The sequence below is a fragment of the Nuphar pumila genome, chromosome 16 (genome assembly GCF_984573655.1).
Source record: "Nuphar pumila chromosome 16, dmNupPumi1.hap1.1, whole genome shotgun sequence".
Lineage (NCBI taxonomy): Eukaryota > Viridiplantae > Streptophyta > Magnoliopsida > Nymphaeales > Nymphaeaceae > Nuphar > Nuphar pumila.
This window is the reverse complement of record NC_143264.1, coordinates 84,339,772-84,458,924: the sequence shown is the minus strand read 5'-3', so window position 1 is coordinate 84,458,924 and position 119,153 is coordinate 84,339,772. Positions and strand designations below refer to the sequence as shown.

The 119,153-nt window shown below is 38.2% G+C and overlaps 2 protein-coding genes across 2 annotated transcripts; one reads left to right on the top strand and one right to left on the bottom strand.

The window, feature by feature from the left end:
- Window positions 1-1,661: 1,661 nt before the first annotated feature.
- Window positions 1,662-66,663, bottom strand: LOC149813926 (protein VASCULAR ASSOCIATED DEATH 1, chloroplastic-like). Its single transcript, XM_089990778.1, has 18 exons — window positions 66,397-66,663; window positions 34,921-34,980; window positions 28,350-28,400; window positions 27,376-27,441; window positions 22,742-22,837; window positions 22,445-22,546; window positions 22,242-22,345; window positions 21,943-22,148; window positions 20,598-20,638; window positions 20,399-20,486; window positions 20,139-20,225; window positions 19,928-19,982; window positions 18,354-18,420; window positions 12,415-12,511; window positions 4,259-4,320; window positions 4,111-4,153; window positions 2,470-2,726; window positions 1,662-1,996 (listed from the first exon to the last, which is right to left on the bottom strand). Exons 1-18 carry the CDS (start codon window positions 66,625-66,627, stop codon window positions 1,754-1,756), a joined length of 1,956 nt encoding a protein of 651 aa, XP_089846904.1. The 5' UTR covers window positions 66,628-66,663; the 3' UTR covers window positions 1,662-1,753.
- A 29,217-nt stretch (window positions 66,664-95,880) lies between these two features.
- LOC149813925 (receptor protein kinase-like protein ZAR1) lies at window positions 95,881-98,155 on the top strand. The gene is made up of 2 exons (XM_089991458.1): window positions 95,881-97,232; window positions 97,358-98,155. The coding sequence occupies exons 1-2, from the start codon at window positions 95,963-95,965 to the stop codon at window positions 97,954-97,956; spliced, it is 1,869 nt and encodes a 622-aa protein (XP_089847584.1). The 5' UTR covers window positions 95,881-95,962; the 3' UTR covers window positions 97,957-98,155.
- The last annotated feature ends 20,998 nt before the right edge of the window (window positions 98,156-119,153 follow it).

Here is a 119,153-nt window from a genome sequence, read left to right as displayed (position 1 = left end):
AGGTCTCCTTTCCATTTCTCTTCTTGGTAAACTTGGACAAGAGAACCTGAAAACTCACATGTCGGTACACTGATGATATCAAGATTTTGGCCGCAGGCGTTCAAGCCTATGTAAATGTGCTTTTAGCAGGTCTCCTTTCCACTTGTATTTTTTTTTTTTTGGAAGAGTCAAGATTTTATTCAATATAAACCCGTGTACCCAACTTTAGCAGAGTTAAGACATCTACAGACAATTGGATTCACAAATACATACCTTGCAGAAAGGGAGAAGAAACACATTCTCCTTTCCATTTCTCTTCTTGGTAAACTTGGACAAGAGAACTTGAAAACTCACGTGTGTATACTGATGATATCAAGATTTTTGCTGCAGGCGTTCAAGCCTATGTAAATGAGATTTTAGTAGGGATGAAAGTGGACCCAGGGGTGGTAAATGGAGATCCCTCCAAACCCACCCCATTTAGGGCAGAAATGGAGTACATGAAACAGATATGAGGTGAAAATCAAACCGGTGCGGGGATGGAGGTGGGGGTGAAATTATTTCTCCCGACTCGCCTCACCCCTGATCCCCGTAATTAAAATTACTAATACATCCTTAATATTTTATAAATAATATTTAAATTCCTTATATATTTGTTTCTTAACCCTAAATTCTAGGGCCTCTTTCTCTCCTTCCTCTAACAAGTCTAACCCAATGCCATAGGCATGGCAATGGACTGAAAAAAAATGAGGATCCATCCGAACCCGCCCTATTTAGAGCAGAGATTAAAGACATGAAACAGAGAATGAACTGAGGATGGAGGTGAAAATTAAAACCCATGTGGAGATAGTGGCAGGGATGGACTTACTCTTTCCCCTGCCCCTCCCCCGTTCCTGTTATTAAAATTACTAATACACCATTAATATTTTATAAAATAACATCTAAATCTCTTATATATATATATATATATATATATAACCCTAAGTTCCACGACCCTTTTCTATCCTTCCTGAGTCTAACTCAGTGACACAGGGATGACTGGGAACCGAGAGGACACGGGAATCCGTTTGAACTCGCCCAATTTGAGACGGAGATGGAAGACATAAAACGAAGAATGGACCGGAGATAAAAGTGAAAATCAAAACAAGTGTGGTGATAGAAGCAGGGATGGAAGGCAAAATATTGAGACCCCCCCCCCCCCCCCCCCCCCCCCCCCCACACACACACACACACACACACACACACACGTCCACTGCCATCCCTAGCCTTTTAGTGAAGAGTACTTGTGGAGCGTATTCTACAGACCTGCTTCGACCATTAGCATTTCTTAATGAGATAGTTGACAACCACCTCTCCAACCAAGATAGAGAATATCCTCAGGATTGGTCCCTGAGGCACCAAATCAACTCTGCCAACATGGGTCAAGTGATATGCTCAAATTCTTGTGACATTTGACATATGATAGTAGTGCCACGTTAAGACATTCCAATCCTCATAAGGAGCTATCCATCACTGGCTACTCGTCAATAATGTCAACGGCTACATTGAGATCTGAGACAGATCCAACATGATAAAAATGGGGCCTAGTAAGCCTTGTATGCTTGCTGCAGCCTGCCAAAGGGGAAACCCAAAAAAAGGGTGGCCCAGACAAGTCCATAGGATCAGATCAGGCATCCAAGCCAAAATTCCAAATAAAATGGCTTTTTTTTTTTTAGATTAGAAGACGAGAGAACCTGAGAATTTACACTCAGGGGTGCGAATAAAAAGTTCATACAGATCAAGATTTTGGCCGAAGGCGTTCAAGCCTTTGTAGATGCGCCTTTAGTGAAGAGTACTCATGGTGCATGTTCTCCAGACGGGATTCGACCATTAGCATTTCTTCTTTGAGATAGTGCAGCCGCCTCTCCAACCCAGATATTGCCTCCGCCCTGCTGTTGCTTCCAAGATTACTTGAATAAAAGCTCTCCTGAGGTACCAAATCAACTTGGGGCGATCTCATCAGAAGAAAGATGATGCCCAGCTGCAAGTAAAGATGTTTCCAAGTTATAAACAAAAAAGAAAATCACAAAAATCATGTTTCGAAGCTTTCCAAAAGAGGAAAAAAAAGCAGCATAAAACTTGCTTCATCGATTGCCATGAGAAGCAATTAAAAAAACTCAACCTCGTACATGGAATTACATAACTAGCAACAAATCCTTCCAGCAGCTTTAAATAACAAGCGACTTACTAGCAAACATAGCACAACAATTCTGCAGCTCAATCTAATGTGCTATGCTTAATTGAAAACCTGGTGCTAAAGACCGCAGGTTGGCTAGTTAATAGAGTCGCTGAACCAATCCAACAGTAGCAATAAAAACAAAAATGCCAACATCAAGAAACACGGTTGGACGGCCTTTTGCGTAAATGTGGTTCATAGGATGCATCAAATACAAGTGACTTCATCGAGTTTCTCGCAAATCCAATAACCAAAGACAATGGGACATGTAAACTCACTTGTATAATAAGGAGAATGGAAACGAGGACTACAACCGAATTCCAAGTGAAGTTGCTTTGACTTTTTAAATAAGCGTAGGAAGAGTTGCACAATTCTCTGAGCACGGATATCAAAGATGTGGCATCAGTTTCATCTCGACATCTTTTGGGTCGGGGAGCAACATCCTCAGTCAAAGCATCTGACAGCTCATGTAGCAATCTTCTTTTAGCACGCACTGTCTCATGTTGTATACATTCATTGCCTATGATTGGTGCACCTGTAATGTGCCACACAAACAAGAGGGGAATAAATACAAGATCTTTGGATTTAACCAATATTGTATCATACCGTATCATAAGATACATATCATTACTATTTACTCTATCGATACAACACTCGTATTGTGGTACGAGTGTGTATCGTATCTATATCAAGTGTACTCTACAATACATCTCTATATCGTATTGTATCGTACAATACACTTCAAGTGCACTTTAAAAGGGCCAAAACTTTCTTTGGCTTTCGGTTTTAAATACCTTCCTAGGACGAATTTCTCCATGTGTGTAGAGGTCATTAGAAGAAAACCCACGCACCTATAGGAGACTTGAGAGCATTTTTGGGTCCGATTTTTGCGCAAGAAAGATGCTTTTGTGGTTTTCTCGCGTAAGATTGCATTTTCAACCAATTTTCACTCAAGGAAGTGAGATAATGTAAAAAATCCTCATTTTTTATTTCATTTGCATATCATTGAAGTTGAAGGAGGATATGCGCCTTTTCTTTTTTATGTTTTTAGAATATATTATTTTACTTTTAGTTTTTTATCCTTAATCTCATTGTATTGCCCTTATAACTCAAAATTTGTCTAAGTGTGTTATTAAGCATTGTTTTACATCTTTGTAGTAATTAGATTTATTAATTGATGCTCTAAGAGGTCGATGGAAAATGGAGGTCTTTGATGAAGTCTCTCAAAGGATCCTGCATTGAATTATTGTACAACAATTGACTTAGAGATGCATTTGAAAGGAATAATGAAGTGTAACTTTTGTGGTTTTGTAATGCATAGAGAATTGTATAGATTTAAATCTCATGTTGTGGGGCATATCAACTCCACTGTAAAATTATGTACACATCGCATTCCCTTTTATATTCATGTTGAGCTTCTTACTAGTTTTATAGAAGATAAAATAAAGACATGGGTACATGCAATATTTGTGGGAAAGAAATTGTCAAAAGCAGTCCCTGATTCAGTATACGAAGATGACCCATCATCATCTCAAGACATTAAACGATGCAATAAAAAGTAAAACACTGAGCTGAAGTTTGATATTGAAGATGACTTTTATATATAGACATGTTTCTAAACTCTATGTTTAGATAAATATATTGTGTTGTTAAATGTATTATGCAATGTGTGTTGTTAAATGTTTAATAACATATCTATATTTGGTTAATCTTATTACATAAATATATTGTGTTTTGTATTCTATGATTTTTTTATAATTTTTTTAGATTTTTAAAGAATTTTTTAGTGAAATTTACGATTTTTTTACGGTACGTATCTTACTTTGAGCCCGACCGATACGGGTTATGATTCGCTACTTACAACCTTGGATTTAACCAAGAAAAAAACCTCATCGAATTTTATGATACAAGAATCAAACCTTTTAGTACTCTAATATTTTCATCCTTCAACAATTCATGCGCCTGAAACAAGTAACTCCAAATAAGCTCACAAGAAATGAAACATGAACAAAAGCAAAACGAAACCCTAATCTCCATGATAAAAAAATGCAATGTTTTGAGAATTACACAGTTGATCCAAATTGCATAGGCTTCACGGGACTCTTCTGCAGTCGCTTGCTCTATTTTCCCTGAAATAATGCCGATGCCCTCAGCAGATCATAAACTAAACCATGTAATGTCTACTAAAACATGCAACAACAAAAAAAGTACTAAAGAAAATATTAAGGCACTTGCCAAGATTAATATACTGCCATACAGAAGGCAGTCATCTACCATCATTTATTTGAAATTGATTTTGGTGGAAACTCAGACATTTAGGTGGATTCAGTGCTTTCCAAAAGATTTCTAACAGTAAGCAGGAACTTTTTCCTTTAATTTTTAATGGAGTGAAAAACCCAATTCAAATGGTGAGGCCTAGGAGAGACTGATGGCCTGATGTATGGTCCATCCCCAAGAAGTTAAAACCCCTTTGCCCATCAGGAAGCCTGTCACTTCAGCCTTAAGGCAAGGGACCTGCACCTAGGTATCAAACTCTTGACGTCCTTCAACTTGAACACCTTAAGCCAACCCACCTAGCCAAGTGCCAGAAATCCCTTTTGGGCTTTAGAATTCTTATCGCCAAGCTACAGCCACAATTTGTGTCACTAAGCACCAACATAAATCTATGGTTTTGTTTACTTACTATTGTATAAATGAAAGGACAAATAGCCAATGCAAATGGGATGAGTCAAACTTTAATGGTTCTCAAGTAAGTTCCTCCTAAGTCTTATAAGGAAAAAGATAAAATAAATTAAGAAAAAAAAAAGAGTTCGAGATCTATTTTAATGTTGAACAGTTGAAGATGGATTTGTAAGGAAACGAGAGCCTCCAACAAAGTTCACCAAATCACCAAGGTAGGCACACAAAAGAGCCACAACAAGATCCATCAAATCACCAAAGTGAACACACAAAGAACCACAAAATGGATCAATTACAAAACCCACAAAGGGACAAACAGAAGAGAAGAGGCTCTCAGTCTAAAAAATAATATTTTATTGATAACAAACTCATGCAAGAAGCATTACAAATGAGAGGGGTTTCACCCCTATATATACACAAAAAGGGAGCTTCATAGAGACGTTGGAGCAAGTCCAACGGCTCTATTTAGAGACGTTGGAGCAGCCCCAACGACTCTTTTTGACTAGTCAACCTTGTGTTGACTAATCCAAAAGAAACTAAAAAAGAAAAGAAAAAAAACTAAAAAGCTAACCAGCCTAACCTATATATATATATATATATATATATATATATATATATATATATATTAACACTCTCGCTCAAACTTACGATTGGACAACCTAAAGTTGGCCTAAGAGAAAGTGAAATCTAAGAGCAGTGAGAGGTTTGGAGAAGAAATTCGCCAACTAGTATTCTGAGTAACATAAGAAAGATAGATAGTGCCATGTAGATACTCCTCTCGTACATGGTGACAATCCATCTCAATATATTGGGTACGTTCGTGAAAGGTCCGATTTTTGGCAACGTAGACGAAACTTTTTTTGTTATAACACATTCATGATGCTCTTATAATTTGAACTCTCGTATCAGCCAACAATCTTTTTAGCCAAACCACCTCCATAGTAGTTGTAGTCATGGCTGGATATTCCGCTTCAGTCGAAAAAAGGAAGACCTATTGCTTCTTACGATTCTCCTAAGAAAACACAAATAGTTGAGTGTCGGTTATTGGGATCACCTCCCCAGTCAGCATCAGTATAAACAGTTAAATCTAAAGATAAAAAAATAGATAAGAAAATACCTTAATAAATGAAAATCTTAATATATCTAATAATACGCAAAATTGCACCTATATGAACAGAAGTGGGAGCATGCTAAAACAAGCTTGTTGTGTGAACTGCATGCGCTATATCAGGTCTTATAATCAAAAGATAAAAAAGTGTCCTGATAAGTTGTCTATATGATTTCGGATTTTCAAGTGGTTCACCATCATCAATTCGCATCTTAGAATTGACAACTTCGAGAGTGTCAGCCTTCTTGTCACCTGAGATTCTATACCTGACAACAATATTTAGAGCAAATTTAGATTGACTCAATCTATAGCCTCTAGAATAATAAGCAACTTCAATGCCAAGAAAATATTTTAAAAAACCTAAGTCAATCATTTCAAAATGTGTCTTGAAAAGTCTCTTTTAATATACTCAACTCCCTATTTGTCCCCTCTGGTGATAATCATGTCATCTACATAGAGGACAAGAATGTGGTGTGATTATCAGAAATCTTAACAAACAAAGTTGTGACAGTCAGACAAGATTAAAATCCAATAACAAACATAACTTGACTAAACCTGTCATATCACGCCTTCAGTGCTTATTTAAGACCACAAAGGGCTTTATTCAAACGAATAGCTTTTCTTTTAAGAATAGTTATACCAGGTGGTGCTTTCATATAAACTTCTTCAGCCAAATTTCTATTAAGAAATACATTCTTAACATCCATTTGATATATAGGTCATCTTCTCACAAAGGCTAGGGCTGCCAAAGTTCTAACTATGGTCATCCTAACAACTGGGGCAAAATTTTATTCATGATCTAGGTCACGCTCTTGGGCATATCCCTTGGCAACTAATCTAGCTTTATATCTTTCAAGAGTTTCATTACTTTTGCTTTTTATCTTATACACCCATCTACAATCTATAGGTTTCTTTTATGGGAGAATGTCTTGAATAGTCCAAGTATTTGCTATTTCTAAGGCTTTCAGTTCTATCCTATAGCTTCTACCCATTCAGAGTATTATTTTGATGGAGCATAGGTCAAGGGTTCTATATATGAATGTACTAATGCAATGTAGGCTTGGTACTTAGGTAAAAAAGAGTCATAAGACACAAACTTTCTAGGGGGTTTTGATAATCTAGATGACCTTCTAGTTTGTATTTTTATTTGGTTTTCATTATCAGAATATCTTTCAAGTGCACGGACAGTTGGAATCACTACGCCTAGAATATTGTATACAATAGGATTACTCTTCTCCAGAGTTACCGGAAGCTTCTTAGATAGGTGGGAAGCTCGCTTCCCGGAAACTCGCTTCGGAAGCACGATACTCCACGCTTCCGAAACTTGATGAGAACCTCGATTCCCCCACGCTTCTCCTATGTTTTTCACATGCTTCATCTATTCTTCTTATATGTTCTCCTACTCAATTTTTCATATTTTTTTATGTGTTTTCTCTCTCTTCCCACTCACTTTCATGTGTTTTCTCTGAATTGGTAGTCATCATTTTTAGATTTTCTTAAAATTTTAATTCTTACACTAAAAAAATCATGAAATTTAATATTAGTCACTTTATTTTAGTTTTTATTTGTGTTTCATTTTGATTCTCATTCAATTCTTATATTTCTTTTTTAATATTCCTCGCTTCCGCTTCCTATACATTTTAAAATACATCGCTTCTCGCTTCCGCTTCCCGTATCGTTTCCCGCTTTCGCTTCCTAGTCTGGCAACCTTGCTCTTCTCTAATCTCACTATCATGAGATTGTTCTTCACCCACTATATCATTTCTATGCTCATGATCTTCATCAAGATCAGCAACACAATCATCATATTTTGGAATTAAATCCAACAAAAAAGAATAATCAGTTATTTTCTTAGATTTTTTTATTTCAAAAAATCTTTCCTTTTCTAAGAAAGACATTTTTTATACATATAGCTTTTTATTTTTAAAATCAAAGCATCTACCGCCTTTTTGGTTATTGGCATATCCCAAAAAGACACAAGAAATAGTCCAGAAAGAAAGTTTATTATTCGCGTTAGTAAACACAAAACATTTACACCCAAAGACTCTTAATCTAAAATAATCAGAAATTATTTGAAAAGTTTTTCAATTGATGACACATTTTTCAAAGAAGAGGATGGCATTCAGTTGATGAGATAAACTACACTCAATGTGGCTTCAGCCCAAAAATCTTTTGGTACTTGGTTTGTGATAAGCAAGGTTCTTGTTGTTTCTATAATATGTCAATGTTTTCTTTTAAACAAACAATTTTGTTGTGGAGTGTAAGGGCAAGATTTTTTATGTGTAATACTATTTAAATTTAGGTAATCCTTAAAATTTTTTTTATAAAATTTTTTCCCCTGAATCAGTGCGAAAGATAGAAATATTATTTTTGAATTTAGTTTTGACTAAATTGTAAAATATTTAAAAGTACAAGAAAACTTCATATTTATGTTTAAGAAAATAGATCGAAGTATGTTTAGTAAAATCGCCAACAAAAATTACATAGTCGGCAAATTCACTCTTAGATATAAGAGGAGTTGGGCCCTAAACATCCGAATGTATTAACTCAAGTGGCCGAAAAGAAACAAAAGTTCTTTCTTGAAATTGTAATCTCTTCAGTTTACCAAAAATACAATCTACACATGTAAAATTTTCAAAATTACAAAATTTTTCCATCTTTGAAAAATACTGAATTCTGGATACATTAGGATGACCAAGCCTTTCATGTCATAAATTCAAATCTAATTTTTGAACATTACAACAAAAAGTATTCTTTGGTATTTCCAAAAAAGCTTCCTTCTCTACAGCTTTCCCCAATCAGCTTTCTTGACTGACGATCCTGCAACCGACAACCATTAGAAGAGAATGAAACATTACATCTATGGTCATATAATTGAAAAACAAACAAAAGACTTAGATTTAATTTATAAATATATCTAATTTTTGGAATAATTTTTTTTTAATTTTGAAAAATATTTTTGAAATTTCTTCTTTCTTTTATCTCAAAAGATGTCTCATTAGCAGTAAACACATTTGACCCGCTTGAGTTACGACATTCGAATAAAATATCACCATTTGTGTCGTGAAATGAGGCACCTGAGTCAAGAAGCCAAAAAGATTTACAAAGAAAGAAACCGCAGCTCTAGTTGATGAGGATGATCCTTTGATTAGAGGTTGAAAAGCCTTCACTAGTTGTGTCAAGGACATGTTCCCAATAGATGAGTTTCGAACAGTTTTGACATCAGTTGACTCTTATAAAGGACCAACCGAGGCAACATTCTTGTCGTAAGGCCTTTTCAACTTAGGACAATAGGTTTTGATGTGTCCCGATTCATGAAAATAATAGCAAATATTTTTTTTCTTTTCATACTCATTGTCTTGTTTTCTATAATGCTCATTGTTTGGCCTTCCATAGTGTGGTGGTTTGCAGATATGAACATAGTTTATCGGTCTAGATACAACCACATTGGTAAGGATTAGCTTGAGTTATAGATCAGTCACATCCACTAGTCTCCACAACCCTTTTCCCCATATGAGGTGTTTCACAATTGAAGCCCATGTTAAATAATTGAAATCATTGAGTTTTATGGGCTTTATAGTGATATTTTTATTGTCATCCATTTTTACCAGGGCTAAAGGAGATAGAACGAGAAGAAAAGAATAAAAAAAAGAAGAGGAAGTAAGAAGGTGAAGAACATGAGCACTCCACCACCAAGTAAGCACCATTGATCTATCCCTTCAAACCTATGTCACATGGGTGCGGGTGCGACACTTTCAAAAACCTTGGGTGCGGGGGTGCGGCAGGGCAAAAATGTAAATATATATATATATATATATATATATATATATATATATATATATATATATATATATATATATATATATAAGTTTTTGCCCTTACTTGGGGGGGGTGTTCAGGGGGTCGTAGGGGGCAACACCCCCAAAAAGAATTTTTTTCTTGGGAGGGGCTCAGCCCCTCCCCTGAAATCAGAGGGAGCAGGGTGGGGGGCTTGGTCCCTCCCCTACCGAAAGCAGGGTGGGGGGCTTGGCCCCTCCCCTGCCGAAAGGGGGGAGGGGCTTGGCCCCTCCCCTGCCGAAACCAGGGAGGGGCTCGGCCCCTCCACTGAAATCAGAGGGAGCAGGGAGGGGGGCTCGGCCCCTCCCCTGAAATCAGAGGAAACAGGGTGGGGGGCTCTGCCCCTCCCCTGCCGAAAACAGGGAGGGGCTCGGCCCCTCCCCTGCCGACCCAACAAGAGAGCGAGAGGGAGCAGGGGGGGCTCGGCCCCTCCCATGCTGACCCAACAAGAGAGCGAGAGGGAGCAGGGGGGGCTCGGCCCCTCCCATGCCGACCCAACAAGAGAGCGAGAGGGAGCAGGGAGGAAGGCTCGACCCCTCCCCTACCGACCCAACAAGAAAGCGAGAGGGAGCAGGGGGGGCTCGGCCCCTATCCTGCCGACCCAACAAGAGACCGAGATGGGGCAGGGGGGGGCTCGGCCCCTCCCCTGCCGACCCAACAAGAGAGCGAGAGAGTACCTGCGATGAGGGAGAGGAGGAGGTGGCATCGGGCTCCCCTGCGAGACGTCGAGAGGAGAGGAGAGGAGCGAGAGAGCGGAGCTATGCGGGAGAGGAGAGGATTAGGGCCAAAAAAATTGCCCTAATCCTCTTTCACAGCCCCTTTTGATCGGGCATCAAAAAAAAAATTTTACGTTAAAAAATTGGATGAAAACGACCCTGGGTGCGTTGACGACACCCGGGGTCGTGTTGACCTCACCGGGTGCGGCACCTGCTTTGTTGAGTCCCTGTGACTTAGCTTCAAACACAAGCACTTGAATAGGAGTTACAAATCAACTTTAATACCTTCAAACTTTAAGTGGCATGCTTCCCGATGCACCGAGAAAAAATTCAGCTTGATCACCAAGCTCTGATACCATGTAAGAAAATGACAACTTCTAACAAAGTTCACCAAATCACCAAGGTAGGCACACAAAAGAGCCACAACAAGATCTACCAAATCACCAAAGTGAACACACAAAGAACCACAAAATGGGTTCAATTATAAAACCCGCAAAGGGGCAAACAAAAAAGGCTCTCAATAAAAATAATAATATCTTATTGATTACAAACTCATGCAAGAAGCATTACAAATGAGAGGGGTTTCACCCCTATATACACACAAAGAGGGAGCTACCAGCCCCAACAACTATTTTTTACTAGTCAACCTTGCATTGACTAGTCCAAAAGGAACTAAAAAGTAAAAAACAAAGAAACTAAAAAGCTAACCTAGTTACATATATATATAGGGTAAATATTGGCAATCAATGAAGGTATGAAACTAATGAGTTAGAAATCACTTTTTTCTACAACATTTCTGATCTTTTGCAAATCAAATGTTATGGATGTGATCTACATGGTTTTTTTAGTAGGAAACTTGTTTTGAATCATGTGATTATGACAAGTAATTAGGTTTTTAAAGGGATCTAAAATTAATGGCCCCCAATGTGTCAAAATTTCATAACTCAAAAAGATCACATTTTTACATCATAAAAGCACAATCCAAGGCTTGATCCTTAGCAAACAAACCATGTTGAATACATCTGTGTGTTTAGAATGAGTCGATATACAACTTGCACCTATGATTTCTAGCTCATAAGTTTGGTACCTTCATTAGTAGACAATATTTACCCATGTTATCTCTCTCTCTCTCTCTCTCTCTCTCTCTCTCTATATATATATATATATATATATATATATATATATATATATATATATATATATATATATATACACACACATTTTAGCAGGATTCATGTGCATGACCCCTTAGGGACATCAACCGTCCCTTTGCCAACTGCCCCTCGTAGGTGCAAAAACTCCAGGTACCCCCCCCCCCCCCCCCCGCTCTACCCACTGGGAGCATCTCCCCCTGTTTCAGCCTTGACGCAAAAGATGCTGACCCAGGTCCTGAACTGGCAACATCCTGCAACCTGGTAAGCCTTAAGCAGACCCACACACCTAGCCATTTGTGCAGATCCCTCGTGGGCGAGTGCAAGAAAATTGAATAAAACTATTAAAATCACCCAAACATGCAACAAACACGGATTTCTATTTGATTTTTTCAACATCTACTGGAACCTAGGAAAATTGCTTCATACGCTTGGGCAACAATATTATTTTTGCATTCATGTTTTCTACAAGCAACCATGAATCAAAGACATTAATTATCGTCCGATAACAAAATACATCAGTACCAAACAACAATCTTGCTAATCGTAGAAACAAATATTATGTCTAGAAAGAACACAGACATGAGAATTTCATGAAATTTACCAAATGAAATGAATTAATTGATATGTTGCTTCATAGGATTTCCTGTGACAATCCTCCAAAACAGATGAAAGCCATTTCCAATTCTTTTTCGCTTTCCTTATTTTACTTTAGTGTTGCTTGTCACATACCTTTAAACAAAGTTTTCTTTGAAAAAGCAAGGTTGATATAAACTCGGAGGTTGCAACTATTTCCTTCATTTTCATCACATTCTACATCCCAAATCCCCTGTAGCACAAAAAGCCAAACAATTAAAATCATGATGAACTATAGAAGCTTTGGAGGTAGAGGGAATTTTGGGACAAATAAAAATCAAGCACCACAACATGATCTTTTACTGAACTGCTAAACTGGATTGGAAGAAAACCGCCAAACGAGAAGTCACAGGAAAATTTGGTTCGCTATCAACCACCAACTATTAATCAGAAAAGCATACATGGTAGCTTCCACATCTAGGGCTAAAGAAAACCCACTGTCATTTGCCTAGTGATAAACTCAGTGGCTGGATGGCATAAAATTGCCCAAACATAGACAATGTACCACCAGGAAAGTGTTAAAATATGTAATCTTATATGTAATTATCTCATATGTAATCTTTTTTTTCTTTCCTTTAGTCTAGTTATGTATTTTAGTTAGGATAGAATTAATCTAATTAGGATTAGGACTTTTTTAGACTTTTTTAGCCACTTTGCTTTTTGACCAAAAGTCAAAAAGCAACTTTATGATTAGGACTTTTTTAGACTTTTAGCCACTTTGCTTTTTGACCAAAAGTCAAAAAGCAACTTTATGAGAGAGTCGTTGGAAGCCCAACGACTCCCTCAATGGCCTTTCTTTATCATCTATAAATATGGGGGCTTTCCCCCTTGTAATATCATCTTTGGAGTTGGGATTTCTCCCACTTAATGAAATACATTTTTTCTCCTCTTCATTGTGCATACCCTTTTTGGGGTATTTTGTATGAACCCTAGTGGTTCTTGTGATTGAGCACTATTTGTGAACATTTATGGTTCTTGTGAGAGACATTTTTGTGAGTATTTTGAGAGTTTTTGCGTGTGGACTTCATCTTCTTACATGGTATCAGAGCCATTGGTGGAAGTGATCAAGCCAAGTTCTTTTGGTGCATTGGGAAGTGTGCAGTTGTGATCGTGTGAAGGCTTGAAAGCTTGGAAGGATAGTTGTATTCACCGTTTGTGGTAGAGTATCTTCTTCTTTATCCTTTTTTTATTTTCTCCATTCTTCTTCTTATTTCGTTTCTCCCAAAATTGTAAAATGGATGACAATGATAATGCCCATCAAACTCAATGATTCTAATTACGTCGCATGGGCTTCAATCATGAAGCATTTTATATGGGGAAAGAGATTATGGGGATTAGTTGATGGAACCGATATGGAACCTATACTAATCTTCACCAAGGATGAAAGAGAGAAAGAAATACCTCTCACGGAGGTAGAAAGGGTCAAAGTCATCTCCACTTACGAAAAAAAGTGGAAAGAATGGAGAATGGGACATGCCAAGATCATGTCTTGGCTCATAACAAGTGTTGACATAAAGAAATGTTCAAGCCTTGCAAAGTTTGTACATGCTAATGATGTTTGGGATTACCTTAAGAGAATGTACTCTCTTAAGGATATTGCACACATATGCAATCTTCAAGAGAAAGTTCGTAATATGGTGCAAGGAGACAAGAGTATTAGAGAATATTACAATAGCTTGTCCAAGTTATGGGAAGAATTGACCCTCCTTGAACCAAAGTGGCATTGTCCACAAGACATAGAGCTCCGTCAAAATCAAGTAAATGCGGAGCACTTCTTTCAATTCATTAATGGATTGAGATCAAAGTTTGAATCAACCAAATTCGTTCTTCTTTATCGAGGAAAAGTTCCTTCCATAGAAGATACAATAGAAGAGTTAAGTATGGAAGAAAATAGGCTCAAGAAAAGAATTTTCAAAAGTGATGATGATTCGGTTCTAGCGGTATCTAGACCGGAAAATCATGTTCGTTCATACAAACCTTCACACTTTAAGAGGAAAAATGATGAAAAACAAGAAAATGATTTTGAAAGAAGAAACGTCATTTGCTACTATTGTCGTGAACCGGGACATGTCAAGACTTACTGTCCAAAATTAAAGAGGCCTTATGAAAAGAAGGTCGCTACAGTTGAAGAGCATGTCTCTAACACAATTGGTGGAGGCACTTCAACCACTTCTCAAAGGAGTTTCTTCATCTACCGGGGCCGTTGTCTCTTCCGTCGGCATCTCCGATCCCGGTAAATCTCTTTGACTTCTTGACTCGGGTGCTTCTTTTCATATGACACCCAACATAAAAATGCTATCCCAATGTCTTAACTCAAGTGGATCAAGTATTTTTACTGCAGATGGAACATCTCTTGAGATTAAAGGAATAGCAAGTTTTGAAAATATTTCTCAAAACTCAAAAGGTTTTTTTATTCCAAAAATTAGATACATTCCCAAACTTAATCTAAACCTTTTATCCGTTTCTCAAATAACTGACCATGGGTGTAATGTTTCATTCTCCTCTCGTGATTGTCGAGTGCAGGATCACCAGTCAGGAAAGCTGATTGGGGAAGGCCATAGAAAATGCGGCTTATACTACATGGATTTTTTGGAAATACCCAAAAATACACTATGTTGTAATGTTCAAAAATTAGACTTGGATCTATGGCACAAAAGATTTGGCCATCTTTGTATATCCAAGATTCAGTTTTTTCCAAACATGAAAAAAATTTATAATTTTGAAACCTTTACATGTGAAAAATTTATTCTTAGAAAAATGAGAAGACTACCTTTTCAAGAAAGAACCTCTGTTTCTTCACGATCACTCGAGCTAATACATTCAGATGTTTGGGGACCCGCACATGTTACATCAAAAGGTGGTTTTATGTATTATGTAATTTTTGTAGATGATTTTACACGTCATACTTGGATTTATTCTTAAATATAAATCCGAAGTTTTCTCATATTTTCAAATATTTCACAATCTTGTCAAAAATCAATTTAAAGATGATATCTCAATATTTCGCATTGATTCAGGGGGGGAGTTTTTATCAAAAGAATTCAAAGATTATTTAAACTTATATAGAATTTCACATCAAAAATCATGTCGTTATACCCCTCAACAAAATAGTCTAGCTGAAAGAAAACATAGGCACATTATAGAAACAACAAGAACGTTATTCATTACACATCAGATTCCAAAGATTTTTTGAGCCGAAGCAACATTAACTGTTTATCTTATTAACAGGATGCCTTATTCCTCAATCAACAATATTTCTCCCACTGAAAAACTTTACAAGCAAAGTCCAGATTATTCTAGGTTGAGGGTCTTTGGGTGCAAATGTTTTGTGTTTACAGATAAAATGATAAACTCTCCCCACGAGCTATTCCCTGTGTCTTTCTAGGATATGCAAGTCATCAAAAAGGTTACAGGTGTTTTGATCCTAAAAATAACAAATTATATGTCTCAAGAAATGTATCGTTCATAGAAAACGAAAGTTTTTTTGAAAATAAAAATCCTACAGAAATAGATGAGTATTTTTTTTTATTGGATTTGGTTCCAAGGATTAATGAAAGCGATATTGATGAAAATCAAGATGATCAAAATGATATGACAAGTGCAGAACCAGTTAATAACAATCAAGATTGTATTCAATATTCTAGAGAAGAAAATTTAGAAAAACTACATGCTTTTGAAAAATATACTAAGGAACAAGACCAAATATTAACTAGAAAGTCGTCCAGAGTCTCTAAAGTTCTTGAAAAATTTGTATCTTATGAATCATTTTCACCAAAATATCAAGCCTACATTGCCTTGGTACACTCTTATGAAGAACCTTCTAGTTATGTTACAGCCAAAGAACAACCTGAATTAGTTAAAGCTATGACAATAGAATTAGAAGCCTTAGAAAAGGCAAATACCTAGATCATTGAAGACATTTCACCTAATAAAAAACCTATTGGTTGTCGATGGGTGTACAAAGTTAAAACCAAGAGTGATGGCACTCTTGAGAGATTTAAAGCTTGGTTAGTTGTCAAAAGCTATTCTCAAGAATATGGAATAGACTATAAAGAAACCTTTGCCCCAGTAACTAGAATGACCACAGTTAGGATCTTAATAGCTCTTGCTTCTATAAAGAAATAGCATATTTTTCAAATGGATGTTAAAAATACATTTCTCAATGAAAGTCTAGCTGAAGAAGTATACATGAACCCACCACCTGGTATCAATATTCCTAAAAAGAAAACTTTTCGCTTAAATAAGGCTTTGTACGGACTTAAACAAGCCTCAAAAACTTGGTATGATAAGTTTAGTCAGGTTATGCTTGCTTTTGGTTTTCAATCTTGTCTCACTAACACAGTTTTGTTTGTTAAGAACTCTGATGCAGGTATTATTATCCTCCTCTATGTTGACGACATGATCATCACTGGAAGTGATAAACAGGGAGCTTACAATATTAAAAAATTTCTCAAAACGCACTTTGAAATGAGTGATTTAGGTTTTTTAAAATTCTTTCTTGGCATAGAAGTTGCATATTCCTCTAGAGGATATTTACTGACTCAATCTAAATTTGCTTTAGATATTGTTGTCAGGTCAGGTATCTCAGATGAAAGACGCGTTGACACTTACAAAGTTGTAAATGTCAAAATGAAGATTGATGATGGAGAACCGCTTGAAAATCCAACACCTTATAGACAATTTGTTGAGGCGCTATCATATCTTTCTATTACAAGACCTGACATTGCACATGTCGTTCACACAGCAAGTCAATTTCAGCATGCTCCAACTTTTGTCCATATGGGAATTGTTTTATGCATTATTAGATATATTAAAAATTCTATTTTTCGATGATTGTTTTTGTATGCTTCTTCCACCTTAGAACTAACTGCTTATATTGATGCAGATTGAGGAGGGGATCCCAATGATCGTCACTCAACTACTGGTTTTTATGCATTTTTAGGTAAATCATTAATTTCATGGAGATGCAAGAAGCAACAAAAAGTCTCTCTCTCGTCAACAGAAGCCGAATACAGGACAATGGCTACAACCACTATGGAAATAGTCTGACTACGACGCTTGCTTTCTGATATGGGTGTTGAAAGTATAGGAGCATCAAATCTATGCTGCGACAACAAAAGCTCTATCTATATTGTCAGCAATCGGGCATTTCACGAACGAACCAAGCATATTGAGATGGATTGTCACTACGTACGAGAGGAATTTCTATATTGCACCATTAATCTTCCCTATGTCTCCTTAGAATATCAATTGACAGATTTCTTCACCAAACCTCTCGCTGCTCCTCGATTTCACTTTCTCTTAAACAAACTTTCGGTTCTCCAACCGTAAGTTTGAGGGAGAGTGTTAAAATATGTAATTATCTCATATGTAATCTTTTTTTTCTTTCCTTTAGTCTAGTTATGTATTTTAGTTAGGATAGAATTAATCTAATTAGGATTAAGACTTTTTTAGACTTTTTTAGCCACTTTGCTTTTTGACCAAAAGTCAAAAAGCAACTTTATGAGAGAGTCGTTGGACTCCCAACAGCTCTAAATAGAGCCGTTGGAAGCCCAACAACTCCCTCAATGGCTTTTCTTTATCATGTATAAATATGGGGGCTTTCCCCCTTGTAATATCATCTTTGGAGTTAGGATTTCTCCCACTTAATGAAATACAGTTTTTCTCCTCTTCATTGTGCATACCCTTTTTGGGGTATTTTGTATGATGAACCCTAGTGGTTCTTGTGATTGAGCACTATTCGTGAACATTTATGGTTCGTGTGAGAGACATTTTTGTGAGTATTTTGAGAGTTTTTGCTTGTGGACTTCATCTTCTTACAGAAACTGCTTGCAATTTCGACAAAGTTGTGCCATCCAAAAAATTACTGCAATAACAGATGCTACTTTCATGAACTCCATAACCAGAAGCACCAACTTGAGACTGACTTGTTCATGAAGTACATGACAATGACCTTTTAAGTCATCCAACGATAACAAAATTTTCAAAACCAGAATATCCATATATTTGATCTAAATGTAAAACATAGGAAGTACCTCAACACGAAAATAATCCGAGTATGGTGCGTCACTCATCTGATGCAAGGTCTCAATAACTAAATGGCTGGTGCAAAACAATATTCATGAGCAAGTGCATATCATTCAAGAATAAAACTGAATACATCAGTAATGCCTATGAACACGACTCCACGACCAAAAACAAGAAATTATGATGATAAGGCATCCTTATAATGCTGGAAGCAGAGAAACCACAAGCATCAGAATTTATACACATGATCAAGAAATTAAAATTTATTAGCAATCACACATTTCATCCAACAGTCATTCAGTACTGAAAGTAGGATTGGTAAATGAGCTGCACGAGTGGAGCTTGAAGTGTTCAAGCTTGGCTCATTCTTGTGACGAGCCAAGCCGAGTTCGAGCTGGCTTGTTTATAGAAAAAATACATTGTTTTAGAGCTGGAAGAAATAGGTTTACACAAAAATACATATAAAATATATCTAAAATATTATTTTAGTACCTAATGAGCTTGTACGAGTCAAGCTGAGCCGACTACCTATTATTCATATTCAACTTGCCAAGCCTATTTTACAAGTTTGAATAAGCTTTTCGCGAGCCAAAAATGAGCTGAGCCACGAGCATCTCAACTTGTTTCCCAGCCCTAACTGCAAGGACTTTAAAACAGCAGCTGCCAACAACTAAGGGTTTGCCTAAGGATTCAAAATTTATTTCACAGCGCTTGCCTGAGCAAAAAATGCTGCTGATAAATGCAACAGTCATGGCTTCAAGACAAACTCATTTAACAAAAGTATGCATCACGTAAGTACTCTGGTCACTATTGCAGATAAAATGAAAACCAGCTGCGTCCTGCAGAATCATCAACCCATGCAATGACCATTATTATATGGTGGACCATGCAGCACACAACATACCGGATTTTCTTGGGTCACAAATCTACTTGAATGGCTTATCCAAGGAACAATAGTGGTTTATGGCATTTGTAGCAGTTTAAAAAAAAATCAGAATGCTTAATTGACCATTCTCATAGCCATCACATTAATTCACAACGAGGCATAGTAGGGCTTCCTCGAACATAGGAAGGATGATCTGCATAAATCCAGGTGGCCAAGAGAGGGCCTCCAAGAGAGTGACCACCAATGTCTATACAATGTCAAAAACTTATTAGCCTTTTCCTTTACCCCACAACCTGAATTACACCTTAAATGAAGTATATCAGAAATTTTTAAATATGCAGAAGTTTGTGAGCCTGTGACTGGTAATGTCAGCAAATTACATGCACCTAAATAAAAACCATCCAAGTACAGAAACTTTGGGATTTTATCAGAATATTTTGTGCATCATATGAAACAAAGTACAAGCTTTCTCCACAAACATCATGCACCTCCAAAATGATATAAATAAAAACTAACCAAGTACAGAAACTTTGGGTTTTATAAGAACATTTTGTACATCATGTGGAACAAAGTACAAGCTTTCTCAACAAACATCACCTGCATTGTGTGGAATTTTTAAAATTTTCATCCAACATACTATAACAGATTATTATTGTGGTAAAAAGATAAAATAAAACTTAAAAAAAAATAAGAAACCTGTTTTTATAGACTTGGAGCTTCTGGACTTCTCGACATTGTGCAAACCTTGCCCCTTGAATCAAACAGAGATGATCAAAATAGTTGGTTTCATGCCAATGTTCCTTGAGGTAAAATCAATAACATTTAAATATTACACAGAAATAAGTCTACACAAACAGAATTTGTTTTGAGCATTTCTCACATTGCACTATAATGGCACATGTCTTACCTAAGTATAATTTGATTGGGTGTTCGAAATAGACATCACGTGCATTTTGAAATTCCTCATGCTTACACCAAGGCTTGCATTGAAAATCTGTAAATCAGACTATCAGAACTTCAGTTAAACAAGAGCCAAACCATAAGGATTAAACAATAGATAATATTGGTTTCTCATACACATAACAGTAGCAGAAAAGTCAAAATGCAAATGAAATAAATTAACCTGAAAAGAAATGAGTAGTTATAAAAATACGCCCATTTACTTACTTTTGTCCCCACATCTCTTATGAAATGTTTCACAAAAACCAATGGAGCTGTCTGAGAAGAAAAGCTTGAAGAATACCTCCGCATGAATCTATGAGCAATAACAATCAGAACAAAAGATTACCACAAGAAAAATTTAAAAGTGAATCTTGAATTGACAAGAAATAAATAAAATTCAATCAGAATTCAGATATAACATTACTGGGAACTTTGATTCAGCTACCATCTTATAGTGTTCAGGTACTGCACAGCATGACAGGAAAAGAAATTATAAGCAACAGGATGCACTACAATAAGCAGCATGGACACAGTTTCGGGCAAAATTGAACAGAAATTACTTTACATTCTATTAGAAAATGGAAACAAGCTACCTATATGACATTGCTAATTCAAAATGCCCAACATATCCATGCAGAAGCGGGTACTTATTGGTGCATGTGTAAGATGGCACACAAGTACACAGGTTTTTGTCTGTATGTGCATCATTTTCAAGATTTTCTCAGGTAATGCTTGGTGAACTAAAAAAGAAAAATTAAATTTATCAAACATAGAAATATAGATATAAATAGAAAAAATTGATAAAGTTGTGGGAAATCACAAAAAATCCAAAAAACTACTCTCTCTAATATATAAATATAAAACATGCTGAATGGGGTTTTCAGGTCTTCCGATGCTTTTTTAGCAATACTGACCCACTACAGGTGTTCGGCATGGTTCGATTTACTAGGAAAGGACACCAGATCATGCTTTTTTGATGAAAAAAATGTCATCTGGAGCCTCAAAATTTTATGAAGAATTTGGGCTGTTAACCTACACATGTTGGAATCAAATGCTCCAAGAGCTGCTACCTATAAAATCAAGCATGTAGACAAAATTCGTGTGGTCGAAGTTACGAAATTTGTGTGGTCGAAGTTTAAAAATAAAACAAAAAATTCCCAAAAAATCCATTTTTAGAGAGAGAGAAAGGAATATCTTCGAACAGGTTAAAGGGTGAATGCCAATGGACGCACCATCATGTGCCACGTTTGGGCAAAGATGGCCTTCAGCAGCGGTCAAAGGTTATTTTTTGCAGAAAATTTTTTCTGCCACTGATCGCTCGCACGACCAGTAGCAGAAAAATGTCAGCCCGTTGTGTTTGATATAAGGTGTTTGAAGATACACCTTTCTATACACACACACACACACACACACACATGCATGTAACTATGTATGCATATCTATATGTTTATATATTTGTATATTTGTGGTTCACATGGTTTAGTGTTCCTATATACCCAATATTAAATAGATTAGGTCTTTCATTTTGGAGGGAAAGCAAAAGTAACAAGGATATTTTAGTCATTTTAATTTGAAGAGTAAATGTGACTTTGTTGGCCCTTCATTTAAAAAAAATCACCCTTTTAAGGGGTGTTATCCTGTAGCCTTTTTTTCAAACAGGCATACCAACAAAATCATGTCTTACTGAAGCTAGTAACCAATTCATGTGGCACGCCATGCAATAAGAGACTTGTTTTCCAAGAATAAAAAACAAGACAAAGTAAACTTACTCTTTGGAGCATTAATATCCGCTGGATTCCAAATCAATGACCCTGAGGGTAACACCTCAGCTTGGGCAGGGCGTTCTTTCATGCCTCCTTCATTTTCCTGAAGCGCCTGAAACCTTTCATTGGTTTTGGTTTGTTCATTTGGTTCATTAGTGGATTCTCCACCATTTAAAACATGTTGAGGCTCTTCCGGTGGTGCTTCCTTATTCCTGTCTTACAAATAGAAATGGTCTTCTGAATTTATTTAACACAAAGAGAAAGATAAACTAGAAAAGTATTGCTAATGGACACCCTGCAGCTACCTGTCCACAAAATTATTATTAAAACAGCCTGGTCGCGTCAAGCTTTTGACCCTTTCAAACAAATCTCGCTTATTGTCTGGACTGCCAACTTCAGACTTTGATTCCTGCAGGATCAACAGCCTATTTTGAATACTGTATCTGACACCATTCAAAGTAAAGGTAACTTTTCAAGGATAATCACTAGAGCTAACAGAAACTCATACCTGGCAATCGACAAGGCATTTTGCATTATTACTACAATGTGTCCATCCATCAACTATAAGTCGATATGCTTCATCACGTGACAAGAAAGATGCAAAGAAGTACTGCACAATGAACATGTGAATGACTTCACAGCTCAAGCAATTAAACAAATATTCAGCCGAACAAAACCACATTTAGGGCAAGAAGTTGATGCATTTCCCAATTGCAAGGTAAATGTAAATTTTGGGCCAGAATTTGGTCGAACCAAGCAATAAAGTTAGCATGGGAAACAAAAAATAATACAAATGGTAACTAACCTTTTTCTCGTTGGCCACAATTTCTATAGCATTGGGGAAGAGTCCAGCAGTCTTTGCCTTTTGAACAGAAGAAACTTCATTGAAAGGTATAATTTTCTGCATCATGAATCCATTCACTGAACTGCATTCTATACAACTAAGATGTACATTGCTAAAAAGCCAATCGGCAGACAAGCAGTGGACTACTTTCTATTAATGAAAGGGAATAAATAGAAGTACAGTGAATGAGAAATAAATATTTCAGGATATGGTGGTTTTTCTGGATAAGTGATTGTTTCCAACCATAAACCACAGATTCCAAGAATACACATATGGACGAACAAAAGACAGGAAGTCTATTCTATTGCAAGTGTTTTCTTTTAGTCTTCATTGAAATAGACTTCACACACACACACACACACACACACACACACACAAAAGAACATCGATAACACTTATACAGCAAGAACGAGGAAGAAATAGATGTTCATAGTCTGAAAACCTAAGACTCCACATTGTGATGTGTGAACAGTTCAGAAGAAGAAAAAATATAAAAGAATAATAGAAGATGAAGGAGATGAAGATGGAGAAGAAAAGGACAAAGAAGGAAGAATGAAAGAAGGAAGGAAGGTGTTCTATTTTTCTGTTTTTCCTCTTTTTCAATTTTTTAGTTTTAGTTTTTAAATTCCAAGATTTTTTCGAGATCTATTGAAAAAACTATAACCCAAGATTTTGTCTTGCCAAGATATAGTCAAGACTGACATTTGTGACTATATATATATATATATATATATATATATATATATATGGTTATGGTGGTTTTGTACCATGATACCATACGGTGGTACACACTCTTGTTTGCATAGATCTAACCACCAAATGGTAAATCTAACCATACATATGTGTTTAGCATAATTTATTTACTATATTAGAAGGCTTTAACAAGTTTAATGCATCATAAGATTTTATTTTTGAGATGGCGAAAATCAATGGCTCACAATTCATGAAAATAGGGGTAGTTTGAAAATAGTATAAAACATCATATTTGAGTCAACTTTAGCACATGAAAGTAATAAATAGAACATGTTAAATCTGATCCAAGGGTTAGATTTTGCTCTTAGAACTTAAATCTATGTAAATCAAGTGTGTACCACATCATAGAAGCACCATATATATAGTGCAAGTTTAGTACAGAAGCTAGTGATAGAAATATCATTCGAATACAAAAGATGCCTATTCAACAATGCAATAAGTTTTGTTATTAGGGTCTATATTACAACAAAATGAGGGATTTGAAGAATATATCACTAATAGGATCAATGCCAGTTGGGTTAAGTGGAGACAGGCTAGTGGTATGTACCTCTACGACTGAAAGGACGTTTCTACAAGACTGCTATAAGACCAGCATTATTACATGGAGTTGAATGTTGAATGACTAAAAAACGACAAGACAGAGTGCATGTTGCAGAGATCCGTATGTTAAGATGAATGTTTGAGGTTACAAGAAAGAATAATATTAGAAATGAATCTAGTAGAATGTGCTTAGGAGTCAGACCAATAAAGGATAAAATAAGTAAATGTCATTTAAGATGGCTTGAATGTTGCACGAAAACCTCTCACAATGCCTGTGAGAAAAATTGACATGGTACAAGTAGAAGTTAGGAAAAGAGGAAGACCAATGAAGACTTGGAAGTAGGCAGTTAGAAGTGACACAAAAGACTGTAGAGTGACCAAAGTTTAGCACTAGATAGACATAAATGGAAAAATCGGACTCGTAAAGCCATCCCAATGTAGTTGGGATAATGCTTGATGTATATATATATATATATATATATATATATTTGCTACAGTCGATTGTAAATACAATAGACTTAGCAAAACACCGCTGGTTTTTTTTGTCACATCTAACACCATAGATGTGATCTACATGTTTTATTTAGTGGGAACCGGCTTTTGGATCACCAGGATCTGACCTGTATACAGGTTTTTCTAACGATTCAAAAATCAACGGCTATGAACGTATTGATTTTTCCTGACTCATAAAAACATGTCCAAGAGTCGATTCCTACTAAATCGAGCATGCTGAACACATCTCTATGGGGTTAGATTGAGTAAAAACAACTCGCATAATGAGATTCCAACTTGATTGTAAGTACAAAATATTTATATACTTTATATTTATTTTGTTGTGTTACCGTGAATTAGTACATTTTCTACATCTAATTGATGAAGGATCCACACCTTAAAAGCTACCAAATTGATGACAACTCTTATGGATGTGAGCTCTGTCATATGAGCAAAGGTCTCATGGTAATCAATGCTATAAGACCGACTATAGCTCTTAGCCACCAATCTTGCTTTACATCTATCAATAGATCTATTAGTCTTGAATTTTAGGGAACAGACAAATTTAAATCCTACAAGTTTTCTTTTGACTGGTAAAGTAGTTACCTCTCAAGTTTGGTTCCTTTTTAAAGTCTTTGTCTTAGTTAACGTAGCCACCCTCTACTTAGTATGTCCCCATTGTCTTCTCCACATTCTTAGAAATATCATTTGGCTAGGAGCTAATCCCAAATGCTCTAAAAAGCTTCGGTAGTAAAGGTATAGGTCATGGAATGAAAGACGATAAAATGTACATGATCTCTTACCTTTTTCCTAGAGTAGTTGGCGTGGCAATATCTCTAAAAGTACTAGGGATGTTGTGTATAATCGTTTCCATTACATGATGTAGCCACCAAGAATCATCCAGTACTTTCTTAGAGAGTTGATTCAATAGAGGGAAACCCACAATGACAATCTTGTCAAATTGGGTATGTTGGTGTTCTCTTTGTTTCCTACATCCTCTTGGTAGGCCCCTAGAATATCATGAATTCACAATCAACTTGAAAGTCAATAAAAGATGACCCGACAGATCTGAGAAGAGTCAACGCTAGTGTAATTTGATAATAACTGCAAAGAAAGTACACTCTGCTTGGCTCGCAATCTTCCTTAGAGGGAAGAAACCAGTTGGTGCTTGATTTTGGACGAAACCCAGCAACAATGCAATAATGCAAGGATGAAGATGTTCTAATTCTGATTCTTGATTTTTATGCCACCTGGTTTAGGTTGATCCAATAAAAGAAGAAGAAATGTGCTCTAGTGGGAGCATCCTTACTTCTCTAAAGCGGAAGAAGACCAACCATGCTGCACGGAAGGAAGCTAATAGAATCAATGGCTCCAAGAGTTTGTCTAGTCTAGATTTTTTATGGAGCAGACACTCACATCAGAAGCAACTACCAACTTGTACCAAAAAGAAGGCAAAAGCATTTCAATATAACCTTGAGAGAAGTAACAAGAGCCATAACATTGTGCATGAATTCTCAAGATCCTCGTTGTGGTTTAGTACCAAGTTATGTAAAAAAGTGTACTAAGAATAACTTTGAAGTCTCACTACTTGAACTGAAGTATAGGATATATTACACACAAATACATAATGAAGAATAACATGACAGATACACCCCAGAACTGTAACAAACAATAAAGTACAGCAACTAGAACAGCTTGAAATTTGAAACACATGCATACTATAACTAAGCAACATCATTTTCCATAAATCAATTGACATGCATATCTCATATTAAATGCAACAAACAATTAGACAATATATGAAATCCAAATGCACAGAATCTGAGACACAAAATACATATAACAAAGTTACAAACTCATCAAATTTAGATGAAATCTAAATGCATTATTACAATGCATTTGGCTAAATACAACAAAACATACATAACTAAGAAGAACAAGAAATAAAAAATAAACATTTTGTTAATAAGAAATATTCTCGAAATATGCAAAGCTGCCTCACTACAACATTCATGCACACACTCACTATTTACATCCATCCTCTCCCACCAAACACTTAAACCCACCTTTATATAAGAAAGAGAGAGAGAATAGAGGAGGGAAGAAGACTAGCATAACTGCTAGTTGAAGGATGGTCCAACAGCTAGTTAGACCTCCTCCAACTAGCCATTAGGCCTAGTCCCAACGGCTAGTTTGGTCAACCTATTTTGACCAAAAACAAAATATAAATACAAAATTTAGTCATCTAAATAATAACTAAAAAATAAAATACTCTTTCTACCCCTAAGAGTATACATTAAGTATACTTAGTCTACCTAAACTAAAGATTAAATATCCAATAGGTATACACAAAAATATACCTTAAATATGAAAAAGGAATGCAAAAGAAATAAAAGAAAAAGGATAAGTACAAAAGATATACCAAGTACACCTAAGTATACTTCGATATACATACCAACAATACATATGTCTTAACAGTTAGCAATAAGAATGACAAATTATAGCAACAGGTTGGCGAGCACAGAAATCAGAATCTTTAACCATGAAACAGATCAATTAACAACTCATAGGAGTTGCAAAATGCCTCTTCACCATTTGGGCGTATTTGAGGAAGACATTTACAAAGCGTTTAAGTTGTTAAATATTTAAAATAGATAAAGTTACAAATTCAGTCACTTCAGCATAATATAGCAGATATATCCCCTGAATCAGAAAGAGAAAACAAAAAACGAATGCCATCAACTAATATCAGGATTCATGAAGTTACAATATCAATCAGCCAAACATCTGGGATGAGTGCTGAAAAGTACCTTTGTCTCAAAGCCAAATATATTTGAGTAGAAGCAAATATAATGTACAAATAAATACATATGCCCCTGCATCCATTAGTAGGCTGAATTAAGACAAAAGCAATGCCAATTTACAATTTCCATTGTTTAACAGGACAAAACTGTAAGATACATTTCAGGATAATTAAAAAGAAAATCACACCTACCACTGGTTTGAAATGAAATCATCTAATAAAAAAAGAAACTTTGTTAACTATGCGCAAATAAAAAAGTGCAACATGTGATGCATAAAGAGGTGTTGCTTCCGGTATTTTACCATTCATTAGAAAAGAAGAAATTTTTCCATGTGGATAGATGAATTAGCATATAGCAATTAAATGTTATTGTCATACTCCTGTACAAGGTTAAATAATGTGAATGGTGTGATAAGACTTAAGATCACTCAACTAAGTTATCACCTCACAAAAAGGACATGCAGTGACTGCCAAAGCTATTGTTTTAGGTATACATACAAGCAGAATGTTCCCATTGGTTCACAAGAAAAAAGAGAAAACCATTAGACACAACCTGGGATAATGGCTAATGACGAACTACGATAGTTATCACTCAAAAGGATGGATACAAAGGCTGGTCCTTACTGCCTAATAAGCTTCATTAGCTCTTTTCCATGGGACATCATCCATTTTTCAATGCATATTTCAAATTTAAAGTGGTCATGAAGGTTCAACAGTAAGTGAAATCCTTTTATCATCATAAGGAGTTGCTCTTAGGAATACTTATTCTCAAACCTTACATATTTTAGATCACACAGTATGCAACTTTACAATCTGCTAAATGATAGCTGTTGTTATATGTTGCCAAATGAAACAGTGAGCATGCAGATCCTACGATTTTCCAACATGAAGGATGCATATGAGACCGACAGCACAACATTCTGCTTCTTCCATGAGTATGATCCACTACCAAGTAAAGGAAACAAATGGAATAGTATTCACCTGAAAAGGAATATTTTCTTGAAAGGCGCAATTAAAGTCCTGAACAAGAACCTGCACACAGAATAGAACCAAAAAACAGTTCCTAGTGAGAAACAAAGTCTAACTACATGCAAATGAACATCTAAAAACTTTTTATATCTTGTCACACACACACACAAATCTGGACCAACTAAAGGACTGTATGATGCCTTCCGTGCACAATTAAGTACGAAGAAGACAGGACAATAGATACAGCAACAAACTATTGCCAGCCTCAGAAGTATATACATTCTTTTCATTAAAAAAAATCACAAGTATGATAGTATAATAGTAAACCAAGAGTAGTAACACGTGATTCAATGATGCTTCTTTTGCATTTATCTCTTACAAATACTTTCCTTGTGACAAATCTCGGTAACACTTAAAAAACTTCTACCTACAAACTTTTTTCTCTTTATATTCTTCCTACTAAACGTTCTTTTGTGGCACCTATGAAAACGAATACATAATCAACTAAGAACAGGGACAAAAACAGATACAATAGACTTAGGAGAGAGTAATGAAATTCTGCAGCCTTACAACATTATCACAATGCGAAATCAAAGTTAAGCATCTTCAGTGCCTTGCACATATCACAATGTCATCATTAGATTTTTCACATAAACGGAATAAAGGGATAATGACATGACATTTTAAAAACATCAGCATGTTTTAATGTATCATTATACTATTTTGCAAATATCATATCTTCAAATGTTCAAAAAATTTGCACTCAAATAGAACTATTTTCTCAAAAATATATTTATAAAACCTTTTTAAGCTATTTAATCTGTCAAATTACTTTCAATAACATTAACATTAATAATAATAATAGCAATATATCAAACAAATTTCTTGTCTTCATTTCTTATTTTTTGTAGCCAAGAATTTTCCAATATAGTAATAATCTTAAAATAGAGGTATCTGCAATAATTTTACTTCACTAAGTTTTGAACATCCTCCAATATTCAACATAAGAAAAAAAAATGAGTATGATGTATAATATGGATCGGAAGTTTTGTTTCTAAAGAAGATTTTTAAGGGAAGGATGATCCGATGTTGCAATTATTTGCTAGTTGTAATCTTCATAGACACATTTGGATAACAAAAATCTTGAGAAAAGAGTGAAGGTTCATAAAATCTATAGTTATTTCAAATAGGAGTAAGACTCATGCACATAGGTGAGGGAGGGTGTGTGTATATATATTAACAGTTAACAGCAGTAACACTAATTTTTAACAGTTAACAGCATTAACACTAATTTTTAACAGTATTTTTTTTAAGTCCATATTTGGACATTTATGAGGCTTGACCGCACCGGGTGCCACACCCGCACCCGAGTCGCACCGCGTCGACGCGGGTGCGGCACCCTGCTGGCCGAATCCCTGTGACATAGGACTCATGTATAGGTGAAGGCCTCTCCCAGATAATAGCCCTTTTTAAACCTTTCAGCAAAATGCCCCAGCACTCCTAGCAACATAACCGCTTGCCTCAAGTGTTGAGCCTTTCAAGTGTATTATGAACAAAGTCCGTGCATGGTCCCTTTGGCACTGATGTCACTGCTCCTTTCTTTAGTTCTAAACTCCTAATAGTGCCTCAGATCTTCATTTTGCTTCTGTTTATGCTCCATCTTCTTCTAAAGATGACCCTTATCAGGTCACAAATATCTGCCATTTTTTAAAATCTCGCAATTTCATAGCAAGATTTTCAAAACCTGAGATAATCCCCAAAAAATGTGATATTTTCAAAATATTGACTATTTTGAAAATGTCATGTTTTTATCATGATATTGTCACTTTATTGATGATATATTTTTATATAGTTTTATATTTTTATATTTTCTTATAAAATTTTAAATTTTAAATATACTAATATTTTTCCAAGATTATCTTGAAAAAAGAAAACTATTTAGTTTATCCTGAGATTTTACTTTGCCTAGAAAATCCCAATGATGAGATTTGTGACTATGCCACTATTACCAGGTTTTGATCATGCTCAAATCAACATCAATGATGCACTTGGTGTAGAATCCTAAGAGAGAGCTTCTTTAATAGGGAAAATATTTGTGAATTCACTGTTTCCTGCTTCTCAACTATTTTAGATGTTGAAAAGAGTCAGGGAAACAAATGGCCGCTGTTAGAATGCCATCAGTTTGGAGATCCCATTTCAAGATACAGTTTTCCCTCTTCAATTTGCTTCTTAAGGTTTAGAATAAACTTCCTCACTGTCTGAAAGCTATACACTTAATCAATGTGAGACCAGCATAACATGTTATCCTCACTGGGATGAGGATTTTAGCCAAATTATACTGTGTTCTCTCACTCATACTAATATGATAATGAACAGCTTAGGAGCATTCATCATTGCTATGACATTTTAGCCCAATTCAGACTGATATCACATCATTCAAGTTGCTATGCCTGCCTTAACAGAGGAAAACTGGCCAAGCTTAAAAATAAAAATTTCCCCGTCTTTTATATTGGAAACTGTTAAGGTGAATCAATATCTGAATAGTGATGATCGTGAGCCATATCCAAAATCCATTCCAAGGAAAGAAGTTGGTGCCATTTGGATAGAATCCAAGGAAATCAAGAAAGATATTCAGTATGATAAGATTACCAAAAATAAGAATAGTGTATCGTCATCTCTCCTTGATTGAAGGAGTTTGTTTTGGCATCCTTGCTGGATTCGTAACTATCTTATTTTAATTATTGATCATGCATATATTTTACATCTTATTCATCTTATTTTATGCATGATCCATAGAAAAATCGCATTAAAACCCCATTTTTATCGTTAGTTTCAAAAAACCGCATTGAAATAAAAATTATCAGAAATCGTCAATTTCAAAGCTTGCCCTGCATTTTTTAGTGTTTTATTTAATTTAGGAGTTTTTAATTCGTAGTTTAATTAGATTAGGAGAGTAGTTACTAATTTTAATTAGTTTAAGAAAAAACTCTTTTGAAAAACACGTTTTTGAGAAAGACATGTTTTGGAATTTCTGAAAATTTTTCGGACTTCCATAGAAATCGTGTAAACCTAATATTTGTATTATAAATAGTCTTTTTCCAACATGAACCCACGTTTTTTCCTTCTGAGAAAATGCAGACATTTTCTCCCTCTTCTCTTCTCTTCTCTTCTCTTCTCCTCTTCTCTTCTCTTTGTTCCCAACCGGTTCTTCCCCGTTCTCTTCTTTTCTCTCTTTTGATTTGTCTTGCATCTGATCTTGTTCTATCACCGGTTATTCTTGCCTTGGTCGACGGAGGTACGTACAGCTCGGAGAGAAAAACCAATTCTTCTTCTCAACCCCTCCATCGGAGGCGAATCCTACGGTTCGCTTCTTCTTCCCCGTTTCACCGTAGTTTAGTTTTGCATATCATAAATCATCTCATTGCATATTCATTTGATTTAATCTAGTTTAGTTTTCTTGCATCTGAAAACTTAAAAAGAAAAAAAAATAGAAAATCATAAAATAATCATTTTTCTCGATTTGTGTGCCAATAGATAATCATTTTTTTAGTTTTTAATATTGTTTCATGATAGTTGTTGCTATTTTCTTAGATTTAGTTAGTTTAGTTTCAGAAATTAGTTTACTTAAATTTAAATTAGATTTAATAATATTAGCCGATTAGGGTTTTATTTTTGTTAATTTATGAATTGCAATAAGTAGATTTAATCGTTTCTTGTGTGTTTTCTTTCATAAACTCGTTTATTTATGTCTTTAATTATATCTTTCATTATTTTCAGTATGTTAGATTAGTTAGCTTAGCCTTAATTAATTTTTAATTCGTTATTCCATTATATTAGAAATCGATAGATAGAGTAGATAGTTTATTTATTTATTTTTATTTCAGCAAATTAGAGTAGAATTAATCATTGTTATCAGCAATTAGTTGAGTTTATTCACAATTTGAGAATTTATATTTTCCGTATTTAGATCATAATTTAGTTGTTAATTAATTATCATTTTTTAGGTAGAAATCCTCTTAGCCGATTTAGGTAGTTTTAATTTTTTGTTTATTAGTTGATTTTTAATTCAATATTAAATTTGTTTTTCTCAGCAATTAAATTCATTTAGGTTTAGTTTTATGTCATTAGAATTATTAGATTTCAATTATTTGATTTAATTACATTAGCCGATTTTATTTTCTTGCAATTAAATTATCGATTTTTGTTACATAGATCAATTTGTTATTTGCTTGATTAAGTAGTTAATTAAATTTTTTTTTAAATTCGGTTAGTATATAGCTTTCACGTTGGATTAGTTATTTTATGCTAAATATTGTTCGCGTTTTATTGTTAGTTTAGTTTAGTTTATTTCTTGTTATTTGTTCTTAGTTTATTCAATAACTTGTTTCTTATTAGCTAGTTAATTGGTTATGCTAATTTGTCTTTTAGTTAGTTGATTAATGTTAGTTATAGAATTAGTTATACTATTTTGTCTTTTAATGTAATGTTTTTTCACAGTTTGTTTAGTGTTTTTGTGATTTTTCTCAAAACTAGCCTGTGATTTTCTCGTAGTTTTCTTTCTCTGTTTTGTGTTTTGTCTGTTTATTCTTGCAGGGAAGTGTTTCGACGTGCGGTGAGCCATCAAAAGTACCCCCAAGAGCCCTCTGAGGTCCCTAAAAGGTCCCCTCAAAAAGCCTTTGAGGCCTTTAGAGAGCCCTCGGAAGAAAGGAAACCAGCTAAAGTATAGAAGAAGAAAGGAAGGACTAGAAGCTCAAGCACTGAAGACTTTTTCTCTTATTTTTATATTAGGGTTTATTTTATTTTATTTTATTTTTAATTAATTTGGGTTTGTAATAAGGCAACTTATTCATTTGTTTAAAGACCTCCGCAGAGGGTTGCACCCTCTCTCTTATTTACTCAACTAATTGATTTTTATTTTTGGCAATAAAGAGTAGTTAATTGTGTACTTGAATACAAAGTTTTTCTTGTTCCCTGAGTTCGACCCGGACTTCACCACTAGTGAGGACCGGTTTTTATTATTTGATGCACGGTTTACACAAACGTTTTTATTGAAAATATCTTTTTAAAATACTCTATTGAAAAAGTTGCATAGATTATATATATGGCTCGTTTCATAGTTGGCAAACTTGATGAGCCAACTCGTGACTTGCCCGAGTTGACTCGGATCTGGCCTTAAACCAAGTTAAAAATACAAATAACTCGGTTAGTACCAAACTCGTCCAAGTCAATGTTTTGACTCAATCGAGTTTATCATTGATTCGACCGAGTCTTATCTACTTAAGATCATTCAAGGTTTTGTTTAAAAATTTTAATCACTAATTAAAAGCATTTAAAACTTTCAATTTTTAAAACCGGTTTTGAAAAGCTTTTACTCGTTAACACTTTCAAACGTTGTAATTTTTTAAATTGTATTCTATTCTTGGTTTGGTATTGGGAAGATGCAAGGAAGTTTATTAGCTACTCTAAAAAAGCAAGAGGAACTTTATTAGCATTTTAAAGAGAGAGAGAGAGAGAGAGACACGTACTGATTAAATGATATTTTAATATTAAAACAATGATAAAATGATATTTAAAAAAAATGACACTATTTTAATGCATCTTAAATAACTCTCATGCAGTTATTGTGATTACAACCTGATATTTATATTTTATCAAATATACAATATTTTACAAATAACACTATTTTCCAATTTAAAATAGTGAAATAACAAGCATGTTTTTTTTACAATAATATTTGTCACTATGTACATATTTATATAATTTTTTAAGTTATATGCATTATCATATATGATAAATCACACTTATATGTTGATTTTAAAAAAAAAAATTATAAATTATATATTTGTTATTCATTTTTAATAAATTAAATAGAAAACCTTGACTTGCCTGACCCGAAGCCGAGTCCCAAGAATGCCAACCATGGCTCTTCTCCCTGTTGAAAGATGAAGAGAAGAAGAGCACCTTACCTTGTATGGATGTTGGTTCCTATAGGAACCGAACCACGTTAAACCTGTCCCTTTTGTGATTGCCTTTGTCTTTGCTTGCTTTATCTTCCTCGTAATACCATTTTAGAAACATAGAAAGGATCTGCTAGACAACTTAATTATGAATTTTCAACCAGCAGTAAACAGGTCAACTGACATGCAAATGTTCAATGGTAGAATAAAGGTGTGAGTGTCAGACCACAGAAGTTACTATGAAGAAACTAATTAACAATTAAGGGACAACAGTAAATAGAGTTAGAATGACACTCGGACATTGCAATTACAGGTAGCTAATATGAAGATTAACTCACCAGCATTGTCTTCCATAACAAAGAGAGAACCACAAGTACAGTTTTATAATAATACAACACCTCACAAACTACAGTTAATAACCAAACTCCTTGGAAGATGATCCTTTTACAGAGGTAAGAAGTCAAAAATTTGCTGCAAACTAAAGTGTGCTCCAACATAATCATTTATCAAAACACATACTGATATGAGAAGCATAAAAGTCTTTTAAGGTAATTTAGACTCCAAAAGCTAAGGGAAATTGAAAGCCGTCAAATGTAACCGCTGAAATAGCACAGCAAGAAACTAACCTCTTCGGGTGGAAGTCGGAATAATTGTCGATACTCTTCACTTCTTGATGATAAAAAATACTATAACAAAACATGAGTGGTGACACAAGAATTAACATTCATACAATAATAGTAAATTTATTACAAAAGAAAATGAGAAAAAATAGCAAGTCAGACAAACAAGACTTGTAAGAAAAGAGATTATGTGAATCAAGGGCTGGCACAGCCAAACTAGCATTGTCGACCATGCACCAGAATGAATCTGATTCGCATCATACTATACCACATCAAATCACCCCACAATTAATGCCCATCATAACAGCCTCTAACCAGCCCTCCTAACTCATAATGACCCAAAGCACGTCACAGGATCCTAATATAAATCATGTTATACCAGCCAACTTATTGTAAATATCATGAACTCCATCAGCATGGCCAGCCCACAGAAGACAACTCAAGAGCTGCCACAGTGATTGACTGAAAATATTCAATTAAAGGAACAGCAAATGGAACAGTTGTGATCACTTCCTATAAGTAAGAATATCCCAAAAGGGTTCCCTTTACCAAACTTCTTGAACACTAATTCCCTCAATGACTTTCCTTCAAAAGAGCCTTTGTTTGGTCGAAGGATTAACACAGCCTCAGGCCAGTATTTACATGTTTCTCATGAGTGATAGTGACTACATGAAAGTCTAGGTTGGAGAGAGAGAGAGAGAGAGGTGCAATGCAAACTCTACAACCTAGAAGATCACCTTAACTACAACAAGCCATTTTGAAATGGTAGCATCCATGTCCTTAGCTATTTCATTCATTCTTATGGCCGAAATACCTCATAAAGAAAGATAATTAGGACAAACTCAAGGGAAAAAAACAGGAATCCACTGTCAGAACATTTTTGCCAACCAAGTAGGATAACTGTCTTCAATTCTTCATAAGACACACATACAAGTGAAACTAAACAGAATTGTCAATGGATCACTAACAGCCTTTGTTGAATAAGGCTAACGATGGTTTGAAACATGATTCACATGCTTCATTCCTCAGAATTGCTTCAAGCATCCCATGAATTTAGCAGTAAAGAATACCAGTTTTTTTCAACACATTGATTGCTTGCAGTGTCCTACATTTGGTACCATTCGTATCTACATCTTATCCTGGCCACATGACCATTGCAGAAATTTCTCAAGAGGACATTAATGCCATCAAGTACCAACCTGGTAGAAGCTTCCACGTGAAAGATTGTGCCTCATTAAATTATAGTAGCAGGATTTGCTTACCTGTAAATCATTGTACTGGTCTCTCTGCAAAATTGACTACCCAGATGCAAACTGCTCTGTTTGAATTTGTAGTGGAAATGTGGAATTAGAACTTAATTTGTACGAAATAACAAAAAACCTATGTCACATAGGTGCGGGTGTGGATGCGGATGCGGCGATGCAACACTTTAAAAATACTTGGGTATATATATATATATATATATATATATATATATATATATATATATATATATATATAATTTTTAACAGTTTTAAGTTAACACTATGTTTATGTGTGCGTATTTATTTATTTACATATATAATATAGATAAAAATGGACTTGATTAGGGTTAACTGAATCTACTTTTGGATAGAAATGGACCTCAGTATGGTTGACTTCACCGAACACAAAGGAAGTTGTGTCCAAGTGTCGCACCCGCCTGGGTGTAGGTGCGACGCGGGTCCGGTGCCCTATTAGAAGAGTCCGTGTGACATAGCAAAAAACAAATAAGTTGTAAATCGACCTAAAATGGCAACCAAGTTTCGACCAAAGCCTCTTCATAATGTTCATTTCAATAATGATAATTCTAGTACATATCACAACCGCAGCATCGTTCAAGCCAGGGGCAGAGCCATGTCAGGGTCACGGTGGGCACGTGCCCACCCTGATCCAAAAATTTTCCCAATGGTTCTGACAAGACTATACCAAGTTGTATCCAGATCCATATCCAAAATCGATTCTATCACGTATGTGTTAAAATATCTGTTTTCTGTTTTATGTAAACTGAAATACCCATCAAGGGTATTTCAGTCATTTCGCCAATGTATAGGTGTCAGCCTATTTGAGGCTTGTGTATCTTTTTCTATTTTTTATTTTCTTTTCTTTTTTATTATTGTTGTGTACTTTATGGCTGTTGGGCTGCTCCCAACGGTCATAAATATGACCATTGGGGGCTAGCCCAATGCCTAGTTGGGCTGCCCCCTTTACTCTCTCTTGTATTATAAATAAGGGTTGAAACCCCTTGTAAATGCTATGCTTTTCTAAGCATTTCTTAAGTGAATCCTATATTTTTACATTGTGTTGTGTGTGCCTTTAGTGGCTAGTTGTGTTTGTGTGTTATGTTCTTGAGATTGTTCTCACTTTGTGTCATCTTTAGATGAATTAGTGCTTGTGCACTTCATTTTTATTTGTGTTGGTCCTTATTAGGATCCCTTTGATATTTCCATTTGTTTCATTACATGGTATCAAAGCTTAAGGCTCTTAGATTTGTGTAACTCTTCTTCTCCACAAGTTTGTGATTGCAAAGTAAGATCCATCCACAAGCAAAGTCTCACTCAATCCAAATGGGCGAAAAAGAATCCATAACGGTGATTGTCTTCAAGCTAAATGACTTCAACTATTTGATGTGGGTCACCGCTATGGAGCACCACATTAAGGGAAAGAAATTATGAGGGTATGTGAGTGGTACCACATGTGAACCACAACTCATACTCACTAAAAAGGACGGTGACCAAGTGAAGATTCTCAATGATGAAGAAAGAGAGGTTTCACTCTAAGAACACTACATCAAAATGGAAGATTGAGAAGCCAAAAATGCCCAAATTCTTTGTTGGTTTATTAATAGGATGGACCTCAAGATTGTGGCAAGCATATTCAAATTTAAAAAGACAAGTGAGGCATCGCTTTTTCTTAGACGTATGTTCATGCAAAAGGACTTGGCACAAAAATACTTTTTACAAGAAAAGATTTGAGATGTTAAATAAGGAGATAAGAGTGTGAGAGACTACTATGGTATTCTCTCACCTTTTTGGGATGAATTAGTCTTACTTGAACTCATATGGGAAGGTTTCGTCCTTAAAAAGAGGCAAAAGCAACTTGCGGAGGAACATTTGTTTTCCTTTCTATTCGGGTTAAGACACGAATTTGAGCAAGTTAGGTTTAATATTTTGCATAGGACCGAAACTACCTCAATTGATGATGCGCTTGAAGAAATATACCAAGCTGAGACCCGACTTGGCATGACAAAAGAAAGTGAAGAGGTTTTTGCCATGTCAAGACCCGCTAATAATGTTAAAGCATATAACCTCCTTAATTTTAGAAAAACAATAGAGAAGGAACATATAACAATGGAGGAAGAAGATGAGTGATTTGTCACTTTTGTCAAGAGGTGGGACACATTAGACCGGATTGTCATAAGATAAAAAGAAATGTAGCAACCGTTGAATAAACGCTACCTAAAAAAGGTGGTGAAGGTACCATGAGAGAAGAACTTAAGGATTCTATTAAACATCTAACAAAAGTATTTCAATAATTCCTTAAGACATCTTTCATATCCACTTACAGTGTCACTGTATCTACTTCCTCTTCTCTAGGTATGCTTTCTTGGATTCGTGACTTTGGTAACTCTTTTCACATGACCCCTTTAGAATCTTTCTTATCCAAATGCACAAAATCTTTTTATAACTCTTGTGTTTCTACGGCCGATGAAACTAATCCTAAAATCAAAAGTATTGAAATATTGTTAAACATTTCAAAAAAAAATCAAGCACCTAAAGTTAGAGTTGTTCCAAAACTTCATTTAAATATTTTATCCCTCTCTCAAATCTCAGATTATGGGTATGAGGTCTCCTTCTCATCAAGAAAATGTTGGGTATAGGATCGCCGGTCAGGAAAGTTGATTGGGGAATGCTATAGGAAGGGAAACTTCTATTACATAGATTTTTTTCATCTCCTCAAAAAAATCATTTTGTAATTTTGTCAAGAAAAAACATATTTATGTATGGCATCAAATATTAGATCATCTTAATGTATCTAAGTTATCTCTTTTTTTGTTTTAAAAAAAAAATCTTATAATAAAGAGTTTATATGTAACAAATGTATTCTTGAAAAAATGAAGAAGATCCCTTTTGGTCCTAGAACTTTTATTTCATCAAAACCTTTTGAACTTGTGCATTCTGATGTATGGAAACCTGCACTAGTCATATCAAAAGGACTCTCCTACTAGGTATACTTAGATCAATTTCCTTAGACCAAAATCTGATGTATTCTCATGTTTCAAAGAATTTCATAAAATTATACAAAACCAATTTCAAACCAATATTATCATTTTTCGATCAGATTCAGGAGGAGAATATTTGTTTAATGACTTCAAAAATTATTTCAAAGAAAATGAGATTTCACACTAAAGATCTTGTCCAAATACTCCTCAACAAAATGGTTTAGCTGAGAGAAAGCATCGACATATAATTGAAACTACAAGAACTTGGCTTATCTCAAAAAAATGTTTCAAAAAATTTTTGGGCTAAAAGTGCCTTGACCGTAGTTTATCTTATCAACCTTTCATCCACTTTGCAAAACATATCTCCAATTGAAAAACTATATCAAATCATTCCTGATCTAAGAATCTTTGGATGCAAATGTTTTGTACTTATTGACCAAAAAGACATTATCTCACAAAGCTATTGAATGTGTATTTCTTGGTTATGCTAATAACCAAAAAGGGTATAGACGCTATGATAAGAAAAATGACAAATTCTATGTCTCAAGAAATGTTAACTTTCTCGAAAATGAAAATGGCTTTGATAAGCCTAAGGATAGTTTCGAATATTCCTTTTTGTTTGATTTATTGCCAAATAAGACCCCTGATAATGGTATGCATGATAATGATATGCATATTGATGACTCTGGTATTCCCATAGAGGATACTCAGACTCATGATATTCAAACTTATTACAGAAGAACTCTTGATCATCCTCCATGTGCACTCGATAGATACTTACAAAATCAAAATCTAAGAGAATCTAGTATTAGGAAATCTAGTAGACCCTCGAAACATCCTGAAAGATGTGTCTTATGAGACTTTTTCTCCTAGATATAAAGCTTGTCTTTTGTCTATTTACTTTTTTTTATGAATCCGCAAGCTCCAAAGAGGCTAAAAAATTCTTGAATGGATTGATGCCATAAATTTAGAAATAGGTGCCCTAAATTCAACAATTACCTATAGAAAAAAAGACTATATGATGTAGGTGGGTCTATAAGGTCAAAATAAAAAGAGATAGATCCTTAGAAAGATATAAGGCTAGGTTAGTAGCCAAAGGTTATCCCTAATAGTATGGAATAGGCTATGAAGAGATATTTGCTCCCGTAGCCCGTATGATTAGTGTTAGGACACTCATTGCCTTAGCATCTATTAGAAAGTAGCCCATTTACCAACTTGATGTTAAGAACATACTTTAATGGTGACTTAAGTGAGATAGTGTACATGGATTCTCCTCCCGGTCTTGAGATCGAGAGAAAAAGTTCAGGCAAGCTTTGTATAGGCTTAAGCAATCTCCTAAAGCTTGGTAATGATAGGTTTAGCAATGTTATGCTAAACTTGAGTTATAAATCTTGTTAGACTGACATTGCTCATTTTGTCAAAGATACAGGTACTAATATTGTCATACTCTTATTATATGTGGATGATATACTCTTATTATATGTGGATGATATGATCATCACAGGAAGTGACAAAAAGAGAACTGATGAAATTAAAAATATTCTTAAGAAATATTTTGATACTTCTAACCTTGGTTTTATAAAGTATTTTTTAGGTATTTAACTGGCTTATTTTCCTCTAGGATATATATTGTCTCAAATGAAACTAGCTGCAAATATTATTACCTAATCTGAAATCTCTGATAATAAAAGAATTGATATGCCAAAAGTTGTAAATGCAAAATTAAGATTGGAAAATGGAACTCTAATTGACGATCCAACTCCATGCAGGAAATTGGTTGGATCCTTAACTTATCCATCACCAGACTAGACATCTCTCATGTGGTTCACTCAGCCAGTCAGTTTCAGCATGCACCAACTATGGTCAGAATTGTCAGATATATCAGGGACACTATCAACAAAGGGCTATTTTTATCATCTTTATCTTCTTTAGAGTTAATTGCTTATACTGATATTGATTGGGGAGATAATCCCAATGATAGAGTCTCAACTACGGATCTTTGTGTTTTTTGTGTGAATCTCTTATATCTTGGAGGTGCGAAAAGCAGCATAAGGTATGTCTTCCACCGAAGCCGAATATAAAGTCATAGCAACCACAATGATGAAAATCATTTGGTTGAGGGGTCTTCTCAAAGATATGAGCTTAATCATCTCTAATCCTTTGAATATGTGTTGCAACAATAAGAGTGTTATCTATATTGCAAGCAACCATACATTCCATGAATGCACCAAGCATACAGAGATTGATTGCCACTATGTACGAGAAGAATTTTTTAGAGGAACTATTGAATAACCTTATATAACTTCGGAATGCCAGCTTAATGACTTCTTCACTAAGGCATTGCTTTCATCTCATTTTTTGTACCTTCTTAGCAAACTTTCAGTAATCACACCGTAAGTTTGAGGGAAAGTGTTAAAATATCCGTGTGTGTGTGTGTATATATATATATATATTATTGTTTTCTGTTTTATGTAAACTGAAATACTCATCAAGGGTATTTCAATCATTTCACCAATGTATAGGTGTCAGCCTATTAGTGGCTTGTGTATCTTTTTCTATTTTTTATTTTCTTTTCTTTTTATTATGGTTGTGTACTTTTTATGGTTGTTGGGCCAGACTAACTAGACGTTGGGCTGCTCCCAAGGGCTAGCCCAATGACTAGTTGGGCTGCCCCCCTTTACTCTCTCTTGTATTATAAATATGGGTTGAAACCCCTTGTAAATGCTATGCTTTTCTAAGCATTTCTTAAGTGAATCCTATATTTTTACACTATGTTGTGTGTGCCTTTAGTGGCTATTGTGTATGCCCTTTGTGTGTTATGTTCTTGAGATTGTTCTCACTTTGTTAATCCTCATTAGGATCTCTTTGGTATTTTCGCTTGTTTCATTACAGTATGTAAATTGTATTTATTTTTGTACTAAAGGGCAATATTGTAATCAGTCATGACCCCATCAGTATAAAAGAAAAGATGTCACCCTACATTGGGTTTGAGATGCCTATTCAGTTTTCAAGGTTGCTTCTCTTCTCCTCTTTCTCTCCTATCTGTTTATTGTGCAGGGTGCAACTTCCAAGGGTATGCTTCACATGGTATCAGAGCCCAAAAGAAGTAACTCTCATTGGTCTTTGGCTGCAAACTCCCTCTCCGCAAAAAAAAAATCTTGTCTTGATCCTCTTCTCTAGCATCTCCCTTCTTTTCTTATTCTCCAAACCAAATCCCTTATCCCTTATTTTCTGTGTTTTATCTGAAGATATTTTCAGATCTGATTTAAAATATTACAGATCTGAAAGTATTTTTTCCTTTCTGCGTCAGATCTGAAACATAGGACCAGATCTGATCTTTTTTATTCAATATCCTTATTCTTCAATCTGATCTAAACACAAAAACAATCATATTGCCACAAAAAATCAGATCGCTATTTTTAATCTTGTTTCTTGTAAACACATCATAGCAGATCTGACGACCCATCATGTCAGATCAGATATGACAATCATGCTTTTCTTGTTATTTCTTGAAGTGATGTCCTTCTTTTCCTTTAATATATACATATATATTTGACTGTTATATCGAGTGCAGATATTCCCTCTGATCTGTAGTTTCTGATCATTTGCAAAAAAATAAAAACAGATTGACAGATTAGTCCAATACATCTGATTAGTCTTTCTTTTGAAATCTGTTCTTTTATTTCTTTCAGTCATATCCTTGTTTTCTCTATTCTTTATTCCTAATGGCCGACAGTAATGCTTCATTTCTCAATCATTTAGTTACTGAGAAACTCGACTCTTCCAATTTCATCACCTAAAAGAAACAAATTATTCCTTTCCTTTGCAACCATGATTTAACGGGACACCTCGATGGGTCAATTACTATGCCTTTGGAATTTGTTTCCCAAACAATTTCAGTGCAGGATGGAAGCATAGAGAAGGCCCCTAAAACTAATGGTCAGAAACCCTTCGTTGTGTGGCAAAAGAATGATCAATCAACAGTAGCATTTATTACAGCTTCACTCTCCTGTAAGGTTCTTATGCATATTGAAAAGAAGTGATTAGACCGGACCTTTGTACTGGATCGGATCCAGATCCAAACATAGTGTTGTAATTCTATCTGTTATTAAAGGGTATTTTTGTACCCTAAAAGTATGTATTTGTTAAATACTCATACCCTAATACAATGAGAACACTTTAACGTGTTGTTTTTCTGCAGCCTCTTTTCATTATCGTGCTTTCACTTTTCTTGCACAGGTGAACCTGGAGATCATAGCATTCTAACATGGTATCAAAGCAGTGTTAGACTGGGCCTGAGATTGTTTTTTTCAGAAGGAATGATCACAGAGAGAAGATGATCTGATTTTTCCTCAACCCCGATTTCAGCGTGCGTCTTTTCCCACCTTCTCTGTATGCAGATCTGGTAAGAACCCGATTTCAGCATCTTCTCCCTCTTTTATTCTCTGTTTGCAGATCTGGTAAGAACCAGATTTCTGCGTCTTCTTCCCCCCTTTTCTTCTTTGTTTTGCAGATCTGGTAAGAACCAGATTTCAGCGTCTTCTCTGTTTGCAGATCTGGTAAGAACGTCAACGTCTTCCTTTTCTTATCTCTTCTTCAGATCTGAATCTCTAGAGATTCAGAATCAGTTAACCTATTCGAAAACCAAAGGGTTCTCGTTTTGGGTCTCTTGACGTCCTTTTTGTGAGTCTCTCGACGTGAAGAGACATCAATCCGTTTCTGGCAGTCGACCAGAATCCTGTGCTTGCTGAAATTAATGTTTGGAAGTTTTCAGTTTGCATAATTGTTATCTCGAAATACTCGTATTCCTGTCTTTCATGTTTTCCTTTTTTTTTCTCTTTCTTAATCTGGAACCTTTTTCCTGTTGATAGTCAGTTTTCTTTAGTGTCGATCTGAATATTATACTCTCTGAAATTCATATTTCTGCTATCTCAGACTGCAATATTCTTCATCTTGAAATATTCATACTCTCGTTTCAGCTTTCTACTTAATCTGGAACTGCGTTAATGTTGATATTCAATTAGTTGATCAATTTTCCTTTCTGATCATACCTGAATACAATATATCTGTCCAAAAAAAAAAAAATCTTTCTTCCCACAATATCTTCCAATGGACTCAACTTTTCCACAGTCAGGCCTCTCCTCTAACTTTCTTAGTCAATTAGTCTCTGAAAAGCTGAATAATTCAAATTTCTTGACCTGGAAAAGACAGATTGTTCCTTTTATAAAGAGCCAAGATCTCTTTGGTCATCTAGATGGATCAGTCTCACCCCCTCCAGAGTTCACTTCGCAGGAAAAGCAGGACGATAAAGGGGCGCAATCTATTATTCTTCTCAAAAATCCAGATTATGTTGCTTGGGTGAAAAGAGATCAAGCATTAGTGGCATACATCTCCTCAACACTCTCACAAGAAGTTCTTGTAGCCATTCCCGATGATTGTTAAGCCAAGGAACTATGGGACAATCTAGTTCAGACATATTCGCAAATCTCTGAAGCGAGAATTATTTTTCTCAAGCGAGAATTTCAAATGTTGAAGAAAGATTCGATGTCTATTATGGAGTACTTGAATAAAATGAAAGGCATCACAGATCAGCTGGCTATTGTAGGATGTCTCGTCAGTGATAAAGACAAAGTGCAACAGACCTTGAGTGGATTGGGGTCAGACTATCATGTTCTGGTGACGTCCTTGTTGTGTCTCCCAGAGCTTCCAAAATTTGAAGATCTTCGTGCAAAACTTCTGCAGTATGAAATGACCCTGAAAGGGTTTTCTGAGGACACCCATACGCATTCAGGGACTCAGGATGTGCTGGCCACCGGACTGACTTATGGTAGAGGTAGAGGAGGAAATTCTTTTCGAGGAAGGGGAGGACAAGAGAGGAATGCTTTTGGAGGTCGTGGTTTACTTCCAACGCCCAATATACAGGGACAAAGGCCCATTCCTACTTGCTTCCTATGCAATAAGAAAGGGCATATCAAAGCAAATTGTTGGTTCAACCCTCAAAATAAGGGAAAAACCCCACAAACAGAGGATAAGAGGGATGGAGAAGTAAAGGAGTTGCTATTGGCAGGCTTGAACATGAAACAAAATGACAAAGATATTTGGTACGTTGACTCGGGAGCCGCGACCCACGTTTCGGGTGATGCGAGTAAGCTCTTGAATCTTACTCCTTATGTTGGAAAAAATAGCATAGTCACAGGAGATGGTTCTCATCACTCTATCTCACATATTGGAAATGCCATTATACCCATGTTCAAATCTTCTCTTAATCTTTCAAATGTTATTCATGCTCCTAATATTCAAAAGAATATTGTTTCTATCTCAAAACTTGTTGATGATGTTAATGTCTCAATTGAATTTACTCCTTCTGTTTATGTCAAGGATTTTCGCACGAGGGAGACATTCGCTGAGGGAAAGAGACGAGGCAACATGTACGTCTTCCAAGAAGATCCCTTATTCTCAGTTCATTCTGCCTGTTCATCCTTAAAGCGTCATCAACATCCATTTTTTGTTTCTTCCGATTATGTGTTTGCCATTTCTGAATGTAATAAGCCAACTCTTTGGCATAGTCGTTTGGGTCATTGTGGTCGTCATTTTATTGAAAAACTTGTCTTGAATAATTTCATTCCTAAATCCAGTCTGAGTCCAGAAGCCAGTGATACAAAGTGTCCTAGTTGTCACTTATGTAAGAGTCGTGTTTTGCCTTTCAATTCAATCAATAAGAGAGCTTCAATGCCCTTTGAGGTCATATGTTCTGATGTCTGGGGTCCTGCCCCAATTGCTTCTGTTTCTGGCAGTAAATATTACCTTATTTTCATTGATAGCTATTCACGCTATACTTGGATATTTTTTATTAAACACGAATCAGAAGTTTTTAGATTGTTCCAAAAATTTCACTCCTTTGTCAGAAATCATTTCTCTACAAACATTCTAAATTTCCAATGTGATGGAGGAGGTGAATTCTCTTCTAATGATTTTGTTAGTTACCTTCAGCATAATGGGATAAAGAGAAGAGTGTTTTGCCCACATACACCTCAACAAAATGGGATTGCTGAGAGGAAGCATCGACATATTGTCGAAAGTGCAATGAGCATGATGCATGGAAGTAATCTCCCTATCACCCTATGGACAGAAGTTTTTCACTCCACAGACTATGTGATAAATCGATTGCCCATGACTATTTTAGAAAATAAGTCACCATTCTTCTCTTTATTTGGCGTTCATCCCGACTATCATGAATTACGTGTGTTTGGTTCGGTTTGCTATGTTCACATTGATGGTTCATTGAGACATAAGTTTCAGGACAAAGCCTTAAAGTGCAGGTTCTTGGGATATGCTGAAGACTACAAGGGGTATAGGTGCTATGATCCATTAAGCAAACGTGTCAAAATATCAAGAAATGTCGTGTTTGACGAGATGAATTTTGACAATACACCTGCTAATTCAAACCTTTATGTTGCCACTCCTAGTCCCAGTGTTGAGGTGTACTATCCATGGTTAAATTCAGAACTCTTCTCCAATACCAGGGATGATTGTCCTACAGGTTGTAGCCAGGAAGAGGTATGTGGGGAATCAGCAGATGACTCTCAACCTGAAAAGGTTACTATACAAAACTTTGAGCCAGTAAGGTAGAAGGGTATTGTCTACACCCGGCGTGAGAAAGGCCCCTCATCCATCCCTGGCACCGATGTTGGTCCTTCTACTTCCGCTCCACAGATGTTGGACGTCAGGAGATCCACCCGGACCCGACATCCGCTTGACAGGTGGGTAAGCTATAAAAATTTTTCTTTGGATTTTCAACTGTTCCTAATGTCTATAAATAAAGAAGATGAGTCTCTCACATTCTATCAAGCTGCGAGTTTCAGAGGATGGATCGAAGCGATGAATGAAGAAATGGAAGCCTTACATGAATGTGGCACATGGGAAGTTGTGCCTAGACCACTAAATAGAAATGTGGTTGGATCGAAGTGGGTGTACAAGATAAAATATAAACCAGATGGGAGCATTGAAAGGTATAAAGCTAGACTTGTAGCTAAAGGGTTCACACAAGAACAAGGACAGAACTTTGATGAAACTTTTAAGATGGGGACCATTCGTATTGTCATGAGTCTAGCCATTGAACATGGATGGACATTGAGTCAACTAGATGTAAAAAATGTCTTTTTACATGGGGACCTAAAAGAGAAAGTTTATATGGAGCAACCCACTGGTTACGCAAAACAAGATGCCAATAAGTATGTATGCAAGTTGAAAAGAGCACTCTATGGATTGAAACAAGCTTCTCGGTCATGGTTCGAGAGTTTTTCACTAGAAATACAGAAACACGGTTTCTCTCGATCTCTTCTAGATCACTCATTATTTATTCACAATGAACGAAATGTTACCACTCTTCTATTGATATACGTAGATGATATTATTATCACAGGGAACTGCAGAGGTCATATTGAGGAAGTAAAAAAGTTATTAAATCAGAGATTTAAAATGAAGGATCTGGGAGATCTGCGATATTTTCTCGAGGTGGAAGTTGATAAGACATGTGATACCCTTACTCTTACTCAACACAAATACACCATGGATATTCTTACTAGGGCAGGCATGAAAGATTGTAAACCATTAGCAACTCCCAGTATCATCCATCAGAAACTGAGTTTTAAAGAAGGAGATTTATATGAGGATCCCACTAAGTATCGCAGCATAGTTGGCATGCTGCAATACCTAACTTTTACTAGACCTGATATCGTGTAATCGGTTAATCAGGTAACTCAGTTTATGCATGAACCTCATACACTGCACATGGAGGCAGTTAAGCGAATACTACGGTATCTAAAAGGTACAGTTGGTGATGGCCTGGTGTATAGGAAAAGTGAATCAAATCAAAATGGCGATGAAATCATTATTTATGTTGATGTTGATTGGGCGGGTGACCCAGATGAACGACGGTCAGTATTTGGGTATTGTAGTTTCATTGGGTCAAACATGGTGTCTTGGAGCAGTAGAAAGCAAAAGGCAGTTGCTAGATCGAGTACAGAGGCTGAATATAGATCGATGGCTGCTGTCACTGCTGAAGCTACATGGATAAGACATTTCCTAACAGAGATGGGAGAACTGATTGCTCGATCACTTCTGTTGTGTGATAATCAAAGTGCCATTAGTATGTCTTTTAATCCCATCTATCACAGTCGAGCCAAGCATATTGAGATAGATCAACATTTCGTCAGGAAAAAGGTTGAAGAAAAGGAGATTGAGCCTATGTTTGTGTAAACCGATGAGCAAGTTGCGGATATTTTCACCAAAGGGCTCACAAAGGACAAATTTTGGTTTCTGAAAAGCAAGTTGTTCATGGTTCAAGACCATGCACAACTTGAGGGAGGCTGAAAAGAAGTGATTAGACTAGACCTTTGTACTGGATCGGATCCAGATCCAAACATAGTGTTGTAATTCTATCTGTTATTAAAGGGTATTTTTGTACCCTAAAAGTATGTATTAGTTAAATACTCATACCCTAATACAATGAGAACACTTTAACGTGTTGTTTTTCTGCAACCTCTTTTCATTATCGTGCTTTCACTTTTCTTGCACAGGTGAACCTGGAGATCATAGCATTCTAACACATATTCCATCAGAAGTTTCAGCAAAAGAGTTGTAGGACATTTTACATCAATGGTACGTAGAGATTTCTACTCTCAAGGTATACCAGCTAAAAGCGAAGTTTGTTGATTTAAAAAGGGGTGATTCCCATATTGTGGAATATCTCAACAAAATCATGACTCTTGTGGATCAACTTACTGCCATAGGGTCCCATGTCAGATGAAGATATATGCACGAAAACAGTTAGAGGGCTTGGACCAGAGTACAATATGTTTACCACTATCTATATCAGCACTGTGTCGCATCCACCTTTTGATAGACTGAGAACTATGTTGTTGGAGCATGAAGAAATGTTCAGCATAGATAAGGTGAATCATGAGGCCATGATTGCTGCCCAAAATTTTAACTCTTCCCAAGGAAGAGGACGTGGTCGTTGGCGCAACTTTGGTGAACGTGGGACAATTATCTTACCTACACCTTCTTCTCTTAATCAAATGAATGTAAAATGTAAAATGTAAAATGTAAAATGTGTGAAAAGAAGGGTCACACATGTTCCAACTGCTATCGCAGTATGTTCCGACATATCGGCCACCTATTGTACCCATTCCTCCTAGTTTCCGGGCACTAGCAGATGCTGCTCCACCTTTGGTTGATCCTCCTCCACGTGCTCCAACAAATTTGATACAAACTTCTGTTAAGTTGTATATATATAGGTAAATACCCTCTAGGGGTGTTTTTGTCATTTTATTTATGTAACTATATTGTTCATTAGGAACAGGTTTTCTCTTATTTATTTTTTTATCTTTTTATTTTAAGTATTTTTTGTAAAGAGCATAGGCTCTATGGTCAAAAGACCATAGAGTCGTTGAGGATTCCTCAACGATCATATTTGTGAGCGTTGGGAGCTCCCAACGACTCTTCTTAGAGCTCTCCAATAGAGTCTCATGCTCTCCCTTTGTGTATAAATAGGGGTTGAATCCCTCTCTTGTAACTAATGCTTCTCTTAAGCATTTATGCTCAACAAAAGATGAATATTTTTTATATTTTATGTTTTTATATTTATTCCTTAATGTGTTATATGCACTTAGTGCTTGTGTTGTTGTCTCTTGTTGGTTATTGTTTTGTTATATAGTGGACTTGTGCTTGTGCAACTTGTGATTGAAATCTTGTAAGCCTTTAGTGTCAATGGTTTATGCTTATGCACTTTTGTGATCGTGATCTTGTAAAGCCCTTAGTAGCATTGTTTTTTAATCTTTAGCTATTTCATTACAACTCCCACTAATGCGTACTCTCGTTAAGTTGTTGGTTCTCTAGAGGCCCTTAGTGCAGGTTTTGGACTGCTTAACCTTCAACAGAACCATAATCCTACTGAGAATTTGTGGGTTGTAAATGTTAAGATAAGTCGACTACTTTAGAGTTTTATCTATGCTTAAGGTTGTTTTTTATATTTTATAAATAATAAGGGACCTAAATGTAATTTTATTTTTTTGGCTAATCTCTACTTAAACAGGAGATTAGACCTAATTCAATAGTGAGAACGTCTCTTCCTCTCTCTCCCTTTTCTCTCTCTCATCTCTTAGTCTTTTATTATACCAATTTACATGGTATTAGAGCGGACGTCCTTGGGAATGTGACTTCTGGTTCTGCGCCAAAACTTGCGTGAAGGTCATCGGATCGCGTGACTTCAAGATCGCGTGAAGGTGGATTGTGTGAAGAAAATCGGGTAAGGTGTGTTCGTTTTTTTTGGGAGTATAGATCTGATAACAGATCTGTAGTCTGACAAAAGTCATGACTCAGATTTGTAATCAGATCTAAAAGTCGTGGTGAAGCCATGGGTTTTCGGTCGACGCGATCTGGTGAATATAGGTATGGGTGTTGTGCAAACGTCGTGAAGCGGGCGACAGGTGTTATCTGTGTTTATGTTTTTGTGATGATGGAATGACAGCATGGAACTGCATATTGTATCAGACTATGTTATGGTGTTGTGCAGACGTTGTTATCAAGTTTTTTTTGTCCAGATCTGATACAGATTTGCAGTGTAGACCTGCATATTGTGGAGCATCGTATTCGTTTTTCTTTTGATTCAAATATGATACAAATCTGGGTGTCGTGGTGAAGACAAATCACCGTTGTTGATCTGCGTATTGTGGAGCAGATCGTTATTTAGTGAAGAACTCAGATCTGATTTCATAGTGGATTTGGAGAGTAGATCCTTTTTCTTTGTAGTCGATCTAACTTTCAAACTGCGACAGTTTTTTTTTTTTTCGTGGACTTCTATTGCAGCAGCAACATTTGTTGTGATTTCTGAGTTATTGTTAATCATTATGGGTGAAGTTCCCAAATCTGATTACAAGAATGAGGCTATTAGGAAATATAAAGCCTTCGTCAATCCTTTCTCATATGGTTCTTCCGTGAAATTGAATGAAACAAACTATGCAAGGTGGTCCAGGATGTTTATGATGTCGGTGTCTGGACATCGTAGAAAACATATTTTATTGGAATCTGAGTCAAATGATAAAACAGGAAAATATAATACTTGGGAAGAAGATAATGACATTGTTATGTCATGGATCATGAATAGCAGGAGATATATAATTTACAGCAAGGTGATCAGACCTTGGCCCAGTACTATGCCTCTGTTAAGGATGCCTTTGAAAGACTTAATGCTCACAGACCTCTGTGTTGCTCAAAACAAAAAGATCATCAAGAGCAGACTATGGTTGCTCGGTTTCTCACAGGCCTATCGTCAGAGTTCACAGTTACTAAAGTCCAAATGTTGACCGGGACTGATGTTCCTACTCTTGCTGGTGCATACAATCGATTGAGTAGACTTGTCATCTCTCTTCCATAATCTCAACCTGCATCTCAGTCATCTGCTTTAGCTGTTCCATCTAGTTATGGACGAGAAAATACTCTGAATGTTAGAGACAGAGGTCGTGGAAAAGGTTTGGCAGGTAGAGGCAAACTTCACTGTACCTATTGCAAAAAACCAGGGCATTTAGAAGATCGTTGCTGGGATAAACATAGACGGCCTACCTTTCCTCCATTGAAGTCAAATGTTCCAAAAACTAATTTTACAAAACTTGAGATAGAAAATAAAACCAATTCTCCTAGTGATTCAATCACTCTTAGTCGTGCTGAATATGATGAACTGGTTGCTCATCGTCCTTCAAGTTCCTCTTCTCCTGTAGCGGGTGTGGCCTTCTCAACAGGAGACCATCTTTCTCCTCATGATAGTAAGTAGATTATTGACTCTGGTGCATCTAGACATCTATGTGGAAACTCTCAAAAAATTTCAGAGTTAAAGGCTATTACTGCACATCGAAGTGTTTCATTAGCTGATGGGAGTTTCTCCCCTGTTATTGGTCAGGGAAATGTTCCTATATCCTCTTCCTTGCAGTTGAACAATGTTCTTTATGCTCCTTCATTTCCTCAAAGTTTACTCTCAGTTAGTTGCCTTACAAAAGAACTGAATTGTAGAGTGATATTTGATCCTATGTGTTGTCATTTTCAGGATTTGCTGACGGGGAAGAAGATTGGTGGAGGCTATGAAGAAAATGGAGTTGACTATCTACATCACCCAGTGGAAAATATTTATGGTGCAGTCGATTATTCCTCGAGTCCTGTTCAGTGGCATCGTCGTCTCGAACACCCTTCATTGCCGAAGCTTCGTCGTGTCATTCCTCAAATTTTGTTTACTACATCATTCTAGTGTGAAGCATGTCAGTTGAGCAGACATCATAGGAGTTCGTTTCCCTTTAGTCAGAGTCAGTCAAGTCAAAAAGTCTTTGAACTTCTTCATGTTGATGTATGGGGTCTTAGTAAGATTCCTACCAGGACCCAATGTCATTATTATCTTGTTATTGTCGATGATTTTTCTAAGTTGTTTTGGGTGTTCTTAATAAAAGAAAGATATGAAGTTCCTAACATTCTAAAATCTTTGGTCATCGAAATAAAAACTCAATTTGAGTCGGTTGTTAAGATTATTCGCACTGATAATGCTCTTGAGTTTAAAACCACAGCACGTTATCGGGATCATGGTATTCAACCTCAAACCTCCTGTGCCTATACTTCTCAACAAAATGGGGTGGCTGAATGAAAACACAGGTATTTCCTTGACGTAGCATGCACCCTTATGATTCAATCTAATGTTCCTGCTTCATATTGGGGTGATGCAGTTACCACGGCCTGCTATTTGATCAACCGCATGCCTTCATCATCTGTGGAAGACCAAATTCCTTTACAAATCATGTATCCGATTGCACCTCTCTTTCCTCTTTTGCCCAAGGTATTTGGGAGTGTTTGCTTTGTGCACGGACTCGGACCTGACCGTGATAAGTTAGCAACTCAAGCCACTAAGTGTATATTTATAGGCTATCCAAAAAACCAAAAGGGGTATCGATGTCATGATCTGATCTCTCGTCGGGAGTATGTTAGTGTGGATGTATCTTTCTTGGAGTCCCTTCCATACTATTCTAGTACTGGTGCTGGGCTGCAAGCTGATCAAGATGACTCTTTTTCACTTCCTGTTCCTCCTTTTCCTTTGGAATCAGTGCCCTCATTACCGAATCCAACTCCACCTACCTCATGATTTCACAATCCTCTATTGGTGTATGTGCGTAGAGCTCCACCTCCTCTGGTGCCTCCATCTTCTTCTTTTCCTGAGGTAAGTACTTCTGATAGCAATGACATTCATGTTGATGATGACAGGTCAATCGCTCTGCGGAAGGGGACACGACAATGTACCTTATGTCTAAGTTTGTGTCAGATGCCAGACTCGGTAATCAGATGAAAGCATTTATTTCAGCCTTATCTGCTGAAACTATTCCTATGAGTTATCAAAAGGCAGTTCTCGATAACCGATGGAAGCAGGCTATGCAAGATGAAATGGATGCTTTACTGTCTCAACAGACATGGGATCTCGTTGATTCCCAAGGGGATGTGGACATTGTTGGATGCAAATGGGTATATACCATTAAGTATAACTCATATAGTTCAATTGAAAGGTATAAGAGTAGGTTAGTAGCAAAAGGCTATACTCAGACATATGGGGTTGATTTCTTTGAGACCTTTTCCCCAGTAGCACGAATGGGCACCATTCGTCTTGTTCTTTTTGTAGCTGTTCACCGTGGATGGAGTTTGTGTCAGCTAGATATGAAAAATGCATTCTTATATGGAGATTTGTCTGAGACAGTCTACATGCAACAACCTCCTGCGTTCGAGGTTGAGGGAGAGTGTCAGAAGGTGTGTAGATTAAGAAAGGCGGTATATGGTTTAAAGCAAAGTCCTCGGGCATGGTTTCAAAAGTTGTTTGAGGTGATGTCAAAGTTTAGTTTTAATAGATCAGCGTCAGATCACACATTATTTATTAAGAAAACTAACTCAGGCATAGTAGTTATGGTGGTATATGTGGATGACATCATCCTTACAAGAGATAACATGAACGATATTGCAGCTACGAAGGCTCATCTTCAAAAACATTTTGTTACAAAAGACCTTGGTTCTCTTAGATACTTTTTAGGCATAGAAGTGGTCAGGGGCAGTGAGGGTGTGGTTTTGTCTCAACGGAAGTATGTTCTTGATTTACTAAAAGAGACAGGAATGTTGGGAGTTAAACCAGCAAATATTCCCATGGATAACAAAGTTCATTTGTTGGATGAGGGGTCAAAACTTGTTGATAGCAAGAGCTATCGCTCATTGGTATGGAAGTTACTATATGTGACAGTGACTAGACCTGATATTGCTCTGGTTGTAAGCAATGTTAGCGAATTCATGGACAAACCGACTGAGGTACACTGGAATGCTACAATGATGATACTCAGGTACTTAAAATCCACTCCTGGAAAAGGGCTGTTATTCAAGAAAGGAGGCACTTTGGAGGTAGTTGCTTACTCTGATGCTGATTATGCTGGGTCTGTAGAGGATAGGAAATCTACCACAGGATTCTGTGTATTTGTGGGAGGTAACTTAATCTCCTGGAGAAGCAATAAGCAAACCGTGGTTGCTAGGTCAAGTGTTGAATCAGAATATAGAGCTATGGCCCAAACAGCAGCTGAATTAATGTGGGTTCGAAGAGTGTTGACCGATCTTCAAGTGAAGGTTTCATCTCCTATGGTGATGATGTGTGATAACAAGGCAGCCACATATATAGCCAATAATCCAGTATTTCATGAGAGGACAAAACATATTGAAGTTGACTGTCACTACATACGAGATATGGTTCAAGCTGGACATATCTCTACCAAGCATGTAATCTCTGAGGAACAAGTTGCAAATATTTTTACAAAGCCTCTTGCCAGGCCCGGTTTCTCAAAATGTTGCGGCAAGCTGAGCATGATTGATATCTATGCTCCAGCTTGAGGGGGAGTGTTAAGATAAGTAGACTACTTTAGAGTTTTATCTATGCTTAAGGTTGTTTTTATATTTTATAAATAACAAGGGACCTAAATGTAATTTTATTCTTTTGGCTAATCTCTACTTAAACAGGGAGATTAGACCTAATTCAATAGTGAGAACGTATCTTCCTCTCTCTCCCTTTTCTCTCTCTCATCTCTTAGTCTTCTACTGTACCAATTTACAGTAAACATGCATTCTTCATCGACATCGAGAATGCACCCTCAGGACATTATCCGACAACTTCGTCTCAAGGCTGGTTCATGGACTCGGGGGCTAGTACATCATGTTACAGGAAATTCAGGTAAACTCTCTTATGTTGAACCTTATCGTGGTAATAGAAGTGTAATCACGAGAGATGGGAAACACCACTATATTACTCATATAGGCACAACTATTTTTCCTACCAGTAAAGGGCCCATTTCCTTGTCTAATACCTTGTTCCTAATATTCAAAAAAAATCTTATTTTTGTTTTCCAACTTTGTCATGATACTAATCCTTGTGTCTATTTTTCTCCGTCTTCTATTTCTTTTTAAGAGAATTCACACAAATCAGACGCTCATTGAGGGAAGAAGATGTGAAAACCTATATGTCCTGAATGAAGCTCCAGAGTATTTTTCATTGTTAGTCAAGCATTCGTTGTTTGCATCATCATCAAGTCTAGGAGTTCGCCAAGAAGTTGATGTTTGGCATCATAGATTAGGTCGTTGCAATTCAAGTTGTCTTGATATTTTATATAATAAAGGTTTGATTGATGTCAAAAGAAAAAAATCTTTTTCTTCTTGTGTTGGTTGTCGTATTCGTAAGTCATGAACTTCCTCTTTCCAAGTCCAATAAAAGAACTTTTTCATTTGAACTTATTCACTCTGATGTTTGGGGTCCTCCCCTTGCTGTGTCTTTGTCTAAATCAAAATACTATGTGATCTTTGAAGATGATTTTACTCATTTCACCAAGACATACTTTTTAAAATCCAATGACCAAGTTCTTGTTTTTTTTAGATTCAAATCGTATGTCAAAACTCAATTTTCTTGAAAAAATTTAGCCTTACGGAGTGATGGTGGTGGTCAATACATATCTAACCAATTCACACAATTTTTACACCATAATAAAATTCAGCGTGAGTTGAGTTGTCCTAAAACTTCCCAACAAAACGAAGTTGTTGAATGTAAACAATGTCATATTGTGGAAATAGCCCTAACAATGATGTATGATGCTAATCTCAAGATTGGTTTGTGGACAGAGGCATTTCATACGACAGTTTACTTGATAAATAGGATGCCTCTATCCAGGAGGAGAGTCTTCTTACTTTTTGTTGTATAGAACGCATCCTGATTATTCTTGGTTGTGGGCATATGGATGTCGGTGTTTTGTTCACATTGATGGTACGTTGAGAAACAAGCTATCTCTCAAGGCTACAATTATCGACATCTAACAACACCTTCTTAAATCCTTCTGGCCATCGACACAGAAAATGCACCGTGCTAAAAGTAACACAGTCGCAACTGAATTACCAAGTTCAGCAGGTATACCTTTAGCTAATAATGTTTAGCCAACCGTGCAGCCATCTTTGCAGTTCTTCAAAAGCATGTACATCAGAAGAAAAAAGATGCAGCCTGTCACACATAATGGAATTGCTGTCATGCGTAGTGAATCAATGGATCAGCAAACAGAACCTTCTACTGATCAGGCTTCACGTGACTCCAGAAATGATACGGTTCAGATTAATCAAGGCTCTAATCGTGACATAATTCAGCCACCTGTCCAATCACCAGTGATGATCCAGGTCAGCCACAGGGTTCTTCCACTTGCATGTCCAGCAGAGTTAGACAATTATGAAGTTTTTCTTTGGATTTTCAGGTATATGCTATTGTTCTCGATATTGCTCAAGAGTTGAGGTCTTTTGCTGAAGTCAGCCAAAATCCACGTTGGACAGATGATATAAATAAGGAGATTGCAGCTCTACATGAATGCAGCATATGGAAAATAGTTCCCAGACCTACATATAAGAATGTAGTTGGATGTCGCTGGGTGTATAAGATTAAACGGAAATCTGATGGCAGCATTAAACGCTTTAAAGTCAGGTTAGTAGTGAAGGGCTATACTCAGGAACATGAGCTGGATTTTCATGAAACATTCAGCCCAGTTATTCGGATAGGAACAAATCGAATTGTTTTATCTCTAGTTGTATCCAATAGATGGGATTTATTCCAATTGGATGTTAAAAATGTTTTTCTTCATGACACTCGGCCCACTGTGCTTAAATTAAAAAAAGCTATATATGGACTTAAACAAGCTTTGCAAGCATGGTTCAATACATTCCGCATTGTAGTGCGATCTCTTGGGTTTGAGCGAAGTCATTGTGATTATTCTCTATTTGTGCACTGTGACAAATTTGATGTTACTATCGTCTTGGCTTATGTGAACGATATAATTATTACTAGCAATAATGGTGCCAAAATCGAGCAGTTGAAATCCATTCTCCATGGCCAGTTTCACATAAAGGATTTGGGACCTCTTCAGTTCTTTCTTGAAGTGCAGGTGGATCAACAACGAGATTGTTTCATCTTATCGCAGCACAAGTATGCTCGAGATATTCTCTAACTTAGTGGGATGTTGTAGTGCAAACTTGTGCATACTCCTATGGCTATTCACACTCAATTAGGCAGTGCTTCTTCTGATGATGATGACTTCCCTGAGCTAGAAAAGTATCGCAACTTTGTTGGAGCCTTGCAGTACTTGACTTTTACTCGCCTAGACTTGGCCTTTTCAGTGAATCAAGTAACAGTTTATGCATAAACCTCAGGTGAAGCATATGGAGGCTGTGAAAAAAAAATCTCTGATACATTAAAGGTACACTTTCATATAGTCTTGCATATGTTAGACTTGTTTTGATGAGCACCCAAGTCTCCATTAAAGTCATTGCATATTCCAATGTTGATTGGGCTCATGATCCTCTTATGAGACGGTCTATCACCGGTTACGGGGTTTATCTGGGTTCTCACCTAGTGGGCCAGTAGGAAGCAAAAGATTGTGGCCCGTTCAAGTACAGAATCAAAATATCGAGCTATGGCAGTAGTTACTACCAGAGTTACCAGAAGCGCCTAGGCATGTGGGGAAGCGCACTTTCCTGAAGCGCCTTTTTCATTTTTTCATTTTTTTTTATTTGTATTTTTTCCTCTTTTTCGCTTCCCCCTCGCTTCCTAGGTCGCTTCATGTTCGCTTCCTCGACTGGCAACCATGGTTACTACAGAAGTTGCATGGATTAAACACATGTTATTGAGTCTGCATCAGCATATATCCAGCTCGTTATTTATTTTGAAATAAAACACATGTTTTTCTTCAGCAGTTAAGGCTACATTTGTCGCCGATATGCTATGAACTGGTTCTATCATATATGTACACTTGTATTTATTTATTTTTACTAAAGGGAAATATTGTAATCAGTTTGACCCTCATATAAAAGACATGATGTCATTCTAGGTTGGGTTTGAGACGCCAATTCAATTTTCAAGGTTGTTTCTCTTATCCTCTTTCTCTCATGTATGTTTATTGTGCAGGACACAACTTCCAAGGGTCGGCTTCACAGGTTCAAGGTGGGCAGTGCCCACTATGACCCTGTAAAATGTCAGGTTAGGGTGGCAGTGCCCACCCTGACTCTATAAAAGGTTGGGTTAGGGTGGGCACCACTCAAACCCGATGGTTTTAAGCATGGGCCATCCCTGACCCTCTCTCTCTCTCAAAGGTTAAATCTTAATCATTTGTTTGTGATGAGTGCAGTTTTTTCTCAGATAAAGTTGTTTTGATTCTTTTAAAGTTCATTGAGGAGGAATTTTTTGTGCCTCCCATGAATGTAATTCATGTTATTTTGGGTTTAATCGGGTTGTGGGTTGTGGGTTGTGGGTTGTGGGTGTTGTTAATTACTGCTTGTATTGTTGTGTTAGATGTTTCTAAAGGTGATGATAGGGTTAGGTCTATGTGTACGGGGTTACTATTGGAGGGAAGTCTGTTATATATCGACTTATTTCAAAGAGAACAGGTTGGGGTTGTTAAAATATAGTATGAGTATGGATCTGAATCCAAATCCATACGCACGTTAAATGAAACACATGCACAATACAGTTTCATTAATGACATTCTTGTAATACTTTTGAAATTAAAAGACTCATTGTATATCTGCTCTTTTTATAAAGCTTAGGGCTTGGAGGTCGAGCCATTGTGCGCCACCCTAGCCATTGTGCGCCACCCTAGCCATTGTGCATCTCCCTCTCTCTCTCTCTAGTTTCCTGTGCAAGCTGAACCACACACACATACGAAATCTGATATGGTATCAAAGCTGTGGTTGCAGAATCCTATCAGAGGCATGTTCAGCGAGATCTGAAGAAACAGGTTTTGGTTCATCTTTCCCCTTCTTTATTCTCCTCTCCACCCCTTCTATGCAACTCGTTCTTTTCTACTAGTTCTTTTATCATCATCGTTCTTTTTCTGATTGAGGCAATCCCATCTTCGTCTCGGTCCCAGAACTAAACAGGTTCGTAAACTTCTAGTACTCATTTTTTTTCTTTCTTGATTCTCGTTCATCATCTGTCTATCTTCTTAACGTCTGTCACTCTTTCCTCGACATCAACGACTGCAACCACATTGAAATCCCATCTTCGTCTTGGTCCCAGAACTAAACAGGTTCGTAAACTTCTGCTACTCATTTTTTCTTTCTTGATCCTCGTTCATCATCTGTCTATCTTCTTAACGTCTGTCACTCTTTCCTCGACATCAACGACTGCATCCACATTGCAGCCATCATTTCTAAGTGTTCTCCTCTCTGATTGCAGTCTGTTTGATTCCTCTTTGATTGCAGTCTCCTCTTTGATTGCAAACAATCTCTTTGATTCCAGAAATTTTTCCTTTCCTTTATTGCTATTTTAATGTTCCCTGTGCAACGCCTATAGGCAGATTATAACAGTTTACAATCTCGATTCTGAATCTGCAAATCAAAACAAAAAAAGAAATTTTCTTTCAAGATATTGGTAGCACAAGTACATGCCTTGTTGAAGTTCTACTGATTGATTAAGTGATCTCCAACCTGTTTGTTTCTTTCCATTCGTTTTGTTTGCTTATTCATTGTCCCATTGATATGGATTACTCCTCGTCATCTGGTCCCTCTGCAAATTTCTTGAGTCAGCTCGTTACAAAAAAACTTACTCATTCTAATTTTTTGACCTGGAAGAGGCAAATCCTTCCTTTTATACGGAGTCAGGATCTCGATGAACATCTGGATGTTTAGTTCCTATACCACCACGGCTTATTTTGCAGGAAACCAAGGATGAGAAGGGTGACACAATTACCATTTCTATTAAGAATCCAGAGTATACAGCTTGGAGGAAGCGGGATCAGTCTTTGGTTGCTTATATTACGTCAACACTCTCTCAAGAAGTATTGGTTACTCTTTCAGATGATTGCACTGCGGCGGATCTGTGGAGTAAGATGTCTCAGACATACTCTCAGATATCAGAAGCCTGAGTTATGTACTTAAAAAATGAATTTCAAAGTTTAAAAAAAGGCTCCATGACAGTCATGGAATACATAGGCCGCTTGAAGAGTATTACTGACCAATTGGCGGTTATTGGAAGTGCTATTGCAGATAAAGATAAGGTTCAACAACTTCTCAATGGATTGGGTCCTGATTTTGACATGTTTACCACAGCTTTATCATGCCTTCCTCACTTGCCCACCTTTGACGACCTTCAAGCGAAACTTCTCCAGCATGAGATGATTATGAAACAAAGGGCAGAAGGAAATGAATCAGCTCGTTCTCATTCAGTTTTGGCCATGGACACATATGTAGGTTTTGGACGAGGGAATGGAGGGCATCAAGGAGGCAGAGGCCGCGGACGTTTTGGGCAGGGAGGACGTGGTATCTTGCCTACACCTAATATTTCAGGGGCTTTTAATACAGGGAATCAAAGGAGAGTGCCCACTTGTTTCTTATGTAACAAAAGAGGACATGTGAAAGTTGATTGTTGGTTTAATCTACAGAATAGAGGAAAAATAAACAAAATTGAGAATAAATTAGCTACTACTGTGGACACGAAAGCGCCATCCACAGATGTGCAACAACTTTTGTTATCAGCATTATCACAGATGACGATCAAGCAAAATGAACAAGGCGAGTGGTATGTTGATTCAGGTGTTGCCACACATGTTACGGGTAATGCGGGTAAGTTATCTCACTTATTGCCTTATTTTGAAAAAGGTAGTATAGTTACGGGAGATGGAACTTATCACTCCATTAGTCATACTGACAGTGCACATATCCCTATGTCATAGTCTTCACTTCACTTGTTTAATGTCCTTCTTGCTCCTAATATTAAAAAAAACATCGTTTCTGTAGCTAAACTTGTTGACGACATGAATTCTTCCGTCGAATTTATTCCCTCTTCTGTTTATGTTAAGGATCTACGAACGAAGGAGACGTTCGCTAAGGGGGAGCGACAAGGAAACATGTACGTCTTCAAGGAGATTTCTTCAGTGTCTTCGCCTTCAGTCCCAGCCCTCCAGTTGAAGTCGTCCAAGCATTCTTCAATGTTTTCGCCTTCAGAGTCTTTGTTTTTCCCTTCATTGGAAGTTTTTAATTCATCTTATTGTAATAAGCCAGATATTTGGCATAGTCGTTTGGGACATTGTAGTCGGGGTTTCGTTGAAAATCTTGTATCTGATGGCCTTCTTCCAGAGTCTAGTTTATGTTCATTTTTTGATAATAATAATAAATGTTCTTCATCCGAACTCTGCAAAAGCCATGTTCTTCCGTTTCATATTATAAATAAAAGGGCTTCAAAGCCATTTGAGATTATTTGTTCCGATGTTTAGGGACCCACACCTATTCCTTCTCTTTCTGGCAGTCGTTACTATGTTGTCTTTATTGATTCTTATTCCCATTATACTTGGATATATTTATTGAAACACAAGCATGAAGTTTTCCAAATATTTCGGGAATTCCATTCGATGGTCAAAACAAAGTTTGCTTGTGATATTGTGCATTTATAATGTGATGGTGGAGGAGAGTATTCATCGAACGAGTTTATTGCCTTTCTTCGGGATAAAGGAATAAGTCGACAGGTTTCTTGCCCTCATACTCCTCAACAAAATGGGGTTCCTCAACAAAATGGGGTTGCGGAGAGGAAACACAGGCATATTGTCGAGAGTGCGATGAGCATGATACATGATAGCAATGTGCCCGTTAGTATCTGGACAGAAGTTTTTCACACATCTATTCATATCATAAATCGTCTTCCTATGGCACTTCTGGATCGGAAATCTCCCTATTATATTTTATTTGGGCAACATCCCTCTTATGATGAGTTGCGAGTTTTTGGTTGTGTATGTTATGTACATATTGATTCATCTCTGCGAAATAAGTTTCAGGACAAGGTCGTCAAGTGCAGATTTGTTGGTATGCGGATGAATACAAAGGTTATCGATGCTATGACCCTACTACAAAACGTATTAGGACCTCCAGAAATGTTGTTTTTGATGAACACAATTTTCAGGTCAATGACTCTGCAGCGTTGCCATCTCGAGAATTAGAGGTATATGATCCATGGATGAGCGCAGATCTTTTTGCTAATACAGAAGAAACATGTTAGACAAATTGTCCTTCCTTCGGCTTGAGTAGGGAGTTGAATGACTCACAGATGAATGTTGAATTATCTCCAATTGAGCCACCCCCAGTAGAACGCTTCTCTGGACAGATATACACTAGACGGGACAAAAATACAGAGCCGAGGAATGTGGAAAGCATCGCCAATGATCCGGCTCAAAGGCCGGCACGCATTAGGCATCCTATTCAACGATGGGTGAGTTATGAAACCTTTTCCCTTGATTTCCAGTTGTTTATGTCTCAGCTCACAAAACAGGATGAACCCACTTGTTTTAATCAAGCTCTTCAATCCTGTCATTGGACTGAAGCTATGAATGAAGAAATGGAAGCACTTCATGAATGCCAGACTTGGGAAATAGTACCTCGGCCAGAAGGAAAGAATGTAGTTGGCTCAGAATGGGTTTATAAAACAAAGTATAAGCCTGAAGAAAGTATTGACAGATATAAGGCGCGACTTGTTGCTCGGGGATTCACACAACAATATGGTGAAGACTACGATGAAACTTTTAGTCCAGTAGTCAAAATGGGTATTATTCGTGTCATCATATCCCTAGCAGTCGATCGAGGATGGAGCCTTAGCCAGATGGATGTTAAAAATGCATTTTTGCATGGAACTTTAAAGGAAGAAGTGTATATGGAGCAACCTCCTGGTTATGCCGAGAAGGATCCTACTGTCTGGGTATGCAAACTAAGGAAATCTCTATATGGGTTGAAACAGGCGTCCCGTTCTTGGTTTGAAAGTTTCTCTATGCAAATTCAAAGTTATGGTTTTAGAAGATGCTCTGTGGATCACTCACTCTTTATTTACCAAAAGGCAGACATTGTTATACTTCTTATATATGTTGATGACATTGTGATCACTGGAGCTCAGATAATCATGTACAAGACGTGAAGCAGTTTTTAATGAAAACTTTCAAGATGAAAGATTTAGGGGAGTTGAGGTACTTTCTTGGTGTGGAAGTTGACAGACAACAAGACACATTGACACTCATGCAACAAAAATACACTCTTGACCTTCTAGAAAGAGCTGGGATGACGAATTGCAAACCAGTCAGCACTCCTAGTGTATTACATCAAAGGCTGAGCTCTGAAAATGGTCATCTTTGTGTCAACCCTACAACGTATAGAAGTCTCGTGGGGATGTTACAGTATTTGACCTTTACCAGACCTGATATAGTTTATGCTGTCAATCAGGTATCCCAGTTTATGCATGCTCCAATGGAGGGTCATATGGAAGCTGTGAAGCGCATTCTACGCTATTTAAAAGGAACTATAAGAGACGGACTTGTTTATCGCAAGAACGATAATCTGCATAGAGGACATAAACTCATCACTTATACAGACGCAAATTGGGCAGGGGATCCAGATGAGAGACGATCTGTCTCTGGATATTGTATATATATTGGACACAATTTAGTGTCCTGGAGCAGCAGAAAACAAAAGGCAGTGGCACGATCGAGTACAGAGGCTGAATACAGGTCGATGGTTGTAGGCACGGCAGAAGCTACATGGATTAGACACTTATTGAGTGATCTTGGGGAGACAATTATTCGATCATTTCTTCTATGTGACAATCAAAGCGCAATAAACATTGCATGTAATCCTATCCAGCATAGCAGAATGAAGCACATTAAGATTGATCAACATTTTATACGGCATAAAGTCGAGAAGAAGCAGATGGAACTACGTCATATTCGAACAGAAGATCAAGTGGCAGACCTATTTACCAAGGGGTTAACAGGACGTCAATTTTGGCTATTGAAGAGCAAGTTATACATGCTCCAAAATCACGTACAACTTGAGGGAGGGTGTTAAAATATAGTATGTGTATGGATCTGAATCCAGATCCATACGCACGTTAAATGAAACACATGCACAATACAGTTTCATTAATGGCATTCTTGTAATACTTCTGAAATTAGAAGACTCATTGTATATATGTTCTTTTTATAAAGCTTCTTGGAGGTCGAGCCATTGTGCGCCACCCCAGCCATTGTGAATCTCCCTCTCTCTCTCTCTTTAGTTTCCTGTGCAAACTGAACCACACACACATACGAAATCTGATAGGGTTTTCCTTTTTTTTTGTTTTCTTTTTTGTGGTTAATTGACTTTCACTACTTAGTCTGTTATTTGGTCACGGTTGTAGTTAGTTTCTTAATTGTTGTAGAGAAGAGAATGGATTGGGAATTTTGGGACACTGACATTCTCACTTAGGATGGAAAGGATACATGTCATGATTAAGTTTAATGGAGACTCCAAGCTTGTTGAGTGTCAGGCTGCCTTATGTTGATGAGAAGAATAATTGTTGTGTTTTTCATGGGCTCAATAGAATGCCTTTTGGGGAAAGAGAAAGAAAGCATATGAAAACTTTGTGAGAAGGACCTTTGAGCTCGGTGAGTTTTGTTTTTCTCTCATTTGAATAGGAATCTCAACTAAGTTAACAATTTATTAATCTCAACACAAGATGACAAATAGCCAAGTATTGTGGTCTATTAGTGCAACGCAAAACATGAATAAATGGGACATTTTATTATACATAAAAATGAGAGCCTAATACAGCTTAGGAACTGTCACTTTGATGATTCAGAGATTTTTTGCAATTTTGGTCAATTGCCTGAGCTTCTCTCTTGAGGAATTGACCTAACATGTAAAAACTGGGACTTTTAATTAATTGTATCCCAATTGCAGGAGGAAATCAAGAGATTAAAAAATGCTGTTATAATATGGGGATCAAGTTGTATCTTGAGCACAAAAAGACTGATAATGGATGAGAATGAATTTGAGGAAGTGTCGCTGATGAAAAAAACTTTCTTGTTTCTATACCAAGATGCATGTGAGCAAGGAATATTTCCACTAGCAGTTTGAGTTTTGCCGCCTTTTTAGTTACTGGCCTACTGATAGGGAGAAATATTAAAGATAGAATTCTTTTTTTAAGTTTATAATTTGAGAAGTATTCTTATGTGATCATTTCCTTGATCTATGTGAATCGGTGTCCATGCAATAGGTAAATCTTAAGGTGCATATGAATATCATAGTGCAGACAATCACATTGTATGATGTAACAATATACGTGACTTTCTTCCACCTGTTCTTTTTACTGTATGTTTGTGCCTACGCTAGTTTAGATTCCTGGCTCCGCCCCTGGTTCAAGGGTTATAAGATCTTACGCTCACAAGATAGAATGCCATGTTGGCTACCAATCAAGCTTTGCAAATCACTGAGGAACCATCCGTGGAGCTTATGAAGGTGATTCCAAATCCCAGGAAAAAGGAAATGGCAAAAAAAGGAAAATGTTGTCTCAAAACCTAACTAACGACGAAGAAAACAAATAACAACACCGAATTATATGAAACTCTTCTTTGTTAATTCTAGATATATCCAGAAAAACCCTAAAATCACTATCAAGACAACCTTAAATAGACCCCAAAACTACAATACTACAAATTCAAGCAGTTAATCAGAATAACGGAAAAATTACACTCCGAATTCCCAAAAACTTCACGCTCATTTGAATTCAGTACTCAAAATCTCCTCGAAAGTCCAGAACCAGAAAAAGAGGGGAAACTTGAAAGGAAATCCAAAATTAAATGGTCGAGAAAAGGGACGCTCACCGGAACAACTTCCGCTTCCTTAAGGACCTGCACAGGTTGATCGGATGCTCTGCGGGGTTCTCCGTTGTCTCCGATATCTCCGGCGACAGACGACGATGCCACCGACGAAGCGTCGGTGTCGGCCGGAGCGCCACCGGAAACCGGCATAGGAGATATTTCCGGCGAACCAGAAGATAAAAAGCTCTCCGATTCCGCTACGCCGTTCACCCTTATCGGAGAAGCCACCGCCATCTCTCTCTCTCTCTTGGAAATAGAACTAGACTGGATAGTTCGGTAAGGGAGGAAGATTCATCCTTCTTTTGTTTTATAGGTTGGCAAGTTGTGCCCTTGATATTTCGGTTTTTTTACATGATTACCAACCCGTCTGATATGTGCGCAAGCTGTAATAAGTGGACACTTTGGGAAATGAATCAACCGTATACGTTAGCGTCCAACCGTCCAAACGCCGATGTCTAACCAGCACCACCACGGCGAGTTGGGATGTTGGGCTGTCAACGGGTCCGGTATGTATCGGGTACCAGATCCGATCCGAATCTCAATTCTCGGGTACGGACATGGAAAGTAACGACCCGAGCAGTATTCTGGTCGACTAGAACCGGACATGAGCAATATGCAGGCTGGGTTTGGATCATGATTTTTGCCGAGTACTCGACCAGATCCTGCTTTTTGCTGAGTACTCAACTCGAACCCAGTATTTTGTATATTTTAATAAAAATAAATTTCTAAAATTATTTAGGTTTGTGTTTGAGATTCTACCCGGTTATTAGTTATATGGGTGAGTCCGAGTCAACCCTAACCCAACCCGTTGGTGGAGACATTGCAAGTTGCAGCTCTTGAAATATACAATGTATATAAAATTTGCAGATATATAAATATAAAATAAAATTAAACAAAAAACTTCAAAAGCGTTTCCATTTAACATCACATTTTTCATGATGTATTAAAGAAATGACAATACATCACAACTAATTACACAAAAGCTCCAAAGTTTACTTTTTAATAAAAAATCGTTTTTGGAGAATGAAAAAGCTTGCACTACAAACTACTGTTTTCTCCAAAAACGAATTTTGTATAAACTACTGTTTGTATAAACGAATTTAGGGTAGTCTTTATATATATATATATATATATATATATATATATATATATATATATATATATATATATATATATATATATATATATATATACAATGGAAAACCCTCCCAAACCTCTCCAATAGACGTTATATTGGATTTTTGGTATTTTTTTAATTTTGACCATACAGATGTGATCTATACGCTTGTTTTTATATGAATCAGTTCTTGGAATTTGATTCCTATGCATAGATAGGTTTTTATAAGTTTCAAAATCAATGAGGTTTAATTTTTATAAATTTTTGAGACTCCAAATACCATTTTTTTATCCAAAATTCATGATCCAAGTGTTGGTTGATAGTAAATCAATCATGCTGAACAATACAACAACAACTACGCCTTCATCCCAAAACAATTGGGGTCGGCGATATGAACCAAAAAAGAAAATCATTCTGGGTCTTCCACATGAAGCCTTCTCCTCCAATCATTTTTATCCAATGCCATGTCCTCGGTGAGGTTCAAAGCATTCATATCCTTTCCTATCATCTCCATCCAAGTCTTTTTATGCCTACCCCGACCTCTTTTAACTAATATATTTTCCCATTTCTCCATCCTTCTAACTGGAGCATCATTAGGCCTTCGCCGAATATGTCCAAACCACCGTAAACGATTCTCTCTCATCTTATTTTCAATGGATGCAACGCCTACTTTCTTACGTATCTCCTCGTTCTGAATCTTATCTTTTATTGTATTTTCACACATCCATCTAAGCATGTGCATCTTAGCTACACTCATTTTTTGAATATGATGTCTCTTGGCAACCCAACATTACGTATCATATAGTAAAGCGGGCCTAATTGTCGTCCTATAAAACTTTCCCGTCAACCGCAATGGCATTCTACGATCGCACAACACTCCAGTTACATTTTTCCATTTTATCCACCCAACCTTTATCCTATGATTTACATCTCTATCAATTTTTCCATACTTTTGAATGATAGATCCCAAATATTTGAAACAATCATCCACCGGTATTTCTTGCTCACCAAGCTTCACTACACTCTCATCACTACTTCGTTGCTTACTAAACCGACATTCCATATATTCTGTCTTACTCTTACTCAACTTAAAACCTCTTGCTTCCAATGTCTGTCTCCATAATTCTAACTTAGCATTAACCCTAGCTCTAGACTCATCAATCAAAACAATATCATCAGCAAACAACATACACCACGACACATTTTCTTGAATTGATCTCGTAAGCTCATCCATCACTACAACAAATAGGAAAGGGCTTAATGCAGATCCTTGGTGTAACCCAACCGTTATAGGAAAATTGGTTGTCACCCCTCCATAAGTGCGGACATTGATTACTACTCCTTCGTACATATCTTTAATTATACTAATGTACTTGAGAGAAACACCTTTCTTCATCATTGTCCACCAGAGAACATCCCTCTACTCTATCGTATGCCTTCTCCAAATCAATAAAAATCATATGCAAATCTTTGTTCCTCTCTCTATATCTCTCAATAAGTTGTCTAAGAAGATGTATAGCGTCCATAGTTGATCTTTCAGGCACAAAACCAAATTGATTCTCCGATATCATGACAACCTTCCTCAACCTATACTCAATCACCCTCTCCCAAAGCTTCATAGTATGACTCATAAGTTTTATACCATGATAGTTTGTGCAATCTTGTATATCACCCTTATTCTTATATAGAGGCACCAAAGTACACTTCCTCCACTCATTAGGCATCTTATTTGTCCGCCAAATCTTGTTAAAAAGATTTGTCAACCATTCTAAACATTTCTCACCCAAGCATTTTCAAGTCTCGATAGGTATACCATCTGGGCCAACTGCTCTTATTGATTTCATTTTATTCAAAACTTCTGCAATTTCTTTCTTTTGAATATTGCGCATGAAGTCATGATTCGTCTCATGAAAAGGAATGGAGATGTCTCCAAGATCTTGAGCATGACTTCCATTAAATAGCTTATCAAAAATAATCTTTTTATCTCTCCTTAATCTCCTCATCTTTGACTAAAACCCTTTGTGTTTCATCTTTGATACTTCTAACCATACCCAGATCCCTCGATTTTTTATCTCTCATCTTTGCAAGCCTATAAATATCCTTCTCGCCCTCTTTGGTATCCAACTTGTCATAAACCTCCTTATATACCTTATTCATCGCGTTTTGAACTACTTTTCTAGCTTCCTTCTTTGCTATCATATACTTCTCCAAATTCTCATTATCACGACTCTTAGATTTCTATAATACTCTCTTTTAACCTTAATAGCTAATTTGACATCCTCGTTCCACCATGATGTATCCTTACCTAGCGGTGCACCGCCTTTAGACTCACCCAATACCTCCTTAGCTACTTTTCTCATGTCACCTGCTATCTTATTCCACATTGATTCTGAATCCTCCTTGAGACACCAATCAGCTTCCTTAACTACCTGCTCTGCAAACATGCTGAACAATGTAAAAAAAAAAAAACTCTATTAAGGCGGTTTGGGGAGGTTTTCATTCTCCTATATATATTCTTTTACTTATTTATTTTACTCACAAAAACAAACTGAATTTAGTGACTTGGTTATATAAGTTAACATGTTGTGCTCATGGTAGCGCTGATATACTAACAGATTGCAACCAACCAAAGAGTAGTAGAAGTTTGGATCTCAGTTAAGGAGAAAATAAAAGGGGTGTGTCCATCATGCGCTTTAGGGGCATTCAATTTGCAGACACACGTGGACAGGACAACACATCTTATACTATACCATCCATGAATAGGACAGGACGTGTTGTCCCGCCCTGTCCAGCACCTTCATTTTTTTTTGTGCACCATCCATTCCTCCATGCTCCGTGAGTGGGTGGAGGGGGACGGAACAATGGCGGTCGCGTCTGCAGGACTTCCACTTTGTGTGTCTGTGCATCCCACGTTTGCATGGACACATGGATGGGCGTGGGGGCTTGTGTTGGGCATCCCACGAATGCGTGCAAACAGCGATGCAAACACACTCTTACCGTTGCTAAGTCAATTATTACATTTTAAGGTTTTTTTTGGCTAATTGGAACCCCAGCCTTATGGCCAATTTGCTAAATGAGGCCGCTGAACAGGGCATACGGTAGTGACTATCTTTTTTAATTTGCAAAAATAGTCACTACTTTATGTCCTATTTGCAAATCAGTCCTTGCCTTTTCATTAACCCTTACAAATGACCTCTTAAGGTTGGGGATGCAAAGAAGTTGGTTTTCGAATCCCAAAATACATTCAGAAGCCAAGTCAGTTTGGATTTGGGACAACCAAATTTTGCAAATTCCTCTTCAGTTGTTAGCTTTAGTAACGATAATGGTAAGGGGCATTCAAATCGGTGGTCTTGCACTTATAAAAGGACCAATTTGTAAAATGTGAATAAATTGGGGATTAATTTATAAAAACTTTACACTAAGAAGTAGTTAATCATGGACCATGATCAAACTAATAGTTGTTGAAATAAGGATAGCTTGTAATAACGGTAAGAAAGACAAGAACTGACCAACAAGGGGCTCTTTTTGTCTGGTAGGAGCAGTTAGTGCAAGTCACCTTTTGTTGGAGAAGTTTGCAAGTTTAAAACCCAATGGTATAGTTGTATAATTGGTGGGGTCTGCCTAACCCCAGCTTGCCTATAAAAAAAAGAAAGAAAGGCAATAACTGATTAGCAAAATGGCATAAGACAGACTATTTTGTAATTTAGCTATCAGTGAGGACCAATTTGCAAAAAAACATACATTTTAATATTAATATGGCTAGATATATTGATGACATCATTAACTTCTTTAAAGGAAATTTTTTGTTGCCACATACTCTTATGAATGTAATTGAGTTGATATCTTAAGAAATGACCTCTTAATGTCAACTAAGTTTTGTGCGTGTGCACATCTGTGTGCTTATGAAATTGGTAATATATATATATATATATATATGAAAACCTTTATATTCGAATCGGTTTTCTTTTGAACTGTTCAAACGCGTGTGTAACGCTGCGCATTTTTTTTTCAAAAAAAAATGATGAATACCGCCACCAAAAGTCTTGAACGCACAAAAAAATATGATGCAATGTCGTCGTTTGATCTCGCATGGTGATGATTCCTTCAAAGTATCTTCAAACACTTTACATGCTTAAAAATATAGGTTATATATATATGAGTTACAAAAGTGTGCTTTATTGTGCTCGTTGTCACGGGCCTACTTCTTCAGTAGACCAGCATGGTGCGATGGTCCTTTCTTACCGCCACAAAGTTCTGGTTGCTTGCATGCTGTTGCGAAAGCTTAGATCATTGATAGTGCAAGAGAGGGAGAGAAACTGCAATCACTCGAAAGCAATCGCAATGAGGGTGAACAAAAAAAAGCTCAACATATTTGCATTCATTTACAATTCGTCTGCAAGCTCATTATAATTCAGATCTACGGGCTAACCCTTCAGGGTATTGATCAACCTGAACCAAAGTACAAAGGTAGCCAAGAGAAAGTTACAAGTGACTCGACACTTGACATCAAGACTCAACCAAAGCAAAACAGACTCTATACACAACTGTACAAAATATGTCACAGGAGAACAGGCTCTCTCCTTCAAATCATGTGCTGCCCTCAGTGTCATCTGTTTCATGGTTGGCCCTGACTTCGGCTAGATAGCAGCTCTTTATCCAGAATGTTGGCTCCCACGTCGTCTTTATTGTCTCTTCTCACTGCACCAAATACTTCTTCACTTCACCCAAGTAGTTGACCTTGTAGCGAAGGATCTTGCTAAGACGCTTCTCGACCCATTGTGCTATCGAGGCCCTTTGTAGGATAGGAGCGCATTGTGGAACGCTACATTCTCAATCCCCCTTGTCTGCATAAAACGATTTCAGGTTGCACACGTGAAACACTGGGTGCACCTTGAAGTCTGGGGGCAGGTCGAGCTTGTACGCTAAATTGCTTACTTTCTTGGTGATGGTGAATGGTCCCTCATACTTCTCGATCAGTCTGCGGTGCAGTCCATCGAAGATGTTTGTGCGATCCAGGTAAAGTTTCACCAACACCTGGTCCCCAACACGGAACTTAGCAGGCCGACGATGTTTGTGTGCCCACTTCTTCATCATCTAGCCACTTTGTGCAAAAATGCCTTCATCAGCTCGGTATGCTCATGTCAATCTCAAACAAACTGATAAGCAAAGAATGGCCTTCCATTTTTCTGTGTGACTAGAGTGTGCGAGGTCAGCAGTTGTTGTCCTGTAGCTATCTCGAACGGGTTGTGGCCTGAAGACTCGCACTTCTAAAGATTGTAGCAGAATTGGGTCACGTCAAGGAGTTTTACCCAGTCTTTTTGATTGTCACTAACAAAGTGTCTGAGGTACTACTCCAATAGTCAGTTGATGTGTTCCGTCTGCCCATCGGTCTGTGGGTGAAAACTTGTTAAAAATAGCAGATCGGAACAAAGTAGCTGAAACACTTCATGCCAAAATTTGCCCGTGAAGCTAGCATCATGATCGCTCACAATGCTTCTTGGTACACCCAGTGTTTCACCGCATGCTTTACAAACAACTATGCAGTCTTCTCTCCAAGGCACTCCTTGGAAGCTGGGATGAAGGTGGCGTATTTAGATAAATGATCCACCACCATCAGTATGGAACTGAAGCCATCTACCTTCGGCAAGCTAACAATGAAGTCCATGGAAATACTTTCTCAAGAACATTTTGGAATAGGTAGAGGCTCAAATAGACCGACAGTCTTTTGGTTAGTCTCATTGTCTTTGCTGACAAATGCGGCACATTCGCATATACCCCTCCACATCATCTCTCATTTGCGGTCAGTAGTAACCGCGCTTAAGGAGTGCTAAGGTCCGCTTCTGACCTGGATGATCGACCCATAAAGTATCATGGCACTCCTTAAGTAATTCGCGACGAATGCTTCCCCATCGTGGTACGAATATGCATCCCCCTTTGGTCACGAGGAGGTCATCCCATAGCCAAAATCGTTGAGTCTTTCCCCCTACGCTAGAGAGACAAGGTGTTGCGTTGTCGTGTCATGTTGCATTCCTTCGCGGATGCGGTCTAGCAATGTGCCCTCTAAGTGAACTTTTGAAGGCTTCTCCTGCACTACCGCCAGTTCTGCCTTGTGACTCAGGGCGTCAGCAACAACATTGGTCTTCCCCATTTTATACTCCAAAGCGAAGTCGAACTCAGCTAGGAACATTTGTCATCGAGCTTGCTTGGGCGTCAACTTCTTCTATATCTGGAAATAGCTTGTGGCGATGTCGTCTATCTTGACGATGAATTGAGCACCCAGAAGTAGTGCCGCCAGGTTCTGAGGCAGTGCACAATGGCCATCATCTCACATTTGTGCATTGTGTAGTGCCTCTCCGCATCCTTTAGCTTTCGACTCTCGCAAGCAATTAAATGTTTCTCCTGCATAATAACTATGTCAATGGTGAAGTCTGAAGCATCAGTGTGGACTTTAAAAGGTCTTGAGTGGTCTGACAACTGTAGCATTGGTTCCCTCATCAGGCCTTCTTCAAGCCATCGAAGGTGTCTTGGCAGGCTTTTGTCCAGAGTCATACCCGATGTAAAATTCAAAAATTTTAAGAAATTTCCAAATAAATAAAAGTGAGAATTTTTGCAAAAAAACATGATGATATCAAGTTTGATGAATTTCCATTGGATCTGAATTGGACCACATGGGTTCAATGAAGGGAATACAATTTTGGGAATTGAATTTGGACTCCATGGAGACTCGACAATCCAACCCAATTTGCAATGGGATCGCAATGGATTCAAACATCTTGTGATCCTTATTCGAGACCTAGAATGCAATAAATGAAGTCTTGTAGGTATGTAAGAGGAGTTGGGAGAACCCACTTGGAAACGGGGAAGCCCGCCAAAAAGGGAAACATTGAGCGAGAGCTTATATAAATTAATTCAGGCAAAATATTCAACAAAATGGAGTGTGGCGTAGTGGAGAGGCTCGTTACCTCTTTGGGTTTGACGCAGGATAAAAACTTACTAGGTGCACACACACATTGCTTAGAATCGCGTTTTTCCTTTTTTTTTGGCAAAGAACGAATTGAGACTAGACAAACTTAAATTGACTAAATGATACACCATTTGCAACGAAATGAAACTTAGTGCAGTGATGGAGTTCGTTGCCCAATTGGGGTCCAACCTTGGTTTGAAACCCCCCAGTGCACACGACTTTTTGCACTACGATGTTTTGAACCTTTTTCAGAAAAAGAAGAAAATGTGAGACTGAAACTCCTACGTTTTAGCCAACTCAAAAGTAAGTGGTAACGTGGAAAGTTACCACTTACTGAAAATTTTAAGAGGTAAAGATCTTCCCTTTTCTTTTCCACGATTTTAGGGGAGCCCTCACCACATGAGTAAGAAGGGTACCACAAAAGAAAAAAAAATTGTTGTAAAAATTCAAATGCTCATGAAGGGAGAAGGACAACCTAGGAAATTAGAAGTTAGAGCTAAAAAAATGGGAAAAAACGTGGGTTATGGGTTGATGGTTTCTAACTTTTTCAAAAGTTTTTTTTAAAAAAAAAGCCTAACTAGGGGAGGAAGCCTCCTTAGCAAAACCGTGAACCATGATTTACTCTTGTCTCTCTCCCTCTCTTCTCTCTCTCTCTAGGCCCTCCAAAATCTCCATTTTTGTTGTGTGGGCTTTCCTTCCTCACCTTACGTAGGGCTTCAACCAAGAAGGAGGAAAGCAACGTCATCTTCGGGCACGATTCTTCGAATTGAGGTAAGGCGATTAGATCTCTATGCCTGTGTTTGGTGCCCTATAGTACAAATATGCTGCAACACCTTAGATTTTCTTTTTGATGGCACCATCTGCAATTGCTGGTGCTTAGCGTCATGAGGCACATATATGTGCTGAACCACCTATTCGCCTATACGATGATACATAGAGGTTCAGCCAATAGCCTTCGCCATGGTTGACGTAGAGATCTCATGGTACTTCTACAAGTATGCATGTGATCTAGTGTCAAGCTGCATACAACCATTAAAAACGTTAATGGAGGAGGCGAGATTGAGTCGATTCACGGTACCATGATCAATGGGTTGGTACTTGTGATGACCGAATCCCATATCGGAGGATGTAGTACTGCCCTTAAGATGAATATTGCAGGCATCACTCCGATAACCCTACCATGCTAGTATGTTTATATATATATTTAGTTCCTCAAAATGAAATCGGAAGATATAGATATGATTCTCTTGTCTTTGACGCATATTTTAAAATAAATCTAGACATGTTGTTTTGCTGCACATGTTAGCATGTTTATATATATATTTAGTTCCTCAAAATGAAATCGTGAGATGTAGATATGATTCTCTTATCTTTGACGCATATTTTGAAATGAATCTAAACATGTTGTTCTGCTGCACATGCTAGTATGTTTAAACTTGTTAACATGTAACTTGATCATATAGTTAATTTAGAGGCTGTATAGGAAGCACATTATTTCATTTCTGGTTATAAGGGAACACATTCACATGTATTGAAGATGTTCATATGAAACAAGCATGAAACATTTTCTTTTTATGAAGCTAGACGTCATGCTTACTCATTTGGTGCATATAAAAAAATTCATTGAATAGGTTTGGATGGATGGACGTATTTAGATATCACACATACTGATTTGCTTATGGCAAAGGATGTTCTTTACTACTTGCAACCATGCAACTAGGTGTTGTTAGGAAAAACATAATTTTATGGGTATGAAAGCATGTGTACGAGAAATATTACTGCAAGACAATGTTTGCTAAAACTGTTCTTGCTTGTTCCTTGAAAGGTTTAGGTTGTAAAATAGGGCGCACCCATTAGCGGGTGTAACGAAAATGAGATCGAGAAGGGGTCGGCTTGACCCCAGCCTCCATCTGGGTACCCTCATGACCATGGACCTAGCCGACCCTAATGGTCGACCTGCTCCCTGCCTAATTTGGGTAGATTCAGTGACCCGAAGAAGGCTAGCCAAGTTCTGATGCGGCCTCCACGACAAGTGTTGTGGACGTTGTTGGCCCTGAGTGAACTGTAGGCCCTGAAAGTGTTGCAGAAGTGCAGCCAAGATTTTTTTTTATCACACAGAACCACTGGAATCATTGCAGCCTAGTGACTTCCCCTTTTCGGGTGCTAGCTGGGGCCTCACACGTGCAAGTGTGGCAAACTGGATTGATGGGTCCATCTCCTCACCGATCATGGGTGACTGGTAGGACACTACCCTGGTCGTGTTACCTGGTGGTGGCAGCCACAAAGCCACGACATGTCAAAGGCTCATTGCAGCCTGAGCACAGTCGAAAGATCCACTAAGTGCGTGGTAAAATAATTTGAGAAAAAAAGGGGGACTTGCTACGAGTTCACAAGTCTATGGTAAGAGCATTTATGAAAATAAAATATATCACGTGAGACATGCCGCGTGGACGACATAATACGTGGGGTACAAAAGCGTGCACCCTAGCTTAGAAAAAAATGAATGTATAATGAAGTGCTTGGCTCTGGGTTGGGCCAAATTCTTGAAAAGTATGGTTGGGGCATAATAGGCACCCGGATGGTAAGGTGCATACACTTGGATTAACCCGGGTATGGGTTTGGGATTTTGGAAATCCCTTGGGGTGCGATGACTCGCACAAAGCAATAAATAAAAGTTTAATGTATGCACATATAACTAAGTTACGAGACTCTGGGTATATCTGGAAGATGGTATATGTTACCGAATTCTCAGAGCTCTAGGTATACCTGAAAGACGGTGTATATTACCGAACCCATGTTTTACCTTAGAGAGGGTAGATGGTATAAACTTTGTGGGACAATCATGTTTTTTTTGTGAGAGCTAGGTGTCTCACCCGGTCCCCAGTCCTCGGAGTTTGGGGACCAGGACTACCAATGTGTCTTAGGTGGTAGATCCAAGTCTTCTGCAGAAGTTACAGGGTGCATCCTAATTCTAGTTCTAGCCACTGGGGAGTACTCTCTCGGTCCTGAACCGTCCCCTTTAGATATTTGTATGGCTAGTCATACAGGTTATTAAGTTGAAATGCATAATAGACCCCTATATGATCTCGGTCAGATACGATGTTGAATGCCTATGCGTACCCACAGGGTAAGTAACAAGAAAAACATAATATAAATTACTTTAGACCATCTGAGTAAAACTCTTTTCTTTTAGTTCCTCATTTTTAGAAATTTACAATAGCAAATGATTCATGTGGATGTGACTGTATCTGGTACATTTCATTTATTGTCTAGTAAAGTGGAAATCATGTGTTAGAATGCTTGTCTTAGAAATAATTTATTTTCTTGCAAGTTGTAATTCATGTATTTTTATTTGTTTTCATGACATACGAAAATTGTTTCCCATATAATGTACACAGGACACCGAGCATATGTATATAGATATAATGCTTCTTACTCAGACGGGGTAGTATGACCTCTTCTGAATTAATATTTTTCAGGTAGCCAATAAATTGGAGTGATTGCAGGTGTCAATGCGGCAAAGGCCATGAGATCTCAGTCTTTAATGATCTTATATTTGAACTCTAATAATTTAATTGTCTTTGCATTTGTGAGATTGAAATAAATGGACATGATGCTATTTTTAATGTTATTGAATGTTCTTGAATACTTCTCTGTGTTACTCTGTAACTCGCCCAACTTTTGGACTCGGTATTTCTGTTGTTTCAAAAAAAAAAATTAACCAAAATTTTTAGTCCAAATTGTTGAGGCGTTACAGTTTTGGTATCAAAGCCAGATTGAAGATCTGAGATCATGGCTTTTCTAGCAACTGCAATGGCTCTGTAAGTATGTAGAACTCTTAAAAGTAGAATAGAGTGGAATAAAAATATAATAGTGTGATGCAATATTATGAGATAATAACTAAGATTGTAACTATCTTTTTGTTTGTCCCAAGTAGATGGTGTGGGCAAACAGATGCAATGACATCATAGATACTTTGCACAATCTGGCAGAGGTCGTAGGCCAGCAGGCGACGACAATGCAGCAGATGGGCGATAATTTGCATCAAGTAGCTCATGAGAGGGCCACTAACGGTGGGGGCATGTCATAAAAAAAATCATGGACATGGACCCTCCCGCCTTCTTAGAAAAGACGGATTCGAAAGTGGCTGAGAATTAGATACGGGAGATCAAATGCATCTTTCAGGTATTAGACGTTCCCAAGGAGCGACATGTGGATTTTGGGACTTATCGTCTCAAGGAGCACTCAAAGAAATGGTGGAAGACCACTCAGGAGGTTAAGTTCCAGAATGGTCAAGTGCCTTGGGCAGAATTTGTGGAAGCCTTCAATGCCACATATTTCTCGAAGCATGAAAGGATGAAAAAGATGCAAGAATTTCTGGATCTGTAGCAGGGAGAGTTGTCCTTGGCAGAGTACACTACCAAGTTTCACAGCCTGGAGAGGTATTGTCTGAATGTGTACATCACAGATGAGGATAGGGCAATGAACTTTGCTCAAGGCTTAAAGATGGGTCTGAAAAACCATCTATACACTCGGGGGCCCAAGACTCTCGACGAGGCCATCCAAGTAATAGAACTATTTTTCTTAAAACCTTATTTTTGTTTACCAGAAATAGTGTTTAAGAAAGTTGACCTGTTATCGGCTATCATTGGTACAGGTTGCGACCCTCTTAGATGATGACTAGAAGGAAGGACAGAGGTCTCAAAAGAACCGAACTGGGGTAAAAAAACCGGAGTTCAAGAGAAGGTTCGGAGGAAAGAAGTTTAATCCACAGGCCAAGAAACAAAGGCACAACGGAGGCACCAGACAAAGGCCGATGCAGAACCAGAGGTACCAGAAGTACAACTATTTTCACCCCGAGCAACAATGTCCACGCGAGACAAGAGCTTGTCTCTACTGCGAAAAGATGGGACACTACATCAAGGAGTGTCAGAAGAAACAAGCAGACGACGCAAGACAGGAGACTGGGGGACAACAGCAACCACAACACCGACCACCACCACCACAGCCGCAAGCAACTCAACAGAGGGTAGCAGGTCGAGTCTACGCTACCTCGGTGGACCAATTAGAGAAGGGGGACTCGGTGCAAGGTACTGTGTTTATATTTGGTCAAGTTGCTCTATTACTTTTTTTATTATGGAGCTTGTCATTCATTCATATCAGTACACTTTGCCAAACGACTTAGAATTCCCACTGAATCCTTGAATCAAGGACTAGTTGTATATAATCCCATAGGATTCACCAAAATATGTGTGAACTACATGCCAAAAGTAGAAGTCATTTTGGGACCATAGCGAGTTACGCAACCTGAATGGCATCACTAGGAATTCATAGGCACCATAGCGAATGACGCAAGTCATCTTAGGCTCATCACCATCAACAATCCTCACTTGCCAGTAACCCGACCACAAATCTAACTTTGAAAAGATACAGGCACTGCCTAACTGGTCGAACAAGTTCGCTATCAGTGACAACAAATACTTGTTTTTCATAGACTTTGTTCAACGCACGGTAATCCACATATAGCCTTTTGGAACCATCATATTTCATCTGAAAGAGCACAGGAGCGCCAAAAGGTGCTTTAGAAGGATAAATAATGTTTGCGTCCAGCATCTCATCTAGCTGCCTATGCAGCTCCTTCAATTTTGTCGGCCCTATGCGATAAGGGATCATTGCAGAGGGCTTTGCTCTAGGGGTCAACTCTATCTTGTGGTCAACCTCGCGTCTCGGTGACAAACACTTCGGTAGTTTCGAGGCCATCACTCCTCGAAACTCAGCCAATAGTGGGGAAAAGGGTCGATGAAACCGTTGCTTTCAGCTTCCCTTCTTCAGTGCGCACAACAACTATGAATGTATGTTCTCCCGCTTGACACCCTTCTTCAATTGTATAGTAGATAATATTAAAGATTTAACTGCAATAGTAAGACATTATACCGTGTGTAAAAGATTTGACCCCATGATTGTCAGCGAGTTAAACTTTGGCAGCAGCATCACATTCAGACTGCGAAGAAACTCCATGCTCAAAATCATCCTGAAGTCGTCAAGGAACACCACTGAGAAGTTGGCTTTGTCGGCCCAACTCCCAATTTGGATAGCCACATCTCTTGCTTCAACAAGGATGGGCTTGGTCTCAGAGTTCACCATCTTGATGGTCCTCTACTTTGGCCCATGCTTCAGGCCTAGCCGCTTCATCTCTTCCCTCTATACGAAGTTATGTGTGGCCCCAGAGTCTACCATTGTCATAGTAGACTTCCCATTGGCAATGACTCCCACGTACCAAAGTTCTTTGCTAATGGGCATGCTCTCGACTGCGCAACTTCTAACTGTATTGATGGTCGACGTGACTCTCATCCTGGGCTGTACGACCTCGACATCACTATTTTCTGCCTGCACTGCATTGGCCTGATCGTCGTTCCTCACGGGGAGCTTTGGACATTGCCTAGTGATATGTTTATCGCCACAAAACCAACAAGTCACAACCGGCCCTTTGTTGCTGTTATTGTTGTATTTTTTATAATTTTGCCACTTGTCGAAATGGTGTTAGGTCGATGCCTCACCTTTATTGTCGCGTCAATCCTCCTTGCCTCTGTGGTCTGGCTTCTTCTCAACTTTAGTCGATGGAGTGAAGGACTTGCGTTGTGTATCCACTAGTCGATCGGTTATCACATATGCATCTCCTAAGGTTTTGGGATTGCTCCTTTCCACTTCGAACAATGCCCAAGGTTGTAGTCCCACAATAAATCAGTTGAGTTTGTCTTCATCCGACATATTGGGTACGTCTAGCATGAGCTTCTGGAACGTCCTAATGTAGTCTATCAAGGCTACAATATGTTTGAGTTTCGACACCAATCGATAAGCTTGACGCTGTATATTCCTCGACACAAAGTAGTTTTGTAGATCAGTTTTGAAGGCTTCAAAGTTATCAATTACATATTGCCCTCTTTCTATGTCGCTACATTTTTGTATCCACCATGCTATGCCATCTCTATCAAGTAAAGTTGTTGTTGCCTTCACCCTGAAGTCCTCGGCCAATACATTTTGAATGTTCAAGTAGTCTTTCATCTGAAACAGAAATTTCTTTATGGCCTTTCTATCTCTGGAACCATTGAACTTCGTTGGCCTTAACACATCTATCTTTAATAGCCTATCGTCATTTCTGCCATTTAGAGTCACTGTCTGCTGCAAAGTGTGGTTCTTCAATTGAAGATCCCCTACTTCAGTCTACAGAGTGGTCAATGTTGTAGTCAGCAAAGTAATATGTCTCATCAGCAAGTTTACCTGCTCTCGCAGGCTCATCACCCCGTCGTTCAGTCCTCTGAACGACTCAACTGCACGTGAGATTGATTCCTCATGCAAAGTCACACCGGCCACTAGTCTATTGACAGTTTCGACCATCTGCTCATGGCTCTGAGGTGAACCCATCTCCTCGGCTTCGGCAACTGCCTTATCTTTTGTGCTACATAGGTTATATTGGGGTGCCACGATGTCTTGCTCACAAATCATGGCTTGTCGGTGCGTCTCTCGACACTGACTTCTCCTTCCCCAGTTCGAGAATGGGCTCTGGTACCACTTATCACAGACCTACTTCTTCAGTAAGCCAACATCATGTGACGGTCCCTCCTAACTGCTGCAAGCCTTTCGATCGCTCGCTAGCCGTTGCAGAAGCTTAGATCATTGAGAGTACAAGAGAGTGAAAGAAAAGAGAGAGGGATTGAAATTGCAATCACAATGAGAGTGAACAAAAGAAAGCTCAACGCATTTGCTTTTATTCACAATATTGCCCGCAGAATCATTAGAGTTCAGATCTACGGGCTAACCCTTCTGGGTATTGATCAACTTGAACCAAAGTACAAGGATGACCCAGAGAAAGTTATAAGTGACTCGACACTTGATATCAAGACTCAATCAAAGCAAAACAGAATCTAGACACAATTGTACAAAGTAGGTCACAGGGGAACAACCGTAGTCCAATTATTTAACAAAAAAAGAAGGATCATGTTTTCTCTTCTTTATGAGCAAATAATTTTTTTTCATATTTAACCCTGTGGAAGCCCCTCACCAGTGTGGAGACATAGTCGTTGTCCGGCGGCAACAAAGGCCAGGGATAGTACCCCCAACCTCAAGGCCTATACTTGTTTCAGCTTGCGGAAGGGGTAGCACCAGCATGATTCAAACCCTGATTGCCAGTCTGACAGCTTCAGGCCCTGACCAACAACACTAACCCCTTTGGGTTCATGACCAAACAAGCTTGTCAATGACAACGTAGGCATGAAAGTTTACACGTAACAAAAGAATGCGTCCGGCTAAGCCAACACAGCTAGGTCTCTGTGCTTGAAGCGGTTTATCTGAGTAAAAAAAGAGAGCAATCTTCATAGGCAAAATGGAAGCTATGGTCCAAAAGCCTTACTGAATCATGTGATGCAGAAGCTCAAAGATTTGGCTTGAAAAGTCATCGGTGCAACACCTAAACAAAATCAATCTTTTTTTTTTATAAAAAGCATGTGGGGTTGATCATTCTCTCACTCTCCTAGTTGAGTCACCTCACATGTATGTTTTGTCACTATAATCACATTGCATATTTTAAGTTTGTTGCTTCACCCGAGTGCCCTCTATCTCTGGGGTAGAGCCTGTAAGTTGTAAGGCTCAACAGAAGATGGGGGGCAGATCAGGTGCAGTGGCACACTAAATTGTGCAATGTGATTGCACTTGATCCACTGTCTCACACCATGGAGGTGGTAAATGGCAAATAAATGACACACCAAAAGCCACACTAGTGACCTACCCACGTTATGTAAAACAAGTAAACTGATCTTTGTTTAGTCAATCTAAATTTTATTTTACGCGGAAGAACCGTGTGAGATTAAAGTTTCATGTTACTTTTGAATGAGAAAAAGAAGCGAGAAATCCTCTTTTCAACTCTGATTTTTCCTTTTACTAAACCAAGCTTGGTCTATATTTAGTTGTCACATGGACACACATGTCTTAGGTGAGATGAGCGAACAGGTGGACACGAACACTAATTTAATATTAATTTATTATTTTTAATACTTTTAAGATTTTATTTTAATAAAAATATATTTTTTACTTTAAAACATCAAAAAAATAGTTTTATTAATAAAAAATTAAAAAATTCTTGTCCTCAGCCCAAAACTCTTTCTATAATGCCTTGAAAATGCTGACATATCAAAAAAATAATTTTTATTAATAAAAAATTAAAAAATCTCATGTCCTTAGCCCAAAACTCTTGATAGAATGCCTCAAAAATGCCCCAAACCCATGTCATGCATCCGCGTGTCCACTTGGCTTTGTGAAAGATATGGGTTCACTTTGCAGTTGACCATTTTATCGTGCCATCTACTAGTTGCATAACTGCTGAATTTAAGTTGAGTTCATACAATCTCTGTTCACGCAATGGATCAATTACCTTGTGACCAATTATTGTCGATCTTGTCTTTGTCAAAAAATTATTTTGGGTAGTGGTTATACCTGCCTTGAGTCGAATTTTTAATCTCATTCATGGAGTTTTAATGAAGTTTTAACTCATGCATTACAAGCCCACCATTGTGTGGCTCTTTGGATTTCAATGTGCGACTGCATGGCCACATTAGATCCTTTGGCAATCAATGTGCGACTATAATCAGTGCATCATGTGTCTCATATAGCACTTCATGATCAAACATGCACCAAATAAGCATGCACAATTTCTTGAGTTATATCAATGATGTTTTTCTCACATGTTATGGGTCATTTATCACGTAATCATGTAAATTTTTTCATTATTCAATTTCAAGTATGATATTTTCACACATGCTATGGGTTATTTTTCATATAGTCATATGAATTTTCTTGATGATTATACTCAAGTATGAGGTTTTTCACATATGCTATAGGTTTAGCTATGACATCATGAGGTTTTCCATACACTAGTTGAACTTTCCCTTTATGATGTCACTATTATGTGGATATTCACAAATTATTTTAATTTTTTATCATGATACTTTCATGCACTCATTTCACATATCTATATGGGTTTCTCATCATGATATAATTTAAATTTTAACCCTTAGGGTACGTTTGGCTGATCCTTTCAAAAAACATGATTAAGAATCACTTTCTAATTTGCTTGAGATTTAGAATCACATGGGTTCTCATGTGATTTTGAATCTCATGCAAATTAAAAAGTGACACTCATTTGCAAAGGTAAATGAGATTCACTTTCTCATAGCTCAACTTTTTATGTTCGCCTGTTTATACAAATTAGATTAACTTTATCATTCAAATGAGAAGGTAAATTAGAATGTTCCAATTGAACATGCCCTTACTGTGTAATACCACATCCAAATAAATAATCATATTATAGGTCTTATTTGCATAGTCAAGTCATGAGGTTCTTACAACTCTTCCTTGACCATATCATAAGACATCATCAAGCCCACATGCACACGAGTGGAGTACTATGAATTTTCATCAACTTATGAATCCATGATTAAATATGATTTGCCAAACCTATCAAATACTTCAACTTTTTAAAATTTTACCATAATTCATACTTCTACTATCGATATGTATTATTACATGCAACATGGTTAAATTTTTATCAGGTTAATGTCCATTTGATCATTTTAGATCGATATATATCAAGATCACTGCAACCCTACCACTTATATTTTTTAGAGAGCAGGTTTGTTTCTAGAATTTTTTAGAAAATAGAGGTCCTTGTTATGTAAAATAAAGGGGCACATAAAGAATTAATTGAAAAGATCAAGGGTAATATGATAATTTTATTTAAAATCCATGTAGGAGTTCTCGACCCTTCTCAAACCATAAATCTCATTTTTCATTTTTTCTTTTTCTCTTTCCTTTTCTTTCTCTTTTCACTTTTTTTTCCCTTTTCCCTTTTTTTTTCTTTCTTTTTCACCCCCTCCCTCCCCCTTTTATGAAAGGAAAAAAGAAAAGAAAAGAAGATCGAGAAGGTGGGAGAGGCATTTAAGGTTTCCCCCTTCGATGCAAGTTCTGACAGGCCCGTCCATCCGGTGGAGGGGCCTCCACCACCTCCTTCAGCAACTTGCCACCTTTTGGAGTCAGAACACCTTGCCAGTGGCTGCCTCTGCCACCCATTCCTCGAGCTTTCGTTCTTCTCTGGCAAAGACCAGCATCCTTCCCTCGTCTGATCACCACTCCTCTGTCATTGACGATTGATGCTTTGTCATATTCTTCTACCTGCCCAAGGTCGTCACCTCTCACAACAGCAAGGGCTCTCATGGCAGTCGTTGCCTCTCATGGAAGTAGGGGATCTCACGACAATAAGGGTCTGACGAAGGTGCATCATCCTCTCTGTAGTCTACCAGAGGCTCTGTCGCTCGGGAGGCACCGAGTTGGGGAAGAAAATTTGGGAAACCCCCATTTTTCTTGGCCAAGGCCCCTCATTTTCGATCGTTTTGTCTGGGCAGTTTTTGACGGGGGTGGTCTCATGATTGACAACGTGTAACATCTGCGATTTTCTTGATTTTCTTGAAATTCTTGAATTTTTTGATCTTTTTTATTTTCTTGATTTTGAGTTATTATAAAATTAAGACTCAAGTTATGAAGAAAATTTTAAGAATAATTATAAATTTTAAAATATGTGGCTTAAATAAGAGAATAAATGATTTTTGTATACATTTGTGTTATGGATCTTGAATTGAGTTAGTTTCGGATCCAAACCTGAGTTGGATCCAGTGTTGTTTTGGATTTGGTGTTTGAATATTATTCTTTATGGTGAAATTCATGTATTAATCCATATTAAGTCAAAACAAACAAAAAATAATAAGATTCTAAAGGTTTTATAATCTTAAAAAGGGTTTTTATAAAATCATTTTTTGAGAAACCTAAAGCTATGATGTCTGATAAATTTTTTCTGATCAATTTTAGAAAAAAATTGATAACTCTATGAATATCCAAAAAATCTAAATAAAATTACTACGATTATCTACAGATCGTGATCCTAAATTTAGAATCTTGTTTCGCTCATTTTGAATACGTATTGATGCTTATATGCCTGTTTTAACAGAGCCCCAATTTCTGGCTATGTTTACAGGATGATTTTGATTCATCTTTGATAAACATTATAAACGCCTATAAAAAATGACTCCAAATATTTTAAAAAAAATTTGGGTGAATCTTAATACCTAATATCAGACTGTATCAAAAGGGTTTTGTCAAAAACTCTCTAAAAAAATTCTAAAAAATACTTTAATCGGATTAAAATCTTGCAGATTACAGATTCTAGATCGAAACTCTGTCAGGATAGGGTTTTATAAAATATTTTTTAATTATTTTTATATTCATTATTTTTGTAAACAGTCTATTGGGTTGTATTTTTGATAGATACAGGTAACCACGGTTAAAATCCCATGAATTTATAAGCATCTTGCTATTCTTGACATATTTTATAAAATAGGGTCACCAGAAATTCGAATTTGTCCTATAAACTTATACTAGTTTTTAATTAGTAATTAATTAAGGTTAAAATAATAGATAATTAAATTAATTACTTAATTAATTAAGAAAATTAGTTGAAATATCCTTGGATTAGAACTCATAGGGATCAACCCTAGAGAGTACCAGTTGGGATGGTACTCTAAGGAGGGGGACTCCCCCCCCCCCTTGGTGATTTTTTATTATATAAACAAAAAAAAAGAGTTCTCGCTTATTCTTATTTTCAGCTCTTTTCTTCTTCTTCTTCTTTCTTGAACTTTTTTCAACAGTCATTGGAGCTCTACCAAGATTCTAAGAAAGGATACAAAGGTCGATCTACAGTTAGAAACTCGATTAAGGTAAGTACATCAATTGCGTAGACACTAATTTTTTCAAAACGTATGAAATATGGGTGGAACAATTTTTTGATCTGAACCAATAATGGATCAGACCTTGAAACACCTCTCTAAGGTTGATTTTCAATCTAGAGAATACATTTTTATGGATCTATATTATTAAAAAACAGAAAAAGAAAAGTGATTCTTGAAACAAGATGATTTACGGGCTTGTAAAAAAAATGATTTGGGGATAGGTTCTTTAATATTTTTGTTAGATCTTATTGTTCCAGCATGATTAATATATTAATCTTAGTTTATATTGATGAAATATAGGTTTTATATGATCTGAAAATTCATTATATGCTTGAATCCATATTCTTGTATGCGAAAGATCATTTTAATGAATGTTTTGGCAAAAATGTTTTTAGGACTTTGTTATTTTTTATAAAGAAAGTTGATCTAAGCATGCATAATGAATTATTTCATGTTTAGGATGATTAAACTACATGCTAATGTATAAAGAATCCATATTTTTATGATTGATTAGGGTTTATTATGATTCTTGCATAGAGGAAATCTTATTTGAGTTATTTCTTGATGGTTTTACGATTCTCGGATAATGTATGTTATTTATTCTAGCAAGATTAACATGAATCTGAGCAAATAATTATTGTATAATGATATAAGCATGATTAGAGCATCAAAAAGTCATGATTGTATGAATCTTTACCTAGAATCTTGTTCTTTCTTGATGGATCTTGCATGATTTTGGATCTTAGTTTTCTACCATTATTTTTTATCTCAACATGTTTAAAAAAAAATTTGATAACTCATTGAAAACAAAATCAATAAATTAAAATAAAAATACTGAAGTATTATACACATCCAATCACTTCGTTTGGAGCAGTAGTGAGGCTGAAATGTCCTTTGCAATAGAGCATTGGTTTTCTATCCTGTATGCAGGACTGTTCCAACCCATGATTTTGTTGGTTTTAAATACCAAAAAAATATTGATCAAAATAAATTAAGAAAAATCTGGGTGAAAGGAAATAGGTATAAGAAGATATTGTAAAAAGGGTTTTATAAAAATAGTTTTTTGTAGACCTAAAGAAATTTCCCAAACCAGGATAAATTTCTGCAGATGAAAAGATCTGATTTATATTTTTCCTGAATAGGGTTTAGTCCAATATTTTATTTTTATTTTTATACAATGAATTTTTAAGTTCTGTTTCTATTTCCATAAGACATAATGGAATTATCAATAAAATTGAGAAGGTGCAATACTATTTTTAGAATTTTTTAGTGGGTTTTCCAAAAATGGGTTAACAGGGACCCGAATTTATACATGAGGACATGTATGATTGCTTGAATGTATTTTACACTATGCATCATGATTATGAATGTTATATTGAAATTTAAGCTGATATGCATGCAAACTGAATGTATTTCATGTTAACCTTGTTTTATAACCATTCATATGACTTGCATGTTGATGAACATTGAATATTATAAGGCATGATCAATGTAAAGTGAATTGTTACACATGTTGCTTGTTTAAGCATGATCATGAATTGCCTGTAGTTGCAACCTTTATTTATGCATATGAGCATATGACATGAGAATAATGATGTTTGATATGAGTATGTGTGTGAGGCTCAGTATGAGCCAAGTTTCGGTGAAACCTATGGGTGCATGTGGTGCACCAGAGACATGAAAAATATCCATGCACATAATCACATAATTGTCTTGTGGATGCCAGACTCACAATGTAAACAGTAAGATCTGGATGGGTAAAAACAAACTTGCTTATATAATCTCCAATTGAGAGATTGAGCTGGTGAGCTCGGGTGTGTGTGCAGTGAGCACATGTAATTTAATTTATGAGCCTAATAATTAAGTAACACTCATGACCAATTCAGAATAGGTCTTTTGGACTGAGCCCACTATGGATAAAGTGGGGGTACACATGATCGAGTGACTGTTGTTTTTGTTTTATAGAGTGGCGGCGTTTCCTGGTCCCCTGTCTCCGATCATAGGGGGGCAGACTACCATGTGTCTTAGGTGGTAGGTCAAAAAACTCTGAAGAGTAGGAATCGATTCCGCGTTAGACCACTGAGAGTTCTCTCGGTTACAGACTGCTTTAGTGGGACCTTGAGGTGAGATTGCAGATTATTTCAGTTCAATGAGGTTAATAAAATACATATCATAATATACCTCTCATTGGAATGAAAGAATCAAAGTTAGGAACCCGAGAGTGTACTTTTGAGCGTGAGAAAAAATAGCACATAAGAAATCAGAATGGAATCATTGTAATATTCAGTTTGTGCATAAATTGTTACTTCATTGGCATGAGGTATTGTAGCATGTTTATTTCTGAAATATGAATGCAAACATGATTAATTATATAGTAAATTATGTTTAATTCTAATATTGTGATATTGCATGATTTAGATGATATCTGAAAATGTGTCAATGCCTATTTATGTGATTGAAATATTTGTGTTCACGTGTTTGGTGATTGCCTACTGAGGCTATGGACTTATGCCTCTATTGATAATATTTCAGGTAATGAATAGGCTGATGGGTGATGACAGTAGACTCGGGATGGCGCTAAGAGGGGTACAGTTCTTTACGGCTTCGAGAAGACTTAATATTTTAACATTTATTTGTTTGATTAAGTCTTGTTAACTCTGATAAAGTTTGAGACTAGTATTTGATTTATTAAATGCATGGTTTGATTTAATTATTCTAGTTGCATACGTGTGTGTTGTGTCTGTAACCCGCCCAAGGCTTGAACCATATTTTAAAAGAGTTTCCGCTGTATTTCTTGAAAAGTAATAATTTAAGAATTTTGTCATTTTGATGCTTTAATTTTAAACTTGGTTGTACGAAGCTATTAAACGCCGATGCATGCGTAGGCTGACTCCCTAGAGCTAAATTCGGTTAAGGCAAGACCAATGATGAAATACTGGTTTTAAAGAATTTCTTATATGTAATGGTTCAATCGGATTCGTTGATGATGGTTTCGTATTGGACCTAGTACTAAGAGGCTAAGACATGCTTGCGTTCAGGCGGGTCGTCTAGTACTTGATATGGTTAAAATGAGTCCATTGATGAGACCGATGCATTATTACATTAAAGAAAGAAAAAAAATCTTAAATTTTCGGTTTAAAAAATTGGGGGGTTACACAACATCTACAACCGAGAGAAGGAGCCACCTTTCGCTCGAGAGATGGGTTGGTCTCACGGTTCATGTCAAGGTGGGCACCACTTTGACCCGGCTTTCTTATTGCCTCCCCATAACCTCGACTCCTTTCTTTGGGGTGGAAAACTAGACGAACGAGACAAGTTCTAGCTATTCAAGTTCAACTCATCAAGGGTACACCCATCTCAGGCTCACTTCGTGAGCTCATCACAAGCCGAGCATTACAAACCGAGCTTTAAGCACCCATCATGTTTTTTATAAAAAATAATTTTAAATGTTTTTAAGACAATAATATATAGAATATACATATGACACAATATGTATAATATATGTAAAAGAACATATATTTTATGCATATTGTGCATGTAATATATGCATAAAATATATAATATATGAAACACTACCATATGAGTTAAGCTTGCCATGTTCTTACTCAGCTCATTTATCTAAACGAGCTGGCTCGTAGCTCAGTTTCATAGCAAAGTTGAACAACCAGCTGCTGGTCTCGTTTCCCAGCCCCCCTTCTCTCTCTGTCTCTCTCAAAAGTTTCAGTATCATTCTTTTTAAGGCAATGATTGATCCACTTTAGTGGTGTTTATCCGGGACCAGTAAGTCACACGCCTAAGTGTGCCCTCACGGTTTCCACAATGCTCCACAGAAACCGAAGTCGCGGGCCCTGATTATCCTATCTGGGGCACGACTTACACTATGTATCAAACACGGGACGGCACCTGGGCAGGGAACGGTCTACGGTCTATCCTTGCTTGAGCATGTCCCGCAATTCAAACATGCCCTAAGGGATCAGGTGGTATCTGACAAAGGTGTTTAAATAGAACATTTGAGGGTTTTTTCGTGTTTTTTGCCTGCTTTTTATTTTTTACTGTGTACTTGTGCCAACCCTAATTTAGATTCTTGGTTCTGCCCTTGGATCAGGCAATGTCTGGCCTGATGCCACCGATCTGGCTATTTTCCAATTGATGGCCGATACGTTTTCTTTTCTTTTTTTTTTCAAAATTTCCTGCCATAAGGCCATTTTTGAGTATCTACTGGTCAAAAAATGGCTGAACTGTGCCACCGATAAAGGCAACACCGGCTCGAAGAAAAAAATGTCCGATCATTTTTTTTATATTTTTGTTTTTTGATAACTTTTTTTAACTAATATTTAACTTTGAGGACATGGCATTGGATAAAAATGATTGGAGGAGAAGGATTCATGTGGAAGACCCAGAATGATTTTCTTTTTTGGTTCATATCGCCGACCCCAATTGTTTTGGGATGAAGGCGTAGTTGTTGTTGTTTTGTTGTTGTGTTTTTTGATAACTTTAAATTTATTTTGCTTTTAGGAATTCGGCCAGCCACCGGTCGGAAAATGACTGGACTAATGCCACCAGCTGGTGGCTAGTCGAAAGATGACCTATTCTTTTCTTCTTTCTTTCTTTAAGTTTTTAACATTTTCTATTTTAGGATATCCGGCCAACCACCAACTGAAAAATGGCCAGACCGGTGCTTCCCTTGACGGGTGGCACCAGGCCAGCCATTTCATGGCAAGTGGATCGTCAGAAAATGGCCTCACCATTTTTTTTGAAACTTTTTAACAATTTTTTTATTTAACTCACTGCCCAAAAAATGGCCAAATTGGTGCATCCTTCGCCAGGTGACACCAGCCGGCTATTTCTCAACCGAAAAATAGTTCAGTTATTTTTTTTAAACTACTTTTTTTTAGTGTTTTTTGAAATTTTAAGACATCTCACCGTTTTCTGGCAAGCAGCCAACAGGGAAATGGCCGAGCTGGTGCCGCACTTTCCTGGAGGCAACATCCCGGCCATTCCTGACCAGTGGCAGGTCAAAAAATGGCCGGGAACTTTTTTTTTTTTTTTTGTGATTCCATGACCTAGTTTTTTAAGATTTTGGGTCATCTAAACACCAATAAAACCGACCCAAGGGGTTTGGCGCAGTGGGAGGGAAATTAGACCCTTTGACGAGCAATATAGGTTCAAATCTCATGGGTGTCACCCCCTGCATAAGCCGAAGCTTGGAGACTCCCTACGGTCAAGGGACAAGTCCTCAGAGTTTTATGCCGACATGGACAGAGACAGTACTGTGCCATCGTGGCTAGATTTCTGTGCCTAATGCCAGTTTCTCCGAGTAAAATAATGCCAACAAAACTTGGTTTTTAATAAACCAAGTTCTAAGGAAAACCAGGTTTCTATGAAACATAGTTTTCCCTCTTGTCATCCAAACGCTACCTTGTGCTAACATTCTATGTTTCCTCATTTTCGCCACTATTTAAATCCAACCAATTAAACTGAATCGAAATCACAAACTTAGAGTAAGACAAACAAGCTAGAGTTCCCCACCCTACACATCTTTTTTTTTTCCTTTGTCTTTTGTGTTCATTTTGGATTTTTCTTCGTCTTTTGTGTTCATTTGGATTCTTCAAATTTATTGGTGCATTCTTCAAAGATGGGACCCGTACACATGGATGAATCGAGACATCAATGTTGGCAGTCGCCTTCTTATCTTTTTCCTTCTATTCCTGCTTTCTCATTCCTCAAGGGTACATTGAGAGAGAGATATATGCCCACCATTTTTTGGCTCAGGGGAAGGAGACGAGGGAAGAAAGTAGGCTGAATGAGAGGACGTGTGTTGAGGAAAGAGGATCAGGTGCAATGTGATTGCATACTTTTAATGTACACCCTTCATCTGTAGAATACAGTCTGGCAGGAGTCAATTTTGGGCCCAAGCAATGATGGAGGTGATTAGGTGCAGCAGCTGGGGTGTTTGCTTGTCATGGAATGAGGTGCTGCGGCACCCCCTTCCGTGGATTTTACTGCCGTGGAAATAGAATCGGACCTTCTCCACGGGAACCATTTTCATGAAAAAGGGGGTTCCATCGTGTAAAATGGCACACCCGTCCATGCAAATCTGCGATGCCATATTAGTTTTGGCATTTTGGGCTCCACGAAAATACACGCCCGTTGATGCATTTCTGCAGCAAACCCAGATTTTCTTTGATGAGCAAATGCCCCCTAAATGTGTGCAATGCAGCTGATCCTCCCTCTGTGTTGAGGGTGAGGGCAACTTTAATCCAAAAAAAATCAATATGAAAATCTTTCCCATTCTCAGAGGATGCAAACTTTTTCTGTCAAAATTATGGGTTTCTAGACAATTTTTTGTTTCAAAAATCTTATTTCATTTGAAAAGGATTGAAAAGTTACAATTTTTTATTTCCTACTTTTACGTTTCCCACCAATTTTCTGCGTTTAAATGTCTTCATTTGTATGCGTTTAAAAATTCTTCAAACATTAAATGCGTCTGCTGAGCATCAGATCATTTTTTATGGGATGAAGACAGAAAATTGCAAACCCCTGCATGGTTCAAACAAATTTATTCAGTTGTTAAAGGATCGATATCTTTTCAAGAGATGCAAAACCCTGTAACATGAGAAATTCGATAGAAAGTGTGATCAAATGGGTTCCACTCTTAAATCTTCATACTCCACTTAAATCTTATGACGCAAATTGTTTTGATCAAATATGAGTTGATATATGGATTCTACATTATCAATTTAATAAGAATCCATAAAGTGAATGGTCAAATCGGTTTTCCTCATTCCCTATGTCATCCCTATCGTCATACCCATTAGGATTTCATTGATTCAATCAAATCAAACTCTACAGATGTGATATAAGTCATTCATTTAGTGAAGATGAACATTTAAATCACCGGAATCCAACTTGTGTGCAGGTAGTTCAAAAAATCAACTGTTGACAAAACATGAAATTTTATGATTTAAAAAAAATCATATTTTTTATTTAAAAATATAATCCAAGGATAGATTCTTATTAAATCTGTCATGCTGAATTCATCTATAAGGTCAGATTTGATCAAAACAAATTGATTAATAAAGATTTAAGAGGGGCATGAAGATGAGGGATGACATAGGGGATGAGTGGAACCCATTTGATCATTCACTAATATACTTAAGATATTTTGCTATCTTTTAATTATTTAGACCTTTTAGATGATGTGTACCTTTTAATAAACTCCCTAATATACTTAAGATCAAGGTTGTTAAATGCGATGAGGCGAAGCGAGGCGTTGAGCCTGCGCTTCGCCTCTGAGGCGTACGCCTCTCACAACTGGTATGGAAGTGAAGCGGTGGGAGGGGAGGCAGGGAGCGGCGGAGGAACAGTTGGCCGGCACGTGGCGGTGGATCCACCGGCACTTGGGGTTAGCACAGCCGACGAATCGGACGGAGGAGGAAGACTTGGGGATGAAGGAGGGGATTCCGGAGGTTGATGAGGGGCAATTTGCGCATCACAACAACGCCTCAGTACCTTGAGTGTGCGCCTCGCCTCTGAGGCATACGCTTCAGGTACTGAGGCGTACGCCTCTCACAACACTGCTTAAGATACACTTCCAACTACAAGCTAAAGCCCATTAAACATATGAAGCTGCTCTTGCTAGCAAAATTTCAATGCCTTAATGCGTTCTTTTAAAGCATGAACTAAGGATTTATTAAAAAAAAATAACAAAGCTTAAATTTAGTCATGCTGTAGAACTATCTAAATTGCAAGTGTTGAAAGTTTGAAACTTCAAGCTCTTTAATGCATGCTCAGACCATATTGGCGTATTTATTTTTACTGATTGGTAGGTCATGTGCACATATATGTGCGTGTCTACTTGCATGTGATTGTGATTGCATACCACACTTCTTCATTGGAAGTAATAACAAAAGCCAACCTGCTCTCTGTATTTATAATTTTTTAAGGCGTTGCATGCAGCTCCACGTTCAATCCCAAAACACTTTGGTCAATGTGGGGCCACACCTTTCCCAAAGTATACGAATCAAATAAACCCGATAATGAAAAGTGGGTCCACATTTGATCCATTGCAATTGCGTACAGTCCAGATCTCCATATTTGACGGTTGAGATGAACTATAAGGACAATCCGAACAAACCACGTTACATAAATGGAGTACTTAGTGTTAATAGTGTCAAAGAGTAGGTTGCTTCAACATCTAAGTAAAGCAGTTTTTCATGAGAGAGACCTAGCCGAAAGAAATTGAAAAAGACTAAATTATCCTTTCAATGAAAACCCTTGAGCTTCCCAACGAGTTGGAAAATGACGAAACGCTCCCTATTGGGGAACTTGGGGTCCAGTCTACCTTGTTTGATTTTCAAAATTCAAGTGCACTATTGGTAGGTGAAAAACTATTAAATATTCTCCCATTATTGGCTGAAACGCCCATTTGAATCTCCTTTTTTTTTTGGGATTTTCTCAACGAGAATTTTCTTTGAGAAAAACTCTAAATGTACAAAAGCAGAAAGTAAGTGCCCCCCTCCCCCCCCAAAAAATCACATTAAATTACGAACACTTTGGGTTTAGCACACACAAAAAAAAGAGCTTTTGAAACCAAAAGTGGGAAAGCAAACAAAGGAAAAGGGGAGAGAGAGAGAGAGAGGAAAAAGGGAGAGAAGGAAAATGGCGGTCTGCACTATCTTCACTATGGTGATCTGCTTCTTCTCGCTAGCCTCATCGCTCACACCGGATGGCCTCTCCCTCTTGGCTCTCAAATCGGCCATCTCGTCCGACCCGACCCGCTCCCTGTTCGATTGGACGGAGTCCGATCCCTCCCCCTGCCGCTGGACCGGCATCACCTGCATCTCCGGCAGGGTCGCCGGGATATCCCTGCCGGGGAAGAGGCTCTCAGGTTACATCCCATCCGAGATCGGCGCCCTCCCTTCCCTCCGCCACCTCTCCCTCCCGGGGAACAACCTCTCCGGGCCCATTCCCCCGGCCATCGCCTCCTGTTCCCTCCTCCAGCGCCTCGTTCTCTCCGGCAACGCCCTCACCGGAGCGATTCCTCCAGCCATCGGCAACCTCTCGAGCCTCGTGCAGCTGGACCTGTCCAGCAACCGCCTCAACGGCTCCATCCCGCCGGAGCTCGGAAACCTCTCCGCGCTCTCCGGCACCCTCAACCTCTCCTTCAACTGCTTCCTCGGCGCCGTGCCGGAGTCCCTCGGGAACATCCCGATCGCCGTGAGCCTCGACCTACGGTTCAACAACCTCAGCGGCCCCCTCCCGCAGTACGGCTCCCTCGCTAATCAGGGCCCCACTGCCTTCGCCGGGAACCCGCTCCTCTGCGGCTTCCCTCTACAGAACCCGTGCCAGAAGCGCTCGAGCTCCACGGAAATACGCCCCGAATCAGCCCTTCCGGCTAACTCGCCGCCGGAAAATGCCGGAAACAGCCGGACGAGGGTGTTCTCCGGGGCCGCGATCGTCTTCGTCGCGGTGTCTGCCGCCGGAGTGGTGGCGCTGGTGTGGTGGCGGAGGGGGCGGCGAGGGGGTGCGGTGGTAAGGGAGAAGAAGGGCGGCGGCCTGGGGATCAAGGAGCACTACGCGCCGAGGGAGGCTGACCAGGGGCAGGACGGTAATTTCTGCGTCCTGGACGAGGGGTTCAACGTAGAGATGGAGGAGCTGCTGAGGGCGTCGGCGTACGTCTTGGGGAAGGGCAGTTTGGGAATCGTCTACAAGGTGGTGGTGGGGCCGGGCGGCGGGGAGGCGGTGGCGGTCAGGCGCCTGGCCGAGGGAGGGTGGCAGAGGTTCAAGGAGTTCGAGGGGGAGGTGGATGCCATCGGCCGGCTCCGCCACCCCAACGTGGTCCGCCTCAGGGCTTATTACTGGGCTCCCGACGAGAAACTTCTTATTTACGATTATGTCCCCAACGGAAACCTCCACTCCGCCCTACACGGTAAGCGAAGTGCCTCCTGGTTACTACTAGCCTCAGAGCAATAATTATTTTTTCTTTGTCGATACCGTATGGCTAAACGTAAACGGGCTTTCTTATTAATGATTTTTTGTTTTGTTTTAATTTAGGCCGGTCATCGTTGGCATCGACGCCGGAGCTGACGTGGCAAAGGAGGCTGGAGATAGCGAGGGGCGTGGCGAGAGGGGTGGCCTACCTGCACGAGTGCAGCCCGAAGAAGTACATCCACGGGAACCTGAAGCCGTCGAACGTCCTGCTCGACGATCGCCTGGACCCCAAGATCTCCGACTTCGGCCTCCGGCGACTGGTGTCTGGGCAGCCTAAGGCCTTCGACGCCACACCCTCGACGACTTGCTATGCCGCCCCCGAGGCCCGAGTCGCCGGGAACAGGCCCACCCAGAGGTGGGACGTCTACGCGTTCGGCGTCGTGCTGCTGGAGCTGCTCACGGGGCGGTCGCCGGAGCCCCGGTCGAGTCGCGGGGGGCTCGAGCTGGAGCGGTGGGTGCGGCGGGCGTTCGAGGACGGGCGGCCGATGACGGAGATCGTGGACCCGGAACTTCTGCGGGAGGTGCGCGCCAAGACGGAGGTGGTGGCGACCTTCCACCTAGCGCTCGCGTGCACGGTGGAGGACCCCGAGCTGAGGCCCCGGATGAAGCTCGCCTCCGAGACGCTTGATCGAATCGGGTCCAACCCCCACCTGCTCTCCTGATTTGATCTGAGTCCACTGTTGTGCAGCTTTACTTGCTTTTTTTTTTGTTATGCTCGTCTCTCTCTCTCTCTCTCTCTCTCTCTCTCTTAGTGATTTCTAGGGGTACATGATGTATGATCTGATGAGGCTCATTTTCTACTACACGGTTTGTAATGCTCGTCTCTCTCCATTTCTTTCATTGCATGGCAGCCTCAAGAAACAGGAGATATTTTGCAAAATCGATCAATTAAGAAAATATGTCTTCTTCCTTGAAGATTTTACCGGGAAACTAACCAGACTGGAGTTGCAGTTGCTCATATCCCAATTGCCTTGATGCTTGATACAGAGCAATGCCCACACTCAGACAGCGTACATGAGTTTCCAACATTGGTATCCTGAGCGCCCCCACCTCCATAGCATCCATTTGTGCAGTCATTCAATGCGTCTGGAGTCAGCTCAGAAGTTCCTAAATGAGAAATTATGCAATTGAAATGCCACCATATCATCGAAACTTGATAAAAGATGAAGCAAAGAGAAAAAACGCTTATTTTGATAACAGGGAGAAAACACGATAATGCTTATTTTACTTCTACCTGAATAACCTTTGTACAGAATATATAGGCACAAACAAGAGGGCAGGGAAAATGGAAATACAATATGCTGCAGAGTCCTATGATAAGTCTGGAGTTTCAAAGGATGGCTCGATATGAGTTATCGATAAACGGTAATATGGATTGGTAAGGAATCATCGACTGCCAGTCGAGGAGGACTCATGATGGAGTTATGCGTTAACTAATTAATAGCCCCCCCTCAAGTTGGAGCACGTAAATCGTGTATGCCCAACTTGGTCTTCAAAAGAGATAAAGTGCGCGGCCTTTGTAAATATATAGGGGCGCTGAGAGTGGGTTGGAACAAACTGAGTAGTAGTGCATCCATTTTTGAATTTTCTTCCGAATGAAATGGCAATCGACTTTAATGTGGTTAGTAAGTTGATGATAGGCGGTAGGGATTTAATCCAAATAAGCTCACAAGTAGCAAGAGCGATGTCTCGATATTCGGCCTTCGCATAGGATCGGTTGACAGTGGATTGTTTCTTGGACTTCCATGAAATCGGACTCAAGCCGAGCATGATGCAGTATCCAGAGCTAGATCGATAAGTTATGGGGCAAGAGGGTCAATCAAATCAAAATAGCCGGTAATAGTCATGGGGCCAGAGGAATTCATTAATATGCCATGACCTGGGGTGCCTTTGAGGTAATGCAGTATCCGGAGCGGCATATGTGAGGAGTATGTGGTTGACTGGAGAACTGACTCAAAAGATGCCCGACATACGGGATGTCGGGGCGGGTAATGGTGAGATATATGAGTCTATCATTGAGCTGACGAAACATGCTTGGGTCTTCCAACGGTGAACGGTCAGTGTTGTTGAACTTTGAGTGTTGCTCTATGAGAAAATAACATGGCTTAAAACCAAGAAAGCTCATGTCATCCAGAATATCTAAAGCATACTTGTGTTGAGAAAGAAAGAGTCTGGATTGAGAACGAGCGACTTCATTGCCCAAGAAGTATTTGAGGATGCCAAGATCTTTAAGACGAAATTGCCGATGAATATCTTGTTCAAGGGCACAAATCTGATCGAGCAAGTCACTTGCAATAACGATCTCATCTACATCGACCAAGATGAATAAGTGAGAACCAGGCCCAGTTTTGGAAAATAAGGAATAGTCGGCCTTTGGATTGCATGAAACCAATCCCGTGTAAGTAAGAGGAAAGCTTGGCAAACCAGTTCTGCGATGAATGTTTTAGACAATAAATGGACTTGTGTAGACGACAAATCGAAGGCGCCCCTTTGCGAGAAAAATCGGGAGGAAGTCGCACGTAAACTTCCTCGTGAAGGTTGCCATGAAGAAAATTGTTATTGACGTCAACTTGAAAGAGATGCCAACAACGAAGAGAGGCAATGGCAAGGAGGCAACGAACAATGACCATCTTGGCAACATGAGCAAAGGTCTCATGGTAATCGAGGCCTTCAATTTGTGTGTACCCTTTGGCAACCAGGCGGGCTTTGTAGCGTTCAATGAAACCATCAAAGCGAAATTTAATTTTATAGACCCATTTGCAATCAACGAGATGTTTACCTTCAGGTAGAGTCATCACCGTCCAAGTTTGGTTCTCCTCAAGAGCACGAATTTCGGCATCCATGGCGTCACACTAATGTTCATGTTGCATGGCTTGAGAGAAAGTGCGTGGTTCAAAGGCTTGGGGGATGGCGGCTAAGAAGGCGCAGTGTGAAGAAGAAAAGTGGTGATAGGCAAGGTGATGGTGAGTGCTGGGAGCCACGTCATAGGAAGCATTCGATGAGAGCACAGGGGCTGCCGAGTAACACTTGAAATTCTTAAGGTAAGAGGGTGGCTGGCGGGGACGATCAGAGTTCAGAGGTTGACTGGGTGATGGACAGAAGAGGTGTATCGGTCGGTGATGTGGGAGGGCTGGAGGAAATAGGGATGGTGGACGAAGGTGGAACGTCGGGAGGTTGCGATGTTGCGAAGTCTTGGGGATCAAAGATGGGTATGGGTAGAACATTAGTAACATCAACAAGAGGGGCCAGATGGTCGTGAAAAGGAAAAACTGTTTCATAGAATTTGACATCTCTACTGACGAAGATCGTTTGAGAGTCAATGCCATAGACTTTATAACCAACTTGACCATATGGGTATCCAACAAATATGCATTGTTTGGCCAGTGAATCGAATTTGTGGTTGGGATTGATATTGGAAGTATAGCACAAGCAACCAAATGTACGGAGATGAGTGTACGTGGGCGGTTTATTGTATAAAACCTCGTAAGGAATTTGTCCCATCAATAGTTTGGAAGGAAGACAATTAATGAGGTACATGGCGGTAAGGATACATTCACCCCAAAACTAGAGTGGTAAATTGGATTGAAAACAAAGCGCCCGAGCAATATTCAACAAGTCACGATACTTGCGTTCAATAACATTGTTCTGTTGCGGTGTTGCAACACAGCTGCGCTGATGAAGAATGTCATTATCTGCAAGAAGAGTTTGGAGATCGTGGAAGATAAACTCGGTTTCATTGTCGGATTGAAGGCATAAAAGATGGGTTTTGAAACTGAGTGTGAATTAATGCGAGAAAACTTTTGATAATATTGAAAGTCTCAAACTTGTGCTGCATGAGATATACTCATGTGTATCTGCTATAATCATCAACAATGGCCAAGAAAAACCAAGCCCCGACTGATATGGGCCTCATATGTCACAATGGATTGGCTCGAAAGGTTTAAAGGAGGAGATGGTCCCATGAGGGAAGGGTAATCGAGTTTGTTTAGCTTTATGACAAACACAACATGGATCAATAACAATCTTGTCATTAACTTTATTAGAATTGATAAGAATTTGAAGACGTGAATTTGACAAATGTCCAAAACGAAGATGCCAAAGAGAAGGGGATGCACTATGCAGGGCGTGGGTGCAGCCACCCTCAAGAATGTAAAGGTTTCCTTGCAGCTTACCGGTTCCAATCGTCGTCTTCGAGTGCGGGTCTTGAAAAACACAATAATCAGTATTTAACACAATGACACATTTCAAATCATGACTCAATTTGCTAATGGAAAGAAGATTAAACTTGAAGTGAGGAATATAGAGGACATTATGTAAAATAATGGTGGAGTTTAAGAAAATGGTGCCAATGTGGGTGGCGTGAGTGGATGTGTTGTCAGGGAGACTGATGGGTGGGAAATAAATCAGTGTAGTAGAAGAGAGTTTGGAGATGGAGTTGGTGATATGATCCGTGGCCCCGGAGTCGATAATTCAACTCTGAGATGCATTCAAACAAACTGAAAGTGTGAGTATGTTACCTGCAAGGTTGACCATGGTTGAATTATATTGGTTAACGAGGTTGACGATGGCCATGATTTGTTCACATTGGTCTTAGGTGAGTTTAGAAAGGGGAGAACTTAAAGTTGATTTTTCAGGTTCGGTTATAGAGACACAAGCATTGGTTTGACTAGTAACTTGCGCATTAGGAGGACCCCTTGGGAGGTTAGGAAAACCATAAAGATAATAGCACTTTTGCTTAGTATGTCCAAGGTGGCCACAATGATCGCATTTAGGTCATGGATGCATCTATCCTATCCTTGGTGCATCGGCTTTGACATAGGTATTGCTTCGATTGATGGTCATCGTGGCTGGCTCATGTGATGGCATAAGGCGAAGGTCGCGCCATCGCTCCTCTTGGATAATCAATGAATATGCCTTAGATATACTCGGTAAGGGTGTTATAAGGAGTAATTGATTCCGAATGGCATAAAAACTATCATTGAGGCCTATCAAAAATTAGATGAGTCATTCAGGTTGTTGGAGGTCCTGAATAACCTGCATGGCACCACACAAACATAATGGAACCTCAATATAAGTGGACAGTTCATCCCATAAACCTTTTAACTTGGTGAAATACACGGTTATGGGGGATTGATCTTGCTTGAGGTTGATTATCTCCTGTTGGATTTGGTATATCCTGAAAGTGTTGGATTGAGAAAATCTTTCGCGGAGTTTTACCCAAACGTCATATGCGATTTGAGCATAAATGACACTAGTCTCTAAATCTTTATGGATGGAATTAAGCAACCACTACAAGAAAACCATGGATTAGCGACAGACGTTATCCATCACTAATCTGTCGCTAAACTGTTTAGCGACGGATTGACAAAGAATTAGCGATGAATAGCATCCATCATAAATTTCTGGTCACTAATTAGCGACAAAACTGATATGTCGCTACTTCCATCGCTAATTTGGGACAGATTAACGACAAACATGATCTGTCGCGAGTTCGTTGCTAAATAAGCACAGATTTGGTTTTGCGACAAACATGATTTGTCGCTAATCCGTCGCTATTTTAGCGATGGGTTAGTGACGGATATTATCCATCGCTAATTTAGCGATGGATTAGCGACGAATAATATTCATCGCTAATTCATCACCAAATTAAATAAAAAATAAAAAAAATTGCTCCCTGTTAGGCGGTATTCTGGCAGCAACAGGCTGAACTTGTATCGCACCCCACAGGCGTTGCACATGGTCTTAGACCCGAGCGGCCCAGCCTGCCACTGCGGGGTCTTCTACACAAGGTAGTGGTTGCACCTCCGAACCAGTGCGCTCTTCGATGCCCTACCAACCTGGTTCCCCGCTTGTCCAGCCTGACCCACCACTGCAGGGTCTTCTGCACAAGGCAGTGGCTGCATCTTCAAACCGGCGTGCTCTCTGGTGCCCTTCCGACCTGGTTCTCTTGCTTGTCCGGTTCCCTCGCTTGTCTGTCAACCTGAAACCAGAACCCCCAACAGAATCGTTGGGCCAAAAAAATAGAGGCCGAGAATGGAAAGCCACGCTCGGAAAAGAAAACCACTTACCGGGACAAAAAGCTCGCTGTCGTTAAGAACATCGATGAAAGAAGAGTTGTTCAAGACCGGAGAGGTTGGGCCGGCCTGATCCTCCAGCACCGGTGACTCTGACTCCTCTTCTTCCTCGCATTCCTCCGCCATGAAGTCGTCCTCGTTCGAACGTCCTGCCAAAAAATCGGTTTCAATCAAACTGCTTTTGGGTCAGTTTAAATTTTGCACAGGAAGAGAGAAAATTTCATGCCCTAGATGAGTCGGTTTAAATCGAAAATTAGCGACGGATAAATTCTGTCGCTAATTCCCTCGCTAATTAGTGACGGATTCGTGACAGAAAAATTATGTCGCTCATCCACCGCGAAGTTGCGACAAAAGTTTTTCATCATAAATTTCTGTCGCTAATTAACGTTGTTCTTGTATTGAGAATTAGCGACGGAAAATACCATCGTTAATCCGTCGCTAATTAGCGACAAATTCACGATGAAAAACTTTGCGTCGCTAAATTGCGACGGAGTGTGAGACATAATTTTTTCGTCACAAATTTGTCGCTAATTAGTTATGGATTCATGACAGAATTTTTTCGTCACTAATTCTATAAATCATTCAAATGTTAGCGACAGATAGTTTTCTCTAGCTAATCCGCCACAAATTTGCGATGAAAAAAATCCGTCACAAATTTTTATCGCTAATTAGCATTTTTCTTATAGTGAACCAAGAGAGCACCGTATTGTTGCATCGCTCTCACATGGCAACATTTGGTGACGAAGATTCAACTTTCGTGATGGATACATCAACGAAGCCTAATTTATTTTTGGCAATTACTGTCATAACCATAGCTCTACTCCACATGAAGTAGTTGTCTCTGACAAGCTGTTGCGACACCAAATTAAAGATATTACTGGATTATCAGAATGATGAAGAAATAATGGATTAAGCGTCGATTCTTGGACGTTTTCGGATGAGGCAGTCTCACTAGTGATGTTGTTCGATGCCATAGAGGATAGCACACGGCGGAGAAGAAAATATGTATGCGCATGGGTAGTCAAATAAGTTTATATCTAATGCCATACTGGGAGTTGCTGATTGGATCTTAATCACAATCAACCCATGTAACTAAGTTACAGTCTTGGAAAGAAATGCATTGTATGGAAAATCTCTTCTGGTGGGTTTGGTTTCCATGGCTAGCTAATATGAGTTTTGTTATAATCCTTTCTGTTTGTTGGCAAAATTTGGTGAAAGAAAGCGAATACTAAGCAAGAAATTTCTAGAAGTGCAACAAATAGGGTCTCTTATGGAGATGGAAAAATCTTCACAAGATACATCAGTGACTCACTGTCATTCGCAACAAATCCTGATTCCCCAACCATGACCAACTTTAAATACTGGAAGTGCAAATTGAGCATCAGCTCTCACATGCCTCGAACTAGAAATGAGAAGATAGATATTTGCAAATTGCAGTGACAAAATGCTTAATTAGTCCATAGTTAATACAAGGATCTTAGTTTTGGGTGACAATCAATAAGTGTCAGGCCCCATATGCTAGTAAAAAACTAATAGAAGTGAACAGAACAAAAAAAAAAGACCAATACAATCAGGCAATTCAAAACTCACAGAATGAATTGTAGTCCTCTTGGTAAAGGCCAACAATCGCTTTTCTCCTTCCTGCTTGGAATTGTCTTGGAATTCCGCCCAGGAGCTGTGGACTCTTTTTTTTTTTTGAAAGGCAAGCTGGGGTTAGGGGGACCCCTACCAGAACAACAGCCGCCCATGTGGCAGAGGGATTCGATCCTGAACCTTCTGCTTGACAAAGGACCCCGCTTACCACATGGGATACCACCTTGGTGGCAGAGGTGGTAGGAGCGGTGGACTCTTATAACCACATATCTGATATCTCGTTAACTCTAGAAACTGAACTGAGTGCACATATCGTGGTTGGTGCACACATTTTTGCACTTTGATGGCAAACTGACATGCATAATATTGAATAGAGAAGTAACATATCAGCATGCGACTGACATCTTGGCATCTTACTAGCAATAAACAAACAAAAAGAAAAAGAAAATTGAAAATTTATTACACAGTCATCATCTAATCAGTTTCTAAAGCAGACTATATCCACCACATGGGCTTAATTTATATGATTTAAGACAAATATCCTGGACCAACAGTGAGCTTGAATCATCTAATTCATGTTTACCATGAGCCCAGCGATCTTGTTAGACCGTGACATGGATTTGGACCCTATCCAAATTCAAGATCCAATTATAGCTTGATCCAAATTCAGATCCAAGATCCAAATGTGAATGGTTCTCCTGCACATGAGAGACAGAGATGGAGGATTGGGGGTAAAACCCCTCCTGTGACGTTTTTTTTAATATCACTGTTCCCCATTCTGTTCTCAGGATAACATGGGGTGAAACGGTGAATCACTGCTGCTGAGACGCCGCTGACGCGTCGCCATATCCAGCGCTTGTTTGCGCTGGAGTTCCCTGCAGGCGTGGGACGCATGGGGACTTGTAATATGACTGTCAACGTTACAGTTGTTACAAGTTGCATCCTCCTTGAAATATGCAGATATATAAATATGAAATAAATTTTTTGAAAAAGAAACTTGAAAAGCTTCTCCAGTAAACATCCCGACATTAACAAGATTTTTACGTTATTCACACATTGCATTTCTCATGATGTATAAAAGAAAATCACTGTATTTTACCTATATAATTATCAACTACTCATTACATCAAAAGCTTCTAAAAAATTCGAAAGTTTACTTTTTAAGAAAAAATCATTTTTGGAGAATGAAAAACCTTGGTATATACTTTTCATGTTATTTTGTACGATATGTTTCACTGTAAAGAGAAGAAGTCATGATGATCATATATATATATATATATATATATATATAGCTTCCAAACAACTTAAGGGCTCGATGTGTTTTGCTAAAGTGCTTTAACTTCATAGTATAAACTCTAGAGTTCATTAACATGAATACATATTTGAGCTTCCCATGAGTAGTGACTGAGTGTTAATGTACGCTGGGTGTTTGTTTCTCTGGGGGGGTGAGTGAATGTGGGCTTCAATTTTAGGGAAGGGGCTGTGCTGGATTGTGGTTCGGGAGTCAGGTTGTTTGTGAGGATCAGGAGAGGTATTAACGAAATTATCATGATAATCTTTTTAAATGATTTATTACTTCTACTAGTACTAAGAAACTAACAGTAAGCTAGCAATGGTGGTGTTGGCAGTAGTACAACAAATCCTTGCCAAGCCAAAAATATAGAAGCTTGTTCAAATGCAATCAGCATAACACCATTCAGCAGTGAGACTTCGTTTCCAATGAGAAATTGATTTGGTATTATAAGGAAATGTGTAGTCAAATAAACCAGAAATTAGAAAATTACATCACTAACGTGCACCAGTGCACCACAAAATAACAAAAATAACAAAAGGGCCAACTGATGGTCCAATCAATGGCTAGTTAGACTAGCCAAAAAAAAATATACACAAATACAAAAAAATAAAACGCAAAAAAAAAAACTAAGCCACTTACAAGCAATGTTGTCAAAACGGTTTCTTAAAAAACCTTTTGTGATTCCGCAACTTTTTGCCATCAGATGAACGTGTTTTGTATAGGTGTTATTCTCCTCAAGCGTCTTGATTTCAGCTGTCATAGCATCACGCCAATGCTGGTGTTTCATAGCTTGGAGGAAGGTTTTTGGTTCACTATTTTGAGTGATGGCTGCTATAAACACTAGGTGAAGGTGAGAAAACTTATTGTAGGAAAGATAATGGCTGAGAGGATGGATTAGTACTCAGAACCACATCACTTGAATTGTTCTGACTGAAAAACAGGAGTTGCGGAGTAACATCTAAAATCATTAAGATACATTGGTGAGTGACGATTTCTATCTGATTTTCCGACTTGAGGTGTTTCATGTGCATGACGCTGGGTGATGTTTTGGGGTGTACCGTTATCACCTTGGGAAGGTTCAGTTATTTGGGAAGATGGCTCCAGGATTTGTGAATCATTAGGAATGGTTGTAATAGGGGTAGGGCTTTGGCATGGTATAGAAGGTTCTTGTGGCTCAAATATAGGAATGAGCAATATGCTTTGGGAGTTCTATGATCTCGAAATGAAAAAATATTTTCATAAAATTTGACATCTCTATTAACAAAAATTTTGTTTGATTCGAGATCATACACTTTATACCCGACTTGACCATACAAATATCCCACGTACACATTATTTTGCACAGTGGTCAAATTTGTGGGTATGTTGAATGTTATAGGCATAACATAGTTATTCGAAAACCTTTAAATGATCAGACTTTGGCATTTTGTTATGTAAAACTGCATATGATGTTTTACCCATCAACCGTTTGAAGGTGAGGCGGTTGATGATATACGTAGCAATAAGGTTGCATTCTCCCCAAAACTTGATTGGTAAATTCATCTAAAAATGAAGAACATATGCCATGATTAACAAATCTTTGTACTTGCGTTCGACAACCTTGTTTTGTTGTGGGGTTGCAATGCAACTATATATGTTGATGATTGATTTCCTTTCCTCTAAGATATGCAATCATATCATTAGAAAATAATTCAGTGCCATTATCAGACCAAATGTCTAAAACATTGGTACTAAATTGAGTTTCAATCATTGCAATAAAATTTTAATGACATCAAAAGTCTTAAATTTGTGCCTCATGAGGTATACCCATGTGCATTGACTATAATCATCCACGATGATCAAGAAATATTGGGCTCCCGTCATGGATGGAGTTTGATATGCCCCCCATATATCGTAATGAATGTGTTCAAATGATTTGGTGGATGATATTGAGCTATAGGAAAAAGACATTCCAACCTGTTTGGCTTTATGATAAATAACACAATGTTTGTTTCATATATGCTCATGCACTTTATTGAAATTAAAAAGAACTTGTAATATGAAATTTGACAAATGTCCAAGCTTAGGATGTCAAAGAGAAGACAAAGTAGAACACGAAACACCCAAAATATGGTTATCATCGATCTCAAGAATGTAGAGGTTGCCTTGCAGCCTACCTGTGCCAATCCTTCTTTTCGAGTGCAAGTCCTCAAAACAATCAATAATCATCCTTGAATATAACCTCACATTTTAAATCATGAACAAACTTGCTAACTGAAGGAAGATTAAACCGAAATTAAGGGACGCATACCACGTTGGTTAAGACAATTTCTAGAAACAACATGATACTACCAACATGTGTTAGAAAAATGGAGAAATTATTTGGAAGGGCAATAGGAGGGTAGGAAACATCGACGGAAGATGTGATGTTAGACACGGAGTGGTAATATGATAAGTGGCACTTGTATCAATAATCCAATGTTAAGATATAGACAAGCAAGCTGAAAAACGAGGAACATTACCTGAGAGGTTGGCCATGGGTGATGAAACTTGGTTACCTATATTGATGAAAGCCATGATTTTGTCATATTGCTACAGGGTGAACTGGAGTACGGTGGAACTTGGGTTCGGTTTTTCAGGTTTGGGTGTGGTAACACATGCATTGGCGGCAGATTGTCTATTTGATCGAACATTGGGACAATTCCTTGGTCGATTAGAAAAACCATGAAGGTGGTAGCATCTCACTTGGATGTGACCTAGTCGGTCTTCATGAAATAAACGTTCCTATCTACAACGGCAACAACCGATTTGTGAGCGGGTGTGAATCGAAGGTCACATTGCCTCTCTTCCTACACCACTAAGGCATATGCTTTTGAAATGCTTGGCAACGGGCTGTCATTGAGTCCCATCAAGAAATGTATGAGCCTCTCTCTTTGAAACTTCTTAATGGTCTTCATGGCTCCACATGAGCATGGCAGGATGGTAAAATATGTAGACATCTCATCTCACATGCACTTTAGCTTAGTAAAGTACAATGCCACCAAAGATTGAGTTTGTCTCAAGTTGATGATCTCATGTTGAATCTAATAGAACTAAGGAGCATTTGACTGAGAAAATTGTTCTTGGAGTTTTGCCCATACCTCAGTATCTGAATTTGCATAAATAACGTTCGACGCAAAATCTTTGTGCATTGAATTAAGTATCCATGACAAGACCATATTATTGCAACACTCCCATGAAGCAATGTTGATCGATGATGCATCAGGCTTGGGGATTGTCCCATCGATGAATCCTAACTTGTTCATAGCGCTCAACGCCATAAGCATGACTTAACTTCACATGGAATAATTGTCGCCAGAAAGTTGTTATGAAACCAATGAGATTCTCGGATTATCAAAATAATGAAGAAAGAACAGGTTAGACACTGACTCTGCATTGGATGTCGACCCATTCCTAGACATGGCAGTATTGCTTGAAGCCATTAATGATGATTACAATGCCTTTGTGTGTTGTAGATCAGAGACGATTGAACCAACAACAAAAACAGTGTCAGGTCATGATACAGCCAACCAGAATGACTGCAGTCAGAAAAAAAATCCTCCACTAAAGATTATGATAAACTGTCAAGTATGAACATAAACAGATAGATTGGAATGGTTGGTTCAACAACATAGACAACAACAGATGGCGATGGGTGTGAGTTGGATGACTATCTCAACTAGGTTGCGAGGCAGACAATGGCAAGGACGAGAGCAAGGGGATCTTTTATGCTCTGATACCATGAAAGATGGGTAACCAGTGGAAGGAGATGAATCTATTCTCTGTATTATCTTCTCTTTGGTAAGTGGTAAAATACATTGCTTTTCTTAAATCAAGGAGAAAAGATGTAACAACCGATTGAAATTTTAACTTTTCTGATTCTCAGGGATACATATCGATAATCAAATCAAATGGGTAAGGTAAGTGAAAATTTAAAACACGTCAAGGTATAAGAAAATGTTGATAACGTTAATAGATGACCACCTTTAGTTTTTTTTTAAAGGCAAGTTGGGGTTAGGCAGACCTCTACCAGTAACACTATATACCATTGGGTTTTGAACCTGTAACATCCCAACACAAGGTGACGTGCACTAGCTGCTTCTACCAGATAAGTGGAGGGGGGCCCTTGGGGACAACCTTTAATTCTGACTTGTTTGTTGAAACTTTTTTTTAAGGCAAGCTGGGGTTAGGAAGGCCCCTACCCGTTACATTATACCATTGGGTTTTGAACCTGCAACGTCCCAACACAAGGTGACGTGCACTAGCTCTACCAGACAAGTGGAGCCCCTGTTGGTACTTGTTTGTCGAAACTTACCTCAAAAGTTAGCTCCATAATTTGAGTGGTGCTGCCATAGAATTAGTTTGAAGCTAAATGATGTATTCATTTCACTCACACATATATGTTCACATGACCAACCTTACAAGTCTACAACAACTAAGGCATCAAGTCATCAACTCATTTTAAAGGGTTAATGTTCATTATCATACCACTCTTAAAGGTAGGATTTTGGTTGGCAAGGAACATAACTACAATTGGAACTATTAATTACAAGGAACCAATCAAGATGTAACTCTAAATATTGGTCCCATCCTATAACCACAAACCCCAAGAGAGTGGACTGGCCGCACAGTGTTGCACCATAGTTATCATTGGTTTGATCCCAAGGGAGTCGAACCAAGTTACAACTTCTTAAAACTTGTTTGGCTTACCACAATGGGGTCCCCCGCATGGCCAGCAGCAAGAAAACAATGAATAATCCACCCTAGACTAAGTAAAGCCAATCCCTTTAAGAAAGTTTAAAAATTTTGCAAACCAAATTTGAGATGATTGTTTGAGTCCATAGATGGATTTGTTGAGCTGACAAACTCGTTGTTCTCCCTGTCGGCAAAAACCAAGAGGGAGTATCATATAGATTTATTCGTCAATATCACAGTATAAAAATGTATTGTTGGCATCAAATTGATGGAGGTCCCAATATTTGACGGCAACTACAGCCAAGAGGCACCGAACAATGACGAGCTTAGCCACAGGAGCAAATGTTTCATGATAGTCAAGACCTTCAACCTGTGTATAACCTTTTACAACAAGGCATGCTTTGCAACGCTTAACTGACCCATCTAATATGTACTTCACTTTGTAGACCTATTTGCAATCGATGGGTCGTTTACCTAGTAGAAGGTGTGTAATCGTCCATGTATGGTTGTCTTCAAGTGTGCGGATTTCGGCCGCCATGGCTTTCCTCCAATGATCACACCCTATGACTTGGGCAAAGGTCTGGGCTTCAGGGTTTTTGGTAAGAGCTACTAAGAATGCATGGTGAGAGAAAGAGAGAGAAATTATCATAAGTAAAGTAATGAGAAAGAGGATACCTTGTACCTTTCTGGTGAGCACTTAGAGCATATGATTGGGGCAAGAAAAATGCAGCGTAGCATTTATAATCTTGAAGATGAGCAGGTGGAGATTTTATCCTAGAGGAATGTCGAACAGGGATAGCGGATCCAGGGAGTGTCAAAGGAGGACTCAGAGTAGCAGAAGTGATAGAAATAGGTAGTGATGGACTTGAAATTTTTTAGAAAATTAGTATATTGTCCTGAGTATCAATTGTGTAGAGTGAATGAGAGACATTTGATAGAAAATCAGAAGATGAAATGGGTAAGACAACATCTTCAGAGTTAGATGGCACATATGAAGCAGATTGAAAAGGAAAAATATGTTCATGAAAAATCATGTATCTGGTGGTGAAAATAACGTAGGACTCAAGATCATATAAATAGTAAGCAGCTTGGCCATATGGATATCCAAGGAAGATGTATTTTCTCGTTCTACTATCAAATTTGTGGGAGTGATGAATATTGTGAGCATAGCACAAGCATCTGAAAACTTTAAGGTGTTGGTAATTAGAACTTTTATGGAATAAAATGTCATGTGTGATTTTCCCATTAAGGGTTGTGTTGGGAACACGATTTATGAGATATACGACAGTCATAATATATTTCTCCCAAAATTTTATAGGAAGATTGGCTTGAAAGTGCAAGGCCCGAGCCATATTAAGAAGATCTCATGTTTGTGTTCTATCACTCTATTTTGTTGAGGAGTATATATACAGTTGTGTTGATGAAATATACTCTAATTTTGAAAGAATGTTTGCATATCGGTAGAAAAAAATTCACTCCCATTATCACTTCTAACCTTTTGGATTTGAGTTTTAAATTGGATTTTGATAATGAAAAAAAAAATATTGGATAAGAGAAAATGTTTCAGATTTATAATGCATTAGGTATACCCAAATAGAGCGAGAGTAATCATGTACGATGGTTAGAAAATAATGTGAACCAGATATGGATGGAGTTTGATAGCCTCTCCATAAATCATTATGGATGAGTTCAAAAGTTGATGTTGAATTAATGGCTCCATTCCAAACAAGAAGACGTGATTGTTTAGCCAAAGGTCAAATTGAGCATATTCCGTCAAATTTGCAAGAATTCAGTTTATTATAATTAACGAGATATTGAAAATGAAAACTTAAAATATGCCCAAGTCAATAATGCCAAAGCTGAACATGACTAAAATTAGAAAGAGCTACTCCACTTTGGATTTCAATCATATAAAGTTCATTTTGCATCTTACCCACTCCAATCGTCTGTTTTGAGCGATGCCAATGTAAGTGACTGGAGCATATAGTAGCAGATAGTCCGGTGGGTAATCCTATTGGTGAAAAATGATGGATTGTGGATAATGTAATAAATCCAGGTTATAAGCTACGTGGTCAGTAGCCCTAATGTCTATTATCCAACATGAAGAATAAGATGGAAAAGTTAGAGTTTTACCTGCTAAATTGTTTTGGGGTTCCAATTTACCTTGTGACATGAGGGTTATGAGATGTTTATATTGTTTAGGTGTGATCTGTGGAGGGACAGTCTCCTCCCTTGGCATTGTCGAATTCACCCTTACACTTGAATTTGGGTAAATATGAAATTGGTAGCATTTAGCCTTGATGCAACCTAACTTACCATAATTGTTACACGGATCTTGGGCGATTTGGATGCGATCTTGGTTGAGAAACTCTTGAATTCAAACACTTATCATCCTTACGCTCAATAGTGACAACCAACATGTAGTGTTCATTTGATGACAGAGAAAGAACTCACATCTCTCTTTGCCTCTCTTCTTGAATGATAAGAGCATATGCTTTTGAGACAGAAGGCATTGGTTCGATCAATAGGATCTGACTTTGAATAGAGTTATAACTATCATTAATCCCTATCAAAAACTGCATAAGGCAGACTCTTTGTTGCATGTCTTGGATTTCTTTTATTGATCCACAAGAGCAATTCAAGTATAAGACATATGAAGCTAACTCATCCCACATTCCTTTAAGCTTTGTATAATAAATAGCAATGGATGAATGATGTTGTTTGTAATTGATTATATCAAATTAGATTTGATAAATGCGTGGAGCATTTGATTGAGAGAATCCCTTGTGAAGCTCATTCCAAACATCAAATGCAGTGTCATAATATATAACACTTGAAGACATGTCCGTATGGATCAAGTTCAAGATCCATAAAAAAACCATGTCATTGCATCTTTGCCATCCCACAAATAAGGTAGACAAATATTCAGTTTTGAAATGGTTCCGTCAATGAAACTGAGCTTATTTTTGGCACTTAGGGCCATGCACATAACCCAATTCTATGTGAAATAATTTTTCTTAGTTAAAATTTGAGATACCAGCGCCATACCTGGGTTGTCATAGTGATGTAAAAAATATGGGCTAACAATAAACTCCATCTACAAATCCCCTTCGGTATTGGAGGATTTCGCGGTTTTTGCAGCCATGAGAATTATGCAGAAGTCGGTTTAGATGACAAGAAGTGGTGGACTGACTATGGATCTGATATGGATAGAAAACAACAGATCAATTCGTCTGGATTACCTAGCTTGACTGACAAAGCAGACCAATTTCAAGGAATGCGAGTAGTTGTTCTATAGTGAATACTAGGTGGAACCCAACCATATAGCAACTACTCACTCAGGAAGATCTCTACAAGCAGGGCACCTAGACGCCTATGACAGAGCAGACCTTAAGTTATATCAAAGCTTGGCTTCACTGTTCCGACAAGGTCGAAGAAAAGAATCGTGTGCTACTGGTTCCAAAACCACAAGGCCCTACAAGCGGTAGAAGTCCTGACAGGATATCCAATGTCTTTTGCTCAAGTTTTGAGGTGCAGATTGATAGTGGCGTGCATGCGCCTATGGATCCGTGCATTTGTAGGAGCGTGGGCGCGCAGTGGCTTCGACAAACAGAGGTGCACAGATGCTTACTTGAAGAGACGTGCGACCAATGTGCGGTGGCTTCGGTGAATAGAAGCACATAGGCACATTGGGTCATGCAATCTTTGGCACAGAGAAGGGCATGTACGCAGGGAGGGTTGGCTGTAGCAGGTTTGGGCACTTCAGCCCGAGCAAAATTGTAGAATTTTTGTGCTAAAAAAAAACAAGGTCGATCAGGATATTGATTGCTCTGATACCATATTAAAATATGGTTAAGCAGTTTAAAGAAGGTGTTTGAGAAGAAAGGCTAACACAGATAAATAGAATTGTATTTTTCCTTCAATGCTTACACATATATACAAGACTCATATATATACAAATACATCGTGTGTAACTTCACGAAATTAGTTGGGTATAACGATAAGGTTATCGTTATCTCTGTACTTATCTTTATCTCAGTCACGATAGAAATTATCGTGATATGCTGACATGCTAGAATCTCGTTCTAATACAATCCCTAGAGTCGCCCCCTTGGGGGGTTAATCACTAATTTTACGCTATAAACCCTCCTAAAGTAGCAATCAGTGTTTATGTTGAAACTGAACAAGTGGTTGTTGATTATTGATAAGGCTCCCTTTTAAAAAGTTAGAGCAAATGCAGCAGGGCATTAAGCACCATATCATTGCCTAAAGGGATTGAGGTTAATGCCTTCAATAAAATGTTGTGGATTCTGATGCCCACTATGAAGGGACTCCATTTGCCAATCCATAACATAAAGGTGAGCTTCTGGGGCCCACATACCCCCACCCCCCTTATCATCAACATGAGTTGTACTTGGCTCCACGTACTTGACCACACCATGATCAACATGAAAGTGCTTTACTTCTATTTTTCTAAGCCATGTAAACCACTAATTGCTTGATGTGTCATTTATTTAAGTCATCAAGCCGCAACGAGTGTGACAAGCCGGTGTTTTTTTTTTTAAACACAAAAAAAAAATACCAACAAAGATATGTTGGAGAATTCTTTTTCTTATTTTCATTTTTCTCTTTCGAACAAAAAAATTTGTTTTTTATTGCCAATATTTTGCAGATAAAAACACAAGAAAATAAAATAATTTAAATCCTAGAAAAATGGCATTATTTTCCTGTTTTAAACTTTTGTCACTATAGATGCAACACGTCAAATCGGTTTCACTTTCACTCATCTCCTTCTTTAGGATTTCATTGATGCAAGTTGTTTTGATAATATGGGATTTCACATATATGATCTGCATCATTCATTTAGTGAAGATCAATATTTAAATGGCTGAAATCTGACTTGCATGTAGGATTTTTTGGCGATTCAAAAATCATTAGTTGACAAAACTCACAATTTTTATGATTTAAAAATCACATTCTTTTCGTTAAAAAGTATAATCTAAGGATCCATTCTTATTAAACTGACCATATTGAATCCACCTACCTATTGGATTAGATCTGATAAAAACAATAAGATTTAAGAGGGGTATGAAGATGGGGGCCGTTTTTTATATTTAGGTTCATATATCACAACCTTCTTGAAAATCTCCGTCGTTGTTATTTCCTCAGTTGGTAGGGGTGTCAACAGGTCGGATTTGGTTCGGACCCAGGTAGTACCAGACTTGGACCGGTTTTTGGGTATGGTATCAGGTCCGGACCCAGGTTTAATTGGGTTCATTATAAAAAAAAACCATACCCTGACCCGATAAGAACTACATGAACCAGACCCAGGTCATATCCGGTAAAACCATATTTTTTATCATTTTACACTGAAAATTTGTGGATCTTAATCGGAACTCGGGGCGGATCAGGTCTGGGTCTTGTATAACATTTTACAAAATATACCCGGGTCCATGTATTAATCAAACTTTTAGGTTCAGACACGGGTCTTAATAGGGTCTTATTATTTATCACCATACCCGGATCCTATAAGATTTGGTTCATATCGGGTCCAAAAAAATAGGGCCCGTCGACACCCCTGATAGTTGGGGTTAGCCCCACAGTCATATTGTGTCAGGTCACACCAAAGGGGGGCTCTGGTTGTCTAGCAGGATCCGTTTGTGTACGCCACCTTGTGTTGGGCCGTTGCAAATTCGAATCCCAATGGTATAATTGTATAGCTGGTAAGGGTCTGACTAACCCCAGCTCACTGTAAAAAAAAAATTGTTGTGCCACATCACATGATCATGATTTTATTATTGATTATATGATATTCATCTTCATGCTCTGCGTTTCATCAACTTTAATCATTATGCATGATGTGGTCCGGTCACTTGTCCTGCCATTTATGTCATCGATCGATCTTGCTCCCGTACAACTATGACAGATTTATGCCCTTGCTAGTATTAATGGGTTGGAGATCCAACTCCAGACTGATTTGGATCCGACCCGTATTATCAGATGAATAGTATGCATTCATGAGTCAGATCCGGAACAAATATGGTCAGATCTATTTGGGTATGAGTCAGGATCGGGATGTTATTTCAATTCCCCAAGTGGTATGAAGATTTCAAGGAAAAGGAGTAGAACAAATCATGTCAATTGCAGGCGTACTCGGATCCAGGTTGGATTGGGTTTAATGCGCCCACTTAACCTTTTCTGCATAAAAGCGTTAGTTTTTTTCCAGCTTTTGGAGGATATAGTACCACAAGCTCAGGACCTAAGTGGATCCAGATTTCACGTTGGGTCAATCCTGATAGGACTCGTATCGTATCTGATCAGTTGCATCCATATCCATGAGACTTATTGGGCAGGAGAGGAACTTGGGTCGCTGCCCCCTTCCTGGTTAGGGAACTTTATGTTCTGGAACCTTATCTGGTGGGTCCGACCCATTGGCATGTATAGTTTTGCAGTTTTGCTTTGCCTTAGATATACCTTTCGGACCAACATATTAAGGATGTGGTCCGGTCCGTTTCTGCATTTCCCATCTGGACCGTGCAAAAGAGGTGCAGAATCCGGATCTGGATCTACATAGACCCGAGCCCCACCCGTTTGCAGCACTAAGGAGTAAGACAAGAAGGAAGCTTTGAAGCTGGCCACGTGACAATTTAAGGGGACAGAGACCTGCCACGTGGAAAGTGCGCTTGGGTTTGAGGGCTTGGGATCCTATCTCCTTTCACTACTCTGTCTCTGTAGCAATTTCTTATGGAAGGAAGGTTCCGCTCTCTAGAAGAAGGGCACTACTCTGTCTCTGTAGCAATCTTCCTTCCTTACCACCGAGGTGGTATCCCATGTGGTAAGCGGGGTCATGTGCCAACCTAAAGGCCCAGGTTCGAATCTCTCTGCCACAGGGGGCTTAAGAGATATGTGGTAGGGGTCTGCCTAAACCCAGCCTGCCTTTCAAAAAAATAAATTCCTCCCAAACATGTCTGGCTGTCATTTTGAACCAAAAAGGGTTTTAAAACGTCTACAAGGGTGTATTTTTATAAAGCCCAAAACAACTCTGGAGAATGAATGGGTCAGTTATCACTTGTGTTCTTATCATTTTCATCACACTCATGGACGTAAATCAACTGGAAAATGAAAGACAAAATGGGTCTGTGCTTTCCAGCCTTGGGTCACTTGTAAAAGATACTAACCACACCTTAGACTTCCAAATAAGTTTTACTTTTACCCATAATCAGATGGCTGTTAAAATGAAGAGGACACGTGTTTTCCAGGCTTGGGCAAAGGATGTGCAAATTGAAAGAAAAATGGGAAAGAGCAAAACGATAGTGGTAAAAATGATAACGAGAGAAAACTATAATCAATCTTCTCATTCCATACAAAGTGCCAGGTAAATCATCAAGGAAAAAGGTAAATGGTAAAAGATAAGTATATCAAATGTACACATAATTCTTAATACTCACTTAAGTTGGGATGTGTGGATTTAACACCCCCAACTTGGTTTTAAGCCAATGAAATGGGTCTCTTGCCAAGGACTTAGTGGAAATGTCTGCACATTGTGAATGAAAAGGAACAAATTTGGTGCAGATCTTTCCATTCTGCATTTTATCTTGAATGACATGACAATCAATTTCGATGTGTTTTGTCTACTCATGAAAGACTGGATTGGTAGCAATGCTAAGTGTAGCTTAATATCACAAAACAGTCTCATTGGTTGAGGGCATGAATTCCAAAGTCTAGAATGATGTACTTAAGCCAAGTTAGTTCACAACATGCCATGGCCATGGCACGATATTCTACCTCGGCTGAGGACCGAGCAATTGTGGTTTGCTTCTTAGTTTTTCAAGTGACAAGGTTGTCTCATGGAGAATAAAGTATTCAGAGGTGAGTCGTCATGTCATTGGACATGAGGCCCAGTCTGAATCGCAATAACCAGTGAGACGCAATGGTGTAGAAGAGGAGAGAAAAATACCTTGCCCATGGTGCAGAAGAGGAGAGAAAAATACCTTGCTCGGACATCCCTTTGAGGTAACACAAGACACGATATTCAACTTTCGTATATAGTTCTCTTGGCTGATGCATGAACTGACTAAGAACATGGACTAGATATACTATATTCGGTCTGGTGGCGGTGAGGTAAATGAGTCGGCCCACGAGCCATCGATAAAAGGTGGAATCATTCATCCCTTTCTCATCTTCA

Bases quoted from the DNA above. Each gene is read 5' to 3' on its own strand.
- LOC149813926 (XM_089990778.1), bottom strand. From the start codon at position 66,627: ATGGCGGTGGCTTCTCCGATAAGGGTGAACGGCGTAGCGGAATCGGAG. The intron at 27,442-28,349 runs GTGAATACTATT...TAATGGATGCAG, and splicing joins AAGAAAATATTCCTTTTCAG to GGGCATATGTATTTATTTGT. The intron at 22,149-22,241 runs GTAGCTGCAGGG...TTTGTAAGACAG, and splicing joins AATAATAATTTTGTGGACAG to GAATAAGGAAGCACCACCGG.
- LOC149813925 (XM_089991458.1), top strand. From the start codon at position 95,963: ATGGCGGTCTGCACTATCTTCACTATGGTGATCTGCTTCTTCTCGCTA. The intron at 97,233-97,357 runs GTAAGCGAAGTG...GTTTTAATTTAG, and splicing joins CCTCCACTCCGCCCTACACG to GCCGGTCATCGTTGGCATCG.